The sequence below is a fragment of the Uloborus diversus genome, chromosome 1 (genome assembly GCF_026930045.1).
Source record: "Uloborus diversus isolate 005 chromosome 1, Udiv.v.3.1, whole genome shotgun sequence".
NCBI lineage: Eukaryota > Metazoa > Arthropoda > Arachnida > Araneae > Uloboridae > Uloborus > Uloborus diversus.
Window position 1 is genome coordinate 218,792,825 of NC_072731.1, and position 109,165 is coordinate 218,901,989.

The following is a 109,165-nucleotide window of genomic DNA, read 5'->3' on the forward strand; positions in this document are numbered from 1 at the left end:
GCACCCTGTGAAGAATTAAAATTTTCTCACGGCATCCTATAGTCTAGTTCAAAAAAACGTATTAGTGAAACCAATACCATTGACACTTCGCGGCACGCGGCACCTCTCCCTACCGCACCCAGTTCGGAAATTCCTGATCTAAGGTATTATAATAATTATTATCGCAATCATTATTTTTCTTTTTTTTCTTGCAGCTAAAAGTTTAGAAATTATGTGTGAGCAAACTAAAACCAAATAATAACTAACTTTATTTAAATATTTCTCCAGATTTTGGAGGGGGCCCGGGCCCCCTTAACCCCTCCCTTATATACGCCCTTGGCATTTGCTTGTTTTACCTTTCTCATCCGCATGAGACAGTGGCTGCAGCATCCCCTATAGTTCATTGGAGTTGCGAATGGCTCGGTCTACTCTTATTATTAGTCTATGCCCAAAATAAGAGAAATACTACTGAAGTATCCTAAAAGTTTTTTTTTCAATTGATATTGTTGTTTATTGCACTTAACATAGGCCTTGACTAAATTTAATTTCATTGTTTTGTGCCACAGCGGCAACAATACTTGCATACATTGGTAGAATTATTGTTACAAAATTATGAATGTATCTTGTAGTCTTGTCTATTAAATATTACTTTATGTTATTAGTCATCCTCTTTAATGCATCATGTTTACAGCAGAAACAGAGTAGATCTTATCTATAGCGCTACGTATATATATATATATATATACTATATATATATATATATATATATATATATATATATATATATATATTTTTTTTTTTTTTTTTTTTTGAGCAATCACGATTGCTTATTGTTCTCATTTGACAGTCCTTGACGTTGGGATTATTTTTCAGCTTGGACCAGCAGCACCGCCCACCGGCGCGGCGGTGGCACGGCTGCTCTGTTCCTGAGCACTGTCCCCCGGAATCCACTTCTGCTGGGTGGTGGCGTCCATGTCCTTCACACGCATGCTCATACACACTCGCCAACGCGTGAGCGCCTTTACATATATACACATAGGGCCGATCCTAGGATGTCGGCCGCCCGTGTGCAAAGACCTAATGTGCCACCCCTCAAGAGTAATTTGCATATTTTGAATAATCTTTAACGTCCATATAAATCTTTCTTCAAATTTCTAGACCAAGTTCTAATTAAAAAAAAAGAAAACAGAAGAATGATGAACTTATAAGAAGGAAGAAAAGTTTTATAGTAAGAAACTCCTTAGGTACAATTTACATCTTTTAAGAAAATAATAGATGCCAAAATTTACTAGTCGTAAAAACGCATTTTATAGTCTGTCTTCGGTAACATCAGAGGAAGGATGGAGGAGGGGGGGGGGGGATTACTCCTAGAAGATTATCGAAATTGGCGTATGAAAAGTAGTTTTAGTTCATCTTTGGTTGTGTTCGGTTGCAAGGACAAAAGAGTCGAGTATATTTAAAGTGCATGGAGAAATTTTCAAAATTGACGTTAAATATCGCAATTTTAGGATTTTTTTCGAGATTTCAGGGGAAAGTAATATTGGAGCTCTTTCCTAAAATTCTTTCAAAATTGAAATCAACTCGAAGCTATTTTTGGTGAGCGTAGCTTAGGAGTGATCGTGCTCTTCCCGAAAATTTTTCGAAACTGAAGTTTCAAACATGCAATTTTGGGTTACCTTTGTTGACGTTGCTGGAGGGAGGGAAATTCAATCGTCTCCTATCAAAAGTTTTCGAAATTGAAGTTTAAAACGCAAATTTAGGCTGTCTTTGCTTACGGTAGGGGATTTGGCGGCCTTCCTCCGGGTGTTTCTCGGCACTATTGTTTCAAAAACCCATTGTTGACTGTATTTGAAAACGATAGGGGTAACGTGAAAATGTTCTGAACCGAAATATTTTTCGGAACTAAAATCCATTATGGGCTATTTTTGGGAAGGAAGGGTTTTGGAGCTCCCAAGCGGATATTTCTAAAAGCGCAATTATATATTATATTTGGTGACGTTAACGGAATTGGGAAGCTTCGGTGGATCTTTCGGATATTTTTCGATATTAATATCTAAAAATACAAGTATTGACCTTTTGTCCACCTCACCTCGACCATTGATGGGTATGCATTAGCGCCGCAAAAATTACATAATCCAGGCAGTTCTAATCTGGAATTTCTTAAAAATTGAAGTCCCAAAATCATATTTTAGGCATTGTTTGAAAAAGATGAGACTAAAAGCGGGCGGGGGCTCAGTGTGCCCTCACGAACTGTTTTTTGAAACTAAATCAATTTCAGGCTAGTTTAGGCAGGAAGGGTTCTGTGGCTCCACGGAAGCGTCTAAAAACGAAATTTTGAGGTGTATAGTGATAGGGTTGGAGAAAAGGATGATCCGGGGTCTTTCTCCGAAAGTTCTTGAAACTGATGTTTGAAAAACGCAACTTTAGTTTGTTTTTCAATACGTTAAGTGAGAGGGGGTGGGATTAGAGGCCTCTCTAAAGACGCTAATTGAGACTGTCTTTGGTAGTAATGTTTGGGAATGGATTTCGGGGCCCTCCATCGCAAAAATTTCAAAAAAGAAATCCAAAAAATGTCATTAAGCAATTTTTGATGACATTAGGAAAAGCTGTCCTCTGAAAACACATTTTGGATTTTAGAGCCAACATTTTCAGGCTATGTTTGATTAAGTTAAGGTGGAAGGTATGAATCAGAGACTTAATTAGTCCTTAAGATCGGTGGTTCAACCAGCGAAAGTTTCCGAAATTTAAGTCCTAGATACGCAATTTTAAGCCTTCTTTAGTCTCGTCAAGGAGGGCCTGCCATCCTTTTGGATCTTCGTTTTGGAACTACTTTTAAATTTGCTTCCCGGTGCAAGAGAGCCCTGTCCTCCTACCTGATCAGAAACCGGGCAGTTCATTCGGGATCTTAATTAGAAAAAAATTACAGTAAAGGGGGAAAATTACAAAATTTTAGTTCGTCATTCAAATATGTTTGACTCCCAGGAAAGTCGCAATTTTCCACTTTCTCTCCACGCATGAATGTTTATTGAACACAAAATTTGTTGTTTGGAATGCTTGCGAGAGTATCTAATCGGAATAGCTTCTTTTTTTTTATAAATAAAATATGTCTTCATTGTTTAGGTCTATAAAAATTTGGGGGGGGGGGGGAAACATTAGTGACCGCCCCTCCGTGCTCCTTTTAGAAGGCACCCTTTCATGCTTCAGGAGGGGGCCCATTTCCCTCATTTCTCCTCCCCTGTATCCATGCCTGATTAACGGTTCTGTCACAAATTTTGCAACCAAATGAAGCGTGTGTGTAAAGAGTAGATATTAATGGACAATAAACCAACAAAATGCCCTAACATTCTATTTTTCTTAAACTTTGCTATGCTGTCGGGAAATCGAAACTTACGTACTTTGATAATTGAACATTTAAAATTCAGCATATTTATTCGATTCATTATAAGTTATCTTGTGAGAAATTCTTGAGGAATTTTGCTTGATTATAAGAACTATATGATGCGGCCCGCGGCCGCCCCTTGCTTTGGCCGCCCTTGTGCGGTGCACACCCTGCTAGGATCGACCCTGCATACACAGGCCTACGTGCACACACGTAAGCCTACACACACAACTATACACACGTGACCACCCAGGAGGAGGGACGGGAGGGACATTTTTTGGGGGGGAGGAGCCATTTCTAGAATTAATAACTCTAATGAGGAGGGTCTTGTCGCAACTCGTGATTGCGAAAAACATAATTTGAATTCAAAGTTTCAGAATTCAAATTAGATTTTTTTTTTTTTTCCGTTCCCAGCGTCAGCGCCACACTGCAAAGTAAAAAGCATATATAACAGATATTACTCCATACATAAATAACTCCGCTGGAAACGGTTGAAAAACCACTCAACTCGTAACTACTACTTCTTCTCGTTGCTTTGCTGGTTTTTCTGGGTTTTCTTTATATTTTTTAGTTTCTTCAAACAAAGACTCAGAAACCAGAGGAAAAAAAAAAGATTTTCTTTGTTCTTTTCGGTTTTAAATTGTCCAGATTTGCTCTGTGTATTAATATTCAAGGCGAACTTTCATTTTAATGGCTTCACAAGTTGGTGTACCGGTTAAATTGTTGCGGGAATTCGTACGCAAAAAAATAACTGTTGATACAGCTTCGGGAGAAGTCTTTCGAGGTGTCTTAGAGGAAGCTGAGGACAACCTCAATATGTGCTTGGTTGATGTGAAAGTAACTTTTTGTAGCGGTGCCACAGGCGAGATGAAAAGCGTGTACATCAAAGGATCCAAGGTTCGGTACATAGCTCTTCCAGATGAAGCAAAGGATCATTTATACGAGCTATCAAGGGAAAGAAGACCTATGCGTGGTGGTCGAGGAGGCTTTCGTGGCGGACGCGGGCGTGGTGGTGGCGGCGGCAGACGACCATCATTTCATCGCCGTGATTACTAAGAATTTATGTATACACATTTTGCATGACAAGTCATTCATTATGCTCATTGATTTGTATCACAAAATTTTAATTAAAGTCATTTTTTAGTTGTAAATTTGTTTTCAGTTACGTTTTGTTGGTACAATGCTGATTATTACTAAATAAGTTGCGTTATTTGGTCTTAAATGCTTAAAAATTGCTATACTTTATTATGTTTCAACTGAAACTTTCCCTTTCAAAAGTTCTTGAAGACTTAAAATCAAAACATGTTTCTGTAATTATGTCGTGTTAGGGTAGGTCAATTTTAATGTGGGAGTTTTTGCTTCTTGGTTTTCATCATTAAATCCCATTTATTTTGGGAAAGATGTTTGGAAGTTATAGAAGTATAGCTTGTCTTGAAAATCCGGGGTAATTGAGTTGGCCACCTCGGATTATCCGAAAAATGCCTAGCAATTGAAATTTTCAACATCTAGATGACGAAGGTGAGCAGGATGAATAGTCCTCACACAAAATTTTACTCGGATTTCAGCCAGGGTGTTGCTATTTTGTAAAAAGTCCGGGAAGAAATTGGGCGAAATAAATATCAACTGATTTTCTATATGTTTGATACATTTATTGCTATGGTGTAATATAATTGGTGTATAGTTATAATACATTGTCATTAGCTCTCTAGTCAATCATTTAATTAAATTAGAATGATTGTACACTATAGAATTTAATAAATCCAAAGAAGTTGTTAATCACACATTGGTGCAACTAGAAAAGAACTTACTTAAAATTAATGAGAGTAGAAGAAGTAGGATGTGTATTTATCATAATTGAAATAATTTTTAAAACTGAATTATTGATTAAATATAACTTTTCTTAAAAATTAAGAATTCACAACAAAGATAAAAGGGCAATCGTTTATTAGGAAAACTTAACAACCACACAAAGCTTGTAACATGTGTTCAATAAGATAAATAAATACCTTTGTGCTGAACAGAAAGTAAGAAAAAACAACGTCGAAAAAAGTGCAAATTGCCAGTTACAGCAGACACATGTTTTGGCGTTACAGGGAACGCCTTTTTCAATGCAAAAAGTAATGAGCTTATGGATGAAAAAACATAAAAGGAGTTCCCTGTAACGCCGAAACATGTTTCTGCTGTAACTGGCAATTTGTGCTTTTTTTGACATTTTTTTTTACTTTATGTGGTCAATGTATTGAAAAATAAGTCATTTACTTTGATTAAATTTCAAATTCATTTTGTGTCTATAAAACTTTGAAACAGGTATGTGTTGCGCTATTTACACTGTTTGATACTTTATGATCGAACTAACCGTTAGGAAGTCATTTATTACTTGCATAGGGTGTAAAATGTAGTGATTACAGTTGAGTCTCGACTTACGCGAGGGATGCATTCCAAGACCCCTCGCATAAGTCGAAATTTCGCGTAATGGAAAAAGGTATGTTTACGAATTTTTTAGAAACTTACTCAATTCTTTTAGATACTCGTAATTCCCTCTCAAACTGCTTTAAACCATTCCTTAACAACATTACTGTTTCTTACATATGGAACTGAACTTTTACTGTATTTTTTTAAAGCTGTTTTCATCAACATAAAATACTGTTCAGATGCAAAAAATCAATGATCAGTGGGAGGAAGAGACATAAAATAAAACAGTATGGTATGTACAGTATGTGGTATGATAAAATGCAGTACTATAATCGAGTACTGTACAGCAGATACAGTAATAATATTTATGGCTTAAAAAATGAAGATGAAGATAATTTGTGCTAGGTGATCAGGTCGTTAGTCTTTTTTAAACTTTTAAATACAGTTGCTTTGTCTGTTCTTTTATAATGTTTTCATTTATGGTAACATTTCTCTTCCTTGTCTCTATAATCCACAATATAAGAGCAGCCTCCATATTCAAAATGTTTACACTTTGCTTAAGCTAGGGTTTAGGAGAGGACAGGTGGTTTTTACCGTCCAAAAGTGTCCAAAACTATGCTAAAGCTAAAGGGGTGTAATCTAATCAATTTGTATTTACTACAATATTTGTAATGCATAAATATAAATATTATTTATATATAATGAGTATTTGATAATACTTTTCTCCAAAATGTTCATTTAAAAAATATTTTACTTAAAATAAAATGCCAATAACTCTATCACATTAAAACTTCCTTTTGTACCTAACAGTTGGTAGAGTCATGGAAGGAAATTCACATTGCTACCAAGACAACTAATTTCAGTTGCATTTATAACTCAAAGGAATGTTATTAAATTGTACAATGTTTCTTAAAAAGCTTCATTTTTTAATGGTTTTTGCAAATAAATTTTGCACGATGTTTTAATGAAAATTATTTTTTAAATCAGATTAAAGAACAAGAAATTAATGAGTAAACACTACTTATATTTCAAAATTTGTGCTATCCTTTTTTTAGTTCATATTTTTAATATAATACATTCTGTATTTACAAAAAATTGTCTTTTATTGCATTTAAGTCGATTATTGCACAATATTTTGACTACTTTCTTTTGACACATGCATAAATGTCGAAAAATTTGGTTTATGGAAACAAAAAAGAGAAAAAACTCATGCATACAAATTGAAATATTTAATGAAGAATTTAATTTCTATGTAACTATAATAATAATAATAATAACTACGTAACTTAAAATCTGCTGTATATATAAGCTATATATAATGCCTGAATGTTCACATTAAATAAATATATTAAATAGTTTAAAAAAAAAAACACAATTTTGACTCATTTTGTTCTGTTTTTGATATTTTCTCGCAGAATATCGTTTTTCAAAAAATAGTTTTGGACACTTTTGGGCACAAGGATTTTGAACCGGATGGTAAAAACCTTGCCAACCCTGCTTTCATTTGCACACATGCACAATCATCAGTAAATTTGGTTACCATTATCAAAAAATAATAATAATAATAGCAAATAAATAAGATAAAATAAACTCATGCATACAAATTTAAATCAAGAATTCAACTTCTGTAACTAGATTAAAATCAGCGGATAAATAAGTTGTGTGTTCACATTGAATAAATGTTTAATATTAAACTTTACTTTGATGCATTTTATTCTGTTTTTGATTTTTTCTCACAAAATACAATTTCTCTAAAAATATAGTTTTGGACAGGACGGTAAAAACCAGGGTTTTCACCATAGTGTCCAAAACCTTGCCAACCTTGGCTTAGACCTTACTCTGCGAGCTTCAATATTGAAACTAAGTTGTAAATTTTTACCGATTTCTTCCTGTCTTTTAATTTCATAGGGAAGATCAGTCTTGCAAAATATAGACGAATGGCGTTCGCAGAAAATTTTTGACTCTGCAGAGATTTTTTTAAAAAACTGCTAACGTTAATTTAAAAAACACAACAATTTTTTTAAGAGAAATTTAAAAAAATCCAAGTTAGTTTCTGTTGAAGCCTTTTAAAGCACATGTGGGAAAAAAGTAAAGGTTTTGGCAATTTTCTTCAGTTGGTGAAAAATAAGCACAAACTATATGTCATAGTAAAAAAAATGTCTTTCATATTTGAACATAAATTTAATTCTTTATTCAAGGGTGAATTAGGAAAATAATTATTTGCAGAAAATTTTCCAGTTAGGATTTGTGTTCGCAGAAAGCTTTTCATTTTATCTAAGTCTGGGGAAGATTCACTCATGCTTAACTGTTGTGCTACCAATGATTCACTTTTTAGTTGTTCAAGCGTTTAATCTTTTCTTTAATTTTCAGAAACTTTCCCTTTTTATTTACATCCTCTCAAACTGAAGATGAAACTACACCACAAGGTGCCATTATATCATCTTTAATATTGACAGTGAAAAAAAGAAATGAAAAATGCCGAGTGGTTACATCAAAACAAAGTTTAGAGTAGTACGATGAGGATAGTTCTGCACTGTCAGTGATGCTAAAAAGATGTAACTCCATTCAAGAAATAAATATTTAGTACCCAATAACGATGCCGATACTTACGTGCCGCAACTTCCTTCCGAAAATTTTCATGTCGTGAGCGAGAAATTCGCCTTAGCTCTAAAATCTGTTACTCACCGAAAATTAGCGTTATAGTCATTTCGCGTAAGTCGGTTCGTGTTGTAGCGCGAGTCGACTGCACTTAAATAATGAATAGTGACTGATTATAGGATTGATGTTTCATATTTCTTTTAATTATGTATCCATTTATTTTGATTTTAAATTTATTATTTCCTATATTCACGTCTAATGGCCAAAGCTGAACAAAACTGGTTTTATCCAAGCCGGTTTAAACCGGTTTTATCCATGGTTAAAACCATCACTGGCCGAAACAACCCTGTTTTATACATGCTATTACATGCATTATTACTTATTAATATTCGTTCCTATTATATACGTATTTGCATAACCTTCAACTGATCTTACTTCTTTCATTTTCACTCTAAAATATTTTATAATCGATTGTTTATATACACTAATTTAGTTGCTATTTTTACCTTAAATATTATTTCAATGGGAAGAATCTATACAATTATTTATTATTTTCAAACTTTGAATTTTTGAATAAGTACTTCCAGTTTACTGACAAAATAGACAAAATAGATATTTTGTCCAGGGCCGTTTTTTCCGTGTCGACAAAATAGGACAACCCTGATTTCAGCATTAATTTCCATTTTAATTACCCTGAAATGCATTTTGATTAGTTTTGTTTCATAAAAGTATTTTTGTGTGTAAACTTGTAGACAGGGTTCGCCAGTATATATCCAATATTTATTTTAAAAATATCATGATATTTTTATATTTATCTTTTCAACTACGGTATTTTCAATATTAAAATTATATTAATCATAGTAATATTGTTCATATGTTATTAAAAATAATCAAAAACTTATGTACTATATTTGCATGATATATTAATACATCATTAATGTAACAAAGTCATATAATACCTATCCCTTTTTTACTTGCATGTCATTCATAAAATTATTAGTAATGTAATAATTTTAATTAATATTTCAAAGTGCCTAGTTAAATGTATTAAACATTGGTCAAAAAAAAAAAAAAAAAAAATTAAAAAAAAAGTTTTATGAATATGCACCAAATAATGTATTTTTTTAAATTTCGGAATCAAATAACTAAAAGTAGCTAACAGGAGAAAAACTAATGCAAAATTAACTCTGCATTAAATTTGATAAAAATGTAAAATGAAATATTAGAGATAAATAATGAAAGAAACATTAATTTTAAATCTACATATTGTAAGGATAGTATAAGAAATTAAAGAGTGATTAAAGATACATTTACGATTTTGAAGACTTGAGTTTGTGCTGATTGAAAATATTGGATTTATATCAAAATATCCTATATTTTCGAACCCTGCTTGTAGGCAACCAAAAAATATGCATTTTGGCTATCCAAATCCATTTGGATCAGTTTTGTCATGAAATTTCTATGTATGTGTGCATATGTGTACAAGTGCCTCTCAAAGCACAAAAATATTAAGTCACCTAAGGATAAAATTTTGCATAAACGACTCGCACGTTATCACATAAACTTTTCTTGTTAATTGGAATCGGATAATCTAAAAAGGAAGTTTATTTGTTTTTTGTGTCAAAACAATATTACAGGGTGGCGACAGATCAGGGAAAAGTCAGGGAACTTTATTAATCAGGGAAATATCAGGGAATTTCGAAAAAAATTAGGGAAAATTGATTTTATGAAGGAAAAAAATTTTTTTTTTTCGCTTTGCAAAATTAAGTACCGTAATTCTCTACGCATTTTCCGCCAATTTATCTGTTCAAAATAAAAAGTTAAAATTAATGATGTGCGATTATACACTGCCGCATATTTGTGCATCTTTTTTCCTCAACGTCAAAGTATTGCATCTTACTTATTAACCACAGGATGAACTTCCTAAAATTGCTTCTGTGTCTGTAAAGTTGTTTATTTTACCTAGCAAGAAGTTTGCTTTCACGCCTGTCAATACTACGTAAAATAAACAACCCTACATGCAAAGAGGAAACCATCATTAATGCCTTAGCTCCTTTGCCTTTATTCCATTGTCTCGAAGTAATAAGCATATTGTAATCAAGATTTCAAGAAGAAATCTTTTTTTTTGAATTAATACTGATAAAAACTTAAAAGTTAGTACTTCTTTGCATTTTTTATGTAATTGATAAAATTGAACTTTGAATCAAAAAATCTGTTTTTTGCCGTTATACTATTTGCTGTCACAACAGATTAGAAAGGTTTTCTTTTTTTCAGGCTTCAATGATTCTTTTATTTTAAAACTAAGTTGTATTCTTTTATATATTTTGAAATTAATCAATTGTTTTTTTCCCCCTTGCATTTTAAAGCTGTTTGTTACAAAAGCAACCTAAGATTTTTTTCGATACATACTGAAATCATTTGAAATATAGTTAACTTGTGCACTTAAGTAAATATCTTTATTTTTTTATTGTTAAAATGCTGTAATCATTCATTAAAACCTATGTTCTTGATTAGAGAAAAGCTCCCTATGAATAGATATCAAAAGGTTTCATCTGTTTTGCATAAATATGTCAATTAGTTATATAAGAATAACTACATTATTTCTATTATTTCACTATTACTTGTTTTTCTTGCAACAACTATTATACTGTTTGAAAATTTAGTTCCAAATAATTTCAATTACTCTTTAGTTCAATCTTAAATACACATATGTTTTTAAGAGTGATTTTAATAGTTTCTTAAAGTTCTTATGCTAAGTGTTTACTGGAAGTAAAGTATTTTTTTTTTAAATTTTATATAACTTTCCAAATAGAAAAAAATAATATACTGTTTTGTAGGGGTTTTTTTTTTTTTCAAAAAAATTGATTTGATATGTTTTTTTTTAATTTTATTAAAAAAACAGCATCTTTTTAAAATTATATCTTTAGTTCAACAACTTTACATAACTTAAAACGTTTAAAATACTGCATTTTATACAAACATACAATGGATTTCAAGCAGAGCAAAGAAAGGAAACCATTATCATTGGTAACGTAAATCAGGAAAATTTGACAAACCTAATCAGGGAAAAGTCAGGGAACTTTTTTTCACAGTTTCTGTCGCCACCCTGTATTAATTTTAAGTACTTTTTTTGTATCGAGATAGTATCGCCAAGGTCGAGAGTCCAGTGTCAAAATAGTATCTATGTATCCATCTCTAGTAGCAGATGAATAGTTTGTCCACTTGGCATGTGTTGTTCCACACCCATCTCTAAAAACCTTTTGTTACTTGATTTTATGCAGTAAGGAAGCTTTTCAGTACCAAAATATTATGATTTTCAGATTTAATGCAAATAATGTTTTGGCTATATATATAAAACAAGCCTATATATATATATATATAAATAAATAAATATATATATATATATATATATATATATATATATATATATATATATATATATATATATATATATATAAAAGCCTGAAAATAAAAATAAAGTAAAAGGGTCGAGCTTCCTCATAGTTTCCGAAAATTTCACTCTTCTGAAAATTTTAAGTCCACTATCACCCCTGCAGAAAGTAAAAACTTTTTGAAATGAATATATTATACTATATGGAGAAAAAGGAAATTTGCGATTGATTAAGGGAAAAAAAAAGAAGGATTCTAATTGTAATTATTAAAAAAAAAAAGCGATTTTAACACAAGTGCATCAGTACAATGTCCTCAACTGTTCACAGTTCAAAAGAATTGTTCATTTTTTCAGAGATTGTTTTGACCCGTTCAGGATTCATTCTTTTAGACCTGTTCTTGCATGAACAACACATCCCTAGTAATTTGACATAACATTTGAACATAAAAAGTTAATTGCAGCGGCAGACAATTACTACAAGTTATGTATAAGGTACAAAGTAAATCAAAGTTGCCATTTCATACAGGGATATTACAAAAGTACCAATGCGGGCAATTTGGGAAAACATCCCTCCCAAAACTGAATTTTTCCTTTTTTGGCAGCAGCTTTTTCTCCATTAAGTGTAGTTTTACAACTACAGTTTAATAATTATACTATCTGGAAGAATAAATTCTAAGCTTTAGAATTAAAAACAAGTATTCAATAAGTAATCAAAAATATCCCTATTTGTAATACATTTTTAAAAAAAACTTTAATAATCTTGCAATATTAAACTCTCAATCATAGAATATTTTAACAGTGGTTAATGTGTTCTATGATCGCAACAAAAAGTGGCTCATCTGGTGTTTTTAGTACTATTTAATAATTTTGTATATACAATGCTTTGCATGAAATGGGGAACTAAATTAATAATAATGTTGTCATTATAAGTTAAACTCCCATGTGTTACTTAATTTGAGCATTAAAAACTTTCCCATTGTTGAGCTACCTCTAAATCTTGTTAGATCCTACTAAAATTTTGCCTGATTTTTTTTTTCATATAAAGGAACCAAATTAGGGGGTGAGATCATATTTTCACACTCCAAAAATAAATTGTTCGCAGTTCAAAAGAATCGTAAAAACGATCTTTCATTTTTGAGGAGATTGTTCTGGCTCGTTCATTTAAGGATTCATTCTTTTAGATTCATTTGTTCATGAACGACACATCCAGGGTCGTAACCAGAAAATAATTTCGGGGAGGGTTTAATAACTTTCATGAGGAGTTTTGTGCTATTTGTACTAATGTTCAAGTTGTCGGGTTATTTATTATGAAAACGTTTTATGCAATTAATATACATATGAAAGGCATTTGAGTTTTGGAACAATATAAATATCAAACCAAACTTTTCGGGAGGGGGGAAGGTTGACCCCCCCCCCTGTATACGGCCCTGGACACATCCCTAATAATTTGACATAACATTTGGATCCAAAATGTTATTTTTAGCTGCAGACAATTACTTCAAGTAATGTAATAGGTACAAAGTAATTCAATTTGCTGTTTCATGCAGGTATTTTACTATTGTACAGGGGTGGGCAATTTGGAAAGACATCCCTCCCAAAACTGAATTTTTCACTTTTTGGAAGGGTCAAAAATTTATGACACAGGCAAATAAGTTTAGACACTTGATGGTTTTATCCTGTTTTAATCACGGTTCTTACAGTCATATAAAACCCCTTTTTGCAGGACTATCTACTGCTCATCTCAACAAAAGTGCATTTGTACATCGCAGGAAATTGCTTCCTATGTTTAAGATTTCAATCTTTTTGCATCTCATAAATATTTAATATTTTTGACTCTTGGGAATTAATTTAATGCTTGCTATCAATAATAAGCTTTTTTTTACAAAAGTATTTAAGTCTTCTTTCTTTTTTTTTTTTTGTAAAATGGTGTTATTAAACATGAACGTCTAGAAATTGCTTCCTCTGTTAGAGATTGCAACCCTTGTACATTCTGTAAATATTTTTAATATTTTGGGCTGTTGGAAATTATCTGTCAATATATATATATATATATATATATATATATATATATATATATATATATATATATATATATATATATATATGTAATATGAAAAACCCTTTGCTAGGCCTTCTCCATATTAAGTTCTGTTCACTTATATGTCAGCGCGTATGAGTCACTGACATTATTTATTACACACTTAAATGCTTCTCACACCATATATGGCTATGTTCTAGGCTCAGATGAGATTCCCCTTAAAGTACCTACCAGACACTTTTTTCCCCTCCAGACTTAAGCCAGCCTCTGTCTGCGGTGCAAAGCCCAATAATATTTCGTTATTGCAATTTGCTCCTCCTATACAGATCACGTGAGATCACATGATCAAGGGATAATTATCTGTAATCTCTTAATGATATTCCCTATATAAAAATCGTGGTACAACTAAACAGGGGGTTAGTTAAGAGAAGTTCCTGCTGTTATATTCCATGTAAAAATAAAGATGTGATTTGTGAATGTAGCTCTGTCCTCTTACTACGTGGTGGATTATCACGGCACAACACTGCAACAAGATTCGTAATAAGAACCGAGCGGCGTTTCTTACATATATATATATATAGGGACAGCAAAAGATGGTATAATTTTTATGTAACAATAATTTGATTTTTTGATTTTTCTAATGATATTAAAAATAATTTTTTTTTTTTTTTTTGGAAAAAGTACTTTTGGAATAGTTGTGAAATTTTTTGGAGGGGGTTTGAACCTTTTAAACCACCTCCTTGCATATGACCCTGAGTTTCTGACATGGCACGTCAAAAATCCAATGCTGGACATAGCTCTCCAAAATTCGTCTGTGTCCCTCTCAAAATTTTTTCTTGCTATGCCACTGGCAGTAAACACTTAGTGGCAACTTTGTGTCTGAGGCACTCTCTTTGGGAGCCCCTGCTACATGGATGCCCATATAGCGAGGCAAGTGGGGGCTCAAGCCCCCCTTAGAAATTAAAACTTCCTTGCTTTTAGTACTTTTTTCTCTGCAAAAATATAAAAACATTTCTTCTCCAGCCATTAATACATAAGTTATTAAAAATGAAAAATTTCAAAATCTCTAATCTGTACTGAAATCTGTTTCCATGGAGAAAATATCTGAGTCCCCCTCCCCCTTAAAATTTTGCATATGGGCGCCCATGCCCTGCTATACTGCTGTGTGCAGGTAAAGGGCAGCAACTGCAAATTTTTCATTTTTTTGCATTTTTGTCATCTATTGTACTTTATCTTTATTGTACAAGCTCGCTTATTTGGTTTCCGCTGAAAAAGAGGCGCGAAAAAGACATCTAATTCCAACATTTCCCTATTGTTTGCATTAAATCCGAAACGCGTTTCTTCAAATATATCGAAAACTCATTTCTGCAGATACTGCCGTTTACCTGCACATGGCAGTATAGTAGTACCTAAGTAAGTGTACTTATTTAAATCCTAGTTATTGTTTTGTGTATAAGAAAGTAAAAACATTACAATGCAACAGGGTTCTTTGGTTTAAACCAAGTGGTCTTTTTCAAAAATGTTTTTTTTTTTGAAAAATTTCATAGTTTTCCCTCAAATGTTTTCATAAATTTTGCATATTATTGCAAAAAGTAAAATTTAATTAATGCAAAGAAACTAGCAAAACTTCATATATAAATTACAGATTTAACAAATTTAGAAACTTATATTTTTGAAAGTAATGCAAGTTTGCTAAATAGTTTTTATTTTATTTATTTCTTCTTCAGCTTTCCTATTAGGTATATAAATATACTAGGCATACCAACTAAGTTCTTCTAAAATTGCATGGAAAAAAATCCAAGTAGCTCATTTTAATTTTTCAATTATCATTACTTTCCTTTTGTATTTCAAAATAGTCCAAAAAGTATCTTTCAACCAAAACTTCATTTACAACCTAATTTGATTACTAAAGATTTATTGAGATAGATTATGAACCATTGAGGCGATGCATAGTATATATAAATCTTAACACAAGAAAAAACTAAAGAAGTCCAAGAACACTTGGAGTAGGTATAAAATTGTGCTTGTACCTGCACACTTTTTGCATCCCCAATAGACGATACAATACAAAGTAAGAAAAGAAAATACATGAAATTATGAAAGCAGAAAATATTCATGTAACTGTGCTCTTATAAAACAAATTTAATGACTAATTTCCACCTTTCAAAGAACTTTTTTGATCCCAATATAATAAAAGAAGTCTCATGTATGAATGGTGGAAGAATCAATGAACATTAATTTTTATGAGTCTTCATTATTAAAATATGTTAAAAGAATTTTCTCAGAATCTTAAACATATCTATCTTGAGAATTTTTAGCTTTTTTCAAATGTCAAGGGAAGTTGAAGGTATTTTGTCCGTCAATTCTTTTTAAAGGTATTGTTCAGTCAAATAATAAAATTAAAAAATAAATAAATAAATAAATAAAAAAAGATTGGATGAAAAAAAAAAAAACTTTGTGTAAATTTTGTTTTTACTGTTCATTTAATTTTCTCTTAAAATTTAACTATTATAAATCTGATGTAAAATAATTGTACTTTTGAATCTATTCTGTTGTAAAGTATCTGGGTTTAAAAGATCCAAAGGTTTATGCCCCCTCTCCCCAGCAGAAAAAACAAAAATACCCCTCAAAATTTCAATAGTGCAGTTTGTGCCATCACCTGCTCCCCCTAGTTGGGCACCTGTCTACAAATTGCAAATATCATTGACTTGTGAATGTTAATCATTTGCATAATTAATCAAACCATATTGGCCAGTAATATTTTTTATAGCTGATTATTTTTCCTCTTGTGTGTATATTTCAAAACTGTGTCAAAATCGTGGAGGAATTTTAGTAGTAGCGTATATTGGATGCCTTTATATTCAGAAATTCAATGTCTTATTTTTTAAAAATCTTAATACCATGCATTAAAAAATCTCTCGACATAAAAAGGATGTTCTGCAACTTTTTTCATAAACTTTTTTAATAAAAAAAAATCTTTCTTGAAAAATTTTATTTGCTTAAATTAGATATTTTTTACAATTATAAAACTGTAAAATTTTAGGAAAAAATTTAAATGCTTAACAATTTATGTCATTTCTTAAACAGAAATAAGTTGATGAAATGTTTTATCCACAAAATTATTCAGAACCATGCTGATTTCTCCATTCCATATATTTATTCAATAAATCAGATGCTGCTGGTTTAGTTTTATTTATAGCTTGCAAGATATCTGATGTCTCTATTGGGTGCATTGCAATCTTTTTCGGAATCGCCATTTCTAAAATAAAAAAAAAGGATTTTAATTATTTTCAATCAAAATGTTTAAAAGTTATTACAATAAAATTTAGTAATCAATTGCCTTAATGGCTAAATATTTTTGCCATAAACTAAATTAAGGATTAAAAGTAAAAATGGTGGAAAGAAAGATGCATTAATACAAAAGAGGAACATAGTATGTTGTAGGGCTGGGTGATGCATCGCCAAACAATGGTGTCCATCCCACATCGCTAAACCAGTTTAGAATTTTTCTCTAAACTGATGCATTGATACTGCTCTGATGTACAGACGCTGTTCCAGGGTTGCTGCCGTTTTAATCTCTAATTTTTTCACACGAAGTGTGTCAATTCAATCTGGATTAACGATGAAGATGCGAAGAGTTGGACCTTCATTTCTCCCAAAACATGTTAAAAATGCACATATGTTTTTAGTTACTGGAAAAGATACGTGGATAAACTAGTAAACTTATCATATAGCCACTTGCCAGAAAAAAAGTAAAATTTAAAGAGCAAAATATCAACAAAAAATGCAGACATGTATTTTGGTATTACAAGCAGTAAAGTTCCTAGCACACTAGCACACGGTTCAGTAGCTCAAAAAAAAAAAAAAAAAAAAAAAAAAAAAAAAAAAAAAAAAAAAAAAAAAAAAAAAAAACCTTTATAAATGTTTTATGCAAAATTTATATAATTTTCGAAATCATCTCATTCCTATTTTTGTAAAAATATTCTGCAAAATTTGCCCTAGACGACATATGTAACCTCCCCCTCCTCCAATTGTAAGCACTCAAACTCTAAATTTGTTAGGTTAAATATAATTTAAGATATATTGGTGGAAGTTTTCAGAATTAAAGTAATTATATATTTTTGTAAACTACCAAATCCTCTTTGAGTGTCACCCCCCCCCCCCCCCACAACTAATTACAAGGAACCTTTTTCCAATGCAAGAATATGTGAGCTTTTGAATGGAATGCATGACTTTGCATCCATTTACTCACATCTTTTTGCATTGAAAAAAACAGGCTCATTATAGTCTCAAAACTTGTCTTGAATATTTTTCACTAACTTGAGCTTTTAGCACTGCTTAATAATGTAATAAATTTCTTTCTGGTGCTAGAATATGTTAATTTGTATTTGCCATGATATAAAATTCTTATTCGTTGTATATATTTTGTTAAAATTTAAACAAGCAAGTTTAAGTTAAAAAAAAAAAAACTTACATTGTTGTGCATCACTACATCGTAACGTGAGGTTGGCAATGCATCACGATGTAGAAATTATTACATTGCCCAGCCCTTGTTTGTTGTGGTCATCACAAAACATTCTTCTGCGTCTTTCACGTGAGTGCTTAGCATTTACATATTTTCACAAAATCAATGTTTGGTACCCTTGCAATATTTCAAATTTTGCCATCATGGTAATCAAGCTGATAAAATTTAAAATCGAAGTACAGAAAGTTCCTGATTATCTGCGGAATTGAGTAGTATGGCTATTTGCGAATAATCCACAAGACTATGAAAACAGGGAACACATATGCATTTGAACAATTTACACACAGAACAGGTAACATAAACATACTGCTTGAGGAATAATAACATTATTCATTGCTTACAAGACTTAAGGGTTGGCAAATAATGCTAAACAGAGGGAAATCCTCTAGAGTTAAATCAGTATCCATAATGTCCAAATATATATATATATATATATATATATATATATATATATATATATATAACTTAGAAACAATACTTATATAACTTAGTAACCTACCTTCATCTTTTTCTAACAAACAAAGAACATGTCGAATGCAGCTCATTTTGGTTTCCTTTGATACAATTTCAATATCTGCAGCTGAATAGTTAGTTGTAGTCTAAAAAATGAAGTAAATAAATAAAAGTATTTATTAGTCCAGTAGCATTAGAAATTTTGTTCCAAAAATAATAAATACTCAATAACTTTGTTGCCTTTGGTCTCTGAAAAGTTGTTCCAGGTAAAAAAAAAACCTTTTAGCTACAATGAAGTATTGTATCTAAAGAGGTTTTGCCTTGTTGATAAAATTGGTATATTTAAACTCTAATAGCTGAAATGCATGCTAACAGTCTGCTAAATTTTCGAAGTATTACAGCCAGAAGGCTATTTAAAGTTCTATTTGTTTATAAGTTGATGAAGGGAAGAATGTTGAGTTCAAAGGATTGATTAGGTTCATTTACTCGGGTATTGCCCTTTTTTTTTAATTTTTAAAAGAACAATAATCTCTAATGATCCTCTTCCACAGTAAGATAGCTAATCCCAGAAATAACATTAAGATATCTTATTGTTGCTCTGAGGTGACAATATATTCATAATTTACGGTAGCTTGCCCAGCCTGTCTGCCTAAAGAAATGTGACTTTTGATCAAAATTTGAGGGAATATGATTCATGACGCAGGTTGGGCCATTGAGAAAATTGGGGGGGGGGGGGAGTTATGCTAAAAGAGTTTTGATCTCATTTGGTGAGGGTATGTGCTCCAAACATTGGCCATTGAAACGACCCCCATACAAAAATTTCTGAATCTACCCCTGATTCAGACCATTTACAAAATCTTCACAATTTCATAAAAAATGTTTGCTAACTAATTGCAGATTTTAAAGCACCTTCTGTTCCATTAATATGGAAACTCTTATAAGATTGCAGAGTGACTTTAAAATATTAAGATAATGTTTTAAATGCAAACAACAATTTTGGTCCGCTTGGTATTATAAGTCAGGGTTTCCACTCCAAAATGGAAATCAAAATAAAGCACTTTAAAGCACCCTACTTTTTCTCCAACCAGGGTAATTTCTTTGCATTCTTGGTAAATCATTTAATATTTCCATAGTTTATGTATTATTGTCTTTTTATACCTGGTTCCTGAAGATCCCAGTAACAAATGAAAAAATACAGAAAATACAAATTTCAATTGAATGAAGTTTAAAAAACTAGGAGTGAAGCGTAAATAAATATTGAGAACAAAAGTACAAAATGTAAGCATAATGCAGGATTGAAATTGTTAAACAAAGGATCTGATAACCATCTTCAGTGGATTTGTGTTTGTGGAGCATCTTGTGATTTTTCAGAATGGTTTAATTATTGCGTTTAAAATTAAGAAGAAGAAAAAAAAACTGACCTAAGGTTGATGTTTATATTCCGGTAATTTAAAACACTAGCATAAAAAATAATTATTAGAATTTAATTAATAAAACATTTATAAACTAAATCAAAATCTGAGCACAAAGCACTTTGATTTCCCATATAGACACATATGTGATTATAATGTTAAAACTACAAAGTGTAATAATAATAGAAAAGACTGAATGATATTAAAAGTTTTAAAGTTAGTTAGTTTCAAAACTTCAAATTATAATTATAAAATTACAATAATACAAGGAAAGGAATCAGAAAAAGAAAAAAAAAAGAACACCATTCTACAAAAATTTCAACAGGAAAAATGGGTATTTATACAATTGCTTGAAAATGCTCACTTAATGAATTCTGGCGAGATATGCAAAGCAAATCAGTTTATTTGCTGCATTTCAGTTTTTGCAAAAGAGAACAGAAAATGGGGGAGTGAAAGCTTTTTGAAAATATTTGATATTAATTTTGAAAAAAAAATCAGTTGAAATCATTAACAAAATAATCCATTTAAATGTCAAATTTCAGTAAAAGAAATCAAAATGGGATTTGAAATAATAGAGAAAAGGATAATTGAAAAAAAAAATTGACAGAATTTTTCATTTTAAACATTTGCTTAAAAAAAAAAGCACCTTGTTAAAATAATAAAAGAATGTTGGTTCAAAACCAAGCATTTTAAAGGGCCCTTTGTAACAAAGCACTAAACTAAAGCACTTCAAAGGATTTTCAAGGACCCGTGGGAACTCTGTAAATCGTCTTTAAATTATTAGTCTTTGCCAAGGACATCAACTAGGATTTTACCAAAGTGCAAAATCTAAAGAAAATTGAAACACTTTTTACAAGTACCAATACTGTATGCTTTTGCATACAGCACCTTTTTTTATTTTAAATTTTTTCTAATATATAGACAGAGTATTATGTATATTCAACAAAAGTAGGTGTACTGTACAGGCTTTGCAGATACACCTTGCGAAAAAAAACACAATTTGGTGATTGCTTGAAACTCTAGTAAAATTAACACAATACTCCTCCAAAACTTAAATGATTGCAAATCAAACCTGACACAACTTCAATTATGCAAGGGTGTAATTTGTGCAGCTGTTGGATTACAGCAATTTTATTTTTGGATACATATTTTTTACAATACTGTCAGAGGGTAGGAGAATAAAAAAAATGGAAAAAAAAAGGTATCATAAATAATAAAATCAAAATAAAAATGTTCTAAAAAATGATTTCTATAAAATACTTACGTCAGCTAAAATTTTGTAATCCAAATTAGTTTTTATTGCAACATTTTTGGTTATTTCAATATTAGGAGGTAAGAATTTCTTGAACAACAGAATTCTGGACTCTTCATTAGGAGGTGAAATAAACACCCTTTTTTCCAATCTACGAAGCATAGCATGATCCAATTCCCTTAAATAGAAAAAATCCATTATTTAGAAGATGTTCATAAATAGATCAATAAAAGAAAATTTAAAAATTAAGTAATTTTTTTAAAGTGAAAAAAAAATCAAAGAGTATTTGAGATACACTAGGCATCAGTTGTCTTACTGTCAGTTATTTGTTAATGTACAGCGATTCTGAAAATGTAAATAGAGAGAACAATCGGCTTTTTTTCACAGTTAAATTTATTATTTGGCACAACAAGGAAATTAAAAATGGCTAAGCATGTATTTACAATTTCAGAATACACCGCCAGCTCAGTCAATTCCAACCGAGGACTGCAGTTTCGTACTTATTAGCACTCATCTGCCCGGCATAGGAAGTGACTGAACTAGAGGTGGAAAACCTCATAAGGAAACCAAGAGTGCCAAACAAACTGGTAGCTAATATAGAATTAGCACTGATCAGACAAGAGACCAAAGCAGATGTTCGGTTCAACTCGAAGATTGCAGGCAAGGCATGGTATATTCAATAAGTTACCACCCTATAGCCAGGGTTAGGGCAGAAATACATGAAATACAACCTCCAGTTCAGTCACTTCTTATGCCGGGCTGTTGAGTGCTAATAAGCATGAAACTGCAGTCCTCGGCTGGAAATGAGCTGGCAGTGTATTTCATGCATTTCTGCCTCAGCTCTGTCTATAGGGCGGTAACTTATTGAATATACAATGTCAGTGTTGAAAGTCTTATTTTCATTGTTCCAAGCCCAGTGTTTGGGGGGAGAGGAGGGAATTGAATATAAAGAAATTTTCAGATGTAAAATCTAACTAAATGCTAAGTTAATTCATGCATGGGAATTTAAAAAAAAAAAAAGATTTCGGACCTTTTGGGTCCTTTTAAATTTTGCAACTATTTACTTGTAAATGTGTAATGACATAAAAAATAAATCCAGATCATGTGTTTATTTTTCAAAGCCTCAATAAAACTTTTCATAGATTACATAAGTAAAATTTTGAGTACCTCTGTACTGTGCTTAATGTCCATACCTTGAATGATAGAGGGCAGTGAATGGAAATCTCCACATTTTGGAATATAGTAACTTTTTACATACAGATCAAGCTGACCCCCATGCCCCCCCCCCCTAAAGGCCGGGAAAATTTTGAATGTTTGTTTGAAAAAATATAAAAAAATGTAGAAACCATGAGAAAAAGTAAATATCTTTTTGAAAGAAAGGGGGGGGGGGGAGGGGTCATGGGAGTCGTGAACCCCCCAATCTGTGACAACACTTTTTAATCTGTTATAAGGTTCATTGCATTTGAGTAGTGAAAATGATTGCTTGGAAAAGAAAGAAAAGAAAACATGACTGAAACTACAAGAAAGAGTAAATAATTTTTTAATTCCTTCATTTGGGGGAATTACATGTCACTTTTATATTTATATGTAGGTAGTAAATTAGCTCTGCTTGAGACAGTCTCTTCTTTGCAGCAGTTGTCTGCAGGCACCAGTATAATGAAAAGAAGTGTCTGCCGCCCGATCGCTTTTTATAGAACAAATTTAATCGCAGATAGTTATTGTAATGTGTCAACATTTTTATGTAAAGTCTCTGTAGATTATTCTTTTCTGTAGTGATTTTTAGATAGTTTCGTTTTTGTTCATGCTGAGTTTATTTTTAAATGAGTTGTAAATAGTTTAAATCAGTATTTAGGACTTAGTGTTGGGTAAAAAATGTAAAATTTTAGTATTGTGCTTGTCCGAAACTTTGTTACATGAGGGTTTCCATAACTGGCCTATCGTATTAGACAGAAACTGTGCTGAAAAAAGTTGTGTTTGTTAGAAAAAGGACAACCTGTAACCAAAATAATGAAGCGTTCGGGTGACAAAACATTATTGTCTTTTTTGAAAAGTTAAAAAAACTGATGAATGCAAAACCAATGGAAACATATTCGAAATTTTTGTATCAAACTCTGAGACTGTTACCTCTTCATTCGCCTCTGATTTTTCGACAATTGAAAAGAATCGGTGAGTATTCATCAATGTCCAAATTATATTCATAAAATATTTAATTTTAAAGAAGATTTTTGCTGCATTATTTAGTGAAGTTTATTGTATTTTTCTGCATACAAGATGGATGTTTGTCCTGTGTCGAGTATTATGCTAATGTTTAATCAATATCTAAATGTATCATGTTCATAAAACATTTAATTTTTATTAGATTTTTGTAGTATTTATTTATTGTATTGAGTTGGCTGGTGTGAATACAGGTCTAAACAGGTTAAGATACAACTTAACTAGGTCAGTTTAATGCATTGAATGAACATTAATTAAGTTTAATTAATAGTTATTTCAGTATATTTAATTTAAAACAGTTAAAATTAAGTTTTGAATCAACTAATGGCCGATTTTGTGCTTTTGTTGACATTTAAAGAAACCTAAGTTCAAGAAAATTGCTGTACCTGATGACCCCTTCCTCCTAAAATGAAATTCTGTATCCACCCCTAAAAGGGTTGGCTACAATTTATTACAGTTAAAAGTCAATGTCTACTATTCTGAGGCATTTATGAAACATTGAAAAAATATGAGTAAAATGAGTAAAAATATGACAGTGTATACATGTACAAATAAAAGCATATAAAAAGAGTTAAAAAACTCTGCAAACAGCTGTTTCGGCATTATAAAATCAAACCCCTTCTTCAGTGCATAAAAGAACGAACGAACACAAAGTCCGACAATGGACAAGTGAACAAGAAAATTTAAGACATAAACGAGTAAATAGACTGAAAGTGGCTGGAACCGAAAACGTCACGTTAGCAGAATACGTTAGGTTTTCAGTCATATGCTGAAATTTTTTTATTACAGGAAAGATTTCCAAACAGTAGGGAAAGGGGGCATGCCCGACAAATGATTCACCAATAAAGTGGAATTTTTCCAGATTCAATAGGATTCCCAAAAATCTAAATCGTAAGTGGAAGAACAACCATGGATTATTTTGGCTGAAGAAAAGTCGAAGTTATGGCTGACAGCTTCTTTTACATTGAAAAGAATAGCTCAGGATTTAGGGGAGGGCAGGGGTGCTATTGCCCCGGGGCCTCCACAACAAAGGGGCCCCCACAATAAAATTTTTACAAAATATCCTAACTTTTACAGGTCAGCAAATTTTACGTTTTTTCTCCCCTATAAATTATAATTATAATTATATAAAAAAATAAATAGCAGTAACTTCAGGATGTATTATTTATTAAAGTGCTGATCGAAAATATCGGATATATACACAATCAAATATGGGATATTTTCGAAAATACAGTTGGTTCTCTGTTTACGATTTTCAAGGGACCACAAAAATTTGTCCTTAAGTAAAAAGCGTCCTTAAATAGAATGCTTTTAACATTATAGTAGACCATATGGGACCGTGAAAAGCCGTCGTTAAACTGAGTGTCGTTAAACAGAGATCCAACTGTATGATGATCTTTTCCAACCCTGATTAGGGCCTCCACTCCTTCGTTGCCCCGGGGCCTCCACACTTCCAAATCCTGGAATAGCTTGCAAAATTACCATGGCAAATTAGTAGCAGCAAGAAGCAAAATCTGCTTTTCATTAGAAGAAATAGAATCCATGCTCAAAAAAAGTTCTGTTTTCATTCTTCGACTAGCTTCATGATCACTGAAAGTAAATTTAAAGAAATTTAACAGTTAAAAATTAATACAATCAACAAGCATATTTACTTCCCAATTGTGAACCAGAGATAAATACTTACCAACCTCTATGACTCATTAATGCATCAATTTCATCAATAAAAATAACAGAAGGCGCATAATATTTTGCCAGGTCAAATAAAACCTAAATGTAATTAACAAAGAACAAAATCAAGGGGATTGTTTTCAAATTAATCGCTAGTTTTGTGATTAAACTTAAAGTTAATAGCCACACCTTAGTATTGAAAGTGTTAGCAACAATTTTAATAAAAAGACGATTAAGGTACCCATCATACAAAGTGCCCCAACAGCTACAGAATTTATTTACACTCAAACTTGCTTTTATGGGCTCTGCTTTTGAGTGATTTTTTAATTAATAGTTTCTATGCATTGCATAAATTTTTTTTGATAAACAATACATTTTATTGAAGCTTAAGAGATTTCAGAAAACAACAACATTTCCTTTAATGCAGTCTCTACTCCCTGGGGAAAAAAGATTTTGGGACAATAGTTTCAGCACCATGCTGACCACCATCTTATTATTTATCAAACACCACCAAGTTCCCAAAGAGGGAATTGGGCCGCATTTGATGTTTTGACACAGAGAGGTGAAACAAAAAAAAAAAAAAAAAAGGATGATTCTTTCTAAAAAATAGGGAAGGTGTTCTTTCACAAATAAAACCTTTCATTGTCATCCACAGTGCTGTATTTGGGAAAGGGGTAAGGGGGGTATTGCAAAAATAATGCCCTTGTAAAGTTGGTCAAACTTGGTCTGAAACCACCTTTTATTTTGGCGAGTCCCCCCAATCCAAGGTGAGTTTTCTCAAATATTTTTTTCCAACTAAAGCACTGGTCACCCCAAAAGGTACAAGCCACATAAGCGATAGGTTTCTGTTTCACGATTCCTCATTTACAAATGGGCATTGAGCAGTAAACAGGTTGAACTTTTATCTCATCTATACAATAGTAGAAACATAAAATAACATTTTAAATTTTCAACAAGTTAAGCTTACACTATTGCAAGGCCAAATTACAATTTTGATTATGAGAGCATCTTAGTAATAGATTACAATTAGGTTTATGAGTAAACAAAAATGCTATCAATTACAGTGGATTAAGATTACGCTATTGCAAGTAACAAAGCCAACAGAATGCTTGCGTTTATCAATAGATCTATTTCAAACAAATCTAAGAAGGTTCTTCTGCCTTTATATAGGAGTGCAGTAAAATCTAATTTGGAGTATGCTGTTCAGTTTTCGTCTCCTTATCACAAGACAGAGGCGGATCAAGTGAAGTGGGGGCCCTAAGGGGTAAAAATTTTGGGGCCCTCCAAACTTAGGTAAAAAATAAAAGTTCCAATTAAATAAAAAATAAAGTATAATCAAAAATTAAAAGCAATGTAGAACTGGCCAAAACTAAATTACATGAAAATACACTTCTAATTTGTATGTATGTGAGAGATGTGTGTTTTGCAACTAATAAATCTGTTAGTTGGAAGTTTTTTAATGAAGCACAGCAATTTTAGTTAATTAAATATAATATTAGTGAAGTAATTTACATTATTATAACAATAGTAGTGAACAAATTTCAACTTTCTTCAAAATTAATAACTGAAATTGCTCACAACTAAAACAAAAGACATAAGGAATACAAAACAGCCTGTAACATAAATATAGTAACTTTTCAGTAGTGTTGCTTTTTAATTTTCAAAAGTGTCCCCCCCCCCGTACCTTTAAGTTTTGTTTTAAAAAAATGCCTATATATGTTTCTAAAAAAGAAGTTTTTTTCTTTTCTCTCATTAATTCTTCAAAATTACTTGAAATACTTTCAAATACTTTGTACATTTGTGTGTGAGAATTAAAATCTATCTATTACAATGTCTCACTCTATAATTTTTTCAATGTTACTGCATATTTTTCAAGTAAACCTTATCTTCTAAACATGCTGTAATTTCTACAAACTGTAAAACATACTAGATAAATAATGAAAGATGATTGATTATGGTTTGTTTTTATTTCTTTTTAATAAATTATTTAGTTTTCCTTTAAAATTTGATAATTATCTAAGTAGTCAAAACTGGATAAAACTGATTTTATCCCGGCCGGTTTAAACCGGTTTTATCCATGGTTAAAACCACCACTGGTCAAAACTCTTACAACCCTGAGCCGAACTTTTGAGGCCCTGCACCATCACGGGGCCCCTCGCTAACCGTTAGACCCGCCACTGTCTCAAGAACGATATTTCCGTATTGGAAAGAGTTCAATGAAGGATTACTAGAGTTGTAAGGGGACTTTCAGATTTAGACTATGATAACAGACTTAATAAGCTTAATATGTACAGCCTGGAGCAAAGGAGAGTCAGAGGGGACATGATTCAGTTGTCTAAATTTATAAAAAGTAAAGATGCTAATGGATTAGATTTTTGCACAGGAAGCAGGATGAGGGGTCATTGTTTTAAGCTATTCAAATCTCAGGCTAAGCTGGAAATTGGGAAAAACTACTTCTTTACTAGGGTCATGGGCACTTGGATCAGCTTACCAGAAGAGGGGGTAATGAGCAAGGGGGTGGATAGCTTTAAGAGGGCCATTGATCTTCATTGGGGACTTATAAACTGATTAGGAGCAGCCTAGCTGGGCTTAGAGCCTGTTGCTGGTCATCACATTTGTATTGAATATTGCAGCTCTGGTTAGTTGAGCTATGACCTTGACAATGTTTACCTGATTTTGGAGAGTTTAGTAAAAAAATAAACATGTTAGTGGCTTGGTTTTGAGTTGTAATATTTTTACAAACTACCGTGAAAATAACCCAGGCCAATTCAGCACCAATTACCTTCTCTATTACCCGAAATAGCGGTAAACATTGTCAAAGCCGTGGCTTAGGGCCACACAACAAGCACAGTTTTTGGTATTTTGGTGGTGTAGTAGTGATATCAGTTTAGATATAGTTTTATAGTTTTCCATATCCAAAAATGTTTAGGAGCAATAATTCAGGGTTTTCAAAAAGTAAGAATGACCACTTTAACTTGTTTGTATAATTTCATTTCCACTAATCACAATTGTTTGTCAATATGTCAACGGGGATTTCGAAAGTTGGCCCGGCCCTCTAACAAATGGCAAAGATGCCTCCTCCCTAAAAAAAAAAAAAAAAAAAAAAAAAAAAGACTAAGGCTTTCCAAAACAGCCTCTACTAGTTTACTAGTTTTAATGCTACCATCTACACTATGACCTCCTTGTGCCTTGTGGGCATTTCTGATGTATGTAACATTTTGAAAACTTCTGCGCCAGTAACTTTTCTTTTTGTCGTTTATTAAATATTTATAGTTAATATTTTTCTACAAAGCAACAAGATTCATATTTGAATTCATTTCAAACAAGTTTTAATATAAAATGCAAACAAATACCTTAATTAATTTTTCAGATTCTCCCCTCCATTTGCTCAAAAGAGTTGAAACAGAGATTTTGAAAAAAGTTGCTTGGCTATTGGAAGCTGCAGCTGCTGCCAGCAAACTTTTTCCTGTGCCTAAATATGCATTAATTATGTATTTATTCTATTCATTTGTTTTACATTTTAAGCAAAAATAGTCCAAATTACAATTTTATGTGTTGACTTAAAATTTACAGTAAGATTTTTTATGCACAATATCTCTCAAAGTAGTATTACAATATTAAAAATTATGTGCCAAAAAAAAAAAAAAACTCAATTAAAATGAAAATTTTCAAAAACAAAACATATATAATTTTGACAACAACTCTGAGAAATCAATATTAAAATTTACTAAACACTAAAGGACAAGTACAAAAGATGCATGTTAAGTATTTTATTTACTAAGCTCATCAATTATCACTAATTTTACACAAACTATCAGATGTAAGTAAAAGAACTAGCTTAGTTTTTTTTTTACCTGTAGGTCCATATAATAATACACTTTTCCATGGAGAAAATACTGAAGAAAACAATTGATTGTACTGAAAAAAAAAAAAAGAGTTTTTCATTATTTTAAAGAAAGCTTTTAAAATATAACTTTAGATGATACTATCTTACTTTTATAGGATATACAATGGCTTCTTTAAGTAATTGCTTAGCATGACTATGACCAATAACGTCGTTCCAATCAATATGTTTTGGGACACCAACATCCTACAAAATAAAATAATGTTATGCAAAAAAGCATATGCAGTGGACTCTCTCTATTCTGAACACTCGAGGGAGAGAACAAAAGTGTTCAGATTATGGGGGTGTTCATTATAGAGGGAGACTGGATAATGCATATGTAGTCGCTGAGACCATCAAAATGTGTTCAGAATATTGGGGTGTTCACATTAGAGAGCCTTCAGATACAAGGAGTCCACTGTAGTACTACAGCAGCCCCCCCCCCTTTTTCAAGCACCCATGCAAGAACAAGAATTTTCTCACTGCATAATGGTCAAGTAATACCTATCCAGAATAGAAACGGATCTGTATTAATTGTACATTTGTACTACTTCACAGAATAATTAGCAAAGCAAGTAATACGAACACGAAAAGAATGTTAAGTCAGAAAAATAAGTCATATAAGTACAAAAAGAATGATCATAACTCATAATCAAAATACATGAAAGTATTTTAACTCGAACCTCCCCTAACGTCCCCCCCCCCAAGCAATAAATAAGGTTTAACACCACAAGTGATTTGCGGCACCCTTCATCTCTCACAATGGCATTCCAAGGTGCTGCACCACATAGTTTGGGAATTGCTGCGTTGAATTTTCATCATATGAAGGTTATCAATATCAGTATAAAAGTTTTATTTTTGCTAGTTTAAACAAGAAACTTTCATTTAGAGTCAATGATGAATGAACCTATGAAATCTGAAAATTAAACTTAGCACAATTAATTGCATTTAATATTATTTTTTTAACAGCACAAATTAGATTAAAAAGACATTAAAATGAATTAAAACCAAGTATAGAACAAACAGATACAGCTATAAAATATAAGATAAACAAATTTAAAAACAGTTTAATCAAGCAGAGAAACTTTATGCAGAAACGTTGTTAGGGGGAAAAAAAAAGCTATGGTAGTTAAAAATTGGCTTGAGTTTTTATTGAGTTAGTAAAAATTAATAGTCAAAAGAAAAATAATCACAAAAAAAAAAAAAAAAAAAAAAAAAACTTATAATCAAATTGATGCAAATGTAATGAACCAATCAATAGAAAACTGTGGCAGGTGAATAGGCAGGACAACTTGGCACAAAGACATTGAGAGAATGTTCCAAATTTTATCTATGTTTCTAATAAATTGAAATTCTAAGTTATATTAATATTTGGAATTATTTACATTTAAGAAATATTAATAATTAGAACTATAAAATAGTTAGTAGTATGATTACTTGTGAAGTCAACTTTTTTATTGTCCATGAGATTATACACAAGAAGAAAAAAAATGATTCATGCCTTCATTCATTAACAAAATAACCTTTTTAAAATTAAAAAAATCATCCAAAACATAAAAATATTAACTTATTTTAATATTGCTATGTAATCTTTAAACCACTATTTTTCATGCTAATAATGAAACAAATTTTTAGAGTTATCACAATGGTTGCTCTTTATCACATTCAGAAGCTTTAAAAGTATAAAATAAGTTTTTCTGAAGATATATTTAGTAGAAATGAAGCCAAAAACTCAGAACATACCAGTACACCCATGAAGATTGCCAGACAACCCACCTGATGCTTTTTTCTGGGAAAAAAAGCTCAAGTTTTAACAATAAGCCGAAAGACCAACTCTAAATTTTTGAATAAAAAATAAACAAAATAATAAATAAAAGCCAAAAATTCACTGTACATGGAAAATGTAAAAAATACAAAACCAAAAAATACAATAATAAAAATAAAAAGACAATAATAAATGTAAAAGTGGTCGCCAGCTCAACAATAAACTCGCTAGATTGAGCCTAGTCAATTTATTCTCAATCGAAGGTCAATCACCAACTTAAAAATATTCATCCTACTGCTAGTAACAGTAAGTGCTTCAGATGAAGCATTCCAACTGCTCAAATCTTTGGTATTTTGGGTGTAACACAAATCAAATATCCTCTAGTGCATTAATGTTTGGCTAAACAAACAAAATATATGCATCACTAAGGTACCTGAAGTTGAGGATGTAATTGGAGAAAATGCTATAGCAGTCAACAGAGCTAAATTTTTGGGTAGGGAAAAATTCCCAATTTGCCGAACGAAATTCACATTTTGCCAAAAAAAAAAAATGCAAGCATGCATATTTCACACATATCATACATTCATAACATCGAATGAGTAGGAACATTCGGCATCATTAAAAAAACAATTAAAAAAATTAGGAGAAAAAGACACAAGAATTTTAATGGTGCAATATTGTATCCGAATTTGCTGAACCTGTCGGCAAAATTTGGAGAATAAGGAAAATTTTGGGAGGCCACAGTGACCTCCCATTGAAATGCCCTTGGCAGTCAATGACATCTATGCTGCGGTCATTGACTATAAGAGATTCACAGGAATTCAAACCTGGGACTAAACGTCTTTGGCTGTACCAAATATGCCATTATGTGACAATACTTACAACTTAATTGCAGCAGTAATTTTCACAAAACTCAAGATCAGCTTCAGAGTGAAACTGCACTTAGTTTTAACGAGTTAAATGCTTGAAATTATTATAGCTTGAAATTATATAGTCAGCAGTTTAATTTTAAAATGTGCAGCTCAAATATAAAACAGTTTGTAAGTTTTTTTATATGAATGTAAAATTATTGCTTATTTTTAAAATTTAGGTGGAGATAAAACTTTAATACATTAAACCTGCTTCTCAGGAACTTCAAAAATAGGAATTTAAATTCCTGTAAGGGATAAAAGAAATATTTTGATACATATGAGGCAGTGAGAAGAAAAGGGATGCAAGTGTCGAAAAAATTGTGAGATAACTGGTGCAAATGGTAGGTGAACCTCTCCTTTGTTTTCGCGCAAGATATAGTACTAGTAGCCCTGGTAGGTGCTGCTATACAGCATGATATGGAAAAATCTCAATGAAAGCCTACTTATGATCGGAACGTTAAAGGTGTTTAGCTCAAAACTTGAAAACGTCCACTTCCATCCTTTTGCTTTTCACTGCCTCATATATACTGTAATGTTACTGATAAAACTTCAAAGACTTTCAAACCCACAGATTTCACAAGGATAAATTATGTATGTACTCAGGGGCGTACTTGGCAGCATCAGGCCTTGAACCGAGGACCCCCACAATTCCGAACACAAAGCTTTACTTACCTGGCTACCAACAGCTTAAATCTATATTGTAAATACCATAGAAAGAAAATGTTTTGGTGAAAATTAGTATGATTGCTGCTTGCTTCAAAGATATGTAAAATATATTAATGGCAGCAATTATATGCATCCAGTTCTCTAAATATATATTTTTGCACATGAAATACAATCTAAAACTTCAGACGTAGGCAACAGAAAGCGTAATCATGTTTTTTCATGGAAGTACTTCAAGCCTGAATAGTAGCAATCCTTGCATTTTTAATTTTTTGAAGAATAAAAATAAGAGTTATTTTATATTGAAACAAATTAAGATATTCATTCTAACCTGCATAATTATGTTTGCCATTGACTTCCAGTCACTATCGTAATTTTCAAATCGCTCCAATGGATCTAATATTTTTACAGATTTTGCTACACCTTGCTCAGCTTTTAGAGTATCCTAAATTCAAAAATAAAAATTTAGAATGCAATGTATTGAATCTAATAAAAACAAAACAATTTTAAAATAAAACAAAACAATTTAAGCAAATAGAAAGTAAAACCATCGAAAATTGGTGACCCCAGGTGCTCGAGGTTTCCAACAAGAGAGAGGCGATGGAAGTCGGAACTTTTAACATTTAGGGACTTAGCAACATTTGTTTGAAAATGTTATTGATCTGGGTGTCTCCATAAATCAGAACTTCAAGTTTAGTCAACACTGCAGCATAGCAAGTAACAAAGTCAACAGAAATTTTGGGTTTATCAATAGATCTATTTCAAACAAATCTAAGAAGGTTCTTCTGCCTTTGTATGGAAATTTAGTTAGATCTCATTTGGAGTATGCTACTCAGTTTTGGTATCCTTATCTCGAGAAAAATGTTTCATAATTGAAAAGTGTTCAAAGAAGGGCTACTAGTCTAGTAAAGGGACATTCAGATTTAGTTTATGATGCCAAATGTCTTAATATGTATAGCCTTTAGAAAAAGAGAATCAGAGGGGACATGATTCATTTGTTTAAATTTATTAAAATGAAAGATGTTAATGGGTTAAATTTTTGCAGGGGAAGCAGGAGGAAGGACACTTTAAGCTATTCAAACCTCAGGCTAACCTGAAATCAGTAAAATTTACTACTTTTGTAGGGTTGTGGACATTAGGAACAGAATACTGGAAGAGGTTGTAATGAGTAAGGGGGTATATAGCTTTAAAAAGGCCATTGATTTTCATTGGGAACTAATAAATTGACTAGGACCAGCCTAGCTGGGCACAGTGACTGTTGCTGGTCACCTCATTCATACTTTGTATACATCTTAAATAATTCTCTCTCATAGTTACTTCATCACTTTTACGTGCATTAAGTGAAGTTATTTGCTTGTTTCTTATTGCCACTGTTACTTTCTAAACAAACTCTGTCAAAAGCAAATGTTGCATAACCGCACTTCTCTAAAATCTTCTTCTTTTAAGTTTATATTCATTGAAGCGACAAATTTGCTTCGGTGCACTTGTCTCTCTCTCTGAGTTAATCCTAAACTTTCTATAACAGTAAGTCACTTTATTCTTAAAAATACTCCTTACTTTTCCCTCCAGGGTCCCCCGTACCTACCACTGTTTGTGGTTTAACCAGTTGGATGGGATCCTGAAGACAGCTCTGATTTTTTTGATCCAGACCAGAAGCCGAGCAATCCCTGGTCCAGCAGCCCTGGAGGTATTGTTTAACTTAGAGGACTTTGTGACCTCGAGCATATTTAACGTCCCCGTGTCACCATTAATGAAGACGGTGGATCTTCAACCGGCTAGGATCGAACCTAGGACCCTCCAGTCACAAGTCCAATGCCTTACCAATCAGGCCACCACGGCACAAAAATACTCCTACTGAGGAGTATAAACTTGACTCATATAGGGGTAGTAAAGACAATTCATGGCCACATTTAACGGTTCTTTTAGGTTTCAAACCGCCGTCCTGCATCTAACTGGACCAATATTGCCAGTTCGGAGGAGATAGGCTTGCATACACAGAAGTGCACAGAAATGGATAGTATAGATATAGATTTTACAAGAAATCTGTTGCTAAAACCCTTTCTGAAACAAAAGTCTGGTTATGGTCCTCCTCCAAATATATTTTTATTTATTAACATTGTTTTATAAATAAAAGTTTGTCCTTGTTATGGACTCATCAATCTGTATGCATGAAATGTGACATGAGTTGAAAATTGAAATATAAAGGATCATAAAGATAAATGCATTATCAAATTAATGAAATTCAATATTAAATAATAAGACTATAACACATAAAAACATACAAGAATAGTTTTATTCAATAAAAATGAAAGCAGCTCTATGTACCTTTGCATTGCAAATATTTGTAAGATTAATGCATTCTTCTAAACTGGATGCACGTTGATCAGACTGAGGCATTTTCTGTAGTTTTTTGAACCTAAAGAGAAAGGATGGACAAGTGTAATTCATGTAAATTTTATCATGTCATAATCATCAGGCACAAAATATACGTAGCATTTTTCTCTTTCAATAATCGAAACTAAATGGGGTACTTGTAACAAAGAAGCTCATTATGATGAAGGACGGTAACGCATTTGCCTTGTTATCAATTTTTCAGTTTTTAATTAAACTGATATAAAGTATTATTTTTTTCTTTCGATTAATTAATTCTTACACAATGTTGAGCAAATTTGTGAAGATAAATACTGTTTTTTTTTTTTTTTGAATTTCTATGAGAACTTACTTCAGTTTAAGGAAATATAGAAATGTAACAAGGGTAGTAAAATTAAAACTTACAATTAAAACCTCACCTTGGAAACCTGCCAGATTTAAAAAGCAATAATGGAGTTTTGGCTCCTTTTGTCTATTAAATTTAGCGTTAAATTTTGGAACAATACCAAAATTTTGAAAATTCATATACCCCAAAATGTTTTATATGCTTTTCAGTAAATCCGTTAGTATTCAATTTTGTATTTTAAAATTTTGAAAATGAATTTTACTCTTTTTAATAGTTGAAAATTTTCTACTCAGAAATTGAAAGATTACTTTCTCTAAGCACAGTGTAAGTAATGTCAGAAGTAAAGTGAAAATTAACGTAATTATATACCTACTGTTTAAAACAGAATTTAGAACAACAATTTTTTTGAAATCATGCTGAGTGTTGTCCCAATCTAGTTATATGGGCAATAAATAAGTTTTGAAGATAGTAAAAGAAATTAGTTTTTAACTAATTTTATTTGAAAACATTTAGGCAGTAAATTAAGCAAGTAAACCAGATTGTATAATAATGTTGACTGGCAGGCACCATCAAGATAGAGATAGTGCATCTCCTGCATTTGCATTTTTACCAAAATCGATAACTGAATTCATTCAGCTGAAGACTGAGCGAGTAGGGTTTCCAATCCCGAAATCCCAATCCTGCGGGATTTCGCTCTCAATCCCGCAATTTTTTTCCATTCAAGTGTTTTGCCGCTCATAAAATGATTATTTTCACAAGTATCATCTGAAGTTTGAATCTTCTTTCTCGTATATTTGCAAGAAGAGCAAGTAAAACTGTGTCTTATATGCACCAATATTGGGTTTACCATTACCATTTCAAAACACAATAAAAGATAGATAATATTTTTCTGAGAATGAATTGGTATTCTCATTCAAGGTTTCAATTTTCATACCTTCAGCAATTGAGAAAATGCGTAATACTTAAAAGCATTTTCAAAAACCATCACTAAAATTTAAAATACAGTAAACTATGCTTTAAAAAATAGAGAAAGTGTATTACATATTCTAAAACCCACTGAGTAGCCTGTATGAAATGTTGGAGCACTTCTGTAAGCTTTAGCAATGCACTCAAAGCCTAAAAGTTACAAAAAGTGCACTCCAAAGAAGAAAGCAATGAAAAATCTGACATTATTTATGCATTCAGCTAGACTTTAAAAGGGGTGACGGAAACTTGTATGAAACACAGGATGACTCTCAGTACAGTGCAGTAAGTTAAACTGCTCATGTTTTAGAATTCCTCTTTCAAGTGAGAGGTAAAATTAGCGAAGTTATCCAAACACTTTTACTGAGATTGCGACTTGGTGAAATCAAGCAGTATTCATCCCTTGCTGTAATAAATCAAATTCACTGATACAGTGAACAACATTAATGAAGCAACAAAGGTATTCTCAATGTAAGTTAAATTGCATACAACAAAACAAATATCCAACAGACATCGTTTTTGTCCGAAATTTGCAGTTCTTGAGCAAAAACCCAGCATGAAAAAAGAAAAATCTATTTCAGAAGGTGATGAAGTTAATGCAGATCTTTTTCTAACTGTCCATGAATATTTAATTTTAGCAAAACCAATTACAGTGGAGCCACAGCATGTGTTTTCATCAAGCGCATTATTTTTAGCGTAAAAATCCTTTACCATTCCATACGAGCAGCACACTTTTGCTTACCAAATGATAATTGCTAATTAGGATCTGATTTTGTAGTGCTTTACAGTTGCTGTACGGAATTCAAGAAGACTATTAGTTCAAGTGATAAAACCAGTCCATCCTAAAAAGTATAACTTTTTCTCTTTGTCATAAAAATTTAATATTTTGAAGAAAAAAGTCAATCCTGAAGGATCCAGGGGGATTAACTCTTTACAATCCCGAAATCCTGCGGGACGAAATTCGGCGCAGGATTGGAAACCCTATGAGCGAGTTTGCAGTCACACTTTAACAAAACAACAGCTTCTCTTTACACTCTTCATTCTGCTCACCATGCTTCTTATTAAAGCATGTTCCGAGGCGGTGATTGGAACTGAAAAGGAGGGGGGAGGAAAAAAAAATAGGGACAACTAAAAGCCATAGGTTTTTAGCGTCTGCAAGAAAATGAAAGGAAGAAAGAAAAAAAAAAATTTGAATTTTGTCATCTTGAATTCAAATTATGTTTTTCGCAATCACGAGTGTGTGTATTTATGTAGGCGTGTGTGTTTATGTGTGTGTATGTGAGGGGGGGATATGTGTATGTGTGTAGGCATGTGTTTGTACCCGTGTGCAGGTATGAGTGTGTGGGTAGTTGTGTGTATGGGTGTTTGTGTGTGGGGGAGGGGGAATGTGTATGTGTGTGTAGGCTTATGTGTTTGTGTCTGTGTGCAGGCATGAGTGTGTGGGTAGTTGCGTGTAGGTGTGTGTGTATGTATAGGTATCTGTATGTATGCGTGTGTGTGTATGTGTTTGTGTGTGTATGTGTGCATATGTGTTTGTGTATGTGCATGTATGTATGCGTGTAAGTGTAGGATATTGACGCAACCTGGAGACTGTTTTCGCCAGAGGAGCAGCATCGTGAGGAGTCGATCGACGGTGATGCTGCAGAGGGTGCTGGCAGGAAAATAAAATGATAGCACATCAAAACAGTCAAATGAAAGCAATAAGCAATCGTGATTGCTCAAAAAAGTACAAAATGTTGTTAAGGGTAGTTTGTAGAGCATATGAGTGGAAATTGATGCAAATCTAACAGCTTAACTTACGTTTTTCTTAAGATTTTGATGAATTATCCACACAATAACTTTCCCCAAAGACACACTTTGACATGAATTAGACTTACATTATATACTCCAGAGTAATTTGAGAAGTCACAAACATTTGGTAACAATTTCACTAAGCAAGGATGTGGCTTGTGTAAAACAATTGATTTACTAATATCTAAGCATTGAATGCATAAACTAAAAGTTACTGCTTGTGCTAAATAATGTTTCGTAAACAGATACACAAGTAAAACAAATAATAATGATCTGAAAAGTTTGAAGACACTTTAGTTTTCTTTTATAATTTCTAGTTTTGATTCCTTGATTGGAAAATAAAATTAATGAACCATAAAAAGTGGAGGGCGCCCCCCTCCCCCGAATGGCCGCCACTGAGCATGTTTGTTGCTAAAGAATTCTCTACAGGCTGTTTCTGCTTGAAGACAGCTAAGAGTACTTTTCCTTTCATCAACCAGCAAAGGCCCAATGAGGAAGTATTGCTCATAATATGTGCAGAACCTAGATACCTATTAAAGAGGCAAAGTCATAATAATAATAAAAACTGTATGAAAGATTTCTTTAGATACAAATGTGGTTGGACACAAGAATGATTGAACTTAAGTCAGAGTTTGAATTTTGTACACAGCAGCAGTGCTGTTTAGAGGTAAATAATTAAATAGAACTCCAAAAGGTTTATGAATCAATATGCAAATTTAAAGAATTGCTAATTTATTTACAAAAAGAGGAAAGAAAAGAATTACTTTTGACTTTTTGCAATGTTGTTAATTTTTTTCCCTTCTTTATCTGAAAGGGGAAAAAAAGCACAATTTAATATAAAAGGCTCAAACCCAAATTAATAGTTCAGAATCTCTTTTATACAAATATATAAATCAGTTAAAAAACAAAACAAAAGTCTAAATAAATAAGTTTACCTTCAGCAGACTTCTTTATCAACTGAGGAAATTTTTCATATTTTAAAAAATAATAGGATTCAAAATCTTGCAAAATTAACTCCAAGTTAATGTTATCACAGACAGCAAAATCATCAATTGGAAAGTTTAAACTAGATTTCAAAGCATCTGCACATTGAAGCAATCTAAAAATAAATTATATAATTTTAAAACTACACTGATTATTATAAATTACAGAAAAATCACAAAAATAGCAATAACTCTCTCAAAAATTAGCCAAGCCACGTAAAATTTGAATATGTTGCCAGGTAAGAATTGCTCAATAAAAGTGCAATATGCAAATTAGCGGCACAAAAATCAGAGTGCGTCATCTGTGAGGAGCATAAAAAGTCAATGTTTGAGAGCAAGTCCATAAACTGCGCTGTGATACCGCCATAAGAAATCCGAGATAGCCATTTTGTAACAATGACTTCCAGGCATCATTGGCCTGCCGAACTACGATAGAGAGCCATTGGGAGACTAGAGGTAGGGAAAAATCAAACAGAAGTAGCCAGATGGCTAAATGTGAGTCCTTTTGTGGTTCATAGACTTTAGAGCCAATTTTAAATGACAGATTCGGTGTTTAGGAGGTTCAGCCAAGGAAGGCCCATAGCTACAACGAGCGCCGATGACCGATTTTTGAGGTTAAATGCACACAGGAATAAAGCTCCTACTCCGATCATCTCAGATTCTCCCTTGCGGCAACTACCAAAGGTTGGGGTCAACGTCGACTGTACGTAGTAGCAAGGCCGAATTTAGGGGAGGGCAAGCGGGGCTACTGCCCCGGGGCCTCTACAACAAAGGGGCCCCCACAATAAAATTTTTACAAAATATCCTAACTTTCACAGATCAGGGGATGTATTTACTATTAAAGTGCTGGTTGAAAATATTGTATATAGACATATATATCAAAATATTCGGATATATATCAAAGTATCGGATATTTTCGAAAATATGATGATCTTTTCGAACTCTGATTAGGGGCCTCCACTCCTTCGTTGCCCCGGGGTCTCTACACTTCCAAATCCGGCCCTGCGTAGAAGGCTTCACGAATGTGGTCTGTATGTGAGGCGACCAGCCATTTGTGTACCACTCACACCTCGCCACAGAAAGTACCGTTTACAGTGGGCACAACAACATATCCACTGGACCCCAGATCAATGGAGGGCTTTCTTCTTTACTGATGAGTCTAAAGTTAGTCTAGGAAGCGATAGTATGCGTTATTTAATATGGAGATAACCTGGAACCTGTTACCATCCGTCAAACATGCACAAAAGAGTGTTTGGGGTAGAATCTCTTTAGGTGGACGCACAGACCTCCATTTCTTTCCAAGGAGAACCCTGAATGCTCAGGTTCAATAGAGATGACATCTTTGATGCTTATGTGCGCCCATATGCCAACGCATTAGGTGATGCTTTCCTATTACAGAATGATATTGCAAGACCACACAGAGCTTGCATCGTAGATGATTATCTTCAACAGGCTATAATTCTCTGCATGGAGTGGCCATTTCGATCCCCGGACTTGAATCCTATCGAGCATGTTTGGGATGCTTTAGGAAGGCGTCTAGCTGCTCTCAACCCACCCCCTCAGACCCTTTCCGAGCTTGATTCTGCTTTGCAAGTGTAATGGCTCCCGCTTCCAGTGGAACTGAAAGGGTGCATAATTGACAACATCACACATTGCTGTATGTGCTATATCGCTTCAAGAGGGGAACATATTCAATATTTAAAGTACTTTTCCTGTAGCAAACTGACACTTTCGATTTGTTCATTTTAGGGATGTGCCAATTTCTATACTGCCATAATTGTCTGATAATTTCTTTTAATGTAAAAAAAGAATTGGATTTGAAAATTTTTGAATGTTGACATATTTACAGGTCTATTTCGATCATTTTTGGGAAAAAGCTGTCGGAGTCTCTGTGACAGATTTTTTGTAGTGACTAACTCAAAATCCACGGCATGAAATGAAACAAAATTCAATATACAATGCACAATGCTGTCATGCTGAACCATTCGGAAGCGAAAAGTGGTGATTCATTTTTGGCCCCAATGTGTTCAAGGCGGGAAGTGCAATTGAATGTCATTTCTCCTTCATTGCAACAACTATATTGCAAGTAGTACAATTCAGACAAAATTTGATGTAGAAGGAAATATAGCTCATTCATTTTTAGGGCCAATTTTTCCATTATGTTGTACTTGATATTAATTTTTAATCACTTTGAACTCAAAGTACCAAAATAAAGTGATAAGCTTATGCAACAAACTTAGCATTTCAATTTTAAAACTAGTATGTTGTGGCCATCACGAAACTTTCTTCTATATTTTTCTTTTTTTTTTCTGATCCCTCCCCATGCTTGACGAGGAAGCAATATTCCCAACAAAAACAAAATTACACATGCAAAAACTTGACGACCATCCCAATGTCTGAATTATTGCAAAAGCAAAGCAAAGAGCGAAAATTGAAAGTTATTTTAAAAGCCTTGCTTGAATTAATTACAAATATTTTATTTGTTAACAAACATAAGATGGCAACAGTTAAAAATTTTAAATCATTGAGATAATATTTCCGATCATTTCCATACAATTAAAATCACGAGAAATACGCAGACGACAATCTATTACGATTTATCTTTCTTATTGTTGCATTAATAAAGCTATTTTTATTCGCAAAAAAAAAAAAATCAACACCTCTTGGAGCGATCGGCGTCAAAATTGAACCAAAGCCTGTTTACGTATGGATTCACATATATTCCAAATTTCAACCAGAACATAGCATTACTTCTTGAGATAGGGTACTCACAATGGAAAAAAAGAACGGGCGATTGCGCTACCCCCTTTTTAGCTGTTGACACCAAAATAAAATCAGCTCTTATACCCACTAAGGGCTACTTGCCGATAAATTTTTCTTTCATTCCGTTCCTTATTTCTTGAGATACAGCAGTCACAATTGACGACAAAAAAACGTTCTATAGCTCAACCCCCGTTTGAGTTATTGACACCAAAATTGAATCAGCACCTGTTCCTGTTAATGGCAACATATGGACCAAATTTTGTTTGATTCCGCCAGTTACTTCCTGAGGAATAGCAAGCACGCGTAACTCAAAAAACGTCCCATTGCTCCACCCCCCTTGGAGGAATTCGCGCCAAAAACCAATGGGCACAAGTTCACATACGGGCACATATGTGTACCAAATTTCGTTCGATTTCATGCGGTAGTTTTTGCTGTAGAGCGGCCACAAAAAACTGGTCACACACAGACGTGACACACATACATACACACACACATACATACATACACACACACATACATACATACACACACACACACAGACATACAGACATTTTCCAAAAATAGTCGAAATGAACTCAGCACACCTCAAAACGTTCGAATCCGTCAAAATTCGAAGTTCGAAAATTTGCACGAATCCAATACTTTCTTCTATATATTAGATATAGAAGAAAGTAAAAAGAAAGGAATGCTGTCATTTAGTCATGCTCAATAATATTGAAACAGACTTCTTTGTAAGGTTAAATTTGTGTTTCTAAAAATAAACTTGTGACTTGTTTACAAATTTAAAAACAGACTTAGTTTAAATCAGTATACAGTCGAACCTTGTTAAACCGTCCCCCGAAAAACTGCCACCATCTTAATTCGCCAAGAAATGTGGTGAAAAAAACGTTCAGTATAGGACACTTGCGTAGTCAGAAAAACCTTCTAGAAGGGGTTTTGACCAAAAGTACCTTCTGGAGGGAGTTTTTTGATTAAAAATACCTTCTCGGGGGAGGGAGGGGTGGGGGATGTTTGTTTTGATCAAATATACCTTCTGGGGTTGTTTTTTTGATCAAACAAATGCACCTACATTAACTACTATGAAATTGCCCAGCTTTCTTACCTCTTTTTCTGTTTAATCCGCCCCCTGCCACACTCAGTCACCAAGGAGAATCGTTAACCATGAATTTAAACCAAATCCTATCTGCTCCCCTACTTTTTTAAACCTTTTCATTTTGATATTTCACTACTCAGCTACAAAAGCATAAACTAAGGTTGGCCGTTTAAGGAGGTTCGACTGTATAGTATTAAAATCTAAATATTTACAAGCTAAAAAGTGATTTATGTATCTTAATTTATATCCACTTACCCATATTCTTCCAAGTAATGATGGATCAAAACTAGTAGATTTCTTTTTCTAATATTTCGCTTCTGTTCTTCCTAGGTTGAAAAATGAGCATTAAACTATCAAAAGGTACATGTTAAAGGTGCATGGTAGAGTCAATTAAATATACTAAAAAATATTGCAGACGTCTTTTGATGCAGCACTGAACATTTATATCAATGAGAAATGAAGAACCCTTCTAATATTCTACAACTCACCCCAATGTTATGTAACGTGTGTGTTTATGACTGGGTCCTTATCACATCAAAATAATTTTTTTACAACATTTTTGCTTTGTTCTCTATCCCTTGTATGGATTTTCGCATCTATTATTGTTGAAAATTACTCTAAAAAAAGTCTCAGTTCTTACACTTGCTTTAGGGATAGACAGAATTCAAATGCAAGAAATGAAGAAATAAAGTATTTGACTCAATTTTGAATGAGAAATCGCTAGTCATATTTTGCAACTAAAAATTTTGTTTGATGAACACCTTCGAATATCCAGTTCTTTTCTGACAACAAACTTCACAAAAAAAAAAAAAGTTTGACAGTCGAAACCTTACTTCTAAATCTCCATTTTTGGCAGCTTTATGTATTATGCTGAAAACTTAGCTTCATTTACTTAAATTATTTACAATTACGCCTAAGCAGAATGTTTTGGTAACTAAAAAGAAAAAGTTCCACGCGAATGGCCTCTAACTTTTAAAACCCTGATGTGACTAATGCTTTTTCTTAAACAAATCTGACATTTGCAGTAAATGTGCCAATTTTTTGCTTTATTATTAACATTCAAACATTTGAACTCCTTTTTTTTATGCGAGAACTTTTTGACAGGTTAGTAAAAATAAAAAAGTGCATATTTTAAATCTCGAATACATATTTTGTTGTTTTTTAGTGCATATAATGCGGACTCTAGTAATTACTAAATTGAAAAAATATCAAGCCTTTAGAAAATATTGCAGTCGCTTAAAAAAAAAAACTTCGGGGGAAAGGAACTTTATGAATTATAGCTTTAATAACAAAATTATATACAACTGAGAGATAGGGTTTTGCTTTGACAAGAGAATTTTCAGAAAATATTTCAACTTAATTTTAAACTTAAAATAAAAAAAAAAAGATTTCAAAAGAAAAGCCGCATTTTAGTACAGTTGTAATTCAGAAAAAATTTCTGGTACAATAATATCGGGAATCATAAAACACATAAAATAGGTCATTTTTTTTTACTTTTTCACGATTTTTACAAGAAACAGAAATTTTCTGAAGATTTAAATGCGCCATTTCAAAACAACTGTCGAGAAAAAAATTCAATGAAAGTTTAAATAATTCACGATTTGCATTTTCAAATGTAGGTATTTTGAATCGTTCAAAAAATTTTTTTTTAATTATTTATTTACATTTGACATGGTTACGGTTTTCAGGTTTTGATCGTTGCCACTCGTGTTTTATAATTTATGTTTTTAAAAAGTATTAACTGTTTGCTTAAATTACATGTTACGATGAAATCATTCAATGCTGTCCATACACGTCCATAGATTCTTAAGTATAACAAGAAGGAAAACCTATCAAACTTAAGTTGAAACTGATAATTCGTTTGAAACTTCCGTGATAACACTCACAAGAGAAGGAAATACTATCTTTCATAAATTGTTTCCTTATGGCAAATGGCAACTTAACTTGCAGATTACAGAAATCTCAATGTTACGATCGGTTACAATGATACTAAGGATGAAACATCATAATTATAAGATTTTAATTTTGGATATGTTTTTGAGATGAATGAAAACACAACCGCACAAAAGTTATGTCTAACAACAGAAATTCAGCTTCGGAAAATCAAGCATCTGCTTCAGAAAGTGAAAGTGATCGTCATGCATCAACTACTAATAAACAGCGCACTATTTGTAATCAAAACAAATCTTTGCATAGTGGTCAAAATTCTGATACCTCCTCTTCACCTAGTAGTCAAAAGTAAGCACTTTTCTTAATCTTCTATTGAGAAATCATTTTTCGTACACCATCGAGCTTTATGTGTAGAAAGTCATAATTATTGTCTTATTATTTTTCTTTTTAATTTTAAAAGCATTCATCTTTCTAACGATAAATTAATTTTAATATGTGTTGAAAGTTACTTAAAATATGATTAATTTACTTTCTTTGTTGTAAGCAACATTAGAAAATACTTTTAGTTTTCCTTCTGATTTATTTTTGTGAAATGGTTGAGAAACATTTCTATGGTAGTAGATTGTACAATTCAGGCATATCAGGTCCTGATTACTGAATAGGCCAACCATGCTGTGACCTAAGGCCCCCAAATAACTAAAATTCTTATAGCTAATGGCTAAAAATGTAAGGTTTGAGTAAAGGGCCTTAAAATACTGTTTGACCTACGGCCCCCCAATATTTTAGTTGGGCACTGGGCATAATTCTTACTTTTTACTAGATATTTAATAGGAATGCTACATGAATCGATTTCTTATAAGCAGAATACTGTATAAAATTCTATTAATTTTATAAGAATTATCTGCAACACCTCAATTGTGGTAGTTGGAAGCAGGAGGATTTTTTTTTTTGTCATCAAGCTATTTGTTGCAAACAAACAAATAGCTTGAGGAGCATGCAATGTCTTGCATGAAATACACCGCCAGCTCAGTCATTCAGCCGAGGAGTGCAGTTTCGTGCCTATTAGCACTCATTAGCCCGGCATAGGAAATGACTGAGCTGGAGGTGGAAAATCTCTTAAGGAAGGTCTTCCTTAAGGCATAGAAATCCAGTAGCAGTTAGGAGCCGAGCTGAATTTTTGCACGGGTTTCCCAAAATTTATAGATCTGGGCCCTGGGTGCATACCTGTATTTTAGCATTCGGCAAAACTTAGCAGTATCAAAGTATCCCTGGCAGACTTAGATAAAATGAAAAGCTTCCTGCGAACACAAATCCTAACTGGAAAATTTTCTGCAAATAATTATTTTGCCTAACTCACCCTTGAATAAAAAATTAAATTTATATTCAAATATGAAAGAGACAAAAAAAGTGCTTTAAACCTTTTAATTTTTTTTTTACAATAACATATAGTTTGCTTATTTTTTACTAACTGAAGAAAACTGCCAAAACCATTATTTTTTTTTACACATGTGCTTTAAAAGGCTTTAACAGAAATAAACTCTGGGATTTTCTTAAAAATTCCTTTAAAAAAAAAAAAAAATTTTAAATCAACGTTAGCAGTTTGAAAAAAAATTTCTGCAGAGCTCAAAATTTTCTGCGAACGCCGTTTGCGCGTTCGTCTATATTATGCAAGACTGATCCCTGGTTGGGGTAATACGCTAGTAACAAAACTTTTTTTTTGGTTTCAGAAAATACTATACATGACGGCCCCAAAGCAAAATACTACTAAATTTGCGACGTACGTCGCAGAACATATGCCTGAGCAGCAGAACAATTCTGTTCAAATGTAAGAGGAAAATTGACAAATTTTCTGCAGAAATTCTGCAAATTTCATTGAAAATCTGCAGAAACCGCGGTGTCGAAAATCTGCAAAAATTGCGGTGCAGAGAATCTGTAGAAACTGAACTTCTTAAAATTAAAAGAAAATCTAAAATTATCTCAAATTACGATAATTTGGCGAAAAGCTCGCTATGTTGAATTTGATTAATCCTTTGGGGACTTTCCCAATCGATCTTCATTATTACAATTTCCGCCATACACGTATGTTTTGGAAACATGCCAACATTGAAACACGTCCACCGCTGGAAATTGCGTGTCTTGTTTGAGATTTCAATCCTTTTGCATCCAAAAAATATTTCAATTGTTTTGAAGTGTTTTATTATATGCAGCCCAACCTCAACTCATTCTATTTATTATTTCAGTAATTTCTTTATTTAGTAACATTTTTTTAATTGCTCCTTCATGCCATGTAAAATTAACCAAAAAAAAATGTGGTTTGACACCTAGGTTCGAATTTTTATAAAATTTTGTATCTTTGCTCTTTCTATGCATTTTGGAAAGCACATAAACTATTTTTGTAAAATCTCAATCGGTTTAAGTTTGACACCTTGTTAAAGTTTTTTTGATTTTATAGTTTTCATGATCAACTAATTTTCCAAATTCTGTGCTCTTTAATTAGTCATTTGGTTGAAAGCTGTGATGTTTCCGAAAATATTTCATTTCCACAGAAATAAATAACAACAGTCCAGTTAAAAAAAAAATAAACAACTATGTGAAACGATTTTGATTTTTGCCACCCAATTTGTGGAAAATGTCACGTTTTTTCGCCTACAATGCTTGAAATACTTGCAGAACAATTTTGGTCAAATGATTTTACGTTGCAGAACATCGTAAAGTATTCTGCTTTCGGGCATGACGGTAAGGGGCACAAGAAAAGGTTCGTAGCTAATGTTCGCCGAAGTTATAATTTGGGGCTTTGGATAATTACAAAGTATGAAATGCAATAACACTTGGACAAAATTAGGAATGTCCAAGTGTTATATAATCACATCATGGAAATTTTACACTAGCAGATGAAATCGAGTTTCAGAATGCATGAAAATGAGACTGAAGCATGAAAAAAATGCCGAATGTAAATTTGACATGTAATCGGTAAAAGTTTGCAAGTATGTATGGATTTCGTTTGATTGTTACAAAAAAAAAAATTCTAATCTTGTAGAATTCATTGTTATTATCGAATCTGCATTTTTTCCCCGATTCTTGGATCGCTTGATCAAACATAGTTTGCTTGAGAAACGCAGAAAATTCGGAATTTTGAACTCGGTTATAGTTTTGTTTTGTAATATGTTTGTATTTTAATGCATTTTTTCCAAATATGTTTTTTGATAAACTAAAAAAAAAGAAAAAAATTTTTTTTAGGAAACAGCCCAGTGGTCTTTCTATTTCTACAACTCAGCTAAATCATTCGGATGGAACAGTAGATGATATTTCTTCAAGTGATGGAATTACTGTAAAGTAAGCTATAAGAAATAAAATTCTGCCTTCTTTTACAATAATTCTATGGAATGTGAAGCTTAGTTGCTCTTATTTTTAAATTAATATATTTATGCATGTAATATACCATACAGCCCAGTGACTGGTGTATATTGTACATAGTTCTGCCTTTGGCTTAGGTGCGATAACTTACTGGCTAAATAATTATGCAGTTAAAACTGGAGATGCAGCGAATCCTATTGTTTGCAGAATACCGAATATTAAATATTTCCATTGTCCACAAATTTATCTACATTAAGTACAATTGTTAATTTAAAATAATTAAAAATTGAAATCATTCCAAAAATAAATCAGTATACAGCATTGAGAAGGAATACTAATGAAGGGAGCCATAGCAAATGTCTCAGTGAAACAAGCTTGGGACCCAACGTTTCCCAGGTCAAGTGACTTGTTTGGCTGGGAAGTTGTCGCATTTTGGCACGCAAGCGCTCTTTTCGCATTTAATATTTTCAGACGGCGCTGATTATGAAGTCGGGGCTACAAATCAGAGCAACTTTGGCTCCAACGCCTTTCCGCATAATAATAAATAAATAACGGATACAAATACAGGCCAATCATTCAAACTCCCTCTCCCCACTTCTTTCCAGATTTTAAAATATAATATAATTGCATTTTTCATGTATTTTGATGTTTTTTCCCTGAAATGACGGGCATGTACAAATAGTTTAAAGTGTTCTGTTATTGACTGAAAATTTATGGATTCATATGTATTGTAATCAATGTTTTGAATGATTTCATACGAAGGCATACTAGTATTTAAATTGAAGCATAAAAATAGCAAATCTTTATTCTTGCACATCTGCTGTTCACAGGAGCTTGGCAAAAAAGATACTCGCCAACAAAGCAAATGTACACAAAATGCTTAAGAACTGTTAAAATAATTACTAGTTAAGTAGAAAGTGTTTTTATGGAACTAAAATGTTATTTGCACTCAAGATATACAGTGTTTTATAACTTTTATAGGTAAAGTACAAAAATTTAAAAATTATAGGCAACTGTGGAATATGTACTCGTTGAATGCATATAAATGTTATTTTTTCTTTATTTAGAAGTAAAAAACATTCGTACATGCGAGGGAAAAGTTACTGGACCTCCTGGTGTGGCTTTTTCCTCACAGTTTACAATGCTAGAATACTGCACTATTACTATAAATCTAATTTTTCCCTTCTACAGTTAAAGGTTGTTATCATGCATGGCTTCAGCTAATGAAAACTTCTTCAGCGGTTACGGTCAACTCGAAATTGCACCCCAGGTCACATGGTACTGTTGCCGGATCGGGATAGTAGGGTTGCACTCTCTCCATCTATTCCTTCTCAATGGTATACAGGGGTCGATCTAGGCCGAGATTGGGTTCGCTTCACAAATTCCACATCTTAAAAGTGGCCCCATTCACAAAATTCCGCATCATAAAAGTGGCCCCATTCACAAAATTCTGCATTGTAGAAGCGACCCCATTCATTATATGTAGCAGATACCCTCCAATTAAAGTTTGTATGAATGCATCACTTTTTTAAGATCTTTGATTAAATCTAAGAATTTTAAGCATCTTTTTTTATATATCACGTCATTTGCTCATATTATATTCGTAACGCTTTCTCAATAAAGTGTGACAGCTAAAAATACTTTGATATTAAGTTTTTCCAGAAAAAAAAGCAAATTTGTAAAAATTTCTTTTTCACAAAAATAAAGAAAATTTACATAAATCTTTTTCTTTTTCATAAAATGCAGACCCTAAAAATATAACCTGGATTGACCCTTTATATAGTAAATGACTAGTTTGGTTTATGCTTATCTGCAATTCTGCATAAATTGTTTATTAATTTTTTCTTGATACAGTGGTCGCCGTTTATATGACTCACATTTGAGGCAGTGAAAAGCAAAGGGATGTAAGTGGACATTTTTAAGTTTGGAGTAAAACACGTTTAAAGATAACGTCCTCGGTAGGCTTTCATTGAAAAAGTTTTCTAAATCATGCTGTACAGCAGCACCTACCAGGACTACTTGTACTATATCTTGCCCCAAGACAAAGGGGAGATTCACCTACCATTTGTACTGGTTATCTCTAAATTTTTTAGTTTTGCCACTTGCGTCACTTTGCTTCTCACTGCCTTATTTGTTCTAAGTAATTTTGATTCCATAAAGTGGCTAATTCAATAAAGCTGGATTTTATTCTGTTTTTGACAGTTTGATTCAGTGAAGCGACTGATTCAATTAACCACTTATTAGTGATGTGGATCGGGTAAATACCCAGTGGGTAGGTAAATATTTTTTGGGTATTTACCCAAGGCCTGGGTAAATACCCAAAAACTGGGTATTTTGCAAAAAAATGCAAAAAGTGAATGGGAATTTTTTTAAAAATCTAAATATGAAATAAGATAAAACTGATACATACATATGTACTACATAGTTTATAATATTTTTTATTGAAAGGCTTGATGAAATTATGAAAGAAACATATCGTGAACCAAAGAATCTTTCTTTTCAATGTCATAATTGGAGAAGTATAAGCAATTCAATGATGAAATTCAGGATTTCAAAATCACAATCTAGGTTAGTCATATCCAAAATGAAAAAAAAAAAAAAAAGGAAGCATGAGGGATGTTTGGAAGAATAAACTGAGAAGTTATTAAGACTATGAGATGTGATTTATTTTATTGCTGTTTAAGTGATAACGTGGCAAATATAGAAACAGTTTTCACATTAATAAGCAAAAAAAAAAAAGAATCAAAATATTGTTTTCTGTTGCCTTGCTCATTTGCATTCGCTCCCTGGTACTTCATGATGAAAATTTATTCGAACTATTTTTATTGACATTTCGTTACATTTTGATGTAATGCAGGATTATATTACTGGGTTATAAAAAAAATTGATGTTCGCTTTTTTTACCAGTTAAGCTTTTTACTTTTTGTAGAATGGCTTTTTATATCTGAAATTTGGCTATCAACATTAATTGGGCATATCCAACACATTTAATGTGAATATCATATTAGATTACTAAGTTGTTTCACACAATCAGGCCGAGGAGTCAGTCACCTTTCTCACCTTTAGTCACCTTTTGAAAATTTGGTTACTTTTAGTCACCTTTTGCAACTTTTGTAACCTTTCTCACCTTTCTTGAAATGCTTCTTAGGATTTTTTTTTTAATAATTAAATCTTTGAAAAGTATCTGAATGATAGCTTTAACAGTGAAATTAGCCTTAAATATGCCCCCCACCCCCCAGCCTCTGTCATAAAGTAAGTTGATTTTTTAAACGTAGACACGGATGAACTGTTAGCAGTTGGTAACAGACTACCTCTTGAAGATCTCGTTGTTAGTGGAGAGGTGACAGATGAACTGTCAAAACTGAAAGAAAATGAAAAGGTTATGTTTTTAACAGCTGTTAAAAAGCATTGTGTGACTGCATGCAAGTATGTAATAGAAAAAACTTGCATATCAAACGGGTTACTGAAAAGTTTTAAATTTTTGGATCCAAAAGAGAGAAGTAAATCTAGAAGCTGTAAAGATTTGATAAAGGTTGCCAAAATCATGCCTTTTAATGTTCCACTCGATAAGTTGCAAGATGAATGGACATTTTTGCAGCTGGAAAAAGATGATGAAGCATCCGAAAACAAAACCATTGATATCTACTGGCAGCAGCACATTTCAAAAAACGACTCAACTTCCAATGATCTAATGTTTCTAAGGCGATAAAAGCTTCACTTCAGGGTTGGGTTTTGAACTGTCCAAAACTGGTTTAGGACAGGACAGGTGGTTTTTACCGTCCAAAACTGTTCAAAAGTGTCCGAAACTGCCTTAAACTGTCCAAAACTATGTTAAAGTTAAAGGGGTGTAATCTAATCAATTCGTTTTCACTGCAATATTCATGATGCATAAATAAAGATATTAATGAGGTTTAATTAATCAGTATTTGATATTATTTTTCTTCAAAATGTTCATTTAAAAAACATTTTACTTAAAAAGAATTGCCAATAATTTTTTCACAAAAACTTATTTAACAGTTGGTAGAGTTTTGAAAGGAAATTCACAACACTACCAAGACAACTAATTTCAGTTCCATTCATAACGCAAAGGAATATTATTAAATGTACAATATTTAGGTGCAAGAAAAAAGCTAAATTTTTTAAATGGTTTTTTCAAATAAGTTTTACATGATTTTTTAACAAAAATCATTTTTTAAATCTTAGATTAAAGAACAAGAAATTGATGATTAAACACTTATATTATAAAACTTGTGCTATTCTTTTTTTAGTTTACGTTTTTAATATACATTCTGTAACTAAAAAAAATTGTAATTTATTGCATTTAAGTCAATTATTGCACTATATTTCGAAGACTTTCTTTTGCGCACATGCATAAATGTCAAAAAATTTAGTTTATGCAAAAAAAAAAAAAAAACTCCTGCATAAAAATTTAAATTTTTAATGAAGAATTTAATAATTTCTACTTAACTAGATTAAAATCAGCTGCATAAATAAGTTACATATATATTTAACCTGAATGAATGTTCACATTGAATAAATATATTAAATAGTCAATAAAATAATTTTGACACTTTTTGTTCTGTTTTTGATATTTTCTCACAATATCGTTTTGGACATTTTCGGACACAAGGGTTTTGAACAGGATGGTAAAAACCTTGCCAACCCTGCTTTCATTTGCACACATGCATAAACATAGGGAAACTTTGTTCCTATTATCAAAAATAAATAAACTTATGCATAAAAAATTGAAATTTTTATCAAGAATTCAACTCCTATGCAACTAGATTAAAATCAGCTGTATAAGTAAATTGAATGTTCTCATTGGATAAATGTTCAATATAAAACATTACTTTGATACATTTTATTCTGTTTTTTTGATGTTTTCTCACACAATACTATTTTTCTTAAAATATAGTTTTGGACACTTTCGGACAGTTTTGGACACTAGGGTTTTGGACAGGATGGTAAAAACCAGGGTTTTTACCCTAGTGTCCAAAACCTTGCCAACCCTGCTTCACTTGCATTATCACATGGTAATGCTGACATTGAAAGACTATTTTCTATTTCAAAGCACCTTTTTGATGAAAATAAGACAGCAAGGACTGAAAGATTTTTAAACAGCATACTTATAGTTAAAGACGCTGTAAAAAAGAATATCCTCATTTGCTTTCTTTACCAATTGGTCCAGAAATAATTAAATGTGCACAACAAGCGCACGTAAATTACACAACATACATGGATGAATGTAAAAGAAAAAAGGATTTGGAATTGAAACAGAAGCAAAAAGAAGAGCAAAAAAGAAAGGATTGTGAAGAAGAAACTAAGAAAATGGAAAAAAATTAAAACATATATTGAAAGTGAAACTGTAGAAATCTTTACAAAAAGCATATAGGGCTATTTTGGTAAAAGTCAGTAAAAAGGAATAATCCTTTTCTGTTTTTTGAGTTCTTAACAAATTGCTTTTGGTCACCTTTTAGTTACTTTTTTGTCACCTTTTAGTCACCTTTGTTTTCAAATTTGTCACCTTTCTCACTTTTTTCAAAGGCCATCAGCAGTCCTCGGCCTGTCACAATAATTCTTTAAATATGAGATCAAAATACAATTTTTGAGCAAAAATGTAAGACTTTTTTATGTGGTTGGTTATACATAGTGGAATACATACAGAAAAGTATTTTAGTTGAATATACATTTTTGAAATAAATACCCGGGTAAATACCCATTTTGGGTATTTACCCCTAAAAATAAATACCCGGGTATTTTACATCACTACCACTGATTCAATTAACCACCGTCCACTGTATCTGATTTGGTAACTGATAATCATGGTAACATTCTTTATTGAAAACATACCATTGGTATGTTTTCAATAAAGAATCTGGCATTTACCTTGCATACAAATTCAAACCCAAGTCGCTTGAAAAATCTCAATTTATTCGAATGATTTTCTGTTTTTTTAGTTCCTTCAGTAACTCAGTAACTGACAAATAAATTATACTTTAATTAAAATTGAGGATCAAAATTTAAACATGTCCAGATATTTTATTTTTTTTTGTCTGTAAATGTAAAGGATTATTAAACATTGATTGCATTAATTTGAGTTGTTTTGTTTTTAAACAATATTTAACATTCCATATGGTGTAATACTTTAGAAATTAAGAGATTTCAGTTGTTATAAATTACCTTAATATTCAAGGTGTCCATAATTATGTGATCCTACTTTTAAAGTTCTCTAGCAGTGGGACTATTGCTCAAACAATAACAAAATTTTATGTGTTTTATTATAAAGAGATGGGAATTAGTTTGAGCGAATATAAAAATAGTTTTAAATTTCACCACCAAAGGGCGCCTTTTTGGGAGTAAAACATTTGTTATTCATTTATGATGGTTTTAAAACAAATCTTCCATGAAAACATGTTCAACATGACTGCTACCTTCTGGAATCGTGAGATAGCATGTTCTACAGTTTTCTGCAGTATGCTCTTTGAAGTGCTGTTGAAATGTTCTGGTATACTGTTTTTCAGATAACGTAAAACTCGAGGATTATCAGGATTTATAAAATATTTTAACTGCCTCCAAAGCTAAAAGACATGATTTGAGATTTGATGATGGGGAAACAATGTACTTCATTAAAAACAAACTCTGGCAGCAAAATTTTGCACATTTTTTAAAGAAAAATCTCTCAAACAAATCCTATCTCTTCATTATGTTATACACAAAATTTCATTATTTTCTGAGCAATAGTTCCGCTGTTAGGCAACTTTAAACTGTAGAGTCATTTCAATATGGACATCCTGTGTTTTAGTACCTTAACATACTTTTTTTTTTGGTCATATTTAAATGAATTTTTAATAGTGTAATGTGTCATAAAGTTTAAGAAAAAGTGGAAAAAAAAATAACATAGAGGCATTTTGTCTTGCATTAAAATTACTTTGAATGTGATAAAATTAGTTAGCAACAATTTGTATTAATTGTACTATGGTACTATACTATAATGTTCCTTCATTGTACAAGAAAATTGTTTGCTTACCAATTATCAAACATTTAAATTTGTTTACTATTAGTGGCGCCCCAAAGCAGAATACTACTAAATTTGCGACGTACGACGCAGAACAGATGCCTGAGCTGCAGAACAATTCTGTTCAAATCTGAGAGGAAAAGTGATAAATTTTCTGCAGACATGAAATTTCTGCAGAAACCGCCATGCAGAAAATCTGCAGAAACCGCCATGCTGAAAATTTGTAGAAACTGCAAATTTTCTACAAATATCTTCCAACTCACAGATAGAAATATGCAGAAATTCTGCAGATTTCAATTTTGCAGAAATTCTGCAGATTTCTTTAAATTTTAAGAAAATCTAAAATTCTCGCAAATTACGATAATTTGGTGGAAAGCTCGAATGTTGAATTCGATTAGTCCTTTGTAGGACTTTCCCAATCGATCTTCATCCACTGCGATTTCGGCCATAAACGTATGTTTCGGAAACAAGCCATTATTGAACCAAGTCCATCGCTGGAAATTACGTGTCTTGTTTGAGATTTCAATCCCTTTGCTTCCAGAAAATATTTCAATTATTTAGAGTTTTAAAGTGTTCTTTTATATGAAATCCAAACTCGATTCATTTTTTAAATATTTTAGTAATTTATTGATTTAGAAACATTATTTTAATTGCTCCTTCATGCCATGTAAAATTTAAAAAAAAGAAAATGGTTTGTCACCTAGGTTCTGATTTTTATAAATTTTGTATCTTTGCTCTTTCTGTGCATTTTAGAAAGCAAATAAACTATTTTTGGAGAATCTCAATTGGTTTAGGTTTGACACTTTGTTAAAGTTTTTTTGATTTTATAGTTTTTATGATCAACTAATTTTCCAAATTCAGTGCCCTTTAATTAGTTATTTGGTTGAAAGCTGTGATGTTTCCAGAAATATTTCATTTCCACAGAAATAAATAGCAACAGTCCAGTTTTAAAAAAAAGTTTTTGATTTTTGGCACCCCAATTTGTAGAAAATATCACGTTTTTTCGGGTACAATGCTTGAAGTACTTGCAGAACAATTTCGGTCAAACGATTTTACGTTGCAGAACATCCTAAAGTATTCTGCTTTGGGCTTAGTGGGATATTAAAGTATCCGGCCAAACCAAACCGAATATTTGGTTTATCTGCCGAATATGCAGTGTACGGAATACCAACTCAGTATTTTATGCACCTGTAATTTAAACAATAACTAAAAATCTGTTTATTTTCAGAAATACAACCTCTAGTGCAAGCTCTGACAAAGAAAGTTTTTCTAAAGGTTCTGATGTGAAAAATGCTCAATCACCTACACCATCTGTTGTTCTGAGTTCTGCTAACAGCTCAAATCTTTCTTTTAACAATTCGCATAGTTCTAAAGAAGACTCATGTGAGAAAACAGTTGACAATCAATCAGTCGCAGATGGTCCATGTAATGCATCACCTGGTTCAGCTAGCTTAGAAAGTTCCTTGTTTCCTGATAACTTAAGCAGATCATCAGAATCTGGGAAGTCTGTTGATATAGGCCTTCAGAAAACACCTGAAACACATGCTTCAAAGTCAGATGTCAGTAGATCTGAAAAAGCGCGAAGCATTGAAAAGAAAGAAAAGAAGAAATCATCATGGTACAGTGTAAGTATTGTTCCTGAGTCCTATTAATTTCCCCTTTTGTCAATTATTACCGTATTACCCCGCATTATCCGTCATGCCGCAAAATTCGGGGCTCCCCAGATTTTCAACAGCACTTGCCTGGTCTTTTCTGACATGCCGGAAAAATCGAGGTTAGGAAAAAAAATAATAATACTAATATAAAAAATATATATGTTCGGCTTAAAAATGAATATAAGTTCTGTACATATCTTAATAGTATTAATAGGCAGTTTAATTTTGAAAAAATATTTACTAACAATGTTATTTGTTATTTTAACAAGAAAAGTATTGTTTAATAACGAATAATTTTATAAAAATTAAATTAAAACTAAGTAAGTAACCATTTAAGCAGCACGTTACCACCCCTAAACCATTGCTGAAGAATTTAATATAGCTATTCAGTAAATAAAAATTAAACTTACCTCTCTAAAAGGAACTTAAACTAATTTAGTTCGAAAAACATGAACAAATGGCAGTAACGATGATTGCTTCTGAATTGATTACTTTTTTGCATATAATTAAATCCATTAATAATGACCTACCATAAATTAGGACCTCTATAACTGGAGTTACCATAGGGCCTTACCATAAATAACAAGCACATATTGTATGCAATACACATTTGTTTGATAGAAGGTTACTTTCGGGATTTATTTATTTATTCCTTACAGTGGTTTGCTTTCTGATTGGAACTGAATGGGGAAATTTACTTTGGTTTTGTTGCAAAATATACCTCAAATTATTCGGCATGCCCGAAAATTCAAACTTTCCAGCATGCTGGTCAACCTTGCTTTTTTCTGGCATACTGGATAATGCGGGGTAATACGGTACATTATTCCTCGACTGTTTTATTAGCTTTCATTATTCTTGCTCTGTTGTTGGTTGATGGGACAAGTTTTTTAATTATTGCCAAAAACAAAAAATGAAAAATAGTAATTGGAGTAGTTAATTGTTAAGGAAGTTAGTAAATTAATTTCAAGTCTGAAAAACTTTTCAAACAATACAGATTTTCGTGGTTTTCCTAGATTACAAGTTTAAAAGCTTTTCCTTCTAACTCTTTTGTTGTTACTATCTGCACGTTGGGCTTGTGAATATCTCTGAAATTGCAAGGCTTAAATAGATCTATGAGTATGTGGGAAAAATACAACAGAAAGTAAAGATCAAAAATTCATTTATACTAGGTCCGCAGAAAGCCCCATTAGGGACCTACTGCCAAAATCTAGTAAGCACCTTTCTGCAGCCAGTAGTATTTCAGAAAATACGTTTTATGTTTAACATTTGAAGAAAAATTACAGCACATCTTTGCTTATTTTAAGGCAAATTCAGCTTACGTATTTTCGGGTTTTCCGAAAAACTGATCACTTTTAGTTCAAGTTTATTCAATTTTTCTCTTGAAGTCCTCATTAAGTAGGTAACAAGACCTCCCTCCCCCCCCCCCCCCCCCCACCATACCTTATCCTCAACTTCTGAGAAAAAAGGAATCAAAAAGCAAAAAAGAAACACCATAATTTTGTTTAGTGAATGCTCTAAAATTTGCATTGCACAAAATTTCAACCATTTTATAGGCAAAATAAAATTTTATATAATTAAAAACTGAGCATTTGTATCTATGTATGCACCTATGTATCTGTGTAATCATCTATGTCCATGTTTCTTCTCCCAAACGACAGTGAACTGACCATCAAATCAGGTATCGATGGATTCGTAATCTTCCCGTCTTTATGTTTGGATATTTAACATAATCCTCCGATAATAATTAGCCGAGACAGCAATTAAAAATTATTAATTATGATAGTTAGATTTTGACATAAAATCCCTATTTTTTGAAGGCTTTTCTCCAGTCATATTATTATTCAGTGCTTCATCTCAACTTTCCGCAACAGTGCTTTTATTAAAATTTGTAGCGTGTAGAAAATCATTGAGACGAAAGATCTGTTGCCATTTTTTGTCTTGAATATGAGAAAATAAAATTCTGGGTTTTGTTTTAAAGGCTTCTCCTGTAATCGGGGAATTTAAAATGTTTACTTTTTGGTTGTTTTTCGGAAATCTGCCACAAAATTATACTGATTATGTTATGTTTTTTGTTCATACCTGATTGTTGAACACTCATCACTTGACATAACTTTTATTTTTGAGGTGGACCATGCAAAGCCGAGCGATGTAGCTATTATGAAAGTAAAAGTTGTTTACCAATCGGCAAAAAGTTCATATGTAAAAACTTTTCACATACATTTAAATCAATTTCGGTTGTCACCCTCAGAAGGGTGCCGTGCAGACTGCACCATCTAATTGAAGTTATTTAATTTAGTACACTATGGGAGAATAGAAGCTATTTAATAGATACCAAATACATTGTTCAATCAGGTGGTGGTTATCTCTACTTTTGGTTTAACAAAAGAAAATAATTTAAAAGATTAAATTAATTTTAAAGAAATAATAAAACAAAGGATTTTTTTCCTGTTTCAGTTTAGTTAAAAAGGGAGAGCTGGCATTTTTTTCAAATTTTGCCATACCGTGCTTTTATTACTGTAGCTGGAAAAAAAATATTAATGCAAACGCATCTCTCTCTCTCTTTTTATAGGGTAGATATCAAGGTTTCCGACTTTTGTTTGGCCGAAAAGGTCAGGTTAGATTACTTATGCTTGTTATAATTCCTAAAGCAGACACATATTACAAATTCTGTAAATAGTAATTATTGTAGTAACGTAACCTGTAAATAGTTTCCTGTAATGACTATACAGCCAGGGGCGGCAAATAGGGGGTGCGAGAAGGGGCGGTTGCACCCCCAAATTTTTCACTAAGAATAATAAAAAATGGGAAAATTCAATTTAGATAACTTAGAAAATCATTTGCCTGAATTTCAGAACAGAAAAAACTGGAGGATAAGTGTTTGCCTAAATGAAGTTACTAAAAGAAGTAATCTCTTCACATGGGTTAAATATTTCAAAATTGAGTAATCTATATTATGATGGTGTATCTTGTATGAGATGCCCGTACAGTGTAGAGACTGCGCAATTTTTACGCGTAAATTCCATGTCATTTTAAATAAATTTTTGTGCTTATATTATAACTTAATGTTTAGCTGATAAGTGTTCATTGATGCCATGTACTAGAAACACATTTTAGCAACTCGGTGTATCATATGCTTTCATGGAAACTTTTTGTAAAGATGTTATTTTTGAAAAACATGCACATCAAAAAATACTTTCACATCAACAAATGTATCTTGAGGCTCTTTACTTGACAATCTCTGAGTGACACAAGATGGTCTTCAAGAGTTATAAAAGCCCCTGGAAGAATTACTTCAAAACGACCTTTTCATTGATAAAAAATTTGATGTCATTTTAATATGTATGCCTTTGTTTGAATTTTTTGTTTACTTTATTTATACTATCATAAAAGTTTTAGTTCGCTAATCTTAATTCTTGGATTGACAATTGAAACTCTTAGTAATTTTTGCATTAATGCATACTTGAACCAGGTGTGGAACTTTGTGACAGAATTTTTCATAACAGTTTTTACGGTATGCCAATGTAGAAGAGGTGACAAAACCCAGATGAAGTTTTATTCAAAATATTAAATCAATAATTTGAATAAACTGATCAATTCCGTTTCTCAAGAAATTGAGACAGGATTTAATGAGATATATTTATTATTGGTCTTAAGTTCAATATTATGTAGGTCGGTTATGGAAAGCGACAAAGAAAGTATTACACTTATAAGTAATAGCATGAGGGAAGAGGAATTGTTTTGTGAATTGTGACTATACTTTTTAATGACACAAAATAAATACTAACCCATTTAAAAAGCTTTCTTGGTTATTTTAAAGAGAGGAATCTAAATGAAATGTGCTTTTTAACATAATTTTCTTGCTTCCACTGTTTTAATCAAGTCAGTAATTTGAAAGATGACTTTCGTGATTAAATTGAAAAACCAACGTAAATAAAGTACGAATTTTTACGAAAATACTGCATATAGCTATTTCAAGGCTACAATAATGGAGCCTCTTCATCGGTGTAAAAAACTCCGCACACAACCAGAAAGTGATAGGAGAACTGAACGTCAACCAATTTTGACTTTTGTGTCTCAGGAGGTTAGAGAATTGTCTTCGAAGCGCAATGAGGCAAAGCAAGACCTTCCTCTTTAGCTATACTGGCAATAAATTAAGTCATTGGATATTGATTAAGTATAGTTACAAAATTTCTTGTTCTTCCTGACTCCAAAAATAGCAGATTAAAACTTTACTAAAAAATAAAACTAGTACCGAGATATTTTGTGAGATAACTTATAACAAAATTAATTTAAAGCTTCGGTCTCAAAAATTTTAATTGTTCTTTACAAACGTAATTATTCTTAACATAACCAGTTAATTATCAGTTCTTGTTAACCAATATGTATTTTATACCGTACTGAGGAATTTCATGTTCAAGAAACTCGACCCCCCAAACGAAATGCTGAAATGCCGCCCCTGTATACAGCCCCTATACATTCGGCTGAAGTATATGTACCCCTATCTTTTTCATTGATAAGATTTGTGAATGAAAAGAAATAAGAAAGTGTGGAACGGTGTAGCATTTTCTGGAATAGTTGAGAGATCTCTTTCGGTGTGTATAAAAAGCGGTTATGCATGATAAAAAGTTCAGTTTCGATTGAGAATTTGTACTGAGAGTGTATTAGCTCTGTTTATTGCGAAGCATTTCGCTGTGTTGTCTTTCGTATTTGGAAGTAAATACGTGTGTAACCGTGGAGTTTACGGTGTTGTGTGATATTTGCTTAATTGCTGATGATTAATTTAGCAGTTGTTGACGATCTTTCCTGTACAATAGTGTAAATAAATTTCCTGTGCTTTTAATCAAGAACTGTGTCGTCCTTTCAAGAAAGTTGGAAGTTGCACCGGATCCGTTACAATATTTTATTTTGATATAGCGGAACCTATCAAAGTCCGCGCTACTCTGAAATTATGGAAGAATCATGTATTCTTAAAAATATATGTGTCTGTCAAAATTTGACTGACCTCATAGTAGGATCTTGAGGGTCCCTAATTTAAACTCCTTAAGACTAGTCCGCCCTAAAATGGCTTTGTAGCTTAGATCCAAGACTGCTCGAATCCGGCCCACTTAACAAATGCGGGGGTAGTGGGCAGAAAGAAACCCCTACTGGGAGACCACCCCAAGGAAGTTTCTTCTCGCCGGTAGTCATTTAGCAAGTGACAGAGACAATTGCATCAATGGAGAGCTGCTAATGACTTGAGGTCACATGGTATCCTCAAAAAATGAGAAAAGACGAATTCGTTGTACCATTGCGTTTTATTTTCCTGCACTTTTAATTCTCACCTTTTTATGCCAGTTTTTAGAAACAAATAGTATTTTGAAATTTATAAATTTATGCACGAACTATCATTAGTAAAAATAATACAAAACAATGTTGATAAAGCACACAATCTGCGAATAATTGCATATACATGCTTTGAGGTTAAAAGGAACTTTGAAACACGTGTATGCAACTACTATTTGCAAAATTTTGCCATCTGTTAACTTTTTTTTCATTATTTTTATTTTCAGTTGAATAAAATTTGAAGTTAAAACATTGAAAATTTGAAGAAATATGAATGTTTATAGCAATTGAATTTTCACTGTGCATGCGTGAAAGATAGCAGTTTATAACCTTCATAATCCAAAGCGCAAGTCGATCTTGCAGCTCATAATAAAATTCCAACTCGATATCTTTAAAATTTAAAAAAGTTATCATCGATTTAATGAGCCGAATTGCAATAATTTTTGGATGTTCAAAGAATAAAATTATTTTTTACATTTTAGAAGTTTCTAGCTGCTGTTTTAAAGTTGGTCCTAATTTTTTTTCCAAAAATATATTTGCTTTTCACATAAATTTTGGAAGTATACTTATTTTTTTATTTATTTGCCATAATTATTATTGTTATTTATTTTCTGGGTACAAAAAATAAAAGTTGAATTCCTTTGTCTTCAAAAATATATAATCTTTTTTTGTTTGGGATGGGGGGTTGGGCGGTTACTTTCTAAAGAACTGTCCCTGTTGAGTATGATAATAGGCTTTTAACTGTAAATTAAGCACATTCATCAAGCATATTTGTTTCATCAGGGGTGTAGCAATGAGGGTTTAGGTGTTAACCTCCCACATTGACTATGCTAGTGTATTAAAATTTTGCATATAAAACTTATGTTCTTATACAAATATTTTTCTTTCTATTGGTAGATGTTAAATCCTACGTACAAGTCTAAGAGTGATGATTTTAAAAGACTTTTTAAAAACCTTGTTCCTGATACAGAACGTTTGATTGTTGGTATGTATATAATTCATAGAATTTTATTTCCCTTTAAAACTTGTTTTTGTTCACTTGTTTAATTATCATTTTGTAATTATTTTCTTAAGATACGTAAATAATATTAATAGTATAAGTATTACAACTGTTGCCTGATCCATTGTTCATATTGCTCTCCCTCAATTTTGTTGTTGTGTGTGTGTGATTAAATTTTCTTGTTCTCCAGGAAAGTTTCTAGCATTCACGTTATATTCACACAGGCGCAGGGGTGGAAAATCTGCACCAAACTGAGCCAATTTTCAAATTCTGATACAACCTGATACAAATTTATTTTTAAATAAAAAAAGAACCGAAATCAAAAAACAAAGATGAACTAAAAAGTAAAAAATTAATTGGTCATACTTATATACGATTTCCTATATATGTACCCAAACCTATAAATCAAATTTATTTTACAATTCCAGTACAGAAACCAACTAAACTAAACACTCAATCGTAAAATAAACATTGATTTAAAATACTATACAAGGAATTATTTTAATACCTAACTATTTATGTACGATCTCTCTTAATTTTTAATAACCTTTTGAAGTTGGAGCTTCCTATAAACTACTACCTAATGAAACTGAGTAGGTTTAGATTGTTTCACTAAGTTATAGGCTATGAATTTACAAACAACAAAGCGGGAGTATGAAATTTGAACAGTTCCCTGGATTTCTTCAGAATCCCTCATACCCGGACTTGATGACCATTAGACAACCGGGAGAAGTGCACCATTTCAAACAGAAAAAGAACTGTCCTGATCGGTCCAGGCCTCTTTTAGTCATCGGGAAGCATAGTACATAAAAGAATTCTGACTTAGTTTGTTAATTAGTGTTGCCATAACTGTAAGTTAAACTGACGGTGTCCTGAAAGATTAAATCTAGAATACTTGTCAAACTTCAGAAATTGGACACCAGTTGCAATATACATTTATTAAGGAATAAAAATTTAATTGTCAAAGAGGGGAGGGGGGATTTTTGCCTTCAGTTTCCCTTGAATTGATTACTAAATGTATTTAGAAACTGAAGTGTTAAAAAAATGAAAAACTTTAATGACAAAATAAAGTTTTTTATCAGCAAAAAAACATATATACATTAAATTAATACTAATAAACTAGTTTTGTAGCAAAACACATTTAATTTACTGATTTGCTACATGAGTAATTGATGCATCAGTAAGAATATAATTAAAATGTACAGGCGGTGGCGTGAAAAACGTGCCGATTGCGTGTGAATTAAATATTATTCAAGGCAAGACCCCTCCATCAAGAAAATGCGCCATTCACGGTAAAACCACGTGACCTGTGACATATCGCTCGACTGACGCAAGTTGAATTACATAGTCAGAACGTATGAAATTTAAAGTTTCTTAGATTTTTCTGAGACCCCTCATCAGATCCTGACAAAATTACCATGGGACCATCCATAAAGTATAGTATACCCTTTCAAACAAAAAAAGAATTTTTCAAATCAGTCCAGGCATCTTGGAGAAATCAGAGAACATACATAAAAAGCCGTATACAAATACAAAACCTCCTTTGAAGTCGTTTAAAAATGGCCGAATTCGCGATTTTTGCGCCAAACTCTGCAACAAAAAAAGAGATTTTACTATCCAAAAACATTTACAACGAGGAAAAAAATAGCTGTTGCATTTATTTTTTGTCATTGAAAGCTAAAAAGAAACATATAAGTAAAAGAGGGAGGAAAGAATTGCTTATATTTGCCGAAAATTGCGTGCTATGCCTTAAGTTTCAATCCTTTTGCATCTTGTACATTTTTCAACAATTTTAAAAAGTGGAAGTTATTTTCAGCTATGTTACTTTTAATTGCCTTTTTTTATTTCTAATTTTATAATTTTTTTTACATTTTAAATAAAATTAAGATGTGGAGGAATGTAGAGAAAAGTGAAATAGCTGGTCAAAGTGGAATGGGAAAATATTTACTCTGCTTTTATTGCTTTTATCGCCACCTATCTAGTAATATTTTAACTATGTACTAACAAATGTAGTCTACTTCAGTCAATATATATATATATATATATATATATATATATATATATCTGAAAATCAAAGAATATGTTAATGTAAGCCATATTCAAAAATTGATACTCATATCGTAATATTTTGTTGTAAGTCATAAATTTTTTCATTGTTAAATGATAAAGTTCTTGGTTTTAACATTGTGATTAACAATTTAGACCTACTAATATTTGTTGCAGTATTTATTTGCTTAATATTATACTTATTTATATTTTAAATACTTTGCACAGTGAGTCAAGTGCATGCGAGGCAAAGCAGATGTGCAGAGTGAAATAGTTTGTTTGAATTACTTATACAATCCTTTATAAAATCACTGACGTATTCATTCATTATTTCCTTTTACTAATTCCCTTATTTATTCATTCATTTACTTATGTTTTTTTTTTAATCCACATTTTTATTCCTTCATTTACTCTTTCTCATATATTAACTTATTTATTTATCCGTTTATTGTTTCATTTCCTTTTCATTAAATCACTCATTCTATTCTTTAATTTTACTCATTTATTTGATCATTAATATCTTTAACAATCAAATAGAAAATATTTTATTAGAAAAAAATATTCTTTTTTAACTTTGCCCTACAAAAAAAAAGAAATGAAATTTTCCCACCTTTTTTTGAAGGTACAAAAAAAAAAAAAAAAAATAAATAAATAAATAAAAAAAAATATAAAAAAAAAATAAATAAAAATGTTTCAATGAAGGTTTTATTTTCAAATTCACTGTTCTTTCTTTATGTACTATAGTTTTCAGCACGCATTTCCAATTTGTTCAGTTTGAAAAAAGTAAGTTCTCTTAACTATTTCACTTTGCTTCACATTTCCCTACTTATAATTTTATAATATATGTAGAAAAAGTGTCTTAAGACTTCATAAAAATATTAAAATTAATCTGAAAATAAACTGCATTTAAGCTGTACCGCACATACAAACATCCATTTCCTTAAAAATATTTTTGAAAAAAGTTGTTTCTTTAGCACATTATCTACTGGCTGCCATGCATACCTGCATCTCTTACATATAAATTATAAAACAAAATATAGTTTATTCAATAAATTTTCTGCTGTGGATACTATCGATGTTAAGTAAGAAAATTTTGTGCAGTTCATGTCTTTTTTTTTTTCTTTTAATTTTTTTTTGTTCAGCCAATGAAATGTTACTCCTGAAAATGTTGCTTCATTGAATTGAAAGTAATGTTAATCTATTGCCTGACAAGAATCAGTAAGCTCTCTTTTTATATAAATGTTGATAAATAATTTCTTCAGTAGTTGTTAATTAAAATTTTGAAACACTTTTAGCTTCTTTTTTAAGGATTTTTAAAATCTTCAAAGATCTAAGTGATGAGAAAGTCTTTAAAACTTGAGAAACTTTTATAGGCTTATTTATTTATTTTTTTCAAAATTTTATTTACTGAAATCCATTGGTTGTTGTATGTGTCATGTAATGCTATAAACAAATATATGATAAATGATTGAAACAACTCTTTAGTTGTTTGCCAAAAATTCAAATGCCAAATTTTTCATCTTTTCAAGAGAGTTCATATTTTTTCCGCTTAACAAATTCTGGCATTGAAAAATACCACTTTAAACACATATCATGATCGATAATTTGTTCTTATCAACTTCTAGAAAATAACCACGGAACTAAAATAAGATTCTAGTTAGGTATGCATTATAATTAATCATACGTTTACTAAAAATAGTTTTTGCACACTTTTTTTAATTACAATTTTGCTACTACATTGGATTTTAAAAATTATTTATGTACTTTTTTTGCTGAAAATGTTTTGTATTTACTTCGAACTGTGTAGTGAATGTACAAAATTAAAAATTTATTCCAAAACCGTGAATTCACCGGATACAAAACTTTTTTCTGACACAAAACTGTTGGTTCTGATACAAAATTGGCATTTTTGCTAATACAAAGCTGATACAGAAATGAATTTTTGATTTTCCACCCCTGTATTTGTTTTATATAATTTCTAGAATATTCAGTAGTTCCTGGGTCTTTAAAAGTGCTTTTCCCCCCTCAATAACCTGTTTCCAAGTGCTCAATTTTGAATAAAAGTTCTTAATTATTTTTGACAAAATGCTTTATTTTGGATTTTTTTTAAATAAATGCTTAAAAAATATAAATTTTTTTTCCTTGCATTTTCTTAATTATCTTCCTCTCTCTTTAATTTCAAAGCCCATTGTTTATTTCTTTTAATGAAATTTAATGTTTCAATGAAGTACTGAGGAAGACATCTCATCTTTGTGAATGTTATGAATTGATTTTTTTTTCTTCTTCAAAATTAATGTCTAATAAATGTTTTTTTTAAAAGCTTTCCCAGCTTTTGCTTTCTGTTTTCTTAAACTGATAATGTATTTTTAATTGCTCAGGAAAACTAATCATTCATGTTTCAGTTTGATTAACAGTTATTTCAATAAATGTCCACTTATCAGCTTTTGTGCCTTAGCAGCATTGCTAACTAGTACACCACATTTAAACTGCAAAAACAGAAACTTTGCAAAGAAATTTGCTTTTCATTTCTTGCCAAAATTTGCAGTGTTTCGAGCAATTACATAAATACCCCCTTTTTTTCTGACATGATGTTTTTGTGGGGATTTTTGCTGAGGTACATGTTTTTCTTTTTCTGGTCCCCAACTTCAAAACTTTTAACATTATTCGATCTTTACAACTTTTTTTTATATCTTGTTTTTTTAACGGTTTAATGACATAAATGTGGATATGGGAATTAAAGTTGTTAATAATCAGAGTATGACTTAGTTTTATGATTTTTTTATTAATTAAATACTAAATTTTGAAAATATTCAAAATACTACATTCCTCAGATACATGTTTCTTTCTTTTCTTTCTTTATTTTTTTTAATGATTTTTTTGCACAATATTGAACTACTGCGAAATCACAAAATTTCCTCAAAATTTTTACTCTTAAAATACTGTAGTCCTAGTTTTTTCATTTCATTTTATTAAAATTTATTTTTTGGAGAAATAATGGGTGCTTCATTTTAATTTCTATTTTGGAGTAGGAACCCTGAATTTTAATAATAAAGAAGTACCTATTTAATGTATTTGCAAAATAAATATGAAATTCACTAAAATCCCAATGAATGTCAATTGATACATGAAATACACCGCCAGCACAGTCATTTCCAGCCGAGGACTGCAGTTTCGTGCTTATTAGCACTCATCAGCCCGGCATAGGAAAGTGGCTGAGCTGGAGATGGAAAACCTCTTAAGGAAGCCAAGAGTGCCCAACAAACTGGTAGCTAATATAGAATTAGCACAGACTGCAGTCCTCGGCTGGAAAGGACTGGCAGTCTATTTCATGTATTTCTGCTTTAGCCCTGGCTAATGGGCGATAATTTACCGAATAATGTCAATTGAGTTAATGAAATCATTTTTTTTTACTTGTAGATTATTCATGTGCACTTCAAAAGGATATTTTAGTACAAGGGAGACTGTATGTTTCATTGAATTATTTGTGCTTTTATGCCAATATTTTTCGTTGGGAAACCTTCGTAAGTTCTCTTTAGTTCATTTTTTAAAGTAGTTTTATGTTGGTTTTTTCTTCATTATTAAAGTTTATTTTAGTGGCTTAAAGTTGTTAAAAGATGAGAAATGCTTAAAATATTTTTGTAAGAAGAATAATTTGTGTTGGTTAAATAAAATATTTTAGGAATAAAAAAAAAAAAAAACACAGAATGCCTTTGAATTTATTTCAATGAAATTTTATTTGTGTGTGTTGTAAATACGTATGAGATAAAATGTACTGACTAACAGTGCATTATGTGCTGCACACATTTGCAGCATAACTTTCATATTGCCATAAAGCCCCTTTACTTCTAAGATTCAAAAACAACTGTCTACAATCCATGTTATAGATTTGTGTCTAGAACTTATTGTTCTAGACACTAATCTGAATAAATTTACAACTGCTTAGAAGCTACTTTTTGCATTTTTCCTATTAACATATTCAGTTCCGTAAAATTTATACACAAAATTTATACACAGAAAACTGTGTCATGTGTTGAGACATTTTTTTAAAATGTAAAAGCTATGATGGTTCTTTATTAAATATTCGGTCTTTTACCGATGTCTTTGCTATGTGAATGTTGACAGTCACCAGCTAATCTTGACATTTATACAGGGGTCTGTCCAGGATTTTTCACAGGGTCCGTTTTTTGTGAAAAATCAAATAATTTTGTGAAAAATGAATTAATTTTGTGAAAAATAAAAAAATTTCGCAAAAAAAATTTTTTTTTTTTAAAAACGAAATTTTAGAATTTAGAGATGGCACAAACTGCATCAATTAAACTTAAAGTTGAGTGTTTTTTTTTCCTCTTCGATTTTTTTCTGATATTTGGCGGCGGGGGGGGGGGGGGGGCATCGCTCTTTCAAGTATCAATATTTATCTACCATTCTACATTATGTTAAATTATACTAAATATATTTCTGTACAGTACTTAAAATAATTGTAACAAAAATATAATTAATAAAATAAAATTCAGAATAGGGTCAGAATAGGGTAGCATTCAACTTTTTGACCCAAGACACTCTTAAAAAGCACAGAATTTCGTTTAAAACTTATAAATTCCGTGATTTTAACAAAAATAAAAAGATATTTCAATTGTTTACCTCTTAACAAAGCGTAATAATCATTAAAAATTCGAAAAATGGGATTCCCATAGCGGATGCAAAGAGATCACAATTCTCAAAGTGAAGGCATCAAAAGTATAAAAACGGTTTGTAAAAGAAATATTTTTGATAAAATTATTTTAAAATTGCATTTTAGAGTCCTATGATAAACATATCATTAATATCTGTGGACACAGTTGACCCAAAAAATAAAATAAAATAAACCATCTATTTAGCATTTTAATTTTTGACTCATAACAGAAAATGGAATTTTGCTTTAAAAACTTGAAATGAGAGTTCTAACAGAAATATAAAGAGACTTTTCATTTATTTGAATCCTAATAAAGCGAAGTTAGCTTGAAAAAAGAACAAAATATGATTCTCATATCGGATGTTAAAAGATTGCATTTTTCAAAATGTAGACATCTAAAGAAAAAAAAAACGGTAATTAAAAGAGTTTATTTAAAGTTAATCATCCTTGTTAGCATCGAAAAATCAAAACCCATATAATTTTCTCCCAAAATAACAATTAAACATCGCACGCACCGCACCCGCACAGTAAAAACGCAAATATTGACAAGCTGGCAAAATGATGAGAATATTTTCTAACCAAGTCATTATAAAGGTTCAACGCCAGAGGCTAAGTGGTGATAATTTTGAAGTTGGTAACACTATCTGAAGCGATCATATTTTTTCCACACCCTTACTATCCCTTTGCAGTTCTTAGTTCATTTCGCAGATATACATTATTATTGTTTATTAAATCATGAGCGGAGAAAAGTGCTTACCAGAAAAGTTTACAAAAACACCGCTGCTAATTAGCTGAGATAAAACAAACAACCATTATATTTATTTGGCAGTAGCAATTATTTTTCGCTTGCAGGAGCATTCCAAGAGTGCCGATTTTTTTTTTTTTTTCCAAAATTAGCGTATTTTGTATAAGTTGATCCCTATAATTTGACTTTAAAAAAGGTTCCAAAAATTATCGGTTTATACACAGAAATATGCGTTATTTTGCTTTCAGATTTGCTCTTTCAATAAACAATTTGACAGATCCGATTTTGTTTAACAGAATTTTGTGAAGGGTCCGTTTTGTTTGATCGGGATTTTGTGAAAGGTCCGTTTGTTTGATCGGGATTTTGTGAAAGGTCCGTTTTGGTTGATCGGATTTTTGTGAAGGGTCCGTTAACGGACCCAAATATCCTCTGGCCAGACCCCTGTTATACCAGGCTTTAGTCTTTCACAGTTGTAAATACATGGTATAATTTTTTTCTTCAGGTTGTGATACGTTGCCGAGATATCACTAGCATGACCAAAGAAAAAACTGCAAGAGTTATACCTAATGCAATACAAATCACGACTGTCACAGAGAAGCATTTTTTTACATCTTTTGGTGCTAGAGATAAAACGTTTCTTATGCTTTTTCGAATTTGGCAAAGAGCATTAATAGAGCAAGTAAGTGCTTTAAGTTCCTTTTTAAAATTTGTCTTGGATGCAAATTAAAACTTTTTTGAAATGATACTTTATGACTAAATTTTGGGTTATTAAAACTTGCTTCATTTTTCAGTGACATATATTTTGTGGTGTGTTAGTTAGATGCAGTTATTATTCTTATATTTTCTATCTTTGAAAGAATTAAATTTTCATCGGAGCTGTGGAGTTGGAGGGAAAATGACTAACTCCGGAGAATTTTAGAATCTTAGAATCTGACTTCTCTACTTTAAAGATCCCTATTTTTATTTTCAATTTATTAAAAACAAATTAAGCAAACAAACCATAACGCTCAAAATAAAATCTAGCAAAATTGAATTACAATAAACAAGTTTTTTCTGAAAGGAAAAGAAGTACATTATAAAAAGTTGTGTATTGCATAGTAGCTCTCCTGTCTAATACAGTTTACCCTTTTCAGACAGTCCAAATTAGCAATGAAAAAAGACATGCTGGAAGAAATAAGATACCTTATCTTGAAAAAATGATACTTTTTATGAAAACATTAGTGTATGATATTTGTACAATAAAATGCAAAGCTTAACTCATAGGATAATGCCTATAACTTATGTTTTTAAGATCAAATTATTGAGGTGGATTAATTTTCAATTCATCGTTTAAAGAACATATAGGAGAAACTCTTTATGTGCCAAGAATATTTTTTTTAACCCTAGCGTCAATGACCGGGTACCTGGGTACCTTTTTGCGGCTTTTATCATAATTTTTACGCTTGGTAACAAGGTCTTTTTAAAATTGCTTTTAATCCTTGTTATTTACACGAATCTGAACTAAAGAAAGTTGTAACTGTGTTTTCAAAAAAAATTTTGGAGGGAGTTTTTTAGCCTTTAAAATTTTTATACCTAGATTCAATAACCAGGTACCCGGGTACCCATTGCACTGCACGTCAAAAAATACCCCTTCAAAATGCTTTTGGCACCAATTTTTGATGATTCTCATGTAAAATGAACCTTTGAATCAAATTATGACCTCCATTTCCTCCCCTCACTCCCCCTCCCCCCTTTGGCATCGCGCCCTCAAATTGTATAACGCTTTCGGCAATTACATAGTAATTATTTATATTTGATAGGGAAAACAGCATTGTATTCACCATTAATATTCTTCTGAAGGATTAGAGAAGAGTATAGTTCAAAAGCATGAACATTTGTAGCAAGTTGCGAGTGCGTACCAACCCCCCCCCCCCAAAAAAAAAATCTAAAAAATCTGCAGAAACGATTTTGTTTTTCCGATAAAAGTTCATTTTTCAACTTTTTCACTTATTTTCTGGTGTAAAACCGAAGAATTGGACTCCCTTCCCATATCCGAAAATTTTTTCACGCTGTAAAAAAAGTAAAATAAATACAAATTAATAAGCACTTGAAAACATTGCAATTACACATGAGTCACACTGCAGATTGTAGACGCACAGAAAGTTTCCGCATATTTTACCTTTATTCAAATTACATTTACAGATATAATTAAGATTTTAAATTAAATTAAGTATACCCATAATTATATTTCACGGGGCACTACACCCCTTGGTTTTCACCATTCGATCAAATGCTTCAAAAGTATCAAAATTTGATCAGTCGTGTCAACACTACATTTTGTTTTGTTATAAAACGAAATAGTTGTGACTTTTGGTTGCTCCAGAACTTCTTTTTTATGATGAGAAGTGGAAAATAATATTACGGCCTTTTCTCTTTTTGTTGATGTACGAACATATTGTTACATCATCAGTGATATCGAAATCAGAACTTTGTTTCTCTCAATATATAGACAATAATATTCCAGTTGGAATATATTATCTTTCTTTTTTTTTTTTTGAGTATATCTACGAATGTCAGACGGCATGACAGCAAAGGTTGAGCAAATGATAGTGAGGATAAAATTACAGATAATATTTTTTGGTTCAACAGGCCTATGTGTATATGGTATGAGCTTCGCGGGCCTCATGTGGTCCGCGGGTCGTAAGTTGAACATTACTGGTATAAATAAATAAAATACTACGAATTTTCTATAAAATACCAAAGTGTAAAATCTAATACATCCAGTATTACGAAAAAACTGGAGAAACATTTGTTTCTAACAGACAATTTAGCGTGAAACGTAAACATAAAACGCTGGAATACAATAAATCATTTCGTTTTTGGTAAAAACAGGATACACAAACTTCCCCAGATGAGGGTGGCAGAAAACGTTTTAATTAAATGGAAGAGGTGTCAGATTTTTTTTTTCTGCTCTAAATTTTCGAAATTCAAAATGAGTACCCGGGTACCCGGTTATTGAAAGTAAGGGAAAAGTTTGGTCATTGACGCTAGGGTTAAATGATAAGATGAATGATTTGGCCCCCCTGTTTTTGTAATGTCATAAATAATGTCTGCAATCCCATAATTCCTGATCATTTTCCCTTAATTGCTTTTGGCTTTCTGATGCATGTATGGTTGTCATTTGTTCCAATGAATGTTGTCATTTGTTCCGAAATGAGCTTAAAATACCAGCTTTCACAGTGAGACTCTAGACAAGTAATAGAGCGATACGGGAGTGAAAGTTCTTGGATTACCAAATATCTGCAACTATGCTCCTCTCAACAAGGTGTCGATGCAGTGTCCGTACCTCAAAACTTCACAAAAGTTTAAAGTCTTAAAAGTTCCATAGCACGGATTATGGAAAAGAATAGAGTTAGAGTGAAAATGACGTCAGTTCCACCTCCACCCACTGATGAACCATCTTCACATCAGGAAGAACCATAAGTGTACTTTCGTATCACTAAGTTTGTTTGAAGTCTGAAAATCAGCCGATCTCTGTGCCTAGAGGTATGATTCCTCTGTTATTAAATGAGTCGTTTTCATTGTGAGTTTTTGGGGACAATGACAATACATTGAAATTTTTACCCACAATCTTTGGAACATGAAAGTTGTCACGATATCGCAACAGATCCTGTACAATTCCTGGCACACCTATTTTCAAGTATAGTTTGAAATTCAATTTTTTTCAAAGAACAGCGTACATTTAATTGAGTTATGTGTGTTAGATAGATATTTTCTCTTTAACCCGTTCGCACCCAGCGTCACGCGGACGCTACGCAACGATTCCTCTCCTATCAGCCCAGCGTCACTTTTACGCTACGCGCTCTGATCGACACTGACGTCCCAGCGTCACGTATACGCTTTCTCGAAATGGAACGATTGAATTGAATATTTAAATGATAATAGATGGCGCTAAATGGCTATAACTTTGATCATATTCGAGTCACATGGTTTTTGACCTTCATGTACACGCTTTAGTTTCTTATTTGGGCCTCTCAATGGGATAGATTTTTTTTATGTAAACAACAGTGAATCACTGCTCTGCGCATATGATTTATGAGGTCTCAATTGCTCTTGTTTATATCTTTGCTTCTCTTTTTTTTTACGACTAATTGAAAGAGATATACATCTAGCTGAATGAATTATGGGGGAGGGAAGGAAGGTTAAAATATTTTTGCGTATGTGTTCCAGACTTTTGGGATTCCCCGTATGATGAGAGTACAGAAATGATTTCAAGACGCCTGAAGTTTATGATTATTTTTGAATCCTTTCTGATATTGTTCTTCTGTATTTATTCTTTTTCATTTGGAGAATGGAAAACTGCAATAAAAATGGTTAGCGAAGTGAGTGAAAGGAAATGTTTTCGAGTGAATTATGAAGCAGTTTTGAGACTTGCCGCGTGGGAAATATAACAAGTTTAAATTCGTTGACCTAAGTTGTTTTAATCAAAATTACATAAGGAACATATTTTTTTGCTACATTTCTTTTTCTTTAATTCCACACTCACGACGTCAAACTCTAACTTTGTTTTTGTGCACATATCATTTTATTCTGTGCACATGGTTAAAGTTTTAGTATTCCACTTATTTCACTTCCTTCTAATAATGTAATAGTCTTTATATTAATAATTAGTAATCAGTAGTACATTGTTTAAGCAAAATTAAAATTTCAAGCCATTATTTTGAGATGCTGATTTTATATGAATATTTTTGTTCAGTTAGGCTTAACTGCTGTAAATGCTCGGGCCGATGGCGGCGTTCCATTTCAGAACGTTCGGTCCCGTAGCTGCGCTTCGTTTTGCGAGCGCTGGTCCTCAAGGGGTTAAGAAGCATTAGAATGTAAGAAAAATCTGGAAATATGGAACTGTGAATTGTGTTGAGTTGTTGGTGATTCTGTAGTATGTGCAGCTTTTTACCTATTGTTGTTACATATTTTTACTTTTTATTAATGTTTTAGCATAATATGATGTATAAGTTCCTCTGCTAAATTAAATATCGAACGAGCATGTTTGAGAGGTGCTAGAGTTATTTTTTCTAACAAACTTTCAAATTTTTATTCTAGCCCATGTCTTCGCAAGACTTATGGCAGTGGGTGCACTATAGCTATGGTGAGGAACTGGGTTTGACTAGTGATGATGATGATTATGTTGCTCCTCTAGATGAAGAAATGAAAAGCAATAAGCATTCCGACCAAAGTATTATAAAATATATTGAGAAACAATATGAGAAAGGTGATACTTCTATTCAAGAAAGTGTTAGTGACCTATTGATTGAAGATGACAATTCAGTAAGTGGTTTTTTTTCATGTTAGTCATATTTTTTAATGTTTATGCAATAGGGAAGTTGCAACCTATTAAATGTTCATATTTTGGCTATTGCATATTGTTAATTGACCCTCAAAACTAAAAAATTCACCATCGCCGAATTTTAAAACACCGTGGTTGATTTTTAATGAATTTTTAAAAATCCACGCGCAAAAGTGCGCTCTTCTGAAACGTCACAGGGCGCGAATGGGCAGCCTTCCGCCGAAGATCCCTTGTTTTCGCTAGGGACATTTTGAGCGCGCTGATATTTTTATTTTTTAGAAATTCAATAATCCTTTTGAACACACTATGGAGGCCGGATTCGTTAAAGCACAATCTAAATAATCTTCCTCAAATAATATCAATGGTGATATTCGAATATTTCCGAGAGGATGAGAGGTTTAATGTTCCAGAAACGCGAGGACATAAGCCTTTTACGTTTCATCTTCGAAGTCGAATGCACGTTCTTCGATTTCTCCCATGACATGGAAACCGGTTCGCTAGCGTTTCTCTCCTATCGGACGTCACTTCCTATGCCATCTGACGTCACAGGCGCTTGAACTTTAAAAATTAATTTTAAAAAAACTACTTATCGTATCGCAAAAATTTTTTCACCTATGATGTTCGTACATGTTACTCTATCATATAAAAATAAAATTGAAAAATCGAAAACTTCCCTATTGTTGGTAAATGGCAAAATTGATTGCAATGGCAGGTAAGAAGCCATTGATTTGCTGAATCCATTCAAAGATAATTATTAGAACAATTAAAGCGATAATCTCTTCAAGACTTTTTTGTTTTCAATGTAGTGCATACTTACTGTTCTCTATGTGTCTTTTGGAGCATCAACAAGAACTTGCATTCGCTGTCCATAGATAAAATACAGTCGGACCTCCATATATCGAAGTAGCAAATTGCTGGAAAAAAATTCGATATATTGAAATTTCAATATATTGAAACGATTTTATTTTATCATAAAAATCTCCTAAAACACTAAAATTAAAGCTAATTTTCGTGCATGAAACCCAATTTCTAATTTATACGAGCAACGGTTTAAACGAAAGTTAATAACTGAAAAATTAACAGAAATTACATTTTTGTGCCTTCATACATCTTCATTCTTCGACAGTTCAACTTGATTCGCAACATGAGGGGATTTTTGTTTTGACAATATAATCGGGAGAAAAGTAAAAAATCAATCTACTTAACTTGAACGATTTTTACTGAAGCTGAAAAGACTGGGAATGATAATCAACAGACAAAAAGGATAACTTGAAACTGATTTTACAGTGTTACTGGTTACAACTAAGATTTGAAATAAACTTGAGGGAATTTAAGAACTCCAGAACGGAACAACGACCTATCTACACATCCCTCAATCCCAGATTTCTTATGAGTTTCTTAGCAACCTTTAGTAAACATAATTTTCTCCCCTAACCTTCATTTATCATGAGACAAACGGTTTAAAGTGAAAAAAAAATCTACGATGTCTCGAATTTTTTTTCGATATATAGAGATTTTTTCGATATATAGAGACAATTTTTCTATGTAATGAACATTGAAATTTGCTGGGATTTCGATATATAGAAAATTTCGATATGTGGAAGTTCGATATATGGAGGCTCGACTGTATTTTGAATGTACAGTAGTCTCGGAATTCCAAGGTAATTGAGGCTCACGCAACCTCGGATTTCTGAAAACTCGGATTATCCGGAAAATTCCTCCAGATTAAAATTTTACACTGTTTGGATGACATAAGGAGGAGCGCCGTTTACTTCCTTTTATAAAGAAAAGGAAGTATTGTCTTCAAGAAAAATTTATCACTGAAGTTTCCACATAAATTTTGCTTTAATTACCTCTAAACTAATTTTGACGGGTTTTTTTTCATTCACGTTGTTTGCATGTGTGCAAATTAATGGATAACCAAACATGCGTTTTGACTGTGCTCGAATTCATTTTGATACTACTTTTTGACTGAAATCGAGTATTCTAAAAGGTTTGCCTTTTAGAATAACATTGTGGCTAATCAATGTTAATTTTACGTATCAAGTTATTATCTCTAAATTCCTGTTTTACAGCCGATGAAAACTTCATGCCACTTAAAGAGTGTTGCTCTCACCAACCTCTCAATGCTGTTTTTTATTATTTATTGTGTGTACTTAAATTAATTAAGCAGTGGCAAAATATTTCTACTTTCAGATTTTGATGAAAATAATTTTTTAGCAACCAAAAAAATAACTTAAAATATAAAGAAAGCACCTCAAATTAAGCAGAATCTCGAACGTTTGAGACTCGGGATTTTCAAGACTCTACTGTGTATGCTTTTTTACTTCCTTTTACAAAAAAGGAAGTATTGTATTCGCGAAAAAATTTTCACTCAAAAATCGCCCTTAATTTCCATTTTGCTCACCTCCAAATGAATGTTGAGTTTTTTTTTCGATTCGACCACATGCGGAAAAGTGCCTAAGAATGTATAGACACGCGAAATATCCATTTTGACCATCACCGAGGTAATTACAACGACTTTTCTCGTGACGTCTGTATGTATGTGCGTATGTGCGTATGTGCGTATGTATCTCGCATAACTCAAAAATGGTATGTCCTAGAAAGTTGAAATTTGGTACATAGACTCGTAGTGGGGTCTAGTTGTGCACCTCCCCTTTTGGTTGCTTTCGGATGTTCCTAAGGGGGTCTTTTGCACCTTTTTGGGGGGAAATCATTGTTAATTTCGATGTAAACTCAAGTGGCGTTATAATTTGTCGGACACTTGGCGATATATCGCCAGTCTTTTGGTCGCCAAGTTTTGTCGCCAACTTGGCGACAAATTTGGCGGAGTTTTTTTTTTTTTTTGGTTTCAATTTGGCCATTGTTGGTGATATTTAGAGAATAAATATTGAATCACATTAAAATAGCGAATAATGGGGAAATGACATTAAATTGGAGTAAAAGGAAGTCATGTGATGCACACATCAGCTCGTTTTGCACAGTTCATTACTGGACATCATTTCATCATTATATGATATTAAAGTGATTTTTGGATTTCTTTTTGGTGTATAATAATACAAAAACATGCTTGGACAGATAAATTTGTGCAAAACTGAGCATGAGGATTTAAAAAGAAAAAAATCCATTGTTCTTTTATGCTCTTTGGGCACTATTTGATGCTTTTTTTTTTTTGGTCATCCTTCTTTTCCCTTAATTTTTTTTTCATCACTGTACAGGAATCACTGTACAGGACTGTACTTGTGGAAAAAACATATCTATTCTTTTATGCATATGAAAATGTACTTTTTTTTTTCTTCCAAATGTTTTTTTTTTTTAAATTATCGATTCTGTTTCAAGTTTTTATTATTTTTTCCAGTGATTTGAATTCTAATTTGGATTATTGTTTCCTCTTTGCCCCCCCCTCCCCCCTCATCATGAAGTATTTTTAAAAATGTCTTAGGGGAGTACAAGATTTTTATTTGTTATTATTTCTTTTGCTGCAATGCAAAAAAAAAAAAAAATCTGCACAGTACTGTAATGATTATATGTTTATAAGTTCTTGTTTTATATATAATCTCTACCTATGTGTTGTTTATCTTACAACTTTTAAAATAAATGCAACTTATATAAATATATAAAAATGCGTTTCTTTTTTAAAAGGAATCAGCAACTGGTGCCAATGAAAGTTGTGATGCCCCATTAATGGAGGACATAAATGAAGAAGAATCTGGTCAAAAACCTATTGAAGAAGGAAGAACTATCATGAATCAAAAATCTTCTGAATACCCCACTGACTTAAGTGATACTACAGAAAGTGCAGAAGACCTAGAAGGTTTTCAGTTTAATACTTTCTTGAATACTAAATACATGTCAAATTAAGAATATTTGCGTCTAGCATAGATGCAATTACAGATGAACCTCTTTTATCCGGACTAACTGAGACCAAAGGCAATCCAGGTAGTATGGGAAATAAGCGAAGCAAATCCTTAAATAAGAAGACTTACTGTTCATTACAACAAGAAACTATATTTTGTTACAAAACTACATGGAATTGTTTAAAAAAACATTTAAAACTTTCAAAATAATTTTTCGTACAATTTCTTAAACAGTTGGTCCACTGTCTTCCGGTTCAAGCACATGTATCATTTGAATAAAGCAGTCAATCTAACGCTTTATCATTATAGTTCCGCTGCTTTGGTGTTTGTTAGATTACCATACTTTATTGAGCGATCAATGCTGCAGCTGTATATGTAATCTGAGCACAAAGCAAGTGTTCGGCATATTTATTTCTTCTTTCTTGCTATCATAATCAAAAAAATATCTATGCGAACTAGATTTTTTTAAAGAATCAAATGTGATCCAGATAATCTGGAGGTCCGGATAAACTAGGTTTTAGTGCATATATTATTGTGCCTCAAACAATTATTTAATTTATATTTGTGTGTAAAATGATGAATAATTTTAAATGTATCTTGAAATGTCATGTTAAATGCTGAAAATGAAGGGAAAAACTAAAATTGAACATTTATTCATTTTTTACTAATACCCATAAGATTGGCTATAACACCATTAGTTCTCTCCCCCTCAAATACCTCTGAACTTTCTATTAGATAAAAACAGAAGTGCAGAGCTTGAGTCAAGATGGGAAACGTCAGCAATTTGAGCTTGTCTGCACAAGAGGCAAAAGATGGAGCTCTGAATTTTGAGACAAAGCAAATATGCAAGCAAACAGTCATGTCCTGTAGCAAGCCAAAACTTGTGCCATGAGATGGAGCATAAGCCTATGATAAATAGAAATATAAATACAGTGGATCTTGTAATTAAAAACTGAATGATAATGCTCTGATGCTATTTTTCGAATATAATCTGCATTTACAAAATATACCATGTCAATTAATCTAAATGATGTTTTATATGGCCATGTAAAGGGTCACAGAGTTCCTATCCTTTCCACCGTTAGAACATTTTTTTTCTTAGTAAGAAATGTTCTGATATTGTGTGGAAGTTGTTAAAATGTAAAACTGATTATGCAAGATAATTTTTAAAGATATTTATGGTAAGAGAAAGAAGGCTAGAGGTAATTAACCCTTACAAGTAAGGTTGTAGCTGTATGTCCCATATTTTACTAGGGACATGAAAAAAAAGGGGTTTCAAATTTCTATTTCAAACCAAAACTGCCCTGCACTTTTATATAGTCTAGAGAGAATATACAGTGCCGGCAAAAAAAAAAAAAAAATTCTTTACATTTGGTTGGAAATTAAAAACTTTACCTGCAAATTTATCTTAATGATTTTAATTGGCATGCTCCCTAGTGATTTGGCTGAATACCGAATATTCGAACAAAATGTGGCCGAATATTCGGTATTCAGCTAATTCTCATGGGAGCATGATAAGTAAAACATGACAAGAAAAGTTATGTAAAGTTTTTAATTGTCCACCAAATGTAATGATTTTTTCGACCAGCACTGCGTAAACTATGTGGAATTTATTTTTATATTTTCATGGAAGTGTCTCTTATACCGAAGGAAATATAAGCATTTCTTTCAAAAATACGATTTTTTAAAAACGGTTTTGGCTCATACATCCGGAGTTTTCCGTCAAACGTTACTAAACTTTCAGAATATTTGACAGCATACAAGAGAAACATTATAATAAAATTTGATGTCAAAATATTGAAAATTTGATGAAATATAAACATTTAAAGCAATTGAATTTTCACTATGCATGCGAAAGATGTCAATTTATAACTGTCATAATTCAAAGCACAGATAGATTCTACACCTCATGATAAAATTCCAACTCGATATCTTTAAAATCCAAAAAGTTATCAGTGGTCTAGTGAGCTGAATTTCAATAATTCTTGCATAGGCAGCGAATCATAAGGGGTCGTTAGCAAACTGGTAGCACTTGCCTGCCGTCATTCAGTGTGAATCACGTTAAAAACAGATTATTTGCGAACGATCCCTCATGAGTAGTGGCCTATCAAAGAATTATTGAAATTCGGGTCATTAGATCACTGATAACTTTTTGAATTTTAAATATATCGAGTTTTATCACAAGGTGTAGGATCTATTTGGGCTTTGGGTTATGAAAGTTATAAATTTATATCTTTTGCGCAAGTGCAGTGAAAATTAAACTGCTTTAAACGTTCATATTTCAACAAATTTTCAATATTTAAATTTCAAATTTAATTATTATGTTTCTCTTGTATACTGTCATATATTCTGAAAGTTTAGTAACGGTTGACGTAAAACTCTGCATGCTATAAGCCGAAAACCTTAGAATAAAATTTGCATTTTTAAAAGAAATGCTTATATCTCCGTGGGTATAAGAAATACTTTCACAAAAGTATAAAAATTAATTCTGCAGTTTGTACAGTGCTGGCAATTTTTTTTTTACATTTGGTTGGGAATTAAAAACTTTACATAACTTTTTCTTGTCATGATTTTATTTGGCATGTTCCCTTGTGAATTGGCAGAAAACCAAATATTCTGCCACAATCTGGCCGAATATTCAGTATTTGGCCAAATAACTAGGGTATATTATGGAGCTTGAAATATAGCATGAAATAAAATCATGGCAAGAAGTTTGCATGTAAAGTTTTTAATTGCCAACTAAATGTAAAGATTTTTTTTTTGCTGGCACTGTACACTTATCCTAAAATGACTTTGGCATAAATCTTTTACTTTATTAATGATTATTCCTGCTTCAGAAGATACTCCAAAAATGTTGTAAACTTTTATTGCGCTAAGTAAATAAAATTATGTTTCTTGAGACTTGTAACACCATTTAAAATTTTTTCAATCATGTTTGGAAACAAAACAGAATAAAATTTAGGAGATGTAGCACCTTAAATCTTTGCACCATGGGTGTCTCCAATGCTAGAAACAGCACCTTAGTACTCTTTCCATATGTTTTTCAACTTATCATTTTTCTAATTATAATTTATTCCATGCTGTGCTTACTTATTAGAAAATCAAAAAATAGATAAATAAATAAATAAGTAAAATGAAATAAAAAATAAATAAATAAAATGAAATAAATAAATAATAATAAATAAATAAATAATATCTGTTTAGTATTTAAACTTATTTAAATGCTGTTCAATGTGTAAAACTTGTGTTTGTGGAACAAATATTGACGATTCTTTTTTTTATTTTTATTATTTTTTTTGTGATTTTTTATCATTCACAAATTTTCTAAATTTTCTCTAACTAATGAACTTGTATTATAAAACTAATATTTCATTCATTCTCTCTTTCTAAGTATTTTTAATTTCTTTTCAGAAATAGAAATTAAGTGTCCTTGTCCAAGCCATGAAGGAAAAGAAGTTTTGAATGAAGTATTTCCCATTCCTATTGACCAAATCTTTTCACTTATTTTCTCTGGGTGCAAGTTTTATTATAATTTGTTAGAATCCCGAAAAACATACGGTAATTAATATTCTTTTGTTGAAGGTTTAGCTGTGAAAAAAATATTTAAATAATGTTAAAATAATATTAATTTTCATAAAATAGTTTTATTAAAATAAAAGACAAAATATGCAGATTTATATTATGATGCAAAATCTAATTACAGGATGGTAAACATAACCAAAAAATTGAGAAGTTCTAAAGCTATAAAAAAAAATCTGCAAAAATATTGAGAATTTGGAAAAAAAATACAAAAAATTCAAGGAATTATAATTCTTACCAAACATTGAAACAATATTTTTTCTTTGTGTAGAGAAAACAAAGAGTGTTCCCTCCCTCTTTGCATATATATATATTTTTTTTCCAAATCTCTTCATGGAGGGAGGGGGGTGAAGAGAACAAGGTTTTTTTGAACAAAGTTTTTCTCATGTTTTTTGACTAGAAAAATTTCCCCACTTAAGTGCTTGCTAAATTAAGTGCATTCATTTGTAACCTAGATAATTTGTGAGCAGCAACTTTTGACTGTTTTTTCCCCGACTGCTTATGTAAATCAGGATTTATGCTGTTTATAGATTGCTGCCCTTAGATCAGAGGCATCATTTATGAAATCTGTGTATCCCGCTCTCCCCAACTTGTTTCTAGTAGTGCCACTCATTTACTTGGTTTAGATTCAGTAGCTCAGTCTCATATACAAGTATATCTTCTTAACGGTGGCGGCTCTTGCCTTGATAAAATTAAGGGGGCCAGATCATGGGTGCATCCCCCCACCCCTAATTTTTTGAAAAAAAATATATATTATTTTTTTAATATTTGATTTTTTTTTAAATTATTATTTGTGTTAAATAAATAAAATTAAATTTATTTTAAACACAGGACAAGCTATAAAATACTTAAACTACTAAGTAAATTACGAAAGATATTAATCTCATGTTTATTTCCATGATTGCCGGCCGGGGGTGGTGATCTTTCAACCCCTGAATTTCAGAAATTTATTTAGAATTTAATTAATCATGAAGGGAAAAGCTGAAAAGCACATCACGAAAATAATTTACATCACAAAAATTATGAATCTCACGTTTATATCTAGTACACTTTCCGGCGCTGTAGTTTGCATCCCTCTCAACACCGGTAAAAGGCAAAAAAAGAGAAAAATAAATAAAAAGTTACAAATTATTGTCTGAAAAAAGTGAGGGGGGCCCGGGCCCCATCTGGCCCCTCCCACGAGCCGCCACTGCTTCTTAAGCTTCAAAGAGTAGCTAAGATGTGAATGGAAGCTTAGGTTATACCAAATGAAAAGTGGCTGCAAAGGCTGACTTTTTTTCTTAAAAGAATGAGTGTGATATTTTTATTATAAAATTCCATGAGTATTGTTAGACTAGTGCTGTATAAAAATAAAATATTTAAAAAAAAAAAAAATATGAAAGCTTATTGTCAAAGAAAAAACTAACTGAACACAATTGTAAGAGAAATTATTTTCTTGGAAAAGCAGTATGGGAATGCCATTCTGGTACCAAATCACCCCTGTATATACAATTACAAGAATATGTTTAATGGCATACATATGTGGGTGCATGTATGTTATATTTTTCTTCCAGTTGTAGTTTTAAGTACATGAAATTAATTTACTGAATATGTGTTTTAGGAATAAGTGAGAGCCCTTGGCAGCATTGTCCAGAATCTGATTTGAAGACGAGACAAGTTGCATACACCATTACTTTAAACCATTCTATGGCAAAAAGTGCACAAACAACAGAAACACAAGTAATTCACTTTTATGCAAATTTATGTTGAGTTTTATTGTGTAGTTTGTGTAAAGGATGTTGAGTAAAGACAGCTATGAAAAAATATAAGGACTCATTAAAAAATAGTGTTTTTTTTTTCAGCAACTGATATCAAAATCGAACTGTATTTATTACTCACAATTAAAAATCTCTCGAACTTTATTTATTTGAAGTTAAATTGTAATAAAATTGTTTAGCCACACATAAAGAAGAATGTATCAGGTGATACATGGGGAAAATTCTATGGGCCTTAATGTCTCGAAACATTAAAATTTTGCAAAATCATCTTCATGTTTCAGTTACTCATATTAATCATCAACTTGTTGCCTGAGAAAGTCCAGATAAAGTCTAAAAATGATTTTCCTCGCTAATTTAATGAATGATGTGAGATCCTCGTTATTAGTATATTGTGTGCCACTCACCACATGTTCTCTGTGGGGTTTAAATCATGGCTCCTTGTAGGTCAATCCAGAAGTTCTAGTTAACCTGAAAACATAACTGTGATGCACAAGACCAGTAGCCACTTATGTTTTTAAGTTGTCTTGCTAAAACAAAACCACCACCAATTGTGCTTCAGGTAATAATCTTTCAGCTAGTATATCAACATATGATTCTAGAGTCATGCCACTTTTAACCCGTTCGGGACGAACTACGCACGTTTGCGCCAGCGGCGGCTGCTCATCCCGTCCGAATCACGCTTATTTGCGTTCCGGTGTATGCTACTCAAGAATCCGAGCGACGCTAGTGTGCGGCTCGATTTTGGAACGAAATGTTTACTATCAGATGGCGTTACTTATCCATGTTCCATCCAGATGATTGGTCTAGAACATTAGTATTTCTCTCTCTGACGTCGGAATGGGGTCCTTCAAGTGTCTGATTTATTGGATTTCGTGAAAAAAAAAACATGTGCTAGCAAATGAAAAGGGAAAAGCATACTCATTTTGAAATCGATGTTTCTAGTTTCGATTCCATTTATAATGGGATTTCATGAGAGATATTCTAGAAAGGGGTTTTATTTTTAGATTCATTTGTGTAGTCATGGTGAACACGTCATCTTTACGAGGAGGAAATATCCTAATTTATGACTGATCCATTTATGGATCTTTCAGACGACATTGAAACAACTATGAATTATTTTTATTTTAGTTCTTCATACAGTAGATACTTTCTAAAATTATACGCTGAAAAAGAAAGCAAAGAATTTAGATGGAGATGTGTCGTTTGCTCTAAGCAGAATCAAAGACTTAACACTACCTATGAGTGTAAAATGCGCGTTGCGCAGTGCTTTGAAATTTTTCATGCGGCTTTAAAATATGAATTGTTACAATATTCTTCAAGTATTTCACAAAAATTAAGCGCAAATATTTTTCCAGTTTTGTGCAAAATATATTGTCTAATTTTAATAATCTTAGTTACAATCAAAAACAATATATTTTGTATTTTTTTATTGTTCATTAAATTTTTTCTTATGATTGAAATTATGACATAGGTATTTTATCATATATTAAAAAATGGTTTCGTTTCTATGCGCAGTGTACATTTTATTCATTGTTATGTAATGCATACTTTCCGAAACTGCGAATTAGGCTTAGTGGGAGAAATTGCCCCGGCCTGTACGCACAGTTGGCGTGTAACAGCTGCCGTCCTGAGGGAGCGCTGGCTTCGGCGAGCTGCCGTCCCGAACGGGTTAATGAACTTGATTTATGGTGTCCCATAGGCTGCAAAATCTGCCCTCATCTTCACAAAACCTTCTCCAAACTCGTCTTTAGAAAAAAAAAGTTTCTTTTTTTTGCTTATTGTGTCAATAATAGTAAAAAGCGTAATCTGACAGCAGCTGAAGTCAACAAAAAATGTCTCATTGAATCAGATTTGAAGGTATAAAAACCGTAATTCCACTTGATGTTGGAAATTCTTACTCAAGTTTTCTTTGCGCTTGTACAATATATTGTACTAAATTTGCTATCTAGAAGTATTTTAAATGAAGTTATAAATATTATAAATGTGTTTGCCCATGAAAATTGATTAAACTTGCAAATTTTTTCTCACCTGCAAAAAGCATTGTTTACTAGTAGTCAGCTTGTGAGTAAAGAGGTTTTGTTTGTGCCCATCAAATGGTTAACTGTTCTGAAATGACAGAAAGACTTATGATAACATAAAATTCCATAAAATTCTGTTAAAACTATCTGTTAACTTGTTGAAATGTGTTTGTTTACTATGATTAACAATGAATTTTTTGTTATTTACATTTTCAGAAACTCCTGAAACATAGCAAGCCTGGTCAAGTTTATACAGTAGATTGTGATGTTGTAAATACTGGAATTCCATATAGTGATGCATTTACAGTAAAGTCTGTTTATTGCTTAACAAGAGTTTCAAAAAAAGAATGCCGGTTAAGAGTATCAGGATGTGTTAAGTATAAAAAGTCTGTGTGGGGAATTGTGAAATGTAAGTTTTCTTTGATTTTTTTTCCTTTTTTGTTCAAGAGAATATAAGACAGAAGGTTTTATTATGAAAATGTATAAGAGTGTCTCTTTTAAATGTATTCCTTATGTGAGCTAGTAAACATCATTAAAAGTTTTGCAATACACCTTTCAAGTTTTTTTTCTGAAAAAAAAAAAAAAAAAACGATTTTTACTGATAAATTGTGCTTTGTCATAAACAAACTTGAATTAATCTTGTGGTATATGTAGGCTTTATTTCAAATTACAAACCCTACTTCCAATTTCATAAAATTAAAGCATAAAAATTTTCATTCATATGTAAAATTTGTTTAGTTTGTAATTGTGATGACTACAATGCAACTGAATAAGCAGGAAAGGGATCATCCTGTGTAGTGTGGTCATTGTTTTGCATTTTCTATTCCTTCACAAATGTTAAGACTATTTTCTTGCTTATTATTTACTATGCAAAAGTTATTGAAAATCTGGTGAACCCGAAATTCTGTGGCATGCCAGCTGATGCAGAGTAATAAGGTGTAAAAAATTCTTACTTTTTTTTTTTAACTTCTGACTGATTCAAAATCCTATTGTTTTCCTAGTATTGCTACTTAAACTGTTAAGACTGTCCCATTTTATGAAAAAAACTTCCTTTACCCAATAGATGGCGCAAAATGTTGCACCCTGGTTGTGACGAAAGCATCATGCTCGTTGTACGTTTTAGCCGCAAACTAGTTTTACAACTGACAGGATTTACGCGACATCCAGAAAAGGGGACAAACCGGAATTTGTGTGGAGGAGATATTGTTCTTCAGAGGAGTCAGTGAGGAATGTCTTTCATTGTTCGAAACACACCCCTCAAGTGCCTTCAGGCATTGACAGCGCGAAGGAATCGGAAAAGCAAACAAAACCGCTGCAGAGAAATGAGATGAGAGCATTTTTGCTTCGATTTGAAGTTTAGATCAGAAATGATTTCGTTATACTAAGGGTTCATCTTTTTAACCGCGGAAACTTCGGTAAATTTATCGCAACATATTTTAGAAATGTCTTCTTTTTGGCTATTAAATCTACTAATAAAAGTTGTCAATCTAATGTATTTTTTTTTTTTAAATATTAATCTTTAGAAGCTTTGTTTCCTTCATGCTGCATTTATAGAAATTGCTAAATAGTAATAGAAAAGACTGGAAAGTTTGTTAAATCAGACTTGGACAGTTTAAAAGAAAATTGTATTTGAAAGGTCACATTTTTTTAATCTTTACGAGGAATTTTACCTTTTGTTCATGACAAAGGTCCACAAAAATTACCATGGAATTACAGAGAAAACTTGGTGGTACGAATCTTTTAAAATTTTGAAGAAGAAAACATAGTTTTTTACGGCATTTAACAGGGCCCAGTCGTGCAAAGAGGGGGAGGAACAGCCCCCCCCCCCCCCGAGATCGATCTTAGTTTTCGCCTAACTTGGAAATAGTCGGGGGGCTACGGGGGAAGAAACTGCAAATTGTGATAAAATTATGAAACTCGGCATGCTTGTAGACATTGTATAAACAAAAATTTTACAAAGGGGAGGCATTCCAAAATCCCCCCCCCCCCCCCCGGCTGCCATTTCTGGTCCAGAACCAAAAACGGCGATTCTTTTTAAATTTTCGTTATTATAATTTTTTTAATCATTGGTTGTGTCATTCCATGGATGTTTATTACATTTTTTATTATTTAAAACTCCAAAAAAAATCTAATTTCAGAAATAACTTCACAAAAAATGGTTTTTTAAAAATAAAATCAATATTTTTAAATTATGAGTTCTCTGAAGTGAATTTTTCCCCCATAACAGAATTACAGGTTTCTGAGTTTGAAGATACATTACATTTGTGTTATATCAAAGTAGGATTCCAGTTATCCAAACTCTAATTGCCCGAACTGTCCAATTATCCGGTCATGATGCCCCTCGTTTTAAATGACTGAGCACGCATAATTGAAACTATTTGAGAAGGGTATAATAGAATAAGGACTTGAAGAAAAAAGAGAGAAAAAAAATTAATTTTCAGACAACATAATTCTAATAGAAAGAAATTTAAAGTTAATTTTAAATTTCTGTTCATTATTATTATCGCTATTGTTGCTGTTTTTAATTCTCCGTCACCCAATTGATCATCAGTAAGCTTTTTCTCATTTTATAATTAAAAAAAACAAAAACATATATATATATATATATATATAAACAAATTCAAGTTTTGGAGCACCGTATCAAAGCTGGTGCTTTTAAAATTAAAGTTTATTAGATCATAGATTTCAACTAACTTTAGTATCGTTACTGAAACTTTGAAGGAGTTGATTTTGTGTGTGTGTTATATACAAATGTACGTGTACAATATACGAATTTTGTATTAACTTATCCAATTATTTAAGACATTTTTAAACACCCTTTAAACTGTTCCAGACCATTTCTTAACAATATATTACCGTTTCTTGCATAAACAGCTGAATTTTTACCGTATTTTAAAAAAAACAGCAGTATTCAAACGATGCACAATATCAATTATCAATGGGAGAGAGAGACATGAAAAAAAAAAAAACAGTACGGTACATATACAGTATGCAGTAATAATAAAGCACTACACTGTAATAGTACTATACAGTATTGCTGTGCTATCTTCGATCAGTGGCGGATTTACATTCTTTTCAAGGGGGTGGTGGCGGTTGAAAAACGTGGAAGCCATATTTCTCCCCTCAACCCACTATGTAGGGGGGAGGGAATCAATTGCCCATTTTTAGCCTGTATTTTAAATTTTAATCACCCCCTATCGCCCCTCACAAACTTATCGCTCCCCTCAAGAGTTAAATCTCCCTTTTGGTGGCTATCACCCCCAGGTTTAGAAACCACTGTTCTAAATCATAGCAAAATGTATCATCATACCAGTATAGTGTAGTCCATGGAAGAAAAAGGTTGGAAGATACATATAGAAATATAAAAATTATTAATGTTCAAAAAAGAGGGGAGGGGCGAGCTTCGGTTTCAAATTAAAAAGTGGGTAATGCTGTCCATCTTCGACTACACTGTCTCAACTTAATTTAAAGCAAATTTGTGGAATGTACTTGATTGAAATTAATAGCAAAAGCTAGTAATTCCTTTAATTCTATATTATTGGTTTTCGAAAATGACAGTTACGGAGGGGGCGGTCGTCTCCACCACCCCCCTGGTAAATCCGCCACTGCCTTCGAACCATTTTTTAGAGTTTCAAGCGTTCAAGAATTCCTTATCTTGTCACAAATTTTCACTTTTTCTTTCTATCTTCACAAACATAGCATGAAACAGCGTGCTTTGGTGCAGAATATTTCATCACCTTTCATATTTAGAATTTAAAATATTAAAAGAAAATTGTGGAGTTGTTATTTATACACACTAACAAAGCGATGTTTTTGACTAGCGCTGGGTGAGAACTAGAGCAGTTAGTGATGCTAAAAGGATGAAAGTATATTCACGAAACTAATATTTAGTAGTAAATAGCGAAGCCGTCATTTTGCGCCACGATTCCTTTCCAAAAGTTTTCGTGTTGTGGGTGAGAAATTTGCGTTAGCTCTAACATTCGTTACTCGAGAAAAACTCGCGTTATAGGCATTTGGCGTAAGTTGAATCGCTTTGGAGCGGAAGCCGACTGTATATGAGAGATATAAATGTTCAATTTTGATTGGGGAAAATGTAAATTTATCATACATTTCACGACAGTATATTTTTGAGTATTATAGTTTAAAGTTGGTTGTATTCAAAACGTTGATCAGAATAAAACATGCGTCTTGTTTTGCCACAATGACTTGAGCAGAAAACGGACAACCAAGTTAGAAAAGTTACTTATTGGATTTAGTTCAAGCACTTCTCTGCTTCCCAAACGTGATGAAATTTTAACTAAATACTGATTTTTTTTCCTTTTGTTTTAGCAAGATTAGTGAACTCCCCCCCCCCCCCCTTCGATGATGAGTAGTCATTTGATTGTCATCATTTTTATTTGGAGGAGAATGGAATATATACTATGACTACGAGCATTCTTCGGAAGGGCTAGAGAGGTGAAAACGAGGAAAATATGTAGCAAAAAGAGAGATCCAATGGGGTATTCCCCCAAAAATATTTTAAAAATCAATAAAACGATCTATCCTTCCCGGATTTCGTTTCAAAGTTTATTTCAGGTCCGTCATTTGGGAAATCAGGGTGAGGAGGGGCCATTGGAACCCCCTGGATTTTAGAAATATTTTTAAAAAAAGTAGTCTTTTTGTTCGTATTTTTTGTTTGTTCCTTTAAATATTAGGCAAATGTTTGGATAGGTAGCCTCTCCCCCGGAATTTTTCCGGAATTGAAGTTACCAAAACGTATTTTAATCAAGTTTTAGTGATTGGGGGGGGGGGGGGGGGGGGGAGAAATGATTGGGGGTAATATGAAGGAAACTTTGGAAATTTAAGTTTCAGAAATAGAATAGTAGATTATCTTTGATGGCAAGGCGAAACGATCGGAGACCCTCACCCGGAATTTTTTTTTAAATTTAAATCCTGAAAAGGAATGTTTGTACGGTCTTTAATTATGCAAAAGGAATAGAAGGCACTCCTGTGAAATATTTCCGAAATTGAAAGCTTAAAAATCCATTTCTTTGCTATTTTTAGGGAATGGGATAGGGTTCTAGGAACTTCTCGAAATATTTCCAAAATTAAGTCCTGAAAACGCAATTACATGACATCTTTCAGGATGAGGGTTGGGGTTAAGAGACTGTCTCACAAAAAAATTCGATACTGAAGTTCCAAAAACGAACTTTCAGACAATTTTAGATAATGTTATAGTGAGGTTTTTTTCGACTCTTTCGCGGCAATTTGTAGGGATGCAAGTCCGTAAACCAAAATGTAATAATGCTGAGGGATCATCAGGCTCTTTAAATTCGCCACTTACGCTCAAGTATTGATGCTTCTCTAAAATGATTTTTTTTCCTCTACATATTTTAGTTTTTAAACTGTTTAATGATATGTTTTTTGAATGTGTTCTCTTATAAGAAATTCTTCGCGACTCCCTTGGAAGTCACAACATGCTGGTTGGGAACCGCTGATCTGGAGCATTAGTAATTAACCAAGCTAGTCAATTAATGGTTAAAATATTTTTTTTTTCTCAATAAAAGTTGTACTATACACATTCATATCTTTAGCATAAAAATGTTTGTAATTACTTTGGTATAAAGAAAAAAGCTTTAAAACTAGCATTTAACTATGTCATTACTACAAGTAGATCGTGTTTGTTAATTACTGGCGTTGAAGGCATTTTAGATCAATGCATGTAATCGACCAACCTTCAATAACAAACAGCATAAATGGATAGTTATTAAATGCATTTTTTTTCCTTCACTGAGAATAAGCATTGATCAGCATATCTCAGTAAATGAACCTGTAAAATTAAATTTCACCTAGAAAAAAGGTGATTCAACATTTTATCTGATAACAATTTGCACCAGTAAGAAAAGTGACTTCCTTGAAAACTTCTAGATGTCTCTGTAAGTATATCGTACGTAACCTTCATAATGGTCAAATCAAAACCTTTGTTACAACTTAGTTCAACTTACTGGCTGATGGTCAGTAACTCGCGGATCACACTATAATACTTCCTGTGCAATTTAAATAAACGCTTATCAATATCATGTTTACTTAATCTGTTACTTTTCCAAGTCTAAAACTTTAAAGTATAAAATTGAGATGAAGATTTACTTAATCCATTTGCACAAATTTGACATTTTTATGCTTGTATTTGCAATTTATTCCCAGAATTTTAAGCTTTGTCTTAAAATTTTGATACATTCAAATATAAAAACCATTAAACGTTACATAATATACGAAGTACCTACTTTCTAAAAAAGTTTCGTGTCTACAAGGTAATGATTTGAGCCTATTACGCGTACGCACACAATATGTAAAAATCTTTACTTTTCAAGTTCAATTTTTTTTTTTTTTTTTTGAAAGTTCATATATTATCATACATAATACTTTGCTCTTTGTTATAAAGGGCAAATATATGCACAAAGATGTCACACCCTGCGCAAATGGATTGAGCAAGGTTTTTTTAATTAAATAAGAACTATTTTCAGATCATCTTTGTCCTTCGTTAACATTAGAAAATATTAATTACTTCTTGAAAAATAGTTAAAATCGTTGTTGAAATAAAATATCACGAAATTTTAATGATCTCTGTTGCGTCAATTTAGAAAGATATTCATTGCGGATTAGGAAAGATTGTGTGGCGAGCACTCGTAGGCCAACCCTCCAATTCTAGTTCACCCACCTGTTTCTAATAACACGGAAAATACACACGGGGACGTCCTCCCTCCCCCCTTTCTCTTTCCTTGACTACAATCACTGCCGCCTCGAGCCCAAGCTACAAGCACTGACATCCGATACCACTGGCCATCACTTCGGGCACACGCATGGAAAGCCTCACTTTTTCGCAAAAATCTAGTTCATCTGCAAAACTGACTGATGGCGATATTTGTCCGGCGGGATCTCCACGCGATCACGAACAATTGGTTTTAGAGAAAAAAAAATCTAGACTGATTTATGAAGAATATGAAGGAATGAAACTTGTTACAGAAAGTTTATGGTCCATATGGAATCATTTATTAGCATAAAAATGAGAAAAAAGCCGAGCTATTAATAAAATAGACCTTAATTTCACGTATCCTTACTTATTCGAGTTTTTGACGCCATCTATTGGCACTTTAGGCAACTATAAGATTAGTGGACAGAATCGAGTAAGTTTCAGAACACGTGAGCATTGAAAATTTTTTTAATGATATTTACAAAATATTTCAATTGCAATGCGTCTACATTGTTTCTATGGTTCAGAGAAAAAAATCTCGAATCTCTGTGTTTAGATGATTTTTCATGAATGTGTTTAAGAGAAATATTTCATATTTGACAAAAAGTACTTTTTAATATCATTTTGTGATAAATGTAGGTAACTCAGCAGCAATTTACTTCATGCACGTATTTTTTTACACATTCATCTGATATAGTAAAAAGTTTCATTGCAATCCGGCGATTAGATTTTTTTTGTCGCTGTTCCCAAAGAGTCAAGTTTAGCATGTTTTTCTACCGGAACAGCCTTAAAGCATTAACCAATTCTTGTGACAAAAATGAGAGTTTAAAACATCGTCTTTTTTTTCTGAAACCTCTGCTCCCAAGCTTAGATCCAGCTCCTGGTAGTAAAGGTAAACTGTCATAGTGGACATATACCGGCAGACTTGGGCATTAACTACTGTGTCATACCGCTGACTTTAAATTGGAAATGGTTCATGTAATTTTATGTTTTTTTCATTGTTAGTTTTCCGATTTGTGAAAGATAATAGGGAAGCAGAGAGATACACAGTTAAATTTACTGCAATAGAAAATTCTCTTACCAGCGAAAATTAGTATCACTACATGTGACCAGTAGCTTACCTATGGGGCCTGGCGAACTTGAGAAATTGTGCCCCCCCTCCCCTCCAGTGTCGCCCCGATGGGAAACCATCGGAGGTCATTCTGCCGCCCTAAGCGATTGTGAAAAGTTTGAAAAGTGATGCCCCTCCTCCCCATTGAATAATAATAATAATAATGATAATAGTAATAATGTATTAATAAAATAGAAATAATAGTAAAGTGCTTAAAATTAAATTGAGCTTCTAGTTAAATTCTAAACTGGGTTTTGCATATCCAAGCACTGGTATACACTTTGAATTATCTTTCTTAACAATATGTAAGGAAAATATGTAAGCTTTGACAATATGTAAGCAAAAATTAAAAACCCAGATTCAAAAATGTATGGGGTGAGAACTGCACCAAAAACATTTTTTTAAAAAAAGTCGACAATGTCATAAATGTAAATTTTATTTGTTTCTCTTTTCATTCTATTTTTAAAAAATATTTACGCTGCCTTATGTTCTTGAGAACCACTGTAATAGAACATGAGTTATGGAAAAAAAATCCCAGTTTACTTAAGTTGTAATTTTTTTTTGGGATAAAATTTATTTCTGTCATTATTTTATTCCTTCCCCCAGATGTTTCCTGTATATTTTATTTGTAAATTATCAATTTATATATTCCTAGCGTGAATATTATATATGTATATATGTATAAATATATATATATATATATATATATATATATATATATATATATATATATATATATATATATATATATATTTTTTTTTTTTTTTTTTTTTTTGTAGCTTTAATAGAAAAAAGTGCAATGCAAGGCTTAGCTGATTTTGCAACCGACTTAGGTAAGTATTCTTAATGTATTATGTTATAGTGTATTACTTCAGTCAGTTTTGTAGCATTAAATTAGCTGATATATATTTAAGTTATTGTTTGATTTCACTGTTGATTTTGCATTTAGCAAGTGCGCTCAATAAAGAGGCAGAAGTATCTAGTCAACAGAGCTTAAATAAAAAACCTCGTAGACGAAAGAGGATGAAATTTGATTCGATTAAGTGTGAACCTTTAAAAGATGTGTCAAGAACATTACAAAGACCAGCAATCATAAGAAACATAGGTTCGTAATGCAATTATTTTCTTTAATTTCTTTCCTTGATTCATAAAGTCTTATTTACTTTTGTTTTTGATACAATGGAACCAGTCTCATTCCAAGGGGTACTTTTTTAGGATTTAAGGGGGTGTACCATCATACTTAGGTCGGGATGGGCGCCCCTGAAAGCTAAGTAATAAGTTATTCTGAGTGATACTACTGTTTATTTACATCTGTGTTTTTTATGATAGGTTTATAAATTATTGTCCAGTCTACCTTGAACGTAAAAGTTGTGTCAAATGACATATGTTCAACGATCAGGCTTAAATAAAAGAAAAAATCATCATGCAAAATTTCCCTTCCGAATTATGACGACAAATATTAAAATACTTTTAAGAAATTAAAATGAGAAAGTAACAATGAACTTTAAAAGCATAACCATGGAAACACAAAATAAAATAATTTTAAGGAATTAAAATAAGAAAGAAGGAAAGAAACAATGAATTCAAAAAGAGTAACCATGGAAACGCAAAATAAATGGTTTTAGCAACTTGAACGGAGATGAGATTTTATCAAACTTGATTTAAAACAGTTTGTAACTTTTTTCCTTTTTAGATAGAAGCTTAGTTTTTCGACCATAGGTTGAGATACATCTGAAGTAAAAAATATTGCTTTTTCCAGTGGTATGAAAAAGAAAACAGTGGGACAATTCTTTCACTTTTCATTGATAGATTTAATGAAGAAAGTAGTGCCTAAATTTCAGCTAAGCTTAAAAAATTCGAGCTACAAACGCAAATAACTCCTGCTGCAATAAAATTAGGGTATTAAAACAAATTGCAGGGAACGCAGAAAGTTCTAACCTTTCCAATGATATATAATAGTAATATGTGCAAGTAATTTTTCACCCCCATATTCGGCAATTTATGTGAAAACTGGCCCTAAATTGTAATTTAAAAAAAAAACTATTTATTGGACTCTTTTCGAACTGGTTTGCAAACCTTTCTACTGCTGAAAGAAAGATACTATGATAATTTCAGTGAAATGGACCTGGTAGTTCTCGAGTTTTGCACATTCAAACAGACGTTTATTGGAGACTTCATTTTGTACTATGTAGAGAAGCATATATTTGAAAATTTTGAATTTGAATATTATCTTAAAAGTTGTATGATGTGCATATTTAGGTCTTTATTTTTTTCTAAATGTTCATCTAATCCGATTTTATATTTTTTGATTCTAATGAAAGCATTTTATTAATGTCAGTAATGTTTTAGATCTAAAATGCATGTTATACATGTATATGTGCAGATATTTAATGTCTTGCTTAAAGTTTTAATATTTTCTGAAGTGTTAATGTATATTTTACTTACATTTTGTGCTCCTTAGGACCATCCTTTTCGGGCATTGATTTAGCATCTTTGGGATCAACGCCAGACATTGTTATACGTGTAATATTAATAACGTAAGTGATTTTCATGATGTTTTTGATAAGTTTCATCGGTTATTATCATTTCACTAAACAAGTTCACAAGCATTAATGCAATAATAGTAGATTATTCCAAATGTTTGAAAATTCATTTGTGTTTTTTAGAAATTAATTTTTTTGCACTTAACATATGATATTCTGTTACATTCATGTCAAATTCAGTTCAGGACCTTTTTTTCTTTTTTTTTAAACTCATTTCTTCATTGAAAATATTTTATAGTTAACTTTAGAAATTAAACTGTTGCAAAGTTTTTACTTTCTGCATATGCTGCATCAAAAGCAAGCAAACAAACAACCAACTTCTTAGCAAACCAACTATGATATTTATTTATTTGTTTTTGAATTTATTAATGCTGCACTTTTTTGCTGTATATTATGATTTATTATTTTTGTGAATGGAAACATTTTATGTGTAACAAATTCAAAATTATTTAAATTATTTTCAAAATGCCTTTTTTGTCACTTTAAAACCAGATTCTTTCTGTCCATGTGTGATGCTCATTCAAAGCATGTTACAGTATTTGACTTTTTTTTTTTCTTCTTTTGCTGAATTTGCTAAAATATCTAGTTCCATTTTACTAAAGATAATCAAATTTTTGAGCCGACTTAAGTCCTATAACTTCAGTATCGATGTGAACTTTGAAAAATATAAGTTCAATATTACTCAGAAATAACATCTCACATTGGAACAGGAAATATGCAAAACATTATTTTGTGTTTGTCTTTCATCGTTTCTTCTACTTAACAACAGTTTTTTATTTCCTTTTGAAAATAAAACCTCTGATGTCGTTGATATTGAGCAATAATTTTTGTTTTCTGGGAATAAATTTCTAGTACACTTGATAGTGCTTAGTTGTACAAGGAACTGTGTTGTGCCTCACATAAAAGTTGTTCCTCTTTTATGATGACTTTTACTTATATCCTGATGTAAAGAATATTTGATGAAAAATTGTTTTCTCATTAATGATATTGATCTGGTCCCCTCCCCTCTGACTCTCATCTTAAAAATCTTAGACTAGCGTTTTCTTTGTGTTGCATTACACTTTGCTATTTCTATACATCAGACTACATAGTGAGCTGAAATGATCTGAATAATATAAAATGAATATTTGTAAAACCCGAGGGTTTGCTCTTGATATTTGACATACTGTGTATATGTCGAATGTACTGTTGAAATTCTCACAGCTCTTAGTAAAACTCATTTGAGTTTGTAATTATTCCAATGCATGTAATAGTTTTTTTTTTTTTTTTTTTTTTTTTATTATTTTTTATGTTTTCTCTGCACTTTTTTCGCTTAGAAATGTATTTATTTCCATATTTTAGGTTAGTAATTCTTGTCTTTCTAAATATGTTGTTGTTCTACAAACTGTGGTCTTTGGAAGATCAAAGTTCAAAATCGTCCCCTCCTGTATGGGAATATTCAGATAGGTAAGCTAGCTAACAAAAATAATTACTAAATAAATTGGTAAGTAAATATGTTTGTTTAAATGAAAGTTTGAATTATTTTACTTCATCATCCAGTCAAACTGTAATATTTGCATGGGATTTTTTTTTTAATTATACCTTCGAAACTTTTTATTTAGATCTCTAAAAATTGCAAAACCCCCTTTTCCCTTTTTGCATAAACTTTTAACAAAAGTGACAAAAACTTACTAATGAATGAATTGTTGTGATGAAATTAAATGACCTTAAAAAAAAATTGCGAAAAAATACGAAATATTTCCTTTTGTTCAAGAAAAGTGAAAAGTTTTAAATATTATTCTATTTACTCAAATATTTTCAAAAATATCTGATGATAATAAGTAATAAGTTATTCAAAAAAGTAGTTAACAGCTTTAAATGAAAGAATAATTAACCCTACTCTATTCAATTTTTCTACTGATTTTATAGTTAACAATTATGTAATATATTCTCGAGTTCGTTTTAACATGATTCTGTGAGTGATAAAATGGAGATTTTCACATGCCTCAAGATTTCTTAAGTGTCTTTTGTTTTTGCAGTCAGTCTTTAACGAAAGAAGATTATATCCATTTGCTCCACAAGCAAGATGCTCTTCATCGTGCAGAAACAGAGAGGTGGCGGGATGCTCTAAGTGAAGTGATTAAATTAATACATTTAGTAAGTTGCTTCAATCCTTATTCTAAAAAAAAATTTTGTGTTTAATGCTCCAATATTTTCCTAATATATAAAAAGTAAAATTCTAAAAATATGCATGAGTTGATTAAATAACTGTCATCCATTTTCCAGTTGCACTCTGTATTTATTTAAATAATATGTTTAGTAATGGTTGTCAAGGGGGAGACCAATGAATGATGTCCTCCTTCTTATAATTTAATTATGTTGATAATTCTAATAGCTCTTTCGTTTGAATCTCTTAGCTTCTTCCTTCTTCTGTTCTCCAATTCTTTTTGAATGAACTACAGTCAACTCCCGAATATTGGCAGAATAGGGTGGAACTTTAACTATGAATAAGTGAAACCCGTGGATAATGCAAAAAAATAAATAAATAAAAATAAAGAACAATACTAGTGTATATAATACCTAAAATATATGAATCTCAAATTTTAACAAAAAAGTCTGTTAGTTGTAAGTCATCACTGGTTAAAAAAGAAATTGGAAAGACACACAGATAGTCCGACCGCCGATAATCGGGAGTTTACTGTACATCATTTGAGGTTCTATTTTTATGCAATACAGTGACAATGGAAGCTCAAAGATCCAAACTAATTGGGGCTGAGCTACGTTCAGATTCGGGGAAGTTCAAATTTACTCTGGCCTATTAAGAGCCACAGCTCGAAATTTTTTCACAAGTTTCTTTTATTTTTTTAAATGAGCTCAAATTTTTATGCATTCAAGAATGAATTTGCATATTCCTAATTCAACATTCTAGCTTTTCCCTGCACATGAATTCAGTTTATTCAGTTACTAATTTGATATGAAACTTTGTTTCAGATTGAGAAATCCCTCTCAGAATTAAAAAGCAGCATTGATACGTACAGTAGCACATCTGTTCTCAAAGCCATTGCACTTAGAATGTCACAGCACTCTGAAGATTCAGCACCAACTGACTCTGAAGATATTGTACAAAGTCATTAAAGTTTCGTAAAAGTAAATTTTATGTAATATATTGTTATCCTGTAGGGAACAAATTGTATCTGTTGGCATGGGTTGTATCAACCAGTCAGTATGTTGTTATGTATTATATAGACTATTTATATAAAAAGGGTGTTTGGTTAATAAATTTGTTGAATATTTAAAATACTGAAAAGTATGTTGTGATGCCGACGCTATGCAAATAATATTTTCTGTTCATTCTGATGAATATTTCTCACTTCATATGTTTAGATTTATACTTTATTTTTTCATGTACAGCACAGATATTTTTGTTTTTAAAGTCAAGAAAAACTCAGGTCGCTTGCCTGATTTTACTGAACCAAATCAAATAATTTTCATCATTTTTTATATAAAAAAAACCCTTGTGTTTTACTATCCCGGTTAGATTGACTATATTATAAATTTTTAAACCACTTCTAAATCAAAATCTGTTCTCTTCACTTGTACATTTGTAATATTCTTTAAGTTATTTTTTAAAATATTTTATAGTAATTTAATTTCTGATTTTTTTTATCGCTACTGAACTAAAGGTTAGAGTTTTATCAAATTTAGTTCTTTAAAATATGAATTTTTCATTGTATATTTAGTGTTTCCCCCAGGCATTTTTAGGAAGGCTCTGTGCCCAGCCTTCTTTCTTGCATTTCTCAATGCACCCTCCTTGACCTTTTGAAGTTTTAACAAAGCTTCATCACAAAAGTAAGCATTTTTTTTTTTTTTTTTTTTGTAATTGAAACATTACTCCCCCTTTTCCTTTTCATTTAATTTGGACATAAATCTGAATTTAAGTTTTTTAACTCTCTTTTAAACTACACTTTTAAAAGATTTTTTTACTTGAGCTCTGTTTGCATATATTATGCAAAAAAGGAAAAAAAAAAGCTCCCTTTCTACTACAATTTCTGTTCAAAAGTGCACTTTTAAGAATTAAAATGCCCTTTTTTTTCTGGAAGCTGCCCCTTTCTTGGTCTGGGGAAACATTAATACTCTTTGCATGGCCAAATGAGTCACACCAACATTTTTCTTGTGTTTGCAGGTTAAATATATTGTAGGTTTTACAGCAATTTATATGCATTATTGATTCATTAGGAGTCTTCCCAATTCTATATCATCTTCACATAAAATCAGAATAAAACTCTTTTTTGACAGGACTGATTAACTGTATGAATGGTGCTCATTGTTTATTAAATCAATATCTTGCTTACTTAACTGTTGAAATAGCATTCATAAATTAATGGTTGATTTTCGGATGGACAGGACAAAGGATTAATGACCATTTGTTTAATTTGCAAGCTGAGCAATTTCACTTAATTTTTGCATAATTTGTTTAAGGCCTCAAAAATAAAATTCAGGATTAAATCATTTATATTTTCATGCTTGCTCCAAGCTTTAGAGATTGTTTACAGTAGTTTCAGTTAAGTAGACTAACTTTTCCATGTTACTGAGTCAATACAATATTTTCCATTTTCAAAAATTGTATTGCATTGGCCATTATGACGGGAAAATGACCTTCATTTACAATTACCATATTTCTCAGCCCTTAAAACCTACCCTTTTTTTTTCAAAATGTGCCCAAATTCTCCTGTATCTTATGAACTGAAGGTATAACTGGGATTGGTAAGGCAAATTTGTTTTTTAATCAAAGTCATTACTGTCTCAAAAGTTGCTTATAATTCTAGAACCACATAGCAAGGCATTAATAGTGAGAGTATAATACTGCAAATCATTAGCTTGGTGTGATATTTTCCTGATGTTTTATAAACATACTTAAATTATTGACTTATTTTCCACCATATTTATTTTTAAATACATTTTGCATTTCTTTTTTTTATTAATGTTTATTATTCTTTAACTACCAAAAGTTCTTACTTTTAATTTCTTTTTTCATAAACTTGTGCAGGTAACCTTTCTGTGTTGAATTTCACTTTAAGAGTTATAAAAATATGCAATTAGAACTGAGTCAAGCAGGTAACATTTTGATTACAACTCTTCTAATATTATCGAACATTTTACTGTATGGTTTACTGAGTTACACATTTTACTAATGTTAATAGTTTCACCAATAACAAGTCCCTATAGTAATGGTTATGAATAATCATAACCCCCCTTTAGGGAAATAATTGTCTCAATAATAGTCGTTAAAAATGCTCTGATTTTTGCTTTATTCTTAATAGAAAATAATTAAATACTAGGATGATGTATAAGGGAACACAACAAAATAACTACTCTTCAATAACTTGAAAGAGAATCTCACAGCTGTACTCGAATACTCCCTCTCATTTTTCTAGTGCACAAGCACGAATCTAGAGGAGAGGTCATGGCCCCTGCTTGACCAATTAAAACCTAAAAATGCATTTTAGGGACTAATATTTTCAACAATTTTCCCTAGTTCCCTTATTTGTGCCTGAATAATGCACATTGACAATGCCTCATGATAATGACCCCTCCACAATCTGCTCTTGGTTTTACGTTGTCTTCTTTGGGATCCACTGTCCCCCAAGACTCGGAAGAGGAAACAGCTCTTGTCATAAGAAATGCTTCCTGTCTGTAACTTCTGCTGTTGTTTAATCATTGGGACTCAAATCCGTGAAGCAGAGGAAATTAAAAAAATGAAGGTTTTAAGCAGAATTTGAGATAAACTTTAACAATAATAAAAAAAATATACTTCAAATGTGAAGAAATTGAAACATTTTTGGTATTAAGATATAGGCAAGTTTGTGATAAACTGTTTTAGATTTTGAGTATTTTTAGTTTTATTTTAGTTATTTTTCACAAAACTGCTACAATTTTCTCCAAATTTCAATAATATTGCATGGTTACATTATAATGACCAGATTGTTTTTACTTTAATAATACTGATTTGATTATTAATAATTATTTAAAAACTAAATACACTACCATTGCTTCATTATTTTTATTTTATTTCAAAGGTAGATTTTGTTTTTCCATTAAAAAGGAGCATTTTCACCATTCTCTGCATTTTTCTGAATGCTTTTGAAATTTTGAGAAAAATCTAAATTCTAGTCTCAAGAGGTTGGGAGGTATGACATAGAAGAAAGGCTTATAATTTTCTTCTTACACAAAGATGTATTAAATTATGTGCAGATAATTTTAAACGAATCTTTTCATATTGGATAACCTAAGAGGCTTTGGATTTAGTTATGCAGAAATTTCTGAAAATGATTGATGCTATTGAGACAAAAGTTGGATGTATAATAAATTAGATTTTTATTTGTATGAATGAGTAAAACTAGATAGACAGAGGTAGTCTGTGTGGCCTTTTTGTTATTTTTTTAGTAGTTCTAATAATAAGTAGGTGATATCATAATGATGCTGTTTTATTGCTATTTCATTTATATATTAGCTTCATTGAAACTTATATATTAAACCTGGATGGGATAAAAAAAATAAAACACCTGGAATGGTGGGAGTGGTCCACAAAGGTATTTTATAATATGAATGGAAATTTTCTTTGTTTCGCCTTGCAGCTGTATCATGACAAAGTGCCATTCTGTCCAATTTGACTTTGGTCTTCCTCTTTTTATAGTAAGTTTTAATTCCTAATGGAAAACATTGGATTGGGGATATCTAACCAACCAGACAATAGCAATTGCCTTTGTAGGAGGAACAAACTTTACTTTGACTTGTACAAAGAACACAATAATACTCATTCGTACACATAACTTTAATTTAGTCATGGGAGAAAATGCTTGGGCATGTGGGCACACTCAGAAATATTTTTTTTTAAAAGTAGATAAAACCTAGAAAATGCCACACTGACTCTTTTACAGCTCTTTCAGTCTTTCTAGTTTTAATTTACTGAATATTGTGCCTTGGGTGTGTGTAATCACTTTTTTTTTTCATTATTGAAGTTAAGATGTATAAGTCACATATTTTAAGCTGCAGGCAATAATAATAATTTTGTGCAATTTTAATTTCTGTACAGATTTATAAACAAGGACTGACAAAAATTATAAAATCTGAGGAGCCAGAACAAAATGTTAAGCTCCAGAAAAATTATTTCTCTAAGTTTATTGGAAAATTCAGAGTGTCTTGTGTCTTCATAATAATTCTTCAGGTTTCCCACAATTTTTCAGAATCCTTGAAAATTTTTTGAATTTTACTTTGCCTACTAGGGGCCCTGGAAAAGTACTTGACTTTTTAATGGCTCCTTGAAAAATATTAAAAGTACTTGGTTTTTTGATGGATTCTTAAAAAGTCCTTGAAATTTAATGAAAAAATAATCATTTTTTTTATACGTAGCAACTTTTTATGTATTACATAAAAATTTCTAAAACTTGTCATGTCGCCCAATGACCGTGATTTGTTGGACCCTGTTTATAAATAAAGTGGTGCTAATATCTCATTTTATAATTTATTTCTTTTTAAAACTCATGGCTTTGAAAGTTAGATTGTGTAATATTATACTATTATGAAGGAACTAAAATATTTATCTGAATCACATTTGCAAATGACAACATAATATTTGAATTTGTATATTAATGCTTATTTGCAACATTGTAATAAAATCAAAAGTGTTAGTGTAAAATATTTATTTCATAAACATTGCAATATTCTCTTTTGGAGCTAAATTTACTAAATTGGCTTCAAAGTTTGATGTGATATAAAATGTATTATTTTTACCGTGAATGTTTTAGTAGTATAATCCATCTTATTTCTTTGTGGAATATTAAACTAAAATAGAAATTTCATTTAGTGATCACGATTATTTATGCCATTTTAATTTCATATTTTAAAACTTAGTTTATTATTAATTGTCAGTTTATGTTATTCTGAAGGATGTTTTTAACTCACAGCAGATTGTATTTATTAGGAAGAGAAAATGTATACTGAGTTTTGTATTACCAAATAGAATTTATTCTACAATTTTGCTTTTATCATAAAATTTAAAAGGGAATTATTTTGATATACTAATTGATTCCAAGTACTTAACTATTTTAATTATTTTCAAAGAGTTACAACAAACACGATTTTTATTATTGTGTGATAAAAAATTCAATCATATCAATCAGCTAAATATCATTCAACATACGGTCTGAATTTTAGCCAAAATTTCATTATTTGAATTTTTCCAATTGAATTTCAAATTAAAGTTAACTAATTAAAGCATTCTATGTTTCATTCATATTTTTAGAATGCAAGAATTCTTATTACTTCTTTACTAAATGTTGTATTTTAAAAGGAAAAATATCCCTGCTGCAAATCATAATAAATTTATTCATTGTGCATTATTTTTACTTAAAGCTTTATTTGAAATCTTGGTAATGTATTTAAAACATGTTGTAACTGTTGATAAGAAGGTAGCTAGTGCAGTCAGGGTAGGGATAGTGGAAGTAAACAAAACAACATGATGCTTGGCGATATGGATGTCTGCTTGGCACTGGGATAATTGAAAACAACGCCAATCAAAGAAGCAAAATCCCCAATCCAACAAGTAATTCCTAAAAGTGGCAAATGTTGGTGCCAAACAGCAACGTCTTTTGTTTAGTTCACTATCACTTCTCCCTGAACTATAAGAAAATTTTGTTTATAACAAGTGCAATTTACATTTTACTGTATTGTTTGAACGGCATGTTTTTTTTTTTTTAATTCAATCAACCATCTTGATTCATGAAACATTTGTCTAATAAATGTGTTAAAATGACAAGATTTTAGCTAATTCCCTAGTTTCATATTACTTATTTATGTATTTGCATTTGTTTTCAGAGTTTTAGAAACTAATAATTGCAAATTGACTTCTTTTGGAAATATATTGTCAAAACTGAGTATAGCGAATTTTTTAAATTTAATGTTTTATCAATTGATGGTATAATTTGGTTCTAAATGCTTTAGGGTTTTGTGTAAAGTTATATGAAGTTACAAGTATTATAATCACTGATAAATAAATGATTTAGTCTTTCATGAAGCTGTGATTTTATTATGCATTTGCTAAGTTTGTTTGCAATCATTTGAAATATTTGGTGATACTTGCATCACAATTTTTTAATAATAAATTACTTTCATTCTCTTTTCCCCTTTGCTTTTGATGATCTGATTGTTATTCACATGAAAGGTTGCTATAAACATGTTATTTTAAAACTACAACAAAATTGACATTGCAAATTGACTATTGCGAATTGCAGTGCAGTTAAATGCATGAGCAAAAAAAAAAAAAAAAAAAAAAGCTTACAAAAGTAATTCACATAGTCTGGTCTCTACTTTTTTTAGAAATCAAAGAAACATTATCTTTGGTTGCTTATACCATTTTAAAGGATACTCATTCATCTATTTTTCTTAACGAATGATGATAAAAGAAAAACAAAATGAGCAAAAATAGTATTTTCTTCAGGGGTGCCTCGAGCTTAAATTTTTGGGAGGAAGGAGATTCTGTTTTTTGAATTGAACTCCAAATTTTGCCGAATAATAAAATACAGTCAATATATTTTCTTCATAAATTTGCTTAAGTTTGTGTAATTTTTTTTTCATTTCACTTTACTTCCAAGTTTTCTACCATTTTTAAAATGACGGTTGTTTTAATTATTGATTAGATTCCACTGATGGAAGTAAAGCAGTTTGTTCCTAAACGATTGCAATTATTTTTCTTAAATCGTTTTTACTTTTTTTTATATCTGATATGTGTTATATTCGGCAAAATTCACGAATTTTGAATTTCGATGTACGCTGAATGGCTGAATCTATTTTGATGGTTCTCGAGGAGTAGGGGAGGGTGGCCCAAAATGGGTAGGCCTTCGTATGCGCCCCCCCCCCCCCCATGGTGTGTTAGCGGTGGGGAATGTTGTGTTTACCCTAGCGCACCGAGTTATTATCAGTCCCAGCGAAGCAGCAGTGAAGTGGCATGGTGCAACTGGGCTTAAAATTAAAAAATGACACATTAAAAAAATATAAAAAAAGAAGTTTTGTAACATGTGAGTAGTCGAAAATCAGTTTTTTTCTTTTTTTTTTTTGTCAATAATATTAACTTATACTGACACTATCCACCTATAAACTACGATGGTCATTCCGTTTTTTTTTTAACTATTCATTTAAGGTTATAATTATCGAAATAAAAACGAGCTTTTGGGCAAAGCGGGGTATAGGATTTAATCATATATTTATTTAAAATTTCTTGACTCGTGTGCTGACTTAGATTTTCTCTTTCAACATGAATAAGTATAACTTTAAAAAGTTATTTTTTAGGATGGCAAATTAACTCAGTTATTTCTTTATGTTTCATAAACAAATGTACTGACTTATTTGGATAAGTACAACTGTTTTATATTTTTTTATATAATGCCAGGTAGCTAGTCAACTCAGGGGACCAGACTATGGATTTGGGAGAGGAACTTTTTTAGCAGTTTATGTTTACAGGGGAGGGGGGTATATGAAGTTACTCATTAAAAAATAACCATGAAAATAGAGTTTTACAACTTATCCTCTGCATCTTAACGCTTCTTATAAAAAAATTTCGCTTTACAAATTTTGCAAGTATAATTTTTAGAAAATAATTTTAAAAACCGTTTTTTTTTTCATTGTTATATTTATATTTTTTAATCCTAAAATTTTTGCCAACTGATAAGGGGGTCCGGGGGTTCTCCGCCAAAAAAAATTTGAAATTTTAGCCCTAAGAACGCAGTTTCAAACGGCCTCTGATGATGTTACGGCGAGGAGAGGTTTGAGGGGCTTTCTGCGGAAATTTTTGGAAATCGAAGTTTTAAAAACGCGATTATAGGCGATATTTGTTGATGGTAAGGTAAGAGATGGATGGTAAGACTTTTGGGGGCTGCCCCAGATCGATTTTTTTTTTGTAGAATAGATCTGAATTGATCACCCCTCTACCCAATGTTTCAAAATTAAAGTTCCTAAAACGCAGGTACAGACTAACTTTGATCATGTTACGAGCAGTGGGGTTCTGTGTCTCTTAACAAAAAATGTTTTGAAATTGAAGTCCTAGGAAGCTAAGTTTTTAAGCGATATTCAGTGACAAAGGATTTAAATGCTCTCCCCCTTAAAATTTTTCGAAATTATAATTTTTCCATTTTTAGATTTCCTATGAGAGCATTCAGGCCCTTGTCTGGAAAATTTTCGTAATTGACGTCTTAAAAACGTAACTGTAGACCGACCGTATTTGGTAACGTTAGAGTTTCGGCAATTTTTCAAATTTGAAGCTCAAAAAAAGCAATATTAACAATTCTCGATGTTTTTAGAATTCAAGGTGTTAGGTAGTTCTCCCCTGGAATTTTTTCGAAATTCAAGCCCTGAAAACGAGATTTGAGAAACGTTTTAAACAGGGGCGTAACTAAGAGGGGGGTTTTGGGGACAACCCCCCCCCCCCCCCGAAACGTTTGTCTCCAAAAAAAAAGAGAAAAGAAAGAAAAAAAAGGAAGAAAAAAAAAATCAAAACTTTTTTCTGAGTAACAAAGGTCAAAAAATTCACTTCACCCCCCCCCCCCCCCCCAATGCCATTGAAAATCTGCTCCTCAAGCATAAAGACGCCTCCCTCTACTGCGACAATTTTTTGATAATTAACTGAAATTTAACACTTCGCTTCAGAAATGGGATTGATTTGTTAAATC

At 31.7% G+C, this 109,165-nt stretch overlaps 3 protein-coding genes across 3 annotated transcripts; 2 read left to right on the forward strand and 1 right to left on the reverse strand.

The window, feature by feature from the left end:
• Positions 1 to 3,860: 3,860 nt before the first annotated feature.
• On the forward strand, positions 3,861 to 4,509 carry LOC129224990 (small nuclear ribonucleoprotein Sm D3-like). Its single transcript, XM_054859540.1, has one exon. The coding sequence runs from the start codon at positions 4,049 to 4,051 to the stop codon at positions 4,412 to 4,414; it is 366 nt and encodes a 121-aa protein (XP_054715515.1). The 5' UTR covers positions 3,861 to 4,048; the 3' UTR covers positions 4,415 to 4,509.
• Positions 4,510 to 16,786: 12,277 nt separating this feature from the next.
• On the reverse strand, positions 16,787 to 44,494 carry LOC129225000 (katanin p60 ATPase-containing subunit A-like 2). Its single transcript, XM_054859549.1, has 14 exons — positions 44,347 to 44,494; positions 43,108 to 43,178; positions 38,949 to 39,112; positions 38,778 to 38,820; positions 34,869 to 34,959; positions 32,875 to 32,988; positions 29,316 to 29,411; positions 29,176 to 29,239; positions 28,675 to 28,793; positions 25,338 to 25,420; positions 25,136 to 25,243; positions 21,452 to 21,617; positions 18,822 to 18,921; positions 16,787 to 17,056 (listed from the first exon to the last, which is right to left on the reverse strand). The coding sequence occupies exons 1-14, from the start codon at positions 44,398 to 44,400 to the stop codon at positions 16,917 to 16,919; spliced, it is 1,413 nt and encodes a 470-aa protein (XP_054715524.1). The 5' UTR covers positions 44,401 to 44,494; the 3' UTR covers positions 16,787 to 16,916.
• Positions 44,495 to 44,923: 429 nt separating this feature from the next.
• On the forward strand, positions 44,924 to 100,638 carry LOC129218786 (protein Aster-B-like). Its single transcript, XM_054853112.1, has 17 exons — positions 44,924 to 45,090; positions 47,980 to 48,075; positions 56,340 to 56,736; positions 62,986 to 63,073; positions 68,552 to 68,655; positions 71,051 to 71,227; positions 75,628 to 75,852; positions 79,514 to 79,685; positions 83,140 to 83,286; positions 84,908 to 85,026; positions 87,299 to 87,491; positions 95,703 to 95,756; positions 95,873 to 96,028; positions 97,385 to 97,460; positions 98,808 to 98,912; positions 99,485 to 99,602; positions 100,437 to 100,638. Exons 1-17 carry the CDS (start codon positions 44,924 to 44,926, stop codon positions 100,578 to 100,580), a joined length of 2,538 nt encoding a protein of 845 aa, XP_054709087.1. The 3' UTR covers positions 100,581 to 100,638.
• The last annotated feature ends 8,527 nt before the right edge of the window (positions 100,639 to 109,165 follow it).

Bases quoted from the DNA above. Each gene is read 5' to 3' on its own strand.
- LOC129224990 (XM_054859540.1), top strand. From the start codon at position 4,049: ATGGCTTCACAAGTTGGTGTACCGGTTAAATTGTTGCGGGAATTCGTA.
- LOC129225000 (XM_054859549.1), bottom strand. From the start codon at position 44,400: ATGGCGCATTTAAATCTTCAGAAAATTTCTGTTTCTTGTAAAAATCGT. The intron at 43,179-44,346 runs GTAAAAAAAAAT...TTTTCAACCTAG, and splicing joins CTTGTAAAAATCGTGAAAAA to GAAGAACAGAAGCGAAATAT. The intron at 29,240-29,315 runs GTAAGATAGTAT...TTTTTTTTTCAG, and splicing joins CCATTGTATATCCTATAAAA to TACAATCAATTGTTTTCTTC.
- LOC129218786 (XM_054853112.1), top strand. From the start codon at position 44,924: ATGTCTAACAACAGAAATTCAGCTTCGGAAAATCAAGCATCTGCTTCA. The intron at 63,074-68,551 runs GTATGTATATAA...TTTTACTTGTAG, and splicing joins TACAGAACGTTTGATTGTTG to ATTATTCATGTGCACTTCAA. The intron at 79,686-83,139 runs GTTTTCAGTTTA...ATTTCTTTTCAG, and splicing joins AAGTGCAGAAGACCTAGAAG to AAATAGAAATTAAGTGTCCT.